General features: G+C 44.0%; 3 protein-coding genes and 2 long non-coding RNA genes across 12 annotated transcripts; 4 read left to right on the forward strand and 1 right to left on the reverse strand.

The window, feature by feature from the left end:
- Positions 1-5286: 5286 nt before the first annotated feature.
- DNAJB11 (DnaJ heat shock protein family (Hsp40) member B11) lies at positions 5287-28303 on the reverse strand. The gene is made up of 10 exons (XM_045502669.1): positions 27898-28303; positions 25059-25215; positions 20267-20364; positions 18432-18564; positions 14802-14944; positions 13923-14005; positions 12954-13011; positions 6864-6975; positions 6459-6618; positions 5287-5745 (listed from the first exon to the last, which is right to left on the reverse strand). The coding sequence occupies exons 1-10, from the start codon at positions 27963-27965 to the stop codon at positions 5681-5683; spliced, it is 1077 nt and encodes a 358-aa protein (XP_045358625.1). The 5' UTR covers positions 27966-28303; the 3' UTR covers positions 5287-5680.
- A 236-nt stretch (positions 28304-28539) lies between these two features.
- Positions 28540-49397, forward strand: TBCCD1 (TBCC domain containing 1). Of its 8 annotated transcripts, XR_006718452.1 has the most exons (10): positions 28540-28774; positions 30286-30423; positions 33480-33858; positions 37470-37625; positions 41545-41911; positions 43773-43959; positions 44117-44614; positions 45430-45580; positions 47005-47195; positions 47983-49397. XR_006718452.1 is itself a non-coding variant. In XM_045502662.1 (9 exons), exons 2-8 carry the CDS (start codon positions 30353-30355, stop codon positions 45557-45559), a joined length of 1788 nt encoding a protein of 595 aa, XP_045358618.1. In that variant the 5' UTR covers positions 28540-28774; positions 30286-30352; the 3' UTR covers positions 45560-45580; positions 45733-46610. The 8 variants fall into 8 exon arrangements, 7 of the variants coding, with proteins under 7 accessions (XP_045358618.1, XP_045358617.1, XP_045358620.1 ...); XM_045502662.1 differs by lacking the exons at positions 47005-47195; positions 47983-49397 and adding an exon at positions 45733-46610; XM_045502661.1 differs by lacking the exon at positions 47005-47195 and having other exon boundaries at positions 28541-28774.
- A 1248-nt stretch (positions 49398-50645) lies between these two features.
- CRYGS (crystallin gamma S) lies at positions 50646-56802 on the forward strand. Its single transcript, XM_045502670.1, has 3 exons — positions 50646-50774; positions 55767-56009; positions 56429-56802. Exons 1-3 carry the CDS (start codon positions 50655-50657, stop codon positions 56699-56701), a joined length of 636 nt encoding a protein of 211 aa, XP_045358626.1. The 5' UTR covers positions 50646-50654; the 3' UTR covers positions 56702-56802.
- A 7982-nt stretch (positions 56803-64784) lies between these two features.
- On the forward strand, positions 64785-70328 carry LOC123576129. Its single transcript, XR_006701181.1, has 3 exons — positions 64785-64798; positions 68733-68741; positions 70061-70328. It is a non-coding gene; the product is annotated as an uncharacterized LOC123576129 (long non-coding RNA).
- Positions 70329-93683: 23355 nt separating this feature from the next.
- LOC123576130 lies at positions 93684-106581 on the forward strand. Its single transcript, XR_006701182.1, has 3 exons — positions 93684-93804; positions 93944-94022; positions 106130-106581. It is a non-coding gene; the product is annotated as an uncharacterized LOC123576130 (long non-coding RNA).
- Positions 106582-143539: the final 36958 nt, after the last annotated feature.

Consider the following 143539-nt stretch of genomic DNA (forward strand, 5'->3'; position numbering starts at 1 on the left):
TTCCCTCTGGAGGGTCTTTGTAATCTGCGTCTGCAAACTCGGGGTGTGACTGGGCCTCTGAGACCAGCTCGCTGGCCGTCAGTAGACGCTTGCTGTCAGTAGACGAAGTAGGCGGCAATTCTAAACACAATACCACTCACTATTCACAGAAACAGCTAACCCATTTTATTACCGTTAATATACGTCTTAAGAAGATGCCTGGCTCCAGACCACAAAACAAATAGCCCTACAACAAACAAACAAAAACCAGACAAACAGAAATAAAAAGAGAAGAAAGCAAACAAAAGGGGGAGAATTGCACCAACATACAACCAGAAAAAATAATATAAAAGAGATTTTTATTTTTTTTTTTTTAATTTTTTTTTTTCAACGTTTATTTATTTTTGGGACAGAGAGAGACAGAGCATGAACGGGGGAGGGGCAGAGAGAGAGGGAGACACAGAATCGGAAACAGGCTCCAGGCTCTGAGCCATCAGCCCAGAGCACGACGCGGGGCTCGAACTCACGGACCGCGAGATCGTGACCTGGCTGAAGTCGGACGCTTAACCGACTGCGCCACCCAGGCGCCCCTAAAAGAGATTTTTAGATGACTGTAAGCCCGGCACCATAGAAGCGGCCTATATTCGGGGCGCCTGGGTGGTCAGGCATCCGACTTCAGCTCAGGTCACGATCTTACAGTTCCTGGGTTCGAGCCCCGCGCGGGGCTCTGTGCTGACAGCTCGGAGCCTGGAGCCTGCTTCGGATTCTGTGTCTCCCTCTCTCTCTGCCTCTCCCCTGCTCATGCTCTGTCTCTCTCTGTCTCAAAAATAAATAAAAATATTAAAAAAAAAAGTGGCCTATATTCTTAGCATAAATGGATAAAGTTATTTATTAAAAGAAATGGAAACTGTGACATGAAAGACAGTGAAGTTCACAAAGTTTACAATTTATTTTTTATTTATTTTTTTTTTAACGTTTATTTATTTTTTTGAGACAGAGAGAGACAGAGCATGAACAGGGGAGGGTCAGAGAGAGGGAGACACAAAATCTGAAACAGGCTCCAGGCTCTGAGCTGTCAGCACAGAGCCCGACGCGGGGCTCGAACTCACGGAACGTGAGATCATGACCTAAGCTGAAGTCGGCCGCTTAACCGACTGAGCCACCCAGGCGCCCCCAAAGTTTACAATTTAATCATATCATTGGTATATGCAATAATTCCTTTATCTTCAATGTCATAGCTCAGGTAAGTATATAACTTTTACCAAAGAAAATAACTTTCTCCCTGTCTCCCTATATAATCGTCCAAAGTGGAATGTTGTTTTCAAATGCATGACCATCTTGAACAGGCCTGGGAGTGGCATCCCAAGGTCTGCCCTTGCCCACACTGTAATAGTTGCACCTTGGCCCTGCTCCTCTGGGCCTCTATGCACATTTCTCATGGATTCCTTCTTCAGGGAACATTCTCAGGATGCAGCCTGGCTCTAGCCCTCCCAGCCCCTTCAGCCCTCCTCTGCACTGGCCCGTGACATAAATGACATGGGCCGTAGGGGCTTCTGTGCAAGATACCCCTTCAATGCTGGACCTTAGGGCGACCGACCATACTGGTTCGCCTGAGACTAAGGGGTTTCTGGGGTTGCTTTGCTTTTCTCTTTCCCCCCTTTTCATATTTAGTACATGTCCTCCTGGCACATTCCGGTCTTTCTGTGCCTGGAGCCAACTGAGAAAGTAGTGACAGTTTCCATTTGGTCTCTGCAGAAATCCTTCGGCAGTTGCCCTGTTTGGTTTTTTCCCAAAGTGAGTGTATGTGGGGGGACAGGGTTGTCACAAGGCCAGAAATCCACACATGTGCAGGTCAATGAATGTTTCACCCTGTTGGACACTGGGGACAGACAACCTGTTAGCGTTCCAAAAATATGATGTTTGGAGCACCTGGGTGGCTCAGTCAGTCAAGCATCTGACTCTGATTTCGGCCCAGGTCATGATCTCATGGTTCGTGAGCCCAAGCCCCATGTTGGACTCTGTGCTGGCAGCAGGGAGCCTTCTTGGGATTCTTTCTCTCTCTCTCTCTCTCTCTCTGCCCTTTCCCTGCTTGTGCAGGGTTTCTCTCTCTCAAGATAAATAAATAAACTTAAAAAATGTATATGTTTTACCAGAAATGCAAATTGCTTCAAAAACAGTTCAATCACATATATTACAGAACGGCAATACAAACTTTTAGTCAGCTTAGGCAGCTATGACAAATTACCATAGACTGACACTTTAAACAACAAACATTTATTGCTCACAGTTCTAAAGGTTGGGAAGTTCAAGATCAAGGTGCTGGCAGATCCAGTGTCTGGTGAGGGCGTGCTTCCTGATTTGCAGATGGCTGTCCTCTCGTTGTGTCCTCTTGTGGTGGAGAGATTGTCTCTCTCTCGTGTCTTCTTATAAGGGTACTAATTCCATTCCTGAGAGCTCCACCTTCATGACCTAATTATCTCCCAAGGGCCCCACCTCTGAATACCATCATACTAGGGATTAGGTCTAAAACTGATGAATTTTTGGGGGGAGGACACATTCAGCTCATAGCAATAACTACTATTTAAAGAGCGCTTGCTACATAGCAGGTACTGTGGTAAGTTTCAAATACATCATGTTGTTTAATGGTCGTAATATGAGGTAGGGGAGGAGACTGAAGCTCAAAGAGGTTAAGCTATTTGTCTGGAGTCACAGAGCTGAGCTGTTAATTGGCAGGGAATCCAAAGTCTCACTGTGCAGTCCACACTTGGACTCAGAACTGCAGACTTGGGGTGAAGCACGATCGCACTTGAGCAGACTGCTTAGATTCACAGACTGCTTTCTGGGCAACTGGGCGGGGGGGGGGGGGCGGGGGTATCAGTCAAAGTGTCTTCTTCCTGGACCCGAGTCTAAGTCATTAATTTAACTCTTTCCACAGCAAGAGTTAAATAAAAGATATCTGTGTACTCTAGGAATTGGCCAGAGTTTGGCCAGATAGTCTGACATTCCATGATCACTCTGGATTCAGATGCTGCACCCAAATCCCAGGGACGACGACATGCCCCTGGCTAATAGCCCATGGCTACTGCTAAGCCAGTTCCTCCTGAAAGTGAGCCACAGTGATAAGGTCTCTGCCTGAAACTTCAGACCCTAAAGTTTGTGCTTCAAAGGCCACCAGAGAAATGAAAAACTCAGTGTGGTATTTTGTGACAGTTTGGGTTTGCATCCCCTTTGATCAAGTTCTCTGCATGCTGGAGCTGACTGCTTGGGTTCAAATGCTGGCCCCACCACTTTTAAGCTGTGAGATATAACTCGGCTTCCTCACCTGGACACTGAAGTTCACAGTCTCTCTTTCATATTAATGAGTTCATCTGTATAAAGTACTTGAACAGAACCTGGCCCATAGCAAGCACTCGATAAATATTTTTTACTAAGAAGACAGTTTTCAGTGTTCTTCATTTGGAAACTCTGTAATACATAGAATCTTCTGGTTTCAAGGCAGCACACATATGATTGCTACAATCTCCCAAGCCTAAGAACCCTCCCTGCAACGTTCCTGGATAGACGCTTATCTACTTGGTAGGGAACCAGCTGTCTCAGGGACATTTTGGGACATTAACATCTGGGAAAAATTTATACCATAGTGCTAAAAGCTCGGGCTTTGGAGCCTGGTTTTAAGATCTCCCCACATCTCTACCTCCACCATTCTGCTCCAACGGTTTGTAACAAGAAAATCTGTGAAACTTTGATACAAATCATTCCACATTACAGGGTGCTTCAGACAAAGCACTTAAAGTGAACTAAAGCTCAGAGTCAAATGATAAAAGAATATTCTTTTTTAACTTCTCAAATCATGGCTGTCTGGACCATGGATTAACAGGTGTAACAAGGCCCCCATGAACATTATTTGTAGCAAGAACTCAATCTCTATGGGGTCTTTCTAGCCAAGACTAATAACTCCAGCTCTTACCATGTGACTGACTCTTGCAAAAATCTTAGAAAGAGGAGGATGAGCCAGTGCAGATAACGATCAGGAGTTCTCTTGGGCTAAGAAGTGTAAGGGAGCGGTGCCTGAGTGGCTCAGTTGGTTGAGTCTGACTCTTGATTTCAGCTCAGGTCACCATCCCAGTTCTTGAGTTTGAGCCCTGCGTCGAGCTCTGCACTGACAATGAGGAGCCTGCTTGAGATTCTCTCTCCCCATCTCTCTCTGCCCCTCCTCTGCTTGTGCTGTCTCAAAATAACATTTTTTAAAATAATAACAAAATAATAAAATATAAATGTTATTTTTAAAAATGTAAAATGTTGATGTTTATTCCTAAAAAATGCTCAACTAGGACAACCCAGTACATAATGAACATCAAATGTACAAAAAGTCCACTAAACTTTATATGTATTTATGTGGTTTCATTTGAATTCTAAGATCTCCAGCATTTCAAATAAGCCTCTTAACTTTGTCCTTTTCCTTCACAAGTGAACATGCAGTTGTGCTCAGGTCCAAATAGTACCTGTCAAAGTGTGCTGCTGCTTCTCACCTTGTTAGCTGTACTGAGCTGATGAAGTTTTCATTTTTTCCCCTTCTCCACTCATTTTTTCCCCTTTTCCACTCATTTTTGTAAATCGGGGGCAAAACGCAACGAAAAAGCAAATAGTATCACTGGCTGCTGAAGAGACAAAGGAGGGAGTGCTTCTGGAACGACACGGATGGCTGGAAGGCAGCTCCACACACACAACAGAAATTGTCCCACTCTATGGAACCGTGCAGTCCACAAGTATATGAAAAGCAGTGTGACGGGGCTGCAGAAAAGTGAAGGAGATTCAAAAACCAAGTCGACTCAAGTCGTGTGCCACTGAATCGGAGGCCACCTGGGGAGGCAAAAGTAATCTGCAGGTCACACGCATTTTTTAGGGCCAATGGTAATCCTGGTTCCTAACACAAACCAAAGGCTTTTTAATCATGAGGTCAACAGAGATTATGTATGTGAAAAGTACTTTTAAACAGTAAGGTATCCATATCAGATTATTCCCGAATGAAATGAGAGGAAATGTATTTTCTCAGGGACAATTGTACCCCAGTCTCTACTCAGTTTCTTCAAGCTCCTTTCTAGAAGATACTGTGTGTGTTTAATTGGGTATGGGGACTGGATCATTACCACCCTTTTTGCAGGTTTGTGGGTCCATCTTGGCTGATGGGAGGTCAAGCCGACTAGCCCGCAGGAGCCCAGGGGGACACAGGGTAGATCAAGGGAAAGTGACCAGATGGGACGGAAGGACAACAGTGTAGCTAAACCAACAAGAAACAGGAGTCAAGAAAAAAATAGCAACAAAATGTATTTAAAAACAGACTTCTCCAGTTGGCATTTTGAATGAAACAGCTAACAATGAACTCCAACCCTTTATATTGTGTTTCTTTTGCTCCCGGAGTCCTCTTGCAGCTTTAATTCTTGAAACTCAGCCAGCAGCACCAGACATTAATCCCCAAAGGGAGAGGTATTATTAAACCTTTTGCTGGTCATTCTTTTCTGAATACAAATGGACAAATTCTTAAACCCTCTTGCTCATTTCATGACAATCATCAGGAGAAAAAAATTAAGCCAAACTTGCATATTGAAAATAAGAACAAAAACACACACACACACAAAAACCCCTGTTGATAATAAATATCGCTGATTCACTTATGTTAAACAAAGTCCAATTTTATTCACTCTTAATATCCTTGCAGTCCATTGTATACCTTCTGCACTGATCCTTGTTTCAGTAGCTGTTTGATACCTGAAGAAAGAAGGAACAAATGATTCCATCAACAAAAATGTCACTTCTGTAGAGTTCGAAGAACATGTTTCACGCAGAGGCTCACAAAAGGCCACATGACAACAATGGATCTGAATTGTTCAAGTTCATTGCATGTGGATACCCTTCACCTCCCACACGCACATGTAGGTCCAAGACAGCCCCTCATGACTTTCTGGTGCTCAAGCACACATACCACACATAATCCCACAAAACCCTACCAAATGAGAAGTGAGAAGAGGCCATCAAAATGGAAAGAAAGCTCTTCAGTTGTCTTCCATTCCCTCCTCTTTGTCTTCTTTTCAGTTTTGACCTCTTCCACCGTTCTCTTTCCTCTTATTATTTAGGACACACCAACTGGGCCCTTACCTCATCAGCCATCGCAGACACCATCCTAAGGCCCCTAGCCCTTCTAATGTATACCTCACCCTTCCCTCTACAGTTTGGTCCAGACACCCCAAGTTTTAAAGCCCAGCACACCCAGCCTTTTTTTTTTTTAACACAGTGACAGAAGAATTTTGAATATGTCTTTCACAGAAAGTCAAGTCCAATTCCTAGTTCTGTCTGCAGTAGGGTTAGTGGTTGATGCGTGATGTCACTGGAGGGTTTTGTTTTTATTGCCCCTTTTTAACCGCTGTTCTCATACTCATATACCACATATACACACATACTCTCTCTCTCATTAGACCGCTCACCTTCTCTTGCTTCCTCTGTTAACTGTTCTTTTGGAAAATCTACATCGAAAGTGATTATCAAAGAGCCCTTAATGTTGTTGTTGTCAAAGTTGGGGAGCCCTTCTCCTTTCTTCCATAGCTTGGCTCCTGGTCTGGTGATCTTATCCCGGGAAATATGTACCTAGAAAGCAAAAGGGAATGGGCTGGAGTAGGATGGGTACTTTTGAAGTAAGACACACGGCTTCTAGTGAGCACTGGTGCCCAGAGTTCACGTCACAGCTCAGCACAGCAGCAAGGATAAAGGGACAGGGAACCGTCATCAGGGCATTGAAAGCCAAAGAAATAGGTTTTCCAAATAAAAAGAAAAACCAAACACATAATCTCAAAACCATCCACATGGAGGAAGCAGGAAACTGGTCTGTTTACCTTGTGGCCATCCAAGTGAGTAATATCCATATCAAAGCCCACCAGAGACTCGACTAGTGAGATTGTCACGTTTGTATATAAATCATCTCCTCTCCTTTCAAATATTGGGTGCCTAAAAACAGAACAAGGCAAAAATAAAAAACTTCCATCTTTGGAAAACATTCAAAGGGTTTTTAGAAAAATCTTGGGAAAGGATGAATACCACTCTTTGAAACAACAGGCATTTACTAGACATTCCTTTGTGGATAGTATTAACTGAAAAATATAAAGTTGTGTAAAATTTATTATATCCTATGTTTAAGGAGCTTAGAAACATCAGAAGGCGAAGCACATAAGTAAAACTACAAGTAATTAGACTACAGAAAATTCGCTTTGATATACAAGCGCTCTGGATTACAAGTATGTTTCCAGAACAAGGTTTTACTGTATTTGCAAATGACTTATCTGATGAAGATCTATCAGATCAAAACCTATGACTCAACACTCAAGACATAAACAACCCAGTGAATTAAATGGGCAGAAGACATGAACAGACACTTTTCCAAAGGAGACATCCAGATGGCTAACAGACACATGAAAAGATGCTCAATATCACTCATCATCAGGAAAATACAAATCAAAACAACGATGAGATACCACCTCACACCTGTCAGAATGGCTAAAATTAACAATACAAGAAACAACAGGTGTTGGTGAAGATGCCGGTGCAGCTGCTCTGGAAAACAGTATGGAGGCTTCTCAAGAAACTAAAAATAAGCCTGGCTAGAGGTTTATCAATTTTGTTTATTTTTGCAAAAAACCAACTCCTGGTTTCATTGATCTGCTCTACAGATTTTTTTTAGATTCTATATTGTTTATTTCTGCTCTGATGTTTATTATTTCTCTTCTTCTGCTGGGTTTGGGGTGTCTTTGCTGTTCTGCTTCTAGTTCCTTTAGGTGTGCTGTTAGGTTTTGTATTTGGGATTTTTCTTGTTTCTTGAGATAGGCCTGGATTGCAATGTATTTTCCTCTCAGGACTGCCTTTGCTGCATCCCAAAGCGTTTGGATTGTTGTATTTTCATTTTCATTTGTTTCCATATATTTTTTAATTTCTTCTCTAATTGCCTGGTTGACCCATTCATCCTTTAGTAGGGTGTTCTTTAACCTCCATGCTTTTGGAGGTTTTCCAGATTTTTTCCTGTGGTTGATTTCAAGTTTTATAGCATTGTGGTCTGAAAGTGAGCATGGTATAATCTCAATTCTTTTATACTTAGGAAGGGCTGTTTTGTGACCTAGTATGTGATCTATCTTGGAAAATGTTCCATGTGTACTCGAGAAGAAAGTATATTCTGTTGCTTTGGGATGCAGAGTTCTAAATATATCTGTCAAGTCCATCTGATCCAATGTATCATTCAGGGTCCTTATTTCTTTATTGATTCTGTGTCTAGATGATCTATCCATTGCTGTAAGTGGAGTATTAAAATCCCCTGCAATTACCACATTCATGAATGAAAATGGAATTATTGCAACCAATCCCTCAGAAATACAAGCAATTATCAGGGAATACTATAAAAAATTATATGCCAACTGGACAACCTGGAAAAAATGGACAAATTCCTAAGCACCCACACACTTCCAAAACTCAAACAGGAAGAAATAGAAAACTTGAACAGACCCATAACCAGCAAATAAATTAAATCAGTTATCAAAAATCTCCCAACAAATAAGAGTCCAGGACCAGACAGCTTTCCTGGGGAATTCTACCAGACATTTAAAGCAGAGATAATACCTATCCTTCTCAAGCTGTTCCAAAACATAGAAAGGGAAGGAAAACTTCCAGACTCATTCTATGAAGCCAGCATTACTTTGATTCCCAAACCAGACAGAAACCCAGCAAAAAAAAAAAAAAAAAAAAAAAAGAACTACAGGCCAATATCCCTGATGAATATGGATGTAAAAATTCTCAATAAGATACTAGCAAATCAAATTCAACAGCATATGAAAAGAATTATTCACTATGATCAAGTGGAATTCATTCCTGGGCTGCAGGGCTGGTTCAACATTTGCAAATCAATCACTGTGATACATCACATTAATAAAAGAAAAGAACCATATGATCCTGTCAATCAATGCAGAAAAAGCATTTGATAAAATTCAGCATCTTTCTTAATAAAAACCCTCAAGAAAGTTGGGATAGAAGGCACATACTCAAACATCATAAAAGCCATTTATGAAAAGCCCACAGCTAATATCATCCTCAATGGGGAAATACTGAGATCTTTCCCCCTGAGATCAGGAACACGACAGGGATGTCCACGCTCACCGCTGTTGTTTAACATAGTGTTGGAAGTTCTAGCATCAGCAATCAGACAACAAAAGGAAATCAAAGGCATCAATACTGGCAAAGATGAAGTCAAGCTTTCACTCTTTGCAGATGACATGATATTATACATGGAAAACCTGATAGACTCCACCAAAAGTCTGCTAGAACTGATACATGAATTCAGCAAAGTTGCAGGATACAAAATCAATGCACAGAAATCAGTTGCATTCTTATACACTAATAATGAAGCAACAGAAAGACAAATAAAGAAACTGATCCTATTCACAATTGCACCAAGAATCATAAAATACCTAGGAATAAACCTAACCAAAGATGTAAAAGATCTGTAGGCTGAAAACTATAGAAAGCTTATGAAGGAAATTGAAGAAGATATAAAGAAATGGAAAAACATTCCGTGCTCATGGATTGGAAGAATAAATATTGTTAAAATGTCAATACTACCCAAAGCTATCTACACAGTCAATGCAATCCCAATCAAAATTGCACCAGCATTCTTCTCGAAGCTAGAACAAGCAATCCTAAAATTTGTATGGAACCACAAAAGACCCCGAATAGCTAAAGTAAAATTGAAGAAGACGACCAAAGCAGGAGGCATCACAATCCCAGACTTTAGCCTCTACTACAAAGCTGTAATCATCAAGACAGCATGGTATTGGTGCAAAAACAGACACATAGACCAATGGAATAGAATAGAGACTCCAGAATTGGACCCACAAAAAGGATGGCCAACTAATCTTTGACAAAGCAGGAAAGAATATCCAATGGAAAAAAGACAGTCTCTTTAACAAATGGTGCTGGGAGAACTGGACAGCAACATGCAGAAGAATGAAACTAGACCACTTTCTTACACCATTCACAAAAATAAACTCAAAATGGATAAAGGACCTGAATGTGAGACAGGAAACCATCAAAACTCTAGAGGAGAAAGCAGGAAAAAACCTCTCTGACCTCAGCCGCAGTAATTTCTTACTTGATACATCTCCAAAGGCAAGGGAATTAAAAGCAAAAATGAACTATTGGGACTTCATGAAGATAAAAAGCTTCTGCACTGCAAAGGAAACGATCGACAAAACTAAAAGACAACCAATGGGATGGGAAAAGATATTTGCAAATGACATATCAGACAAAGGGCTAGTATCCAGAATCTATAAAGAACTCACCAAACTCCACACCCAAAAAACAAATAATCCAGTGAAGAAATGGGCAGAAAACATGAACAGACACTTCTCTAAAGAAGACATCCAGGGGTGCCTGGGTGGCTCAGTCGGTTAAGCGTCCGACTTCGGCTCAGGTCATGATCTTGCAGTCCGTGAGTTTGAGCCCTGCGTCGGGCTCTGTGCTGACAGCTCAGAGCCCGGAGCCTGTTTCAGATTCTGTGTCTCCCTCTCTCTCTGACCCTCCCCCGTTAAAGCTCTGTCTCTCTCTGTCTCAAAAATAAATAAACGTTAAAAAAGAAGACATCCAGATGGCCAACAGGCACATGAAAAGATGCTCAACGTCACTTCTCATCAGAGAAATGCAAATCAAAACCACACTCAGATACCACCTCACACCAGAGTGGCTAAAATGAACAAATCAGGAGACTATAGATGCTGGAGAGGATGCGGAGAAATGGGAACCCTCTTGCACTGTTGGTGGGAATGCAAACTGGTGCAGCCGCTCTGGAAAACAGTGTGGAGGTTCCTCAAAAAATTAAAAATAGATCTACCCTATGACCCAGCAATAGCACTGTTTTCACTCTTATGTGGATCCTGAGAAACCATGGGGGAGGGGAAGAAGAAAAGAAAAAGTTAGAGAGGGAGGAAGCCAAACCATAAGAAACTCTTAAAAACTGAGAACAAACTGAGGGTTGATGGGGGGTGGGAGGAAGGGGAGGGTGGGTGATGGGTATTGAGGAGGGCACCTGTTAGAATGAGCACTGGGTGTTGTATGGAAACCAATTTGACCACAAATTTCATATTAAAAAAAAAAACTAAAAATAGAACTACCCTAAGATTCAGCAATTGCACTATTAGGTATTTAACCAAAGGATACAAAAACACAGATTCGAAGGGGTACATGCTCCCAATGTTTAAAGCAGCACTATCAACAATAGCCAAACTATGGAGAGAGCCCAAATGTCCATCAACTGATGAATAAAGAAGATGTGTGTGTGTGTGTGTGTATATGTATGTGTGTCTGTGTATTTTTGTTTGTTTTGTTTAAAATAATTTTTTATTGCCCACGATATTATTTTTTTGTGTCTTTTTTTTTTAATTTATTTTCTTTTTTAGTAACTATAAATTCAAGCTTAGAGAAGCTTGCCTTTGTCTTGAAACAACAAGAACAACAACAACAACACTGTTATATCATTTGCTAACCTGATCTCATTTTAAGAGAGAGATGGTAATTATATTGTAAGAGTAAAATTTATACCATGAATGATGCAGATCTAAGTCTGGTGGCATTAAAAGGCGATAGTGTTGTTGACAAAATTATAATCTGCTGGTGGCATTTGTGGAAAAGAAGAACTTGAAATTTTTAAATAACAGTAAACTCCGTTAGAAAATTCTTAAGTGTCTCACAGACCAAAAAGGGAATGAAGTTAGTAAAAGCCTCAACAGAGTTTGAATAAAACCCTGGATTTGAGAGTTATTAGAACTTGGGTATGTAAAAATAGGGTGGTAGGTTGGGGTCATGCTTACAATGGTCTCAAGTTCAAATAAACTACTGTGACAATACACCACTTCACAGGTCACACACTTTCCCACAGGTTTTTCTTTCCTTTAGTAGGTCCTGGCAGAAGGTGTGCTCAATTGCCTTCCAATACACACACACACACACACACACACACACACACACACACACACACACACAATCACATATTACTCAGCCACCAAAAAGAATGAAATCTTGCCATTTGCAATGATGTGGATGGAGCCAGAATGTAGTATGCTAAGCAAAGTAAGTTAATCAGAGAAAGACAAATACCATATGACTTCACTCATGTGTGGAATTTAAGAAACAAAACAGATGAACATACGGGAAGGAGGGAAAAAGGAGAAGAGAGGGAAACAAACCACAAGAGATTCTTAATGATAGAGAACAAACTGGGGGTCGATGGAGGGAGCTGGGTGGGAGATGGGCTACATGGGTGATGGGCATTAAGGGGGGCACTTGCTGGGATGAGCACTGGGTGTTGTATATAAGTGATGAATCACTGTATTCTACTCCTGAAACCAATATTGCACTGTATGTTAACTAAAATTTAAATTAAAAATAAAGATATTAATCCTTCATCAAAAAACAAAAACAAAGTAGTAACAAGAGAGAAATAATAAACAAGAAAGCCTGAGTCCCAGGCAAAATTCTTGTATAAGCGTCACTTCATGCTGAAGAAAAACTGAGTATCATGTAATAGAAGGTTCTTTCTATGTAGAGTCCTCCAATCTTGTATGGTGCCATGCTTCCTCAGTCAAAATCTCAGGTCTCCTTGAATACCACTTGTATTTGCTTCTCTTTTACAACTCCTTACTTGTTTTATCAGTTCTTTCCTCCCAACATCTTTTGGATTTGTAGGTCATGAGTAAATATATAATGGCTCAATCCTAGGCCCCAACCCCTAATTTTTAGTATTGTTGTAGAGTTACAAATGATCATTAAGGCATTTAAGTGCATGAAACAGAGGAAAAAGTCTAGCCATGTCCTGGTGGCTATCCAGATTCTCTAATCTAACTCATCTGAAAAGCAGGGGCTAAAGAGAGGGACTCCAAAATCAGATCACGTACTTGACAACTTTGATTCGGAACCGCAGGTCTCCTGGCTCTCCATCCACATGAGGCTCACCTAATCAGAAGAGATGATGGCATGTTGTAAGTCACACAAGTTGAACACCACAAATCTATCCGCAGTTGAGAGAATTTTTTAAATCCATTACCTTGGGTGTTGCCTACCAAATCTACCCATGAAAGCAGTATCTCTAACTGGTTATATCAAGTTTCGGATTATTAGTAAAGATCACCTGTGTCTCAGGCACAGCAATAAACAACTTGACCTGTTTCCTAAACAAAGAAAGATTCATTGATTTCTTGAACCTGAAGTCTTAAAGCTTCTTTTTTTTTTTTTTTTGGAGTTTTAAATTTAACCTCAAGGGGAGGTCTGAGAGTATCTTATCAATGTCAAGTAGAGCTATACATCTTTCATTGCTGAGTTAAAACTAATCCATTAAGGTCTGGACACTCTAATTTATTTATTTCTTTATTTATTAAACAGATTTTTTTAAGTTTATTTATTTATATGGGGAGAGAGAGCACAAGCAGGGGAGGCAGAGAGAGGGAGAGAGAGAGAATTCCAAGCAGGTTCCAAGCTGTCAGTGCAAAGCCCGATGTGGGGGCTCAGTCTCACAAACTGTTAAGATCACGGTCTGAGTTGAAATCAAGAGTTGGGACGCTCAACCAACTGAGCTACCCAGCACCCCTGTACACCTTAAATTTTGATATAACTTAGGCTACTAGATAAAAAGTTACTAAGTGGTAACTTTTGGCCATTATATTCAAAAGATAAACTGTAATGCTATGGCTTAATGTGGACAACCACGAAGGTCCTGAAAGGTTTAAACCAGACAAAAGACTGTGGGACATGATACGTGCATTTACTATGTGGCCATTAGGATAGGGTGTGAGGTGGGGTGGGAGGCATTCACAAGCACCCAGGGAATAGAAAGTGAGGACAGTAAAACATCAATATCAACATCTCACCTTCCCCAATAAAGGGATACTCCATGCCATCTCTCACCCCAGGTTCTATTTCTACCTCCAGCGTTCGTTCTTCATTCACTAGTCTGAGACAAAGAGAATTTAGAAAGAAAAAAAATGAAAATACAAACCAAACCCCAGATACACATGATTAATTTTTTTTCTGTTCTATCAGAGTCGTTTCTTGGAAGACTGTTCTGTACCTCTAGTTGACAAAGCCATCTGAGATCCATTTACATCTTCTATTTGCCAAAAGCTAGGGAAAGCTACTCTACCTTACATAATCTTGTAACTTGCCTCCGAAGAAACCTGCAGTAGACTGATTCCTTTGAGCCATGTGATCAATAACAGAGTAAACTATTCACACTTACATAAAGGGCACCTGGAACCACATGGTCATGTTTATCAGGAATCAGCAGCAAAGTTTGTCCTAACGGATATTTTTCCTGATCCCAGGATCCCAGGATATATATATATATATATATATATATATATATATATCATACTGTTTAATTAAATAGTTGTGTTCCTAACATAATCAGCAAAGAGTCTTTCTCTAATCTGAAATGTTAGCTAGACATATAGGACTGCTCTAATATTCTGAGTGGGAAAAATGAAACATTAACATTTGAGGAGGATATTCAGAAATAAAGGGTACTGCTTATTAGTTCAGAAACACAGAAGGCAATATTTAGAAGAAATACTTTTGGAAAATATAAAAATGTACATGTCTTTGTTCCATCCTCTGGTAGAACTTGAGAGCGTGTGAAAGAAGGGTATGGAAAGATAGGGGAAAATCTAGATCTAGACCATTAGCATTTTATTAGACAAATGACATGATTCGAGTGTCTCTTGGTGGAACAAAGAAAGCGCTCCACTTACTTGACATTAGGGCATTCATCACAGACAACCTCTTGGGTCATTTGGAAGCGCCCCGGGCCCAGCTGGGTAGTCCGCATCTCTTGCCGGCAGTTGCATTTTCGTTTGCCAGGAGCCTGCCTTGCCACAGGTTTGTTTCTAACTACCTAGAAATACATAAACAACGTCAGCTTCTCTCTCTGTAAAAAAGCCTCTGGTTTCCTCAACTGATCAGGGCTGCACGCACGCCCATGCCAGAACTTCCTCTTCTCTGGCAAGCTACCCCTCAGGGAGACCCAACGCGACAGAAGTCTCCGTGGACTTACAAATCAGACCCCCCCCAGGAATGAAGCAAACGGATGCTTAAGTGATTCAAATTCTGAAGCTGGAGAAGAGAGAGGGGAGTCAGAAGAGGGCCAGAAAATAACGTGTATGATACGGGCATTTCCGAGCCACAAGAAAACACTGCTGAGTTAAAGCAGTTCACAGAATTGCTATCCTTGAAGAAATCTGAGCCGTGCAAAGCAAAACCACAGCCTGAAGAACAACCACAGCCTTCAAAAGCTGATATTAGCTGCCACCATACCATTACCTACGATAAACCCAATGAAAACACTTCCTTGTTTCAGGCAACTCAATCCAGGGCTGTTTCCCACTGTTATCTCAATTCAGACACTGAATATGTAAGGGACACAATAATCATCTCTTTGTAGTTGCTTGCAATCAAACACGCCGATCGCTCAAGGTATGTGGGAAGCAGTACACGTGAAGAAACGTATTCCTGTGTTTGCCTGTTTAGTTAGCCAAACGTCGAATCACAAGGCATGTGCTCAGGCAGCAGGATGACACAAATGTTTGGGAGAAAAATCCCTTAAAGCCTACAAATATACGAAAGCCCAGGTCAGCAGAATAAATGACAACAGCAACAGTAATTAGAGCAGACACTTTATAGCACATAAAAAAGCAAGCAATGCTTTTGTAAAAGCAAGCAATGCTTTTACATGTATGAACTCATCCAGTCCTCACAACCAGCTCATGAGGCAGGTAGTGTTACTGTCTCTGTTGTACAGGGGAGGGAATGAAAGCACAGAAAGGTTCAGGAACACAACCAAAGTCACATAACTAACACATGGCAGAGCTAGTGTTCGAAACCAGGCAGTGTAGCTCCAGAGTCCATGCTTTTAACTACTATGCTCTCTCTCAAGGTAATTTTTCCCGGAAAAAGAATTTTCCACAGAGTCATTTAAATAGCAAGGTCACCAACATAGATTTTTGTTTCGGGACACACTAACTGCAAAGAGTGATGTACACAGTATATATTGGTGATGTCTGCAGACAACAGGTCTGCAGGGAACATGGGGGTTAATCAGGCTCACCTCTTTTCTCCCAACCCAACAACCCATCTTGCTTTTGAAGGAGAGACGGCCCAAATACTTTCACTGCCCTTTCTCTCACCCTTCAGACTGAACAACAGTATGACGAGACAGCTGCATCCTCTGTAATTGTCCAGTCCTCTTTTTTCAACTCTTCAGAGCAGAAGCCACAACTAAAGAAAATGCTTCTTGTCGAGCTGGTACATATACGTGGGCTACCAGCTGGTTCCTCCCAAATCCTGGAAACACTGTAAGACGTCGATTCCAGGAAACAATAATCATAACACGCAATTTGTGAGAAAGCTTCAGAGACAGAAGGCTGTACTGAACCGGTATGTGTGCAGCGTGGTGGCTGCATCTCGGGGCAGCGGTGGCTAGAGGGGGCACTGAGAAGGTGTCAGGGAAAAGCAGTTGACTTTTCTGCTGTCGCCTTGCTCCTGAACGGCCCTGGGACGAGTTTGGGTGACCCCCTCTCCTCCAAAACTGACAGACCGCAGACAGCAAACAAGACCGAAAAAAGCCCTCCCAGAAAACAAATAAAACACAGTTAGAACCACTAGGCAAGGGCTCGCCCCAAGATGCCCTCCCAGGGCAAGAAAGTTGCTGATCCCCACGGCGGAGGGAGTATGAGCTCAAAGGTCAAAAAACCATCTAGACACCTGAGGGGTCTGACTACATGCCCTCCACCTCCCACCCCCCAGAAAAGACAACAAACTGGATAAAACATATATTTTAAGCAAATGTATTAGAGAAGACAGACCAAGAATTTAAAATAAGCATGGTAATATTTAAGGAGATAAGGGAAGGCATCAGCAAAGTGAAATAGAATAAGAAATAATGTAAGAATCCAGTAGAGATATTATGTATAAAAATACGAGTTGAAATAAAAACACAGCAATGGGATACTATTAGGATGGATATAGCTAAAGACTGAAGTAATGAGCTGGAAGTCCCAAATAAGGCACTCTTCTAGAAGAAAGCAGGGGAGGCTAAAGAAGCAGAATTAATATATATATATATATTTATTATATATGTACATATAATATATATATACACTTATATATTTATATTTATAAGAAAATTAGGAGATAGAGGCAGAAATGCCAACAAAGAAGGTTATATATCCGAAAACATGGAGATAAATTTTCCAAGACTAAAAAAAGATAACCTCGAATTAAAATATCCCGAAGTTTTAGTAGAAAATATTATGTGAATCGTTTTCTGATTTTAGGGCAGAGAAGAATTTCTTACACAAGACACAAAAACTCACCATAAAAGACTGATAAATTTGGCCACATTAAAATCAATTACCTCTGTTCATTTAAACAAATCCTCGATATAATGAACACACCAGTTACAAACTGATAGGCTATATTTTTATCACATATGGCCAACAAAGACCAAACGTGTAAAAGTGTTCATCCTAATTAGCTGAGCACATGCAAATCAAGAGCGTAATGAGGTAGCATTTTTACCCATTTGACAGGCAAATATTGAGAAGCCTAACAATTCACGGTTTTAGAGAGGTGGCGATCTACAGGATCTCTTATAACTGGCTGGCGGAAGTGCTGGTACTAATCAATTGAGAAAACAATACGGAATTATCTTGTACAAATGAACGTTGGTTCATATTACCCAGCAATTCCACGCTCACATATATGAGAAATTCTTGCTCACATGTACCTGGATGTGTGTATAAGAATGTTCACAAAAGCACTATTGGGAAGTGGAAAAAAAAAAAAAACTGGAAATAACCTAGTGCCTACTGATACAATGTGGTCACAATAAAATTTTACTCAGCAGAATTACGTGTTACAGCAACAACAGGCAGCAATCTTGATGACACTATAGTGAAAAAAGCCAGTCCCAAAGACTGTAAAAATAGCATCCTACCATACACGAAGTCAAAAGCAATAAAAATACAACAATATCTTACTTAGGTATTCATGTACATGTAACACAACAAACAAACAGGAGTGCCAAGGGAACAATAAAGACAGAACACAGGACAGGAGCTCCCTCTGAAGGGGAGGAAGGGGGATGGAATAGGGAAGTACGTGGAGGTAGACGGACATGGTCTTGCTGTATTTAGTTCTTGGGCTGGGTGAGGAGCTCATGAAACAATGGGATTATGAACCTGGGATTATGATGAACTCAATTCTGCGCATCTGGTCACTCTCCCCACCCCTGAAAGACACAGCAGGTACCCAGAGATTTCCTGCTTTTAGTCAAAAGAACAATTCTGGGAATTAATATGAATAGCTGTGTTGTTGGAACTTACTTCCACAAAATTTCCCGCATATACTTCTTCCAAAGTAACTTCCAAATCTACAATAATATCACTTCCTCTTGGAATATTTCTGTCTTGCTGACGAGGGGTTCCTCCAAACATGAAACCAAAATCTCCAAAGAAGCTGTGGATAAGTGTAAAAATCATCAGGAAAAGAAATCAGAGTTCATGTCTTGCAATTATTTTTCTTCGCATTGATATAATATTGTGTCCTACCAACATAATATTGTATAAAAACTGACATTTTTAATACACTGGAGTCATACATCACACACAATTTTTTGTCATACATCATACACAACTGTATTGCCATATCCCACAGAAAAATTTTACTTTTTAATACATATTGTCCAGACATATGGTGCGGTGCATACAGTGCATCCATGAATTCAAAGTTGGGCATAATCAATGACCTACTAATCTGTTTTAATATCAAGGAATATCAAGATATAATGGACTTATCGAGAAAGGGCATAGTACATATAAACTCATGTAATACTGATTCAAATGGCAATTTTGAACAGTTGTAATGTTCACTTTGTGTAATTTTTAGAAACTAGCTTTAATTAAAGAAGCTACTGTTCTGTACAAAACTCTTGGGTACATAATTAAATAAACTAAAAAAGCATCAGACTTAGTTCAATTCTGGACCTTAAGAAAAAGGATGTTCTGATCTCTACAAGATCAAAATCAGTTTTTATAAGTAACAAAAGCATCACTTTGAATTAATACAATGACCTTCAAATGTGCAGGTGTTCTAATCTTAATGTTAATTTTTGATGTTAAGAAGCCTCAGATGTTGGCACAGTGATGCCAGCTAGATAACTACTTCCCACCCACCAACCAATCTTGGTGAATAGATTCCCTGAAACTTCAACAAAAACAGAGAGGGAGGATTGAGGAGGGGGGGGGGCGGTGGTACAGATGGCGTTTTCTCTCTTTCTGGCATCCCTAGGTATCACTTCTAATTGTCAAGGGAATGGGACACTTCCTAGTAGGCTAAAACAACCAAATCAATCCTGGGGAAGAGAAGGATTTTCTAACCACATTACCCACACAAGTCCTGAAAAATCTACTGTCATCCCCAAATACTAGATGGGGGAGACTATTGTGTGCAACAGTGATTCTTACCTTCTTTGGGAAAGGGTTCACAAAACCCTTTAAGAATCTAAAGAAAGCAATAAACCCTCTCCCCATAGAAAAGCATACTCAAACATCTTTTTGTTTATACCTTGATTTGAAACCCCAGATTAAGATCTTATATGGCATCATCAGGACACACAAAAATTCAAATGCTCAACAAAGAGGGGTTCAAAGAGTGGGAGGGAAAGGTGTTTATTATCCCAGCCACTCAGCACTCCTGGAAAGCCACGTGCGACAGGAGACAAAAAGCCTCTACTCTAATTCCTTCCACCAATGCTGATTATTGTAGTTGTCTCTCCTGTTGATAGGATTAAAAAGGAGGCAGTTCTGGGTATGGGAATAGAAATCTCTCACTCTCTCTCTGCTCATAAGAAATAATTTCATTCATTAATGGTTTGCAGATTCTAAGACAGCGAGGGGACAATATACAGTGCCCCCAACATTGTCAAGGGTGACTTGACTGATTCAGTTGACTGGACAGGAACCTGTATTTTCTAGAGCTTTATGAAAACAGAAGAGTATATTCCCACAGGGAGGAGGATGATTGACCTTGTGGTCAAGAATCAGTTGAGCTGTACTCTTCATCAAAAGCTTCTGAAGCAGGCAACAGGCATATATCTTTAACAATGACCGAATGATCCATTCTCAGACACTAATACTTTGCAGATGGGCAAATTACTTACTGTGAAAAAATGTCTCCATGGGAGCTCTGATGCCCATCTTTTAATCCCTCTTCACCATAAGTATCATATTGTTTCCTTTTCTCACTGTCTGACAGAACCTGGGGGGCAAAAGCCAGTGGAGGAAAAGATCAGGGGTTGGCAAGATGTGATGAAGGTACATTCATGTTTTTTTTAAACTCTGATACTGGGTCTAAGCTTTTTGTGGAATGCAGTTTCCACTATGTATTAAGGCATGTTTATATTTTCTTTGGCAGACTAAATTCTTTGATGCACTGTTCATTTTGGAACTTCTACATTGCTCAACTCATGTCTTTAATTTATCAAAATTCGCCTAGTCACATAAAAACCATATCTGAGATAAGCAATGTGGCTATGAAGGTGAGGTCAGCAACAGGAAAGAGGGGAGATGAATTCCTCAGGGTTACTTCCCATTCAGTGTGATTCTTGTGCTCGTGCAGTTAACCTGTATGAGGCAGTAGCTCTCTGAACCATAAATTAGGATGAGACTATGACAGATTGCCATTAGTGATAGAAGCATTAAATCAGGACAGCATGAAAATCTGCTCAGTCCTACCTACATGTCCATATCATATACACCCCTCCATGTTATACACATTAGGAGACTGACAAGTCAAGGGAATCAAATGGCCCTTCAGAAGGGTCTATCCTGCTCTATTTTCACATTCCCTTTTCTATTTTGGGCGGTATCTAGAAATCCATTTGTGGAAGAATGCTCTCTGACATGTGTATGTTTAAGTTTGTAATCTTCTGAGTTTGAATTACAGAAAGTAAAAAACAAAACAAAACACTGCTCTATGAAGACTGCTCAAGGTCAATTTCACAGCTTGAAAACATTGGACCCATTTGAAGAATATAAAAACTAAATAAACTTCCATACTCTTTAAAATTTGCTTTCAACATGCCCCCCCCCCCCCCCCGCAAAAAAAAGAGAGACAGATAGAAAAAGCTTCCCATCTATTTAGAGAAATCTGAAGTATTTGCACACATATAATTTTGACAGTTAAATAACTTTATACCTTCTTTGTCATTTTAAAACTTCTGTTTAGACAGCAGATTGAAGGGTTATTTCAAACCCATACTTGCACTGGCTCAGGAAAAAAGGTTGGAAGTAGATGGGGCTTGCTGACTCAGCAAAAGAAAGGGAAGACCTGACTAGCATACATAAACAGGACACACTTCTGGCTCAGGGCTGAATGATGTGTAAGGAGCCACTAAAATATTTTATCTTTCTAAATTTATCTTAAATGTTAAAAGAAATTGTGTATATAAGAGAGAACATTCTTTTTTCTTTTTTTAATGGTTTTTTTTTTAATGTTTTTTTTTAACACTTATTTATTTTTGAGACAGAGAGAGACAGAGCATGAACAGGGGAGGGGCAGAGAGAGAGGGAGACACAGAATCTGAAACAGGCTCCAGGCTCTGAGCTGTCAGCACAGAGCCCGACACGGGGCTCGAACTCATGGACCGTGAGATCATGACCTGAGCCAAAGTTGGCCGCTTAACTGACTGAGCCACCCTTAAATGTTTATTTTTGAGAGAGAGAGAGAGAAAGAGAGAGAGCGTGAGCACGGGAAGGGCAGAGAGAGAGAGAGAGAGAGACACAGAATCTGAAGCAGGCTCCAGGCTCTGAGCTGTCAGCACACAGCCTGATGTGGGGCTCAAACTCATGAACTGTGAGATCATGACCTGAGCTGACCGAGCTACCCAGGTGCCCCAAGAGAAAGCATTCTTAAAAGGAAAGGAAAGACAAATGGGTTAGTCCAAAAGTGACCAGAGTACTTGACTAAAAGCATTATGATAGACCACATGGAAAGGAATATTTGGTAAATATCCTCAAAAGGAAAAAAAAAAAAAAAAAAAAAAGCTACTTCAGCGAAGTAGAAATGGGCAGAATTCACTTAAAAACAACAACAACACAAAACCTCAAAATTCTTATCATCATGTGATCTGCAGTTTCAATATTTTTATTTTCAAGTCTACTGTGGTCTGGTCTTGCAAAGAAATGAATACCACACATGGGTCTAAAAGAAACACCATTTCAAAACCCCCAAACAAAAACTATTTTAAAGTCAGCCTCTTTATGGACAGCAGAGGTCTCTGTAATAACCCTCCCCAAAAAACTACCCTTAAAGTTATCTATTATAATTCACTTCTTCCTCAGTTGTCTTCTAAGGAATGCAATTTTATTCCATGGTCTTAGAAGCTATTTTAATTTCAAAAGAAAGAAAGGTTCTTAGTTGACTGGCCAACCAACCTAGAGTCTCAACTAATTAAAATGCCAACAGTAACCCCAGTTCCGTAGAGAAGACAAATTTCTATTCACAAAAGACTCTTCAACTTAACTGGGATTTTGATTCGTGAACACTAATTTATCTACCGACCAAAGGCAATCAAATGAATGATATAAAGAAAAAAGAAAATCAGACCTAGTGACTAGAAAGGTTCTTAGAGTTAAATAATCTTCAATCTCATGAATGATTTATGTACAGCCTGCCTAGGTCATAGCTAAAGAATATGGCAGACTTGAAAGAACATGGTAAATTCTTAGCAGCAGCTTCCCTAAAAAATATTTTGGACTATTGGGTTCCTAGCAAACAATGGGAATATTTATGGGAAATACAGTGCAAAATATGGAATCTATATTATCAGCAAGAAACAAAATGTTCTGCCTAATTTAAGAGGGTCCACCAACACTCTCAAGTTTATTTGTGGGTTCCAGGTTAGGAATTTTGGTCCTATAGGATCCCTGAAGGTATCAACAGGAAAAGGGGGACCCCATTAGGCCTAGGTTTCCCCTAGGTATAAGTCACTCTTTCAGGTCAGTGGATTCTTTAATTTAGGCCTTGGGATCTCTTCCTTTTGGGTTTTTCTGACTACTAAAGTATTTTTCAGATTTGTTTCCAGCCTTCTCACTATCCAGGGATTTAACTTGAATTCAAAAGTTTTAGCTCCATAACTTCCAGAGTTTATTTTTTTCTGTGTCCTTCTAGAAAATAGCAATGGTGACTAGCATGACGACACTGGAATGTATAACTGAAATCTGCCAAGACAGCAGAATTTCAATGTTCTCACCATAAAAGAGACAAGTGAGGTGCCAGACGTGTTAGTTACATGGGCAGAATCCTTTCACAATATATACATATATCAAATCATCATGACATACACTTTAAACATCTTACAGTTTTGTCAACTATACCTCATTAAACCTGGAACCCCTCCCTACCCTGATCTCTTAATCTATTTCTAGAGGAAAGGTGAATTGCAGCACATGAAAAACAGCCAACTCCTGGGGCACCTAGGTGGCTCAGTCAGTTAAGCCTCCGACTTCAGCTCAGGTCATTATCTCACAGTCCGTGAGTTCGAGCCCCAGAGCATGTCAGGCTCTGTGCTGACAGCTCAGAACCTGGAGCCTGCTTTGGATTCTGTGTCTCCCTCTCTCTCTGCCCCTCCCCTGCTCGTGCTCTGTCTCTCTCTGTCTCAAAAATAAATAAAAACATTAAAAAAAAAAAAAAAAAGAAAAAGAAAACTGCTAATTCCTACTTTACTTTTTTTTTTTTTTTTTTTTTAAACCATAGTTTTTTTTTTCAACGTTTATTTATTTTTGGGACAGAGAGAGACAGAGCATGAACGGGGGAGGGGCAGAGAGAGAGGGAGACACAGAATCGGAAACAGGCTCCAGGCTCTGAGCCATCAGCCCAGAGCCCGACGCGGGGCTCGAACTCACGGACCGCGAGATCGTGACCTGGCTGAAGTCGGACGCTTAACCGACTGCGCCACCCAGGTGCCCCTAATTCCTACTTTAAATACACAAAAGATTATCAGAACTTATTTATAAGATTTTTTTCACCATAGTGTTGAAAGAATCTGTGTATAAATTTTTCAAATAGTATATAATTTATTAAGCATTCAACAAATATTCCTCAGTGTTATTAAAAATGAAAAAAAGAAAATGGAAATAAGAATATGCCCAGCTCTATATTTTATGGTGACCTAATATAGATTAAACGAGATGATATTGAAAGTGTCTTCCTCTCCAGATTAGTTTGCACATTGCAAACCGTAGCTGTGTTTTGTTTGATCGGCACAAAAAAGAAATTTTTAAATCGAATTAGTTACAAAAATGTTCCAGTCAAAAGAATTACATGCAAATCTGGATTAGCACTTCTCCTGAAAAATTAAATGACTTCTCATTTAATTTAAAATGAAAACACCATGTTTTTTTTTTTTAATGGCAACACCATGTTTCCATTTGTACATGGCAAAAACTGGCTGGGGTTGAAAAACAGCTTCCCTTGAAAGGGGGCAAGAGGGCTTTAGTTTGTCACAGTCCTCATCGTTCCCTTAATAGGGAATCCCAATATGGAGGCAGAGTAGCCACTGTCATGTTTTATCTTATAACCGCCCTACACGCTGTGTGTCTGGTCCATGTGGGCATGTGGATTTGCAATCTTCATTCAGATTTTGATTCTATTTCTGGCTCTAGCTCTCAAACTGATCGACTGAGGATCAGTCTACTCATGAATCTATCAATCATTCTTTCATCTTTTTCAACATTACCCCCCGTAATAAAACAAATACTGTTGGGGAAAAGTCAGAAAAGGGCAGTATGCTAACTCTAATGTACAATATAACAGCAAACACCGATTTTACGTTTACCCGTTGTCTATTTTGAAAAAGAAGTGACCTGAGAGAAAGGAGTGCTACTCTGTGTCACACTGTCTTTTCTGTAACTGTAGGTTTCATTCCTATTTCATCCTTTTTACTGACTCACCTCATAAGCAGCACCTAGATCCTGGAATTTCTCCTGAGCTCGAGGATCATCGGGGTTCCGGTCAGGGTGAAGCTGTAGGGCCAGTTTCCTGTAGGCCTTTTTAATGTCTTTTATAGATGCACTGCGAGGCACCCCCAAGATCTTATAGAAATCTCGCCTGGGGAGTAGGGAGAGGGAAAGGGTACTTCATTAAAGAAGTATACATTACATTTTTAAAAGTGAAATTTTTTCCTTTACATTAGGTCTGTGAATGAGCCAAGAGGTAGGAAAATGAAGATATACACGTGATGCACAAAAAAAGAATGACTACAAAGAGAAACCTCGGAATTTGTAACGAGTTCTTATACATTGAAGCAATCACAATGACAGCCTATGTACTTTCTGAACTTTGCTGAAATTATTCAAAACATCTGTGGTATACTTCTCTTAAAACTATCTTCAGGCAAGGAAACTATTATTTATGGTCACATGTGTTACTTTCAACCAATAACCGTATAATCAAATTAACTCTCCTTTTTCATTCCCTCTATTAGTGACTTTAAATGACTTCTGGCTGTTTCCCAAGGTCAAGTGACAACCTCAAAGGGCGATTTTCTTTACAAGATTACATCGCATAAATGTTCTAGTAGTAGCTTTGTTTGAAATGTTAAACATGAAGTGACTGAAATTAAGTTCAGAGGCTAACATGGAGGTTAAGCCAAAATCCAGTAAGAGCCCTGAAGAAAGAATAACATCTATTTGGATGTATGAGTTGTGTGTTTTTTTGCTAAAAGCGGAAGTATCAATCTTGCAGTCATTGTTAGTAGTTATACTAGTTTGTCATGGTCAAGTCTTAATTATAGACAGCTGCTGAAGCTCACATACAGGAGCCTGTAAGTCTCAGCAGCTACAAATATACACATGGCATGATATGTATGTGGGAGATAAGGGCTGACCACTGACCACCTTGCATGGGACTATGCTTGAACCAAACTAATTACAAAAGGAATCTTTGCAAGAAGGGCCAATGGATACAACAGAGTATAATAAACTTTCAGGGCAGGGACTGTAGCCCATAGAAGATATATATATATATATATATATATATATATATATATATATATATATATATGTATATACTGAAGGAAATGAATAAACATGCTCACAAACACCTACTCCTTTTGGCAGAGTCACTTGAGCCACCGAGAGTTATTCTGAAAATGCATTTCTCAACAAAGGGGATGGGAAAGTTGTTCAAAACGGACACGCTAATGTAGCAGCGATGGTGATTTTAAAACATAGTGGGGATAAAATGCATTGGGGTGCCAGGTGATATAAGCCACCACACTGAGAAAATTATTCCATAAGCTCTTAGTCCCACTTTAGGAAAGTCATTTAATCATTTCATGTAGAAGTTTGTAAAATGGTCACTCCCAAGGGATTCCATGAAAGTTAGATGCGTTAGCCTCCTCCCAAAAATCTGCAAACATCTGACATCTCTTGAGACAAGGACTAAATCAAAAGGTTCATTAAAATTAATAACAAAAGAGCTGTTTAAAGAATGAGTCTCAGAATAATACAAAAATAATAATGTAGTGTAATAACAATATAATAGTATAAATATAATAATAATATAAAATGGCTAAGTAACAGCTCAGAAAAAATCAGGGAAAAGATGACTGGCATAGTTTAGCATCAATATTACAGTTCCCAAAAGACTTCTTTATAAAAGGCTGATGTTTAAAGCTAAAGAATTAACAGTAGTCATATTGACATTTGTTTAAATATCTTAGGGTATGTGTTGCTTTAATTAAGTACTAACAAAAACATACTAAGAAAAACAAGCATTACCTAGAAGAAGTTAATTTTTAAGAAATTTGAAATGTTTCACAAGATAAAGAAGACAACAAAGTTTAAGCAGATGTGCACAGGGGAAAAAAACTTTTAAGAAATAACAAGCACTTTCAATTTTAAAGCTTTGTTAAGTAGCACCTCCTCCATTTAGAGAAACTTATGAATTGTTAGAAGCTAAGACTTTACTATTTCCCCACATTCTAAAATATGAGCCTGGCAGATCATATCCCGTGGTCACCAGGCTTGTAAGATCATGGATCTAAACGGATGGAAGGATCCTTAAGAGTTCAGGTGCTCCTATTCCCTTCCTACAGGAGGAACCTTATTACCCTCATGTTACAGATAAGAATTTAGGTGGTTCCTTCAGAGTCACATAATTTGTAAGTGAGGTGGGTGGTCTTGAATCCCAGATCACTACCTGTTGGTGAAATGCTCTTCCCGCTCATAAGATCATTCAGCTTCTCAAGAATGTACCATGGAGAGAGACAGTGAGGCATGATGACAGCTTAGGTTCAATTATCTCAAGAAGCTGGGAAGTTCAAGAACTCTCCAAAGCGTCTGCCTTGCTCCCTCAATCCAATTTCCTCTAGTCCCAGCATGGCTTTCCTACCTGTTCTCACGTCTTCACTCAGACTCGCAAAATAACCCACCCACTTTAATGTCAGCCCCTCCAATGGCTCGATGCAGGCTCAACACTGTATGGTCCCCTTTTCCATCCAGCTCAGCAGTACCCCCACCCCCACAGTGTGTCTGGCACTGCATCCAAATCCCACTCCTCTGGGCAACTCTACCTCTAAGGGCCTCTGGACCTAAGCTCCTCTCACTCGAGCCACCCACTGCTCTCCTCTCCAGCCCGCTGGCCTGGCCCACACCAGCCATTCTTCTGCCCCCACCGCCTCACCTCAGCAACGCCCCTCTCCACTCCCTCAGTCTGGCAATGCTCCCTCTACCCCAGCCAAGACTGACCGACTCACGAGCCCCGTGCCCGCGGGTGCCTGTTCCTCACCCGGCGATCACGGCCCCGAGGAGGTACAGCAGCAACAGGCAGAAGGTGCCCAGGTTCTGCGGGGCCATGGTTTCTCTGTGCCGGCCTCTGTGCCGGTCCCTAGCCCACGCGTTCCTTACAGACTCCGCCGCCGCCGAGTCGGCTCACCAGCCCACCCGGCGCTGAGACGCCGCCTCACACCGGGGTCTCCTCCTCGGTCCGGAGCTACAGCTAGCTCGCCCCCTCCCCTGCCAGTCCACTTCCCGGGAGTCCCGAGTCCCCGGGAGAGAAGCCCCTAGCAGGCGAGAGCCAATCGCTGCTCGGGACATCACACGCGGCCGGCGCCTCGCAGCCAATCAGCGCAGTACACTTCACCTCCGAGGAGGCGCGGGCGGCCAGTTAGGCTTCCGAATTGCAGCCGCAGCTCCGGGCCTATTAGAGGAGAAAACGTCAGAGGATCGCGCCGCCGCAGGAATCCGCTCAGGCCCGGTAGCGGCGAGTCGTAGAAATCTACGTAAAAAGGCGGTCGGGGCGAAACGATGCCAAGCGAGGGCACCCGAGGTATAGGAATTCCCCCCGCCCGCCTCCTCGGACTCTCCACCAATCACGAAGTTCCTCCTGCAGCACTGACCAATTGTGGGAGGGAGGGTTTACCTCGGTTACAAGTCTCGGAATTTCATTCATGTAGAGCTTTGAGCTGGATGCGGGAGCAGAGGGACTTTGGAGGAATGGGCGGAGACAATTACTCTACGCCAAACGTAGGGCGGACGAATTGCTTAGGAGAACTTATTTACCCTCTTCGAACAATCCCGGAAGAAAATTGCCTGGGTTTCACGGAGAAGAGGCTATGGAGGCAGACATACTTAGGTTCGGATTCGGCTTCCACCACTTCTTAGCGGTGAGAATATCCCCCCTCCCATACCCCCCCCCCCCCAGTCTAGCCTAAGCTTTATTTACAAACCTGAGGCAAAACATTTTACTGGCAATGTTGTTAAACTTTAAAGGGAGAAAAGCTGTAAACCATCTAGCACAGCGTCTTGCACAGTAAACACGCAACGAATAACTATCATCACACTTATGAGAACTCTTTGATTCGCCCCACCTGCTTTTGTTCATCTGATTAATTGCACCACCACCTACTTGTTCACGACAAAATTGTAGGTGTCTACCTTGATTCCTCCCCTTGTGTCCCCTATCCAAATCTTTGCCTTTAAACTGTATCCTGAATCTTTTCCGCTCCTGTACATCTCCACTACCTCTCAGGGCCAAGTCACATCATCTCTCACTTGGCAAGGCCTCCTAAGTGGTTTTCCTGCCTCCACTCTTAATATTTTAGTATCTCGTGTTCACTCCTGACCCCCATCCCCATGATATGTTACAAACATATCAGATCCTGTCGTTACCCTGCTCAAAAGCCCCGAATGGCTTTTCACTGCATTTAAAATAAAACCCCAACTCTTTATGATAGCTTCTAAAACTCTGTATATGTCACAAGAAAGCTGGAAAAAGAATTTTAAAGCTTAAGATGATCTGTACCTGCACCTAGTGTACTCCTTACCATGTTCCAGCAAAACTGTTTTTTTTTTTTTTTTTAAATACACCAAACTTACTCCTCCCTAAGGGCTTTGTTCTAGCTTTTCTCTCTGCCTGAAGCACTCTTCCCTTAGTTCTTAACACGGGTGACTCCTTTTTCCACTCAAATCTGTTGGAATGTCACTACTTCAGAGAAGACTTCCTTGACCAACCAATCAAAAACAGCCCCTACTGAGTCCCTTACTCTTACACCATCCTATTTTTTTCCATCCCTATCCCCCACACTCACACAACTGGATGCCAGTTTCAAGACAGCATGAACCTGGACTGTTCTGTTCACACCTGAATAGAACAGCACCTTAGAATGAAGCCTGCCACAGAGTAAAAGTTGCTTCGACTGCGATTTTCATATGATGGCTTATTCTTCGGTCCTCAGCTCAAATTCAGCATTGACCCCCCTACCTCCCCCTCCAAATTCATAGCACTTATTAATATCTGAAATTGTCCAATTTTTTCCTTAATACATATTATCTATTCTTCCTATTAAAATATACACTCCAAAAAAGGATCTTATCTATTTTGTTCACTGCTGTGGTCCTAGTGCCTAGCACTGTGCCAGACACACAGTTGTGCTCAATAATCATTGCTGTTGGAACAAAGGCATAAGAGGTGACAGAATCTGTTCAAGGTAGAAGTGCGGCTTGAATTCTCACCCAGATCTGTTTGAATCCAAAGCCCCTGTCTCCTGACCCATAGAGGTAAGAGGAAGATAAGGTTACTGCTTTCAGGAAAACGCCTAATAGGGGAGGCCACATCAAAGAGAAACTAAATTGCATTTTATCGCCTTATTTACTTTTGTATCTCCCACACCTATAGAGGCCATAAACGAACTAAGAAACCAGGAAATGGCTAAAAATCATTACGTGGAGGCTTCGAGGAAGGAATGATGTCTTCTGTAGGGTGGAATCCAAAAAAGCTTCGTGAAGGCCCTAACGTGGCAGGACAGCTAACAAAGTTAAGGAGCTAATCCTGGGGGGTTGCTTCAGACGGCCTGGGTTTCTATCCTGGGAGCTCTCTTGCTGTGTGACCTTAGGGGTCTATTACTTAGACCTCTTTTACCTCTAGTTTACTTCTCAGCAAGTCAAGTGTACTTAACTTGAAGGGCTCTTGGGAAGACTGAGATAATAGCACATAAACGTGCTTTACACATTGCCGGCCCCTAGTAAGCACTACAAACGTAAACTATCATTGTTATATTACTGATCAAAGCGTGCTGACCTTACCAGCAGCTACTGGCTGACCTTGGTTGGGTGGAGCAATAAAAAACTTGCTACTTCCCTGCGTGGTGAGGCGCGGCACCAGAAAGCGGCCAGGCCTGGCTCCAGGTCCCAGCACCGGGGACTCTCGGCCTCAGCCGAGTTTTTCTCAGTCCGCGGGAGAACCTGGCGGCCGCTCTAGCTGCGTGGGCCTCCGGTTCTCTGTGGTGCGAGGCCTGGCGCCTGCGCAGTGGAGGAGGCGGTGGGCGAGGGGCTGGGCCGGGTGAGCGGGGCGCGGCGGCACGCGGAGGGTGCGGCGGAGCGGCCGTGCCTTCGCAGGTAACTGCGCGCGGGCCGGCGCCAGGGAGGGAGGGTGGGGAGGCTGCCCTGGAGATGGCCGGGTGTCGGGCCCGCCACGGGGCCTGTCGGCTGGGCCATCCCGGTTCCCAGAGTCCGGCCGGGGAGCTGGTGCGGCCCCGAACCCGGACAACATCGGAGGTGTCGGCGAAGCCCCCAGAGGACCTCTGTGGTCTCAGGCCGCTGTCCCCGCCTGAAAAACCCAACCCCAGCCCTCCCCGGGGCTGCTCTTGAGAGCCACAGAGCCCTTGTTTGTTTACGAATTTAGCCGTCTGGAGTCTCGCAGTTAAATGGAGAGTTCGTACCCTGGCGTTTGGTCGCACACGTCAGGAAGAGGAGTTCAGTATCTCACAGAGCAGTCGCTTTCCGTTTTGGGGCGAACTGAGATCTTTCTCACGTTAACTCCGATCTCTCTTAACTCAGAACAACGCTAAGCCATTCCCTTGTATGAAGCCAGCTGTCGTTTAGCCTCTCACACCCTTCTTTCGGGTTCATGCTCCCACATTCCTTTACCTGGCCCTTTGTGGCCTCACATCTAAGGCCACTCATTCTGGTAATCCTCTCCTGGATCCAGTCCCGTTTTCGGTGATTCTTCCCAAACTGGGTTCCTAAAGTACATTTGTAAATAACACGGTTCTCAAGTCAGACAGACTTGAATTCTGATCCAGAACAGTGCCAACTTAAGAGTGTAAGTCCCTTGACTTCTCTAAGCCTCAATGTTCTCATCTGAGAATGGGGACAATCATATTATCTCCAGGTGGTTGAGAGAACGAAAGGAGGTGAAAATGAAAAATATTTAGCGTGCTACCTCGCAGGTATTAAGCATTCGACTGATGTCAGTTATTTTTGGAGCAGATAATTCCCCAAAGACACATGCCTTTTTTGGAATGAAAGGCAAAATACAATTATAGCAATAAAACATTTTCCATCAGTCGTATAAGGAAGGTTTTTTAAAGTGATATTTTTAATGCTGAGGATTGCTCAATGGTCAAGTGGTACCCCTTGGTCAAGGGATGATACAGTTTGATACAGTCATCTTGGAAAGCAATGGGAATATGTATCAGGAGCTTTAGAAATGCCATTTACTTCATTTCACAAATGCACATCTGAAAATTTTCCCGGAAATAATCATAGTGCAGAAAATACACAGAAAGATAGTAATATAGCATTAATTATAACATTTAAACTCTTCATTATTTTAATTGACATATAGTTGATACACATTGTATTAGTTTCAGTTGTACAACGTAGTGATTTGACAACTATATACATTACAAAAATACCACGAGTGTGGGTGTCATCTGTCACCAAAGTTAGTACAGTATTATTGACTAGATTCCCCATGCTGTACTTTTTATCCTCGTGACTTACTTATTTTATAACTGGAATTTTGTACCTCTTAATCCCCTTCACCCTTCACCTACACTTAAGCTTTTTTTTTATAGTGGAAAATTTTAACATACACAAAAGTAGAATAGGTAAATAAACCCCCATGTGCTCATCACCCCTCTTCAACAATGATCAGTATTTTGCGTGCCTTGTTTTTGTGAAAACTTTTAAACCTGCTTAATGTCTGAAAATAGGAGAACAGGTGATTACATGCGGGTACATTTATTTAGAGTGCTATGAACTTTTAAAATAACAGAATTGTATATATGGTATTATCGCACATTTGAAAATTCAAAAACTAACCTCTGGTGTGTAGAAAAAGAGATAGAAAGCAAACACAAGAGTATGTTAACTAGTTTCCCTTTGATGGTGGGACAGTGGATGATTTCTTCCCCTTCTGTTTTTAGCTAGAACTATCCCATAAAAATTGTATATTGTTGTTAAAACCAAGAACCAACAAGCAAAATCTAAAAGCACTGCACCTGAACTAAGCACAAAGAATATGCCAGAACGGGTTCACTGTTACAGAGAATAAAGATGATCTATTTTTGCAGCCTATGCTCGTGTGAGTATTCATCTGCCTCATGTTAGTGCTTCATATTGAACTATATGTCAGTTAACATCCAAAATTTTAACCTACCATCCTCTATGTGTAAGTGATTTGACTTGGAAGTTTTATCCCCCCTATTTTGACTACCATTCCCCCTCAGGGCAGGCAAAGATGTCCTGTGAAGAGATGACTCATTTCTTCCTTTCCTGAGCAGGAACTCATACTTCATGCATTTACACTCTTCCTAAAACAACCACTTCAAACAATTCAAGGAAGATAATTTTGTTTCATCACAAAATTTTTCTTGTTCAAATGGGTTGGAGTGAGGTCTGACCAAGAATTCTGCTCTTGGTTGATGAACTAGATCTGCTTTTTAAACTGACCTAGTACATCTTAAAATAGTTAAGGGAGGGGTCACCTTAAAGAAGCCATGTAAGTGAAACAAAACAAAAAATCAAAAGAAAATGCATAAATGAGTTTTGTTCAAATCGGTTTGTGAAAAAACTTTTGTTTCGTAGGTATGCCAAGAAGTCTTTTCACACAGATGTCCTTAGAGATAATATGGATCAGTCCGGAGTTCTCCTCTGGGTGAAAGCAGAACCCTTTATAGTGGGTGCCTTGCAAGTCCCCCCTCCATCCAAGTTCAGTCTTCACTATCTCAGGAAGATATCCACCTATGTGCGAACCCGGGCCACAGAGGGGGCTTACCCACGCCTGTACTGGTCTACGTGGAGGCACATTGCATGTGGGAAGCTGCAGTTGGCCAAGGATCTGGCGTGGCTTTACTTTGAAATATTTGATAGTCTTGCAGTGAAGACACCAGAAGAGCGCCTGGAATGGTCCGAGCTTCTGTCCAACTGCATGTCTGAGGATGAAGTCGAAAAGCAAAGAAATCAGGTATAGATGTATGTGTATGTGTATGTGTGTTTGATTGTTTTGAGAAAGAAACTATTTGTAAGTTTTGTACTAGCTGTGCAGTGTGTGGTTTTAGATGAATGATCATTGTGATCCCAAAGTACCTTTTTTTTTTTTTTTTTTTAAACAGTTCCAGTTGGGTGGTATTTAGTGAATTAGCTCTTATTTAGCAATCCCTATTCACCTACTTCCAAAACATTACAAGAACACAGCAAATGAAAGAAGCAAATACTTTCATTGACTTTAAAAATATTTTAAGGTGAGGGGCACCTGGGTGGCTCAGTCAGTTAAGCGTCCGCCTCTTGATTCCCACTCACGTCATGATCTCATGGTTTGTGAGATCGGACCCTGCACTGGGCTCACGCTGACAGTGTGGAGCCTGCTTGGGATTCTTTCTCCCTCCCTCTCTCTCGGCCCCTCCCTGACTTGAACACACACATGCCCTATCTCTCTCAAAGAAAGTTAAAAATATTTTAAGGTGAGTCAGTGCTTATGAACCATTGATACATGGTTCATAAGGGCACCCGACTGTTTTTAAGTAAGCATCTGCTATGTGCTGGGATTCAAAGATGATTGGAATAGCATCTCTGTCCTCATGGAGCTCATAGCGTAGTAGGGGAGGTTGGTGTGTGAAAAAGTGCTATTTGATAGTGTAGAATGTACACTAGTAAAAGTGTAACGTAAAGGGCAAAAATAGAATAGGGAAGAGAATGATTAGTTCCAGTGATCAGGAAAGACTTCACAGAGAAAGTATATTAATCAGAGTAGGCTCGTTACAGTAATAAGCAATCCTGGCATTTCCGTGGCTTGGCGCAGTTACCAGTTTATTTCTCCTTCAAGCAGCAGTATACCACAGGGCATCTGGTTGGATGGATCTCTGGGCTGCTGTTGTTCGAGCAATAACTCAGGGATCTAGTCATCTGTCTTTTGGAACCACAATTATATTAGCTTTGCTGCAGTTAAAAACAAACAAAAATGAAATTCCAGTGGCTTATGGTAACAAAGGTTTGTTTCTTGCTTATTCTATGTGCAGCTTGCACTTTAGCTAGCCCTCTCTTCCAGGTGATGGCTTGACTCCATGTGTCTCCTCATTTGGGGACCCAGGCCGAAGAAACATGTTCTGTGTTGGTCATGCCTATTCTTAGGACAGAAGGGAAGAGCAGCAGAGCAGGAGAAAGCTCACGATGCCTCTTAAAACTTTGGCTCTGATGTGACATAGACTGCAATGACTTTCATTCCATTGGCTAAAGCTTTGTCATATGCCCATGTCTAAAATCAGGAAGTTGGGGAGATAAACTACCTCACAGGAGGTAAAGAACTCCTATGGCCATGTATCGGACCCAAAAGCCTCCCGGAGGATGTGGAAATGAATAATTGCAGGCATGATACAATTTTTCCCAGCCACGTCCACTAGGGTCTCGGAGTCTTTTACTGCCATTTCTTTTGGGAGAGTTTGTGGGAGACTCAATAGTATATGTCAATCCACCCACATTCCATTGACTATAACTCGGTTATACCATGTCTAACTTCAAGAGAGGCTGGGAAATACTATGTAGTCGTGTGCCCAGGAAGAAAAGCAAAGGTATATTTAATTAGTACTAGTCACTCTCTGCCACATGTGGTAATATCTAAACAGAGTTTTGGAAATTGAAAGAAAGTGTTGCAAGCAACCAAGAGATAAAGAACCGTATAGTTATTCGTTAATTAAACATTTATCGAGTGTCTACTGTGTGTGAGGTACAGTAGTGGATGCTGGATACAGAGATGAATGAAACCTTCAAGAAGCTCCACATTTTTTGAGTGCTTATTATGTGCTATGTGCTATGGTAATTACTAGGAATAGAAAAATGAAAAAGACAAGGATCTTATAGTCTCTTGAATAGGAAGGTATATGAAGGAATAATGATAACATATAATTAGTCAATGGAAGTATGTAGAAAATCAAGGAATTTTGCTGAGCATAAAAACGCCAGTCCCAAAAGGTTACATATTATATTTATATAACATTCTTGAAATGACAAAAATAGAGAACAGATAAGTGATTGTCAGGGATTAAGGAAGGGGTGGGTGTGGGAGGGGGAAGTAGGGAGTGAGTGTGGCTATAAAAGGGCAACATGCAAGATCCTTGTGTTGATGGAAATGTTCTGTAACTTGGCTGCACCAACGTCAGTCCCCTGGTAGTGCTACTGTATTACAGCTTTGCAAGATGGGGAACTGAATACAGTGTACACGGGGTCTCTCTATCCTTACAACTGCATGTAATCTCAAATCTACAGTTATCTCAAAAAATTTGATTAAGAAAGTAAACGTTTAATAGGTAGATTCATGGGGTTCCATTGACAGTTGACTGAGTAGGTCTAGGTGATCCTGAGATTCTGTATTTTTAAGTTCTTAGGTAGAGTGATTTTCAGCTATACTATAGCTATAGTACCAGATGTGTTACTTTTTTGTGCCTCCTGTATGTGCATGGGAATGGATATCTGAAGATAATCATGAACTTCAAGTCCTGAGCTTCAAACCAGACCCTTTTTCAAATATGAAATGATTTATAAACCTCTATCAGACTAGTGATATTTTTTTAAGTCACACACTCTTTGAAGAACTTGATGAAAACCTGAGTCCTACTCCCCTATAAAATGTACATACACCAAAAAATTACATACAATTTCAAGTGTTGCATTGATACCCTAAACTTTGTTGATAAGTCTGTGAGTCTTAGGTTAGACCAACCTCCAAATTTTGGTGAAATTTCCTTCTTCTTTCTTCCATTAATTTATTTATTCAAATGACTAAAGTGTTTCCTTTTTTTTAATTGTAATTTTAAACTTTTGAAATAATATACTTTTTAAAAGTATGTACTTCATCTTTTCCACTTCATCAATTTTGGGAGAGAATGTCTACAGCCAAAGATGCTACATAGCTTTCCAAGAAGGTAGGTGACTTCAGTTTAATTGATTTTAGGAACTCCTGGGTATCAGAGACCTACATCTCAAATGCTAGCAAGTTTCTACATTTCTGTTCTTAAGATCAGCAAAATGTTGTGAATTTATTTTACTATATCTACTTAGTTGTAGAATAGGGACTGATGTGATTTTCTTTTTTTAAGTTTATTCATTTATTTTGAGGCGGGTTGTGAGAGAGAGAGGGGGAGAGAGAGAGAGAGAGAGAGAGAGGGAGAGAGAGAGAGAGAGAATGAATCTGTCAGTGCAGAGCCCCATGTGGGGCTCAATCTCACGAACCATGAGATCATGACCTGAGCCAAAATCAAGAGTCAGACACTTAGGGGCACCTGGGTGGCCCAGTCAGTTAAGCGTCCGACTTTAACTCAGGTCATGATCTCCTGGTTCATGGGTTCGAGTCCCACATTAGGCTCTGTGCTGACAGTTCAGAGCCTGAAGCCTGCTTCAGATTCTGTGTCTCCCTCTCTCTCTGCCCCTCCCTCTGCTCATGCGCACATGTGCGCTCTCTCTCTCTCAAAAATGAATAAACATTAAAAAAAAGAGAGAGACACTTAACCAAATGAGCCATCCAGGTGTCCCTGGACTGGTGTGGTTTAAAGACATGTGTTCATCATCTCTTTTCTTCTTGGACAGCTTTCAGTGGACACCCTACAGTTTCTGCTCTTCTTATATATACAGCAGTTAAACAAGGTTTCCCTGAGGACATCTTTGATTGGAGAAGAGTGGCCTAGTCCCAGAAATAGATCTCAGTCTCCTGACTTGGCTGAAAAATCCAGTTGCCATAATAAGGTACTGTTTAAATTTTGGTCTCCTCTGAAAGGGAATTTGTGAGGAAGATGATTTGTCTTCATTAAAAATTGTGTTAGGATTACTTATATAAGCCAGTCATTTGCTGGCAAGCTTGTTTTGTTTTGCTTTTTTCATTTCTTTTCCTTATTATAAAACAAAATAAATATTTTCAGTCTTAGTCGAAATAGGTGATTTCTGCTCCTTTGGTGACCCAAAAATTGCATGATTTTTGGGCAAACTATTCACTGTACTCTCATTAGAATTCTCAGTTTTGCAAATGTCAATGAATTTGAATCTACTTATTTGACTAAGGTAGGATAAATGAAAAGATGTAGAGTTTGCAAAGTCTGTTGAGATCTACTGACAAAACTTCTGTAAAAATATCTTCTCATATGTTTAAATGATGTGCTTCAGTATGCTTAAGCTTAGCATGCTTATGTAATATTATATGATGTGATGACCTAGAAGTTAAATTTAACTGCCTCATGTTGTGAGTTTTAGAAATTGTGTTATTTCTTCTGTCTTTGTAAGGAAAACTGAAATGGTTTTACCCGTTTATGTAAAAGTATTCTGAAGAACTTTAAGGAAAACAGAGACCTCAGTATTACTGCCATGCGCAGGTTCCTTAAAAATGTTCTGAGGCACACACACACACACACACACACACACAAATTGTTCTGAGGCAAACAACAACAACAACAAAAACCTCTCTGATATTTGGTACTTTCATAATCTTTTTCGAGTAAATCTGGCCGCCCTTATATTCCATGATGCTATTCCCTCCTGGTTCTGCTTTTAATTCTTCCTTCTCACTCTTCTTCATGAGCTTCCCCCCCGGCCCCGACAGGCTGCTTTTCCCCCCGGATTCTGCCTGGGGCCATTTTGTCTTCTCGCTAGACATATTCTTTTTTTTTTTTTTCCCCCTCACACTAGACATATTCTTTAAACATAATTCTTCTCTTCCCATGACTTTATATATCTCAATGACTCCTGAGTTTGTCTGCATTTTAGATTCCCCTCTTCACACAGATGCCCTATCTATACCTTAATTTCAGAATGCCCAAGTCCAGATGTATTAGAAAGGCCAATAATTGTCTGCTCTTTCCACATGTATTTCCTGTTGAGTGGGTACTGTATAGAGATGGTGTTTTGAACCATCTGTAGTCTGTATTCAAATTGGCTCTGCCACTTGGTATCACATGATTTTAGGCAAGTTAGTTAACTTTTCTAGGCCTTGGCTTCTCTTCGATAAGTGGGGATGATATTGCACATTTCTGGATGGCTGTGAGAATTCACTAATATAATAGCATGAGACTTGTTTCATAGTAAGCACCAGTAAATGGTGACTTAGTTTGTGCTATAGCATGACCTTTCCCAACAACTGATTAGACCAGAGATGGACCCTTGACTAGAGTAACCCGTTCATAGGTATGTATGTGAAATTGGTCTGATTGGAAATGATGACCTGGCCCCATCAGTAGCCCCAGGAACTGAAGAAGTTACCAGTCTGTGAGGGGTGCTTGAACTGGTGGCTCAAGTGATATTGGTACCAGAATAGCCACCATGTTCATGAGTGCCCTGGAGTTATGAGGGATTAGAAACTGAGGTAATCAGAGAAAAAGAGTAGAATGGAACAGACATGTAGAGACATCGGCCTCTGAGAAAGAACCAGGTTTAAGGTAGCCTTCCAGTTCTTATGAGGCCTACCTACACTTCAGTTTGGGAGATGACCACGTGTGCCTACAGTAAAATCTCCCTTTACTTAAAATAACGTATATTCTCTATGCCAGTTCAAGTTACCACCAGCTTCCGATGCTCACTGTCTCAGCACCTGTACCTAGTTATTTGTCAAGTCTTCCCGATTCTGCCTCCAAAATAACTCTAAAAGTCTGTCCCTTTTCAGAAGACCTGGCTAGCTCAGTCAGTGGAGCATGCAACTCTTGATGTTAGGATTGTGAGTTTGAGCCCCACGTTGGCTATAGAGATTACTTAAGAAATAAAATCTTTAAATATATATATATATATATATATAAAATAAAACTCTGTCTCTTCCTCTTATATAGACCATAATGACATTTTGGAGGTGGGGGGACCTTGACTTCCATAATTAGATCCTACCTGGTCACTCTGCTTTTAATCTGCACCCTACCCACTACACTGGACTTTCTAAATGCAGAAGGATTATGTCTGTCTCCTGCCAAAGCTGCCATCAATGAATTATCATTGTCACTGCCATTTTCATCTTGTGCTCCATGGGGCCACCTCAGGGCCTACGATGGGTGAGGAGGATGCAATAAGAAAGATGAAGAGTGACAGCTCTGCTTTGACATGTTTTTTTTTTATTTTTTAAGTATTTATTTACTTATTTTGAGAGAAAGAGAGCACACGCATGGGCACGAGTGGGGGAGGGGCAGAGAGAGAGGGAGAGAGAGAATCCCAAGCAGGCTCCGTGTTGTCAGCACAGAGCTTGATGCAGGGCCTGAACTCACAAACCATGAGGTCGTGACCTGAGCCAAAACCAAGAGTCAGATGCCTAACCAGTTGAGCCATCCAAGTGCCCCTAACATGTTCTTTGGTATCCAAATGAGAATTTATTAAAAAGAAAAAAGGGTACAGCTATTTAGAAAATAGCCCTAAAGTCCCTGGCACACAAAATAAAGCCCAGATGTTTTATTAGGGTTTCCTACAGGCCTTTCCTGATTGGTCCCTGCCTACTATTTTAACTTTACCTGACACTTCCCAGCATGCTTCCTAAATCCCACCCAGAACTTCCAGTTTTCTGAACACAGCAGGTAATTTTATTCCTATGGGTCTTTGCATATGCTGTTCCCTAGGCCTAAGCCTTTTTTAAAAATATGTTTGCGTTAATTAAGAATCTGTTCAAACAGCACTCCACAATGATTGTTTTTCCCCAAGGGGAGTTCCTTGTTCCTCTCATGCTCCTAGCATGTCTTCACAGATCTCTGCCCTAGGTCTTATCTCACTGTGTAATAGTTGCTCGCTTATATTGTTTTTTCACTACATAGACTCTGAGTTCCTTGAGGACAAGACTATGTCATAGCCAATTTGCATAATTCATCAGTTAACACTGCTCATACCACATAAGAGATATTCACAAAATATCTGTCAAATGAATGAGCCAAGTCACTGAGACATCTGCCAACTCCAAGCTTATTCCAAAAGTTATAACTTGTCTTAAATCTAGCTACTGTAAGATCAGTTGCATTGTTTCATCCAGTGGAATTTGAAGTTCCTCCTGTAATATGAGAAGGTAAGTAGAGAAACCCAACATGGGACCCCTGGGTGGCTCGGTTGGTTGAGCATCCAACTTTTGGTTTCAGCTCAGGTCATTATCTCAGGTCCTGGGATTGAGCCCTGAGTCAGATTAAGATTCTTAAGGTTAAGATTCTGCCTAAGATTTTCCCTCTTTCCCTCTGCCGCTTCCCCTGCTGTCTCTCTCAAATAGACAAAATGACAAATAAAAATAAATTAAAAAAAGGAAACCCAGTGCTTCATCGAATGTTAGATCTGAAACCTAGAGTATTTACCAGCTCTGTGACCCTGGGTAAGATTCTTAACCTTTCTCTATCTCCATTTCCTTATTTGTAAAGTGAGCATGGTAATGGCATCTTTTGCAAGATTGTTGCTAGGATTAAATATGTTAAGGTTTGTATAACACTTACTGGTTGGCACACACTAAGGATTAGCTGTTAGTATTACTTTTGAATTAGCCAAAGAAGGCAGAGAATCTGTTTATACCTATCACATATATTTAAAAAATCTTTATGAGGTGTACATTGCTACCTTAAATGCTTTTTAGGAGATGAGGCAAAATATAAATAAAAAACAATTAAAATACAACACTTTCAGGTCTTGTAGAATCTCTTTGTTAAGTGTGCTTTATTTTGATATTTTTTAGAACTGGAATGATTACAGTCACCAAGCATTTGTCTATGATCATCTGTCAGACCTCCTTGAGCTGCTTTTAGATCCAGAACAACTCACTGCATCATTTCATTCGACCCATAGTAGTCTCGTCTCTCGAGAAGCTGTTGTGGCCCTCAGCTTTCTGATTGAAGGTACAGTGAGTGGAGCCAGGAAGATATATCCACTTCATGAACTTGCACTGTGGCAACCACTACATGCAGAAAGTGGCTTCTCAAGGCTCTCTAAGACCTTTTCTTTCTACAAGCTGGAAGCCTGGCTGAGAACCTGTTTGACTGGGAATCCATTTGGTACATCTGCCTGCCTCAAGTCTGGAAAGAAATTGGCTTGGGCTCACCAAGGTATTTTTCAGTATTTTCATCTATATTAAAAATTGGATGACAAGTGAAGGAAGTGTGTGTTTTCTGGTGTATTAATAGTCCTACATCTTTTGTAGAAGACCTGAAAAATATTGCTACTGTAAGAGAGAAGAAAAGGGAACATTTCTCTTTTGTCTATGACTTTTTCCTGTCAAGGCAGCAAGAGTCAGAGAGTTGATTTGTGATTCTGGATCGTTGTGGTTACAGTTAACAGCAATTCCAACTTGGGTCAGTCCTCTCTTTCTCTGCTCTTCTTTATTCAGACTCTTTCTCCCTTGCCCTCTCACATGCTCCTTTGCTTAAGGCTTTCCTGTTTTCCATGCACCACAGCAGCATTTGCCCTTTCCACGGTTACAGCGTCAGACAGTTGGTGTAGAGATGGGGTCCTATCTAGGCACACAGACACAAACAGATTAGATTTTTCTAAATTGGAAAACTCAAGTTACAGTAAAGAAAATCCTGGCCTTGGTCACATCAAATACCTATTCCTGACAGTCCAGGATAGTCGGGTGCCGTATGAATTCTGGCCCAGGTAGAAGTTTTAAGAGAAGGGGGCTCGGGTGGAAGTTTAAAAAGAAGTAGGTGCCTATACTGAGGCAAATTGCAGGCAAAATTGATTAAAAAAAACCCCAAAACTAGAATATACTCCCACAATCTCTGAATTTCAAAGATAAAGGAAAAAATAGACTCCATGTAATTAAAAAAATGAGTTTTGTATCAAATTTTTATAATGGCAAAAAACAAAACGATTGAGCAACATATACAGAATCTTGAGTGAAAAGATTGTGACCCAAGAATTCCGTGTCTAACCAAGCTATTGCTCTAGAGGAGGTCAAAGACTTCCAGATGTCTAAGGGTGCCATAAATATATAGGACATACTACATAAATTTTTGATGTTGATAAAAGAATATAGGCTCAAGTAGTTGTTTAGATGTTAACAGTAGTCACTAGTAGGAAAAAGAGGATATCTAATCTCTTAGGATTATACCGAAATGTTAATGGTGGTGGATAACAGGATCACAAATAATTTTTATCTTCTTTTGCCACTACTTAAAATTTTTCTACAATAACCATGTGTTACTTATTTAATAAAAGGAAGCAGTAAGTTGTTTTTTTGTTTTGTTTTTAAAAAGGAAGAATCACATACTTCTGTGACCTCTTCCTATTTGGCCAGTGTTCATTTATCTACAAGGGTATCCTGATGGCTTGCAGGGAAGCACAGTCTGAGAAGCCAGTCACACGATGGTGAGACTGTGTTAGGAGGGTAACCCCTGCACAGATGTTTTAAGTGTCCGTGTGTGTGAGGCACTGTGTGTGAAAGGAAAATATGCTCTCAGTCACTAATGATCTAGGGATTAAAGACCTGAATCCAAATAGAATTCATGGAATACTGTGGTAAGTAGCTGAGGAGGGGATTGAAATTAGTATTATGGCAATTTAAAGAGATTATTTCGGGACTGGGATGATAAATTGAGTCAACTTGGAGAAGATATTTGAGTTATTTGAGTCGGGCCAGTTCTGTCACTTTCTGGCCATATGAACTTAGGTGTATTACTTGAATGGTTACACACGAAACAAACCTTAGATCTGTAGGCAATCTTGAATGGATTATAGGTTTCAAAAAATTTTATGACAAAAAATTATGAAATACCGCAAACGTACTGACAAACACAGAGAACAGTATAGCAAACACCTCCCTACCCAAAGCCCAGATCTAACATTTTCCCAAACCTTGTATGTATCTAATTTTAGACCCATATACACATGTAGACATATGTAACCTCATATGGTTGTTTTCTTTGATTTGAAACTATCTCATTTATTTATATTTTTCTTACGTAGTTGAAGGGACGACCAAAAGAGCTAAGATTGCTTGTAATACTCATGTGGCCCCTAGGATGCACCGCATGGTGGTGATGAGCCAGGTTTACAAGCAGACCTTGGCCAAGAGCTCAGATACTCTGGTGGGGGCACACGTAAAGATTCATCGTTGCAACGAATCTTTTATATATCTGCTGTCTCCCTTACGGTAAGCACAGTCTCCACAGTGTTCTGATATTCTGACGTTTTCTTTGGACTAGGACTGATCGTCCTAGTCCTCTGATTTTGCTATCAGAGAATAGTTTTGTAGCACAATATTCACTTATTCTCACTGGGGAGTTCACCTGATTTTTTTCACATTACAGATCTGTGACCATTGAGAAGTGCAGGAATAGCACATTTGTCTTGGGCCCCGTACAGACTGCTCTTCACCTCCACAGCTGTGACAACATTAAAGTCATTGCTGCCTGCCACCGTTTGTCCATCTCTTCCACGGCAGGTTGCGTCTTTCACATTCTGACGCCTACACGCCCACTTATTCTCTCTGGAAACCAGACAGTAACTTTGGCCCCTTTTCACACCCATTATCCAATGCTGGAGGATCACATGGCCAGGACCGGCCTTGCTACAGTGCCTAACTATTGGGATAATCCAATGATTGTGTGCAGAGAGAGCAGTGACACAAGTGTCTTCCGACTCTTACCACCTTGTGAATTCTATGTATTTATTATCCCCTTTGAAATGGAAGGGGATACGACAGAGATACCTGGGGGGCTTCCGTATGCATATCAGAAAGCACTGCGTCAAAGAGAGCAGAAGATACAAATCTGGCAGAAAACTGTGAAGGAGGCTCGTTTGACAAAGTAAGTGTTTTCTAGAGGTAGAATTTGCTTTATATAAAATATCGGTGGTTCTCAACCTTGGCTGTGTGTTAAGGTCATCCAAGGGGCTTGCTAGAAATCAGATTTCCTGGCATCCACCACAGACCGACTCTCTAGGGGTGGATTCCTAATGCTGCTCCAAGGACTGATGCTAGTTTTGGTCAAAGTTTTCCCTAATCTGCCGTAAAATGTGAAAAATAAGTATAGTGTTTTAAAACAAAGCTAAATTTCATCCATTTAAAATGTTGTCTTTTATTCTGGAATTATAACCATCCTAAACTTGGGGCGCTAAAATATCTTATTTTTAAATTACATGCTGTGATAGTAGATGATTATGGTTTATTATGTTCACCACAAAATTTTATTTCAAGGTACTAGTCTTTGAACTCTGGAAGCCAGGGACACACTGTATGGTTAACAGAGTTTCAAAAAACATGGCATGGGTAGTCAGGGAAGATTTATGGAGGAAGTAAGAATTTGTGTTGGATCTGGAAGAATGAGCACCATTTGGATAGAAGCTGAGGAGTGTGCAGAATACTTTTATATATACTGTATTGTATCTGACCTATATATATATATATATATATATATATATATATATATTTTTTTTTTTTTTTTTTTTTTTTTTTTTTGGTGGTGGTGGTAGTGCTCCAATGTACAGAACTCAATAGAGCAGTTATTTGGATAACTAGACACAATTTAATGTCTATCCCATTAAAGCGTTTTACAATCACCTGGAGGAAAATGAACGTGAACCAGTGTTCTTACATTATTTTTGCTCTTGACGGCACTTTTAGGGATCAGAGGAAGCAGTTCCAGGTACTCGTGGAGAACAAATTTTATGAGTGGCTGATTAATACAGGACATCGCCAACAGCTGGACAGTCTGGTGCCCCCTGCCGCAGGCTCCAAACAAGCAGCAGGATAAGACTCCTACGTGGAAACACTGGTGGGCATTAGAACAAATTATCTTGGGAAAATCTTAGAAGCATGCCAAAAAAACTGTACAGAATATTAGGTTACTGGCCACTGCCACTTTTCCCCCATCACTCCCACCAGCATATACAGACTTGACATACCCATATTTACTGCATTTTACAGTGAGAAGACCAATCAAAATATTCCAAGTGGAGCCTATGGAATACTGGGCAAATATAATGGGCAAGTTTTACTCTTTTTGCTTCTTGCCCGATACAGGTTGTACTTCCAAAGATACTACTTTCCCCATTCATAGCTTTTGTTTTCTTTCACCTTTCTAACACATCTTTCATCTTTCCCATCACCCTACACACAAATCAATTAAGTCAGCGAATTTTTGTTAGTGGCACCTATGAACATTAATAAATTACCAGAATTAATCCAAATGAAGATTTGAATACTGAAGGAGCGTGGATACAGACAAATTTACCAGAACTTAATTTAATCCAAATATAAAATACTCTTTTTAAAATAGAGATTAGTTTGCTTTTCTCTATTTTGAAGTATTTTTAAAGACTAATAACAGAAAAACAGATGGAAGATGTCAATAAATAGTGCACAGAAAAATACAAACACAAAGATACTCACTTTTACTTATATGTAATTTAAGAGACGTTTTTTCCTCTATTGGATTGACAGGGATCCAAAGGTGGTATACAACACTAGAAAGACATTTCATTTACCACTGGAAAACGTGGACATTTGTGCAAACTTTTGGGGGGATAGTTTGACAAAATAAAAATTCTAAATGCGCACAATCTCTGACTTGGCAAGTTCACTTCTTAGAATTTGCCAATTTAACAATTTCACTGATTAGAATTTATCTTACAGATACATTCATTTATGTCAAGATCTTTTTTAAAAATAAGTTCATTACAGCATTGTTTGAAATAGCTGCAGACTAGAAAACAACCCAGATGCTTTCCAGTAGAGGGCCGGTGCCTAATGAATTGGTTCATCCATGTTCTAGAATGCATCTTTAAAAAGAATGAGGTATGGGGCACCTGGGTGGCTCAGTCAGTTAAGTGTCCGACTCTTGATCTCAGCTCAGGTCTTGATCTCAGGGTCGTGAGTTCAAGTCCCACATTGAGCTCCAAGCTGGGCATGGCACTTACTTAAGGAAAAAAAGAAAAAGAATAAGGTATATCTGTGGGTGCTGATACTGAATCATCTCTAAACTGGGGGGGTTGGAGCAGGAAGGCAGAAGAGGAGGAGTAAAATATTGCCTTGTGTGTTTTCAAAAAAGAAAGGGATTATCACACATGGTTATGTGCTAATTACATGCCTTAAAAACTTCTGAAAGGGTTTAAAGAAATTACTGAAAGTGTTGTCTTTGAGGAACAAGGCTAGACGTCTAGGGTGAAAGAAAACATTCTTAATTTTTTTTTCATATAGAATTCACATACCGTGAAATTCATCTTTTTAAAGTAAAGGATTCAGTGGCTTTTATTAATACAGTCACAAGTTTGTGCAACTTTCATCCAGAACATTTTCATCACCATGAATATAGACCCCGTACACGTTAACAGGCACTCCTTATTCCTCCACCTCCAGTATCTTCTCTCTTCTCCAGTCCCTGGCAACCAGTAAGCTGCTTTTTGTCTCTTGATTTGTCAACTCTGGACATATCCTGTAAATGGAATCCTACAACGTGTGACCTCTGTGCCTGGCATCTCTCACTTAACATCGTGATCTTAGGGTCATCTGTGTTGTAGGATGTGTCAGTAGGTCATTCCTTTTTGTGGCTGGATAATATTCCAGTGTCTAGATAAACACAGTGAGGTCTATCTGTTCATCATTCGATCTGAGATTTGAGGCATTTCCCTTCTCGATTGTTTTCAAGTTTATTGTGAATGGTGCTACGTTCCTTTTGTGCACAAGTGTTTTTGTGCACATGTGTTTTCGGTTCTCTGGTACATACCTAGGAGTAGAATTGCAAGGTCATAGATTAACCTTTTTAGGAACTGCTGAACTGTTTTCCAAAACTGCAAAAACTTTTTATTGTCTATATGTTGTTTGCATTTTGAAGTATTACTTTTTATAAAAAAAGAATTTTATAGTATTTAATAAATGCTGAGTTAAGAATTGGAAATCTGATAAAATTCCCATTTCCTTTGGAAAGAAGAAGGTAAATCTTAGTTTAGACTAATCCCTATAGACAGCCACTTTTTCATGTTTGTATATGATTGTCTTTTCTATTAGGAACTAATATGACCCTCAGAAGAATATAATTAACCTTAAACCTTATGTATCTTATCACTCTAAACTGTCATCTGACCTTGATTTATATGATTTTATAAATGCAAGTTTTTCTTATGTGCACAAAGGCAACAGAAAATTAAGTTATTGATATTTTTCTTTTGTTATCTTCAGGGCTCTGGAAACAGGAGGATGAATGGACGATGGTACATGTCTTGAAACTAAACTGGGAAGATGCTCTTGCTGCTTAAGAGATATTGGGGCTTTTTCCTTCCTATTTAAGACCATTCCTTGATTTCCATTCCACACTCATATGTTACTGCTTATGTTGAATTTTAGATGAACTTCCATCATATAAACATTGTTTATAGAACATCAGGAAGCTCATCTTTGTGTTGCCAAAATGAAGGAGTTGATGAAGGCAGTTTCATCGTATTTACGTTAATATTAAAGTGATGGAGTGTAGATTTGCAAGTAAACTTCACATTTTAATTTGTATGACGAAAGGGTCTCATCCTTTCTAGAGTTAAATAAGAGTTTTATAGTTCTGTGTAACTATTTGAAAGGAAATTGCTACTCCTTTTAAAAAATAATTGGAATGAAAGTATAGTTTGTTGGTGTATAAGTATAGCAGAGATAGTTTTATACAAAGATATTTTAGTCCTTAAAAGTATGAAGCAATGAAATTGTGTAAAACCCCTATTTTTCATTTTGTGCTTCCAAGTTTCAATAAGCAAACTCTAAAAAGTAATTTTCTCCTTTTGAGAAAAAGATAGAGCTTTACTTTCAATTTTAGAAAAGGTTTTATGGGGGAGGAAAGAGTTTTTCCTCCATCCTTCTAGGTTCTTTTGGCTAGTTGACTAATTAAATTGACATCAGACATATTAACAGGAGGAAAACAATTCTAATTACATATCTATGGGAGCCGCCTAAGGACAGGAGCCCCAGGAATAAGTCAGGCGGTTATGGCTACTATGCCACCCTGAGCTAAGGACTGGGTGGGATGTGGGCCTGAGCGGGGGACTTCTCAGGATAAAAAGAGCAGATGTGTGGCGGTTAGATGTTTGTTTTGTCCTACAGATGAGTCATTTAGATTAAAAGTTCTCTCTGGTAGTAGCTCCCATTCTGGGCCAGGCCCCCTGTCTCAATTATTTTAGATAGTTAAGGGAGAGGAAAAGTTTTTCTTGAATCTGCAGGGTCTTGTTTGCCTTCAGCTCCAAATAATCTACATGCTAAAGTAGCACATTTTGGGGTCATGCATTCTGCTCCCTTGCAATTCCCAATGTCATTCTTTGATATATCAAAATAAAGTTTACATTTGATTGGGAAAGCTATATTCTTTAAGATAAAGGAAAATAATTATTAAATTATTAAATAATTATTAAATTATTACGTGAATCTGCTGATAAACATTATTTCGTGTACTCACTGGTCATTAAACTAGTAATTGTATTAAAAAAGGGCTTGATCTTTTCTTTCTAAAGTGGAAATTAACCCTCAGAATGTGTGTTAATTCTAATTGAGGTTCATAGTTTTTATTTTAAGATGGAATTCAAGAGAGAATTCAATAAAGAAACACTGGAGTTTTGGACGTGTGTTTTGGAAATTATTGGTTAATGAAATTCATGGTATTAGATACTTTCTTTCCAGTTTATCAAATTCAGAAAGCTGAGCACATAATTTGATAATTTGTTTCTCAATAATCTTCATGTCAAGGTACATTTGCTATTTTTGGAATTGACCATAATGTCTTGGGGCATCCCATTTGTTGGTGAGCTTTATTAGTAGTAACAGGAGGAAGATGGGCTTTTGAGAAGAATATACTTGACCAGGAAAATGAAAATGGAGAAGAATTGATTTGTTGTTTCTTTGAATTTACATAAAAGGTAATCTCATTCTAAAAGTCAGAGGTGTAATAGTCACCAAGAAATGTTCTCTAAACAGGTCTCCATATGATATCATGGCAGAAAAATTCCACCTAGCAGGTGGCAGGTTGGGCTTAGCTAAACCTTTGCAGAATCATAATTTCCACAGTAGCTTTCTGTCTCTCAGGCTGTATACCGTAGAGCCCTTTCTTATGGAGTAGAGCTTGTGTGCGTGCCTCGAAAAATTTTCAAACTTAAAGAACAATTGCACGAGTCTGATTCCCCACATACCCCTTGTCCAGATTTGCCACTTGATGATAACGTGTTACTACATTCACTTTGCCACTCTAGAGAGCAGTAGTATTTTTGCTCAACAATTTGAGAGTAGGTTGCAGACATCTCAAACCTTTACTCCTGAAGACATTAGCGTGTATGTCCTAAAAAGAGACATTCTCCCATGTTGTCGTAGTACAGATTCTTAAATGGAATGAAATCAGGAAATTTTACAGTGGCACAATATATAGTCTGTATTAAAATTTTTGCTAATCATCCCCAAAATGTCCATTGTAGTAACAGTTTCAAACACAAGATCATGCATTGCCTTTAGTAGTCATCAAATTTCGTTGCTTTGGAACGTGTTACTTCTATTCAGAATTAGAGGGTGGCCTTTTGACTTTTTTCCTGCAAGCTTTGTTGGAGGAAAAAAAAAAAAAAAAAGACATTGATTTTCTAGCAAGCAGCCACCTTGAAATCCCCAAATTGCTCAGGTAAGAGGGACTTTTTTGTTTTTAATTTTGAAAACTTTGGCTGGGTTTTGGTGCCTTGACTCAGCAAAGTCTATAATGCAGCAAGGCTTGGTAAGCATTAGAAGGGGTACTGAAGCTTTCCTTTATTTCATAATCCCAATTGTTTTTCTAGAAACCATCAATAGCCTCTAAATGACTGACTCAATTTTTGGATCCTATTCTCATGACTAAGCAAATGTTTGATTTGAAACCAGCCCAGTATAAATGTCTCTGTGCCTCTAACTCTGTAGCTATTCCGGATTTCAGCACTGGGGAAACCAATCTATGCACCAAAATGTCTAAATCTGGAACCAAGGTAAGTCAACGGTCATGCTGATTTTTAGCCTACCACTTTCCTTTCCAGTGTTTCCTTTCTTTTGGAATGTTTCCTCTTTTCCAATGTACCTAAGGATACATCGAAAGAAATGTGGAGAAAAACTTTTGCTTCTATGCCTGAAGGTAAGTATGGTAGTGTTTTAAAGGTTGAGAATAGGAGAGAAGGTTAAGAAATGCTTATTATATTTTCTACTGTAGCAAAATTACCCAACAGTTTATTAAGGGTTTATCTGTATGTGTGTTACCATGTTCAGTATTGTACAGGTATATAATGTGTTAATATCATCATGATTTCTGCCTTCCAGCAACTCCTATTCTATGAATTTCCACAGGAATAGGACATACTGATAAGAGGAGTACACGGAGTAGAAAACTTTTAGTGTTCAGTTAAAAGTCCGCTCTGTGAAATTTAGGCTCCATCAGTGATGTCCTAAAAGACTAATCAAGTGAATTAAATCCTATATATCCCTTTCATTCAAGCAGTTATTTTTATCCCTTTCCTGAAATAAAGTGCTTATTTACGTTACGAAAATTGTCTCTAAAATATTTGATTCACAGTTGTTGGACCAGAAATCGATCTTTTAGGCAGGGCTTTAGAAATGAGGGTATCTACCTTCATTCTATTATTTTAGCTTTTCTGCTCACCAGTGAATCTAAGGCAAAGCCATCGGTGCCTGATTTCCACAGCACCCCCCCTCAACTTGTTACTTTGAAAAGTTTCAAACCCAATGAATCTTGAAAGAATAAGAAAGAAATGTTGAATGAATACTTCTATATCCCTTACTTATATTCTCTAGTTGTTAGCATTTTGCTATATTTGGTCTCTCTGTCTCTTTGTACTAAACCATTTGACAATAAATAGCAGGCTTAATTCTTTTGCCCTAAGTACTTAGTCACGTTTCTCCAAAAACAAGGGTATTCTCCTATATAAACATAATACCATCTTGTCTCCCAAACTTGTCATAAATACCAAATATTCAGACTATATTCACATTTCCCCCAGTCGCTTCCCCAAATGTGCTTCATGGCTGGCTTTTCCCCTGATACAGGATCTAATCAAGGACCATGCATTGCATTTGGTTGCCATGTTTCTTTAAACTTTTTCTTTTAGCCTCTTTTGTATGAAACAGTCACCCTACTTTTTGTTGGTGTTTGAGACACTGACATTTTTCTAAGTCCAGACCAGGTGTCTAGTACAAAGTCCTGAGATCTGGATTTACCTGATTGTTTCCTCGTGTTTAGATTCAGACTAACCATCTTTGGCCAGAAAGTTACATAGGCAACAGCAAATATTTCCCATCACATCATGTCAGGAGGCACCTGTTAACTCGTTCCATAGTTGGTTAGTGCCTGATTTTTTTCCACTTGGAAAATAGAATAATCATACTTGTTATCTAAAAGATTTGGGGAGAAAAAATGAGACCGTGTCTTTAGTGCTCTGAGGTTCTTGGAAGTATGCCATGCAAATCCCATTGAAAAAAATTTGAAGTCCTTAGAGAAACCCGTGTGCCTTGATGTAAGACTATTACAACTGGACCCCCTTAGATGAATATATCCCCCGTTTTCAAAGATTTCCAGAGTAGTAATAGTGTGCTCTCTTTTATTTCTTGTAGCTGGGCTGTTCGCGTGGTTAACTAACTTGCTTGCTAGGCCAAAAGAGCAAGTTATCTCTTACCCTTTGTCTATTGCATTTTCCTTTCCCACCATCTTACTAGAAGTTTAATCAGAGAGTTTGGGATTGGCAAAAACCATGCATGGTACTAAGTTTGGTTTTGTTACCTTTGGAATACGTGGCATTTTTCTTTCTATTGTATTGGATTAGTAGACTGCTTTTCAAGAACTAAGCGGGAAGGAGAGGAATTTTGTAATGATTTCTAGGGAAATCTCCTGCACTATTTCTTAGCCTTTCTATAAATTTTTTTGGCCAAGAATCTCAGCTGACTATACAGTAGATGTCATGGTCCTTCTACAAATGGAAACTGAGTAGAGGTCCAACATTCTCTGGGCTCTGAGATTTGGAACGTCCCCCGCTGAAAGGAGAGTTTGGTTCTGGAGCTCAGTAAAGGCTCCATGGCAACACTGTACTTTGTTTCAGCCTTGGGATGGTTGGCTAGTCTGCTAGAGGGTAGACAGCAAGGTTGCCTTCTAGAACATCGTATATTTTCCACCTTTCAATATAGATGTTAGCCAGGAAAATGTGCAGTGGACACTAGGTGTGGGAAACATTGAACTAAGAAAAAGTGATATTAACTTTATTTCCTACAGCATAGCCCTTGCAAAGGCTCTTTTATGGTAAACAGTTGACCAAAAAAACAAAGGTAAATTGAATTAAGGCTGAATTAAGGAATATAGAATCTATTTTATTTTTTAGAGAAGTTACCTTGATTTTCCTAAAGATTTTTCCACAGGCTTTGGGAAAAGCATCTCAGCCTCAGGATCAGTCTTGTTCCCTTACTAAAAGCGTAAGTGCTGGGGGCGCCTGGGTGGCGCAGTCGGTTAAGCGTCCGACTTCAGCCAGGTCACGATCTCGCGGTCCGTGAGTTCGAGCCCCGTGTCGGGTTCTGGGCTGATGGCTCAGAGCCTGGAGCCTGTTTCCGATTCTGTGTCTCCCTCTCTCTCTGCCCCTCCCCCGTTCATGCTCTGTCTCTCTCTGTCCCAAAAATAAATAAACATTGAAAAAAAAAAATTAAAAAAAAAAAGCGTAAGTGCTGTACGTTGCACAGAACTAGCTGTGCAGGCAGGAGACCGCAAAGGGAGATAAGATAAAATGAATCACACGTTACTAACCGGGAGCTTTGCACTGCCAACCACTCCCTTGCTTGCACCTAACTTGTACCTAGCTATTGGCCTTAGGCAAGGCGTTTAACTTCTTCATCTGTACCAACAGTAGCAAAAGTTTATTGGCGATTATGAGCCAGATTACACTAAGTGCTTCATAGGCATTTTCCCATGGAACCTCAGGACAACCCTCCGCAGAGGATACTGGATCACAGTTTTACAAATGAAGAGTCTGAGCTTTAGAGCGATGTTCAATGGCCTATCCAAGGTCACTGAGCTAGTAGCTAGTGCTGCAGTTTTGTTTTCATCTATAAACTGGGGTACCGTGTGTCTCCAGCTCTGTGCTATGCTAAAATGGGAAATGGAGCTGGAAGAGAAATTTGGAAGGGGAAGAAAGGAGATGAAGCAGATGATTTAGGGGTGGGAAGGGCTCAGGAAGCTTGCAGGGAACAGGAAATACAGGAGTGGAGAGAAATACAAGAGTGGAAGAGTGGAGAGAGTAGCGTGGATTAGGGTGGAAGGAAGTACCCATCAGTAGGCTACATCTAGAAGGCTCACCTGGGGTAGAAAACAATGAGGTTTTATGCCCTTTTACGAGTCATTCTTGGTGTCTGCCTCTCCCTCATTCATTACACCTGATTAGTCACCAAATTCTACGTTTCTTTTGACTGTTTCCTCAATGTCCTTTATACAGCAGTTGCCTTTTGGCTGGCCTGCCCCATCTCTCACACACCTGCGGCAACCACCTGTTTCCACGCACGAACCACTACCTTACATCTCGCACATAATCACCAAAGAGATTCCAGCATGCCGTCTGTGTCTTCTGGCTTTATTTCCTATTAATACTTCACCACATAGTCCATATGCACCGAGCTTGATGAACCACTTGTCCCTATAATGGGCCATATTCCTTTATTCCTTTGAACAGCCACCCTTTCTTCTTTGCCCCTGGAAACCCTCTACTTATCTTTCAATCTTCACCTCAAAAATCCTCTCAAGGCTACCTGGCTCTCCACTCCTTTCATATGAAATGGTTGACATTTTCTCCTTTGAAGCCGGTAAGGCAAATTAGCCACGAGGTGGCAGCGTAACTCTAGGAAATTAAGTGCTTGACTCCATGACACCTGTGATTTCTTTCACTTTACCTTCCGAACTTGCATTCATCTTGGAGTGTGGAATTATAGAACAACAGGGGACAAACTCTGTAGTCCATTTGGTCTGGTGGTTTTCAGAACCTGCTTCATGAAGCCCCAGGAGTGGCTAGGGACTCTTCTCTCCTGTTGCAAACAGAAAAGTTTTACTGCACAGCCAGGGCTTTCCATCTAGTCTGGTCCTCAGCTCTGACAAGTGTGAAGCTGGAGCCCAGAGAGCTAGCTTGCCTGAAGTCATAAGGCCGACTGGAGAGATGCACCTCTAGAGGCTAGGTTTATCATTTCCGGTTTTTTAGGGCTGCATGCCGCCAAGCCGTCCAAGGTCTCAGGCTTACCCCAAAGATTGTGGTAGAGACTTGGTAAGGCTTTGAAGCAAACCACGTTTGTGACTTGCCATCGTGTTACTTTGGAACTACCCTGTTGGCAAAAAAATAATAGTGCGGAACACAAAATATTGTCAGGTGTATGCTCTATATTCATGTAAAGTAAACGCTCTAAAGCTAAGGTCTATGTTTTATTTTTCTCTCTTTATCTTCCATGGCACCTAATGAATTTCTGCATTTGGAACTCACTCGTCTTCCTCAAACATTTATTGAAGGTCTGTCAAGCGCTGGGTCCAGGGGTCCATAGCTTAAATAAGGTTTGGTCCTTGCCCCTGGAAGAAGTCTGGTAGGAGTCTGATGGGAGAGAGATGTATAAGTGGGTAATTTAGCTTCTAATGTGGTAAGTACAGTGAGTTATGGGAACAAAAAGGAGGAAGCAGTGAACTTGGCTCTGAAACTACTGGCTTCTCTTAGAGCACTCTTGTTTTGCTTCATTTTAAGCCTTCAGAAAGTTCTCATTCCTACAGTTGACAACTACAATTGTCTGCCAGAAGGTAAATGTTGTGAGGTGAGATAGAACTATACTTTTACCCCTCAAAATTGAAGACAAAGGGATTTCTACAGCGGGCAATGTGTTCTTGATTTTTATTTTATTTTATTTTTTTTTACGAGTAAAGCCCCAGCTCCTCAGTTCTTCTCTTTGTTCGCTCCATCCTTCAGATTACTTTCTATGAAGACAAAAATTTCCAAGGCCGCCACTATGACTGTGACTGCGACTGCGCAGATTTCCACATGTACCTGAGTCGCTGCAACTCCATCAGAGTGGAAGGAGGCACCTGGGCTGTGTACGAGAGGCCCAACTTCGCCGGGTACATGTATATCTTACCCCGGGGCGAGTACCCTGAATACCAGCACTGGATGGGCCTCAACGACCGCCTCAGCTCCTGCCGGGCTGTTCATCTGGTGAGCCTGGGCCCCCTTGCACTCTCTCTCGCTTGCTGGCCTGCTCTGGCTCTCTCCATCTCTCTTTCCCCTACCCCCCCCCCCTTTTTTTTTTTTTTAACATTTTCTTACAGTTTTCCTACCCCTTAATGGGGTGTTTTCTCTTGTTGGCTGCTGAGGCTCACATAAAACCTTAGGTCAGTCTATCACAAGACTGAATCTGCTAATTATTTCCAGAGCACTCTCTCTGCCTCCTGAGCACGTTAAGGCCTTAAGTTTTTCTTACTGAACGTCAATTGTTTTCACAGTACCCAAAAAAGGAGAGGAGATCAGATCATCTAACTTCCACGATTGGGGGTTCTGAACCAAACTGTTCTCTGAGTTCTTGACCCGTCAGTGATTTCCATAACTGTTATTTCCTCCTGTGTCGTTTTTTTCAGTCTGGTGGAGGCCAGTATAAGATTCAGATCTTCGAGAAAGGAGATTTTAATGGTCAGATGTATGAAACCACTGAAGATTGCCCTTCCATTATGGAACAGTTTCACATGCGGGAGGTCCACTCCAGTAAGGTGCTGGAGGGTGCCTGGATTTTCTATGAGCTACCCAACTATCGTGGCAGGCAGTACCTCCTGGACAAGAAGGAGTACCGGAAGCCCATCGATTGGGGCGCAGCTTCCCCAGCTGTGCAGTCTTTCCGCCGCATCGTGGAGTAATGACAGGGATGGGGCCACAAGCTGCTTCCTGGGGGCCACCTGCCGGCTGGCCTTGTCATCCAAATAGGCATCCTTAATAAAAACAATTGGCATGCATTCCACTGTTGATTGTAATGCCTCTTCTTAGACACTCTCAGGGACCGGCAAAATAGTGCCCACCACAGAGGGCAGCGACACAAAGCAACTCATCCTTCAGATTGCCAATCTGGGACGTTGCGCCAGACAAAATGGGACTGCATTAGAAGTTAGAAAATCAGACTGCCACGTGGTGGTTCTCCTTGCTTAAGTTTTATGTTGATTCAACAGGTACAGTAATCATAGCTACTACTTTTTGGGTGCCTTCATTATTCCATTTTCTCTTTTACAACAGCCCTGTAGGAGAGGTGGTTTATTTGCATTTTACAAATAAGAATGGAGAGGCTTAGAGAAACTAGAAGCTTGCCCAAGTTCACCAGCTGGTGACCAAATCAGAGTTTGGTCCAGGATATTGATGTTTCCACGGCTCCTAGTCTTTCCCTTCATTTCCAACTCATTCATTCAACACATGCTGGCCTGGGGTCTGTATGCATAATGGAAGTACAAGACCTTGAGGAATCTAAGAGGTGGAAAGGGCAGGGTCCCCTGAAGGTCTCATGGAGGAGACAGAATACCTATCAAGAATGGACATTGAGGGGTGCTAGGTGGCTCAGTCAGCTGAGCATCTGACTTTGGCTCAGGTCATGATCTTACAGTTCGTGGGTTCAAGCCCCACAATGGGCTCACTGCTATCAGCATGGAGCTCACTTAGAATCCTCTGTCCCTCTCTCTCTCAAAAATAAAAAAAAAAAAAAAAGAGAGAGAGAGAGAGAACTGACAATGAAAACAGCCATCACTAGAAAATGGTGGAGTCATGAGTCACCTGAAGGCTCTTGCTTCAGATTCAGGGGTTCCTGGATCAGCTACTTCTCAACTTCAAGTTCAGTCTTTCTGTAAAAAGAAATATAATTTGTCCCAACTACAATAGTTGAAATGGAGTTTTATTGAGTTTTACCCACTTAGAGTAACCCCTGAGATTGTATCTGTTTAATCTTGAGGAAGAGAATGTTTAAGGAAACCCAGCGTCACTAGGGATACTTCATGAGCATCTGAGTGAACCTGGGGAGGCTCTGGACGTGCCTAACTTTAAAAGGGAGGGTAGGGGCCCATGTCTCCTGGGAGCCTTCCCAGAAAAGGCCAAGTTAGAAGTGCTGACGATGCTGCCTTTGTGTGCACTTCAGTCTATACACTAGTGGGTACCGCATAGTGTTCCCCCAAAGATTTTTATTCGTTTTGTTAACCTCCCGTGGCTTTGGTCACTTTCTCAGTTTCAAGTGAAGGACTTTGAGAAGTTTCAGTAAGGGAGGGAGACAAGATGAACCATAGAGGGTGAAGGGGAGGCCACCCACTGAGGCACAAAGAGCTCTGGACCCGGTCACCCACCGTGAAGCGAACTTGCTCTATCTCCAGAATGAGGGAGTCGGACCAAATGCTCGCTCAAGTCCCACTGAACATAAACATCCTGATTCTTTAGAGATCAGGAAGAGGATGCAGAAAGGCTAGCTGATGACCAAAGACTACCGACTCTTACTTTCAGCGGCCCAGTTTCTGGAAATGACCTCCGAGATCTTGCCCCTCATTTTCTGCGGAGGAAACTGAGGCTGTGGTAACAGTGCATGAGGGCCAGCTTCTGCTTTCATGTCAACCACTGTCATGTTCCAGTCCCTGGTGAGTCGGTCACGGTCTGTTCAAAACAACCAGAAAAGCAGTTCTGGCAGCAGGATAGGAAAACAAGTGTCAGGATAACTTATCCCAGTCTCAGAGAAATAGAAGATGGCTTTTGACAGAGAAAACAGAATTATCATTTGAGAATGTTAGACGCCTCTTGGCTCATGCCCTGATCCAGAAAGGGATTGCCACCATTCTCCCCAGCTGCACACACATCAATCGGCTTGCACTTAAGAATTTGACTAGCAGTTGATACTTGAGGTCAAAAACACTTTACGTCTTTATCTATCAATCCATCCCAGTTCTGCTAGAACATTCTGCTGTTACAGCACAAGCCAGAGTCCCACCTATCAAGCACACCCAGAGTAGCACCCAGGTTGTTATTTAGAATTATTATCTCCCTCTAGCTTTTATTGTTTAGTCTCTGTGAAACAGGGGATCTCAAGAAAATAGGGCAAGGGCATATTTAGACCATTTTAGGGCTGTTTCCATCCCTATGGAATGTTAGCATTCCTCTAAGTCTTTGAATATCTCCCAAAGATAGAACCCACTTCCTCAAAATGCAGCATCAGGGGCTCCTATTTAAGGACTCCAGGGTAAGGCTTCCAGATTGAACATGGGATGGTGTTAGTAAATCGCAAGTATTGGGGTACAACTAACTATAAATACAGCATAAATATATCCCAAGTATTGCATGGGACGTAGTTATACTAAAAAAGTATCTGTCATTGGTCTAAAATTCAAATTTAACTGTGCATCCTGTATTTGTCTTTGCTAGATCAGTCAACCCAATACTTGAAGGGCAAGTTACACATGAGTGACATGGGACAAAGAGCACAGGGCTCAGGTTCTGGTAATTGCAGACATGTGTCCCATGGCAGGGCATTTAAGTACAATTTTTCAGAAGACACTGTGAACCGACAAAATGTGTCTGCAGCCAGATTTAGCCTATGGACCACCAGTACCCGATCTTGGCTTGTTGGAAAGCTCCGAATATCAGAAAACGTTGCTTACATAGAGTCAAAATCTGCTTCCTATAACTCTGAACCTGTGATCCCAGTTCTGCTTTCCGTCTAGTTCTCCATTCCCAAGATAGCCCTTTAGGTATTTAAAGATCCCTCCTGTCTGTCTCCACACTCTCATTTCTAGGCAGAATATCTCCTGTTCCTTCCATTGCTTGTCTCTTGGTGTGGCTGGGCCCCAGACTCTTCATTCTGGTGCTTCTCTTCTGTTGCAGATCATCTTTTCCCTGCTGTCCAGCCGTAACCTGACTGGACCACATCTGGAGGACTGTGCGCAGTTCTCTCACCCTCCTTCCTCACATATGCCCTGTTCTTGATCACACTCAGCTCTCCTTGTGCCCTCCCACTGGCCCCAATATGGGCCAGGCCACACTTTTCTAAGAACTGGCATTCCAGCTCAAGTGCTAGAGAGTTCCCTTCCTCCCTGAAGAGTTAGAGAGAAATGGATTCAAATCCTACCACTTCCACACGTGAGCTCTAAGTCACATTATCCAATATATAACCTCAACTTCTTTTATTTTGAGGGAGGGAGAGAGAACACATGTAGGGGGGAGGAGAAGAGGGAGGAGGAGGAGGGGGATGGGGAGGGGGGAGAGAGAGAGCGAACGAGCGAGAGAGAATCCTAAGCAGGCTCCATGAGATCTCACAACCATGAGATCATGACCTGAGCTGAAGTCAACAGTCAGACGCTTAACCAACTGAGCTTACCCAGGCCCCCCTCAACTTTCTTTTCCATAGCACAAAGGTAATACCTGCTGTGCGAGCATTAAAACAAGATAATGCATTAAAAACACATAGCATGCATGGCCATTTCTCATGTTTGCAATAGTTGTGGTCTATAAAGACTTGAACACTGGATAGCAGATACTTGAACTATCGTTCCTGGAGGAAATACAGGGTTAGGTGCGTGTGAACTTCTGGTCACAACATTTTTGTCAGCTGATCAATACATAACTTTTTTAAATGTGTGTTTCAGTTTAAAGACACCTTATTTAACGTATATTGTTGACTCATTGACATTAACGTATATTGTTGACTATTGTCGACTCACTGCCAGGCCAGGCCTGAATAGTGATTAACATATTTTCTCTGTAAGGCATATTACAACTTTCTTAGGAAAGCTTGCTTGGGAACACTAAACAGCACTTCAGCACTACATTTGGGGTCGTTTTATGTAGCCAAGTCAAAAATCAAAAGCAAAACGATGCCCAAAACACAGCACAAATAGAGTGCAACCGAACCAGACCAAACACTTGTTTACAGTATAAGAGCTGAAATCAGAAGGCAGAGCATTCTTTTGACCTCAGCTGGGAACATGAGCATTGGGCGACTCAAATTTTTTGCTGCTCGGCTTGTGTCCTTGAATGACCTCAAATGCACCGTAAGTAGTGATTTTGGAATCACAAGTCAATTTTAGGGAGTGGGCAAACTCATAAATACAGAACTTGTACTTTACCACTATGGTTGACATGTTAGTACCATTTTCCTAGCATTTAAGTACCTCTGTTATCAAACTGTTTGGGTTTTGCTTTTTTTGTTTTTGTTTGCTTAGCTTTTTTATGCCTCTTTCCATCCCCCAGTTGTTTTCCGAAAAGCGTCTCTGTATTTTTGGCAGATGCTTCACGGTTGGGAAGACATATATCAGAATTATCCAACCCATCCTACCACCTTGAAAAAGAGCTACATTTCCAGAGGAGGCTGGCCTCCCCTTCGCTCCCTCATGGGCCTCTCTCCTGGTTCTAGTTCCCACCGGTTTCCAAGGGCAGCAGGGTTGTCCCTAGAATTCACACAAATCCCCCTCTTTTCTAACTTTCACCTAGTCTCCCTTATTTGGGGTCTCTCAGGTGACAGGGGACAGTGAATCCTCAAGCTCTCCTTCCAGCCCTCTGGCTGACCAGCCTGTGGTCCACACAGGAGAGACGCATCCCTTGTGGGTGTGGCTTCAATGCAAGGCAAACCTCTCTGTCCACAGATAGACACCACCCAACTCTACCTCCTCACTCAGGCCTCACACTTCAAAACCAGGGACTCTAAGAACTGGAGGGGCTGGGGGCTTTCCTATAGGCAACAACTTGGTAAGGAGGGGCTCACTCACCCCAGTTTACAGACTGGGAACCAGGACTCAGCGAGGCTAAACAAGTGGTCCAAGGTCACTGGTTCCAGAGCTCTGGCTCTTTCCACGGCACCGCGTGGCCTCTGCTGCTCAGTCTTCATGAGACCGAACCACGGTACCTTGCCAGGCATGGCATGCTGGGCTATTTTCCCTTAAATGGCTTTATGGAGATAGAATCCCCATGCCATACGATTCACCTGTTTAAATGTACAGCCCTATGGGTTTTAGTACATTCACAGATACGTGCAACCATCACCACAGTCGACTATAGAACATTTTCATCACCTCAGAAAGAAACCCCATACCTTTAGGGATGACCTCATCTCCCCATTTTCCACCAATCACTAATCTACCTTCTGTATCCATGTATTTACTTATTATGTAATAATTCACTTATATAAGTCACTTATATCTATATATTACTTATATATCAGGATTCGTGTATATATATATATACATATACACACATATATATACACTTATTCTAGGCATTTCACATAAATGAAATCACATATTATGTGGTCTTTTGTGACTGGCTTCTTTCATTTAGCAAAATGTTTTCAAGGATCATCCATGGAGTAGCATTCCTTATGGCCAAATAATCGTCCGTTGTATGGATAGTTCACATTTTGTTTACCCATTAGTCAGTTGATGGACATTTGAGTTGTTTTTACTTTTTGACTATTACAAATAATATTGCTATAAACATTTATGTACAAGTTTGAATGTGGACACATATGTTCCTTTTTCTTGAGTATATACATATATACCTAGGAGTACAATTGCTGGGAGCATGAGCTATTTCTTCTTAAGTGCCGGCAGCATGTGGGGCCTTGAAGCCACACAGACCTAGTTTCAATTCTGATTCTCCGATTTTCCGGTTGTAGTATTTCAGGCAAGCACACCTCTCTTAGTCTGAGCCTTTTCATATGTAAAATAGAGATATGATTAGACCTACTTTCCAGTGGTTTTGTTGGCATTGGATGAGGTAATTCGAATTCTTAGCCCTGTGAACAACCTACAGGAGCAGGTACTTAACGAAGGCAGCTATTTAAAAATCTCCCAGAGATGGAATCCCTGTAGAAGGAGGGATTCTTCTTCTTAAGAAGAGTTGGTGGTACAAAGTTGGGGAACCAGTGGGCTGGTGGTATCTCCAGCCCCTCTCTGCTTTAGTGATCAGTGACTTAGGTGCCTGTGGGTCAGTCTGAGGTCCTGTTGGGCCAGCAGGTAGAGGAGAGGTGAGAGAGTGGGCAGTGACAGCGGTAGGAGTCAGGGGCAAGCAGAATGCTCCGTGCCTCTGAGGGCAGCAGCTAAGCACAGAAAAGCACAGAAAAGGGAAGTTCATCTCCCGCCCTTCATTTCTGCCAGGCCTTGTGCTGTCCCCCCCTGGTCTTCTCTTATCTCTGCTAACCGATCTCATTTCCTTTCCCTTTGGTGAAATGGTTTCTCATTTCCCCCGCACCAGTGTGGCCCTTTGTGAGTCAGCGACCGTAGGGGCTCAGCACCCTGGTTGAGTGGTTCTGGAATTGATTAGCTCTGGGGGAAATCCTGCCAGCGCTTTGCCTCTTGGGAGCGTAGCGGGCAGAGATTTGTTCCCATTGTTCACGCCCCACCTCCCTGAACAGGCCACATTAGCCTGTTCGCTGAACCGTGGGGCCAGACAATGGCGGGCCTGGCTGTAGTGCTGACCCCCACAGTTTCTCAGAACACGCTGGTGGTGTCCCTGAGCCCACGGTAACCTGGGTGATTCTGACTAGGCCGGTCATCCAGGGTCGGGTACTCAGGACCGAACGAGGAATCTCTAGACTGTTCCTGCAAGCAGGAGGAGGGGAAAGGAGGCTGCCTGTATGTAGGTTGATTATAAACCAGAAGTAAAAATACCCCAACCAGAAGTGAGCTTTGGGGACCTCCTCCAAAGGCCAGGGGTCCTTGCCATCGTGAGTCACATTGTCACACCAGGCTGCCTGGGACTCACAGCCACTCAGTAGCAGCTCACATTGGCACATCCTGTTTCAGAGTTTACAAAGCTCTTCGACATACTTCATTTGATCCTCACCATGCTTAGGTGAGACCAGGAAGATTATTGTTTTTCCATTTTGCATAGGAGTAAATAGAGTCACTGAAAGGCCACGTGACTTCAATGGGGATTACAGGCTTCCTAGACCTTCCACAGCCAAGAATGGCCCTTTGGTGTAACAGATGCTCATGCCAAGAGTCATCCCCGTGGCATGACAATTTTTAAAAAGCCATTTCTCTCATTTTTATCACAAGTACAAGGAATACTTTCCAACGAAGTGGCTCCTATGATTTCATGCAATTTAGTGAAATACCAGACTGGGGGCATCTGTGAGTCCACATTGGAAAAATGAACGGAAAGGCATTGTGTTTATATGTTTTCTATACTATCTTTTAGCCTTCTGCCCTCCGGTTTTCTGGTTTTCAGTTAGACCCCGCCATAGTGAAAATACACTTACGGCAAATCTGCCAAACAAAACGGAGGTGTGATGGCATATCCTTCAGGTATACTCCCTTATAAGCAAATACAATCCATGAAAAATTTCAGATTTGCAGAATGAGTAAATTGGGGGGAAATATTTATTTAAAAGTATTTATTAAAAAATGACTACCACGGGGCACCTGGGTGGCTCAGTCGGTTGAGCGGCTGACTTCGGCTCAGGTCATGATCTCGCGGTCCGTGAGTTTGAGCCCCGTGTCGGGCTCTGCGCTGACAGCTCAGAGCCTGGAGCCTGTTTCAGATTCTGTGTCTCCCTCTCTCTGACCCTCCCCTGTTCATGCTCTGTCTCTCTCTGTCTCAAAAATAAATAAACGTTAAAAAAAAAAAAATTAAAAAAAAAAATGACTACCTATGGTAGTCCATAGAGTTCCATAGGTACTCTAAAAACACACGTTTAAAATTTCAACAAAAACTCAACATTCATAGGTTTACTATTAACGAGTTGTGTGGGGGCGCCTGGCTGGCTCAGTGGGAAGAGAATGTGACTCTCGATCTTGGGGTCATGAGTTCAAGCCCCACATTGGGTGTAGAGATTACTAAACAACCAAACAAACTTAAAAAAGAAAGAGTTGGGGCGCCTGGGTGGCTCAGTCGGTTAAGCGTCCGACTTCAGCTCAGGTCACGATCTCGCGGTCAGTGAGTTCGAGCCCCGCATCGGGCTCTGGGCTGATGGCTCAGAGCCTGGAGCCTGCTTCCGACTCTGTGTCTCCCTCTCTCTGCCCCTCCCCCGTTCATGCTCTGTCTCTCTCTGTCTCAAAAATAAATAAACGTTAAAAAAAATTAAAAAAAAAAAAAAAAAAGAAAGAAAGAGTTGTGTGCTAAGTGGGAGAGGATTTATTGGGTAGTAGAAGTTGAGGCATGCCCAGACTCATCAAAGGAGACACTCTCAGCCTGTGACATTCTCATACTGTTCTTGGTCCTGGAAGGATGATCCTTTCCTTGCCTTGGGCCTGCACTTAGGAGAATCCTACATCTCACAGACTCAAAAATACAAAAATGCTTTCTGCTAAAATCTGTCTCCGTCTGCCTCTGGTTTGGTAACCAGTTGAGTGAAGGGTAATTACAGGAGAGGATCACCTGGGTTGAAATGGCCCCTGCAGACCAGGGAAGAGGGAGAAAATCATAGCCTCTTCCCTGGGAAACCAGGGAAAGATGGTCTGAATGATTTACTTACTTACTTATTCGGGGGTGGGGGGGTAGCTTTCAGGTATAATTTACAAAGTATAAAACTCCCCGTTTTTTAAGCGTGTGGTTTGAGGAGTTTTGACAAATGTATCCAGTTATGTAACCACCAAGACAATCAGCACAGAGAACATTTTCATCACCCAAATTCCCTTCTGTCCCTTCGTAGGTAACCCCTTCGCACTGTCCCACTCTGGCAACCATTGATCTGCCTTCTCTCCCTGTAGCCTGCATTTTCCAGAAGGTCATCCGTGCAGCCTTCTGGTGTCTGGCTTCTCTCACCGAACATAATGCTTTTGATGCTTTAGGAATGGCTTCTTACACCTTGTTGCATATATTCATGGTTTAGTCTCATGACTGAGTAGTATTCTATTGTCTGGATATAGCACACTTTGTTTTACCATTTACCAGTGGAAAGCGACTGGGTTGTTTCCAGAAGGCCTGCTTTGTTTATAATTGCTTCAAATTATGCAAGGTGGGTATCTAGCCAGAGAAATTTCCACAGGATAACTATGTTCTTTCCCCTCTCCCTGTTCAGGTGATGCAGTTTGGGGAGGTGCTTAGAACTGCCTAGAAATCCTGAGTTGGCAAAAGGACACTCAGGGAGGGGCGCACGCCTGCCTAGGCTTCCTGGGGACCTTGATTGTGTCAGTGCCTTTCCGGAGTTCAGAGGGTCTAGTCCGGCTGGTATCCTGAGCCAGCAGGTCTGAGGCTCACCGCTGGTGGGCTGACCCAGGGGAGGGCTCACCTTCTTTAGCCTCTGGGACGCAGGGGTGATGCTTGGGAAGAGGTTTCAAGGCGCTGGCTGGGAATGCAGGCCGGCTACGGGAATAGTTTAATTTATAGTTTCTAAGTGTTTAGATATCTGGCGTATATGCCTCCGTTTTTGTACCTTCCTCCAGGCCTACAAAAGTTGTCGAAGGCAGACTGCTGGTTGTAACTGGGGTGGGCACTGGGAGCTTCTTCCTGCACTCCTATAAGCAAATGACTGCATTGCAACCAGTGGCCCTCTAGTGGCTCTGTATCTAAAAGCACCTGCTTTGCTCCCAGAGGGTAGCTTCTGTGCTGGGAGAATCTTACCTCATTATTCCATCTGGTTCCCTGACTGACAGCAGCTGTCAGGCCAGGAGAAAACAATCTGTGCTTGGCAGTCCTTCTCAGTGTCCCCAGTCTACAACCTCACCCACCCACCCCCATGGCAGCTGTTTCTGTCTTAGTCCCCTCAGCACCCTACCCCCCACCCCCTCCACTCAACGCCCTGGTCTCTACAGAAACCTCCACCTGAGACTGAGTGGGGACTAGAAGGCCCAGAAGGCCAGCGTGTACTCAGCTTCCACCCTGCTCCCAGCACACTTTCTGTCTCAGAAATACCAGGGTTCCCTGACACCTTGGGCTGGGTCCTCTTCTCTTCCATTTCTCGGATGGATACAATTTCTTCTCTCTGATTCTCCCATTTATGTCCCCTAAGCCTGAGAACCAAGCTCCCATCCTGTCCTCACCCTCTCTTCTCGCATATTCGCTTGGATTTGGTAGCCAATCTACCCTCCAGACATTGCTCAAAGCCTTCCTTCCACCTGCCTGCTTGTGCCTCTGCCTGAGTCCTTGAGGGATCCTTCCCTGGAACCCTCAGCCTTCTCTTCCACCTCTCACCCATCAGTCAGCACTGCTGCTCCCAGTGTATTCTCTCTAAAACCACACTTGTGATTGTGTCACCTCCTCGATTTAAACCCTTCTAATTAATCTTTCAGGTTCCGGGTGTTCTCTAGAACCATGACACATGTCCCTGGTGATAAGAGTATAATGTGCCAACGGCCTCAGTGCATGTTGTGCGGTGTGTGCAGTCATCCAGCCGATGGGAGGGGCTCCGGTGCAGCTGGAAAAAGGGGTACCTTCTTTTCAATTGGCACAAAGCCTTATCTCTTCTCCCCCAGATCCCTCCTCCTATATACCCCTCCCCCTGCTTAATATATTACACTCCTGATGAATTGCTGGTATTTCTTCAAAGGTGCCATACTATGGCCTGCCGGGAATAACACTCCCTGTCTCTTTGCCTATGAGTCTTCTCATCCTTTACAGGCGTGATGTCCCCTCAGAGGAGTCTTCTCTGGCATCTCCCCCTTCAGTATGGGGACATGGCACTCTTCCGTGTTCCTGTAACCCTCCACCTTCTTGCCCCTCAGCCCTAGCATCCTGGGTCATAATTACCCACCCATGTTTGCCTTCCTCTCTAGACTGAATCCTCAAGGTCAAGGACTGTATCTTGTCCATATGTCCCTAGGGTAGGTGTCTGTGGTTGCATGGGCATTTATCACGCACCAACTATGTGTGGGGGCTTTGAGTCTGTTGCCAGTATTGGTGGGCTAGGACATGTGAGAAAGAGTTCTCTTGATGATCTAAGTTGGAGTATAACTTAAGAATCACAGCAGAGATCTTCAAAGTCACCTCAGTCTCCCATCCTAAGTTTTGCTGTACCTTGATTGAAAGCAAAAAGGCTCTTATGTTAAGAAATGAGTTAATAAACAGGAGTGGATTGCTCAACCACGGAATCCAAGAAACGTCAAGTCCCAGGGACAAATGTGGGGTGAGAAGGTAAATATGCCCAAACGCTGCCCCCAGAACAGGAAGCGTGGACAGTATGTTCAGGTGTCATCGTCTCAAGGTGAAAGAAGCAGGTAGGTGGGTGGATTCCTCAGCCGGCAGACTGAGTCCAGGTTTTTCAGATAAATAAACATTTTTTAAAAAGTTTATTTTTGAGAGAGAGAGAGACAGACAGAGCTTGCGCAGAGAAGTGGGGAGGAACAGAGAGAAAGGGAGATGCAGAATCCGAAGCAGGTTCCAGGCTCTGAGCTGTCAGCACAGAGCCCCACGCGGGGCTCAAACCCACAAACCGTGAGATCGTGAGCTGAGCAGAAGTCAGACGCTTAACGGACTGAGTCACCCGGGCGCCCCAGATAAACTTCTGACTCTGACTTGGCTTCCAAATAACGTGACTGCCATTGGCCATGATGGCTCAAGGGTGTGGTTTCTGGGGTGGTCAGCACTGTCAATTACTGACCTGGATGGGCCCGTCTTCACTCTGTGGGGACAACCTTACCAAAGCAAGGAAAGATACTCTGTGAAAATCTGGGGTCACAGTCAGCAGCCCCAGGAGAGGACATGTCACTGTAACTATGTAGCTACTAATGAAATTTAAATTTATTTATTATTTATTTATTTATTTAAAGACAGGCAGGCTTCTGGGCTGGGTGGCCATGCAGGCTCTGGGGCTAGAGGACACAGGTTCAAATTCTGGCAATGGACTTCATCTTTCTGTGCCTCGATTTGCTCATTTGCTGAACGGGAGCAGTGAAACTGCTTACCCATCCAGTGCCATTTTCTCCACACCTCAAGCTCATTCCATCCTCAAAACAATCCTCAGCCAGACATACTGGGAAGTTATGGGTGAGGAAAATGAAGCTGAGAGAGGTGAGGTAACTGGCCCACAGTCACAGGGCCACAAGTGACAGAGCCCAGATTCAAACCTGGCCTGCCTGGTCTCTTTCAGCTTCACTTGCTTCCTTCACACGCAAGACATCCAGACTCCCCTCTCCAGTTCTGTGCTGCCACAGCCTGGGGCCCTGGACCTCCACCCTCCACTGTTCCTGCTGCTGCTTTGACTGGGCACTAACCCACCACCACTCCGGCAAAGTCCTCACCACCCAAGGGAGGTCCCCAAGGGCAGCCAGGCCGAGTGGGTCTCCTCAAATGTTTCCATCAGCTCGTGGAGTTGGGACACGTGTGGGCTTATTTCTGGTGGATGCCGGTTTGTTTTCCTCCTGTAGAAACACTGGCATAGACTTCTCTGTTTCTAAACAAAAAGGTCGATATGTTAATAAACTTAAATAGTATTTAAAAAAAAGTCATCTAAGGCGATGGCAGCAGGAGGTGCAATGTCCCCAGGGTGTTATTAGCAACTTGGCATTTCCATTTCCGATGGGAACGTTAATGGCACTCTAGAAGCAGTGTTATTATGATTAAGACATTGTAACTGTAGGAACTTGAACACGTGAACTTCAACACAGGAACGAATGCAAATATCTCACCAGAGCTAGCTGTGTACCCAAGTTTCTGTTCGCCGCCCTTTGCAACTGAAGTTCTAATCTCATTACCAGGAACACCTAGAAGTTTCCTAGGATCACAGACTATTTGAGCTCCTGGGGACGTGGGACCATCTAGTAGTCCACCGCCCCATCTCAGATGGGAAAACTATTGGCCAGAAAGGATCTAACAAATGATTACAGGCTGGGTGACTTGAACAGCATTTATTTCTGTTCTGAGGGTTGGAAGTTCAAGATCCAGGTTTCTGGTGAGAACCCACCTCTTGTTTGCAGATGGCCATCAACCTGTTACCTTCCTGCTGCAGAGAACAGAGGAGAGGAAGTCTCTAATCCTACCCAGGAGGGCTCCACCCTCAGGACCCAGTCAATTCCCAAAGTCCCCCCCACCACAATGCCATCACACTGAAGATTAGGCTTCAACACATGAATTTGGGGGGAGGAGGGGGCGGGGAGGGAACATAAACATTCAGCCTACTGTGAATGGGAATGAAAAAGGATTCCTAGATTTCAGGGTGGTGAGGACAGAAGCGGGGAGTTCATGTGAGTTGCTTTGCAAGCTTCAGGGAAGGCAGCACAGTAGGGTGGAAAGAGCATGTGTTTTAGAGATAGGCCTGGGGGGAGTCCTTGCTGCCACCTGCTTATCTAAGCCCCTACTCTCTACAAAACGGGATTGATGGAGCTCTTGAGCAAATGGCTAAGAAAGAATTCTTGAGATGGCTTTGGTGCAAAAAGGCGATTTTATTAAAGCGCAGGGACAGGACCCATGGGCAGAAAGAGCCGCGCTGGGGTTGTGAAGAGTGATTGATTACATATTTTTAGGTTTGTGGAGGGAGAGGGATAGAGATAAAGTTTCTAAGGAATTCAGAAGCAAGGCCTTCAGGACCTTGAGGGGCTATTGTTAAGGTTACTTTTGGTCTATTAAAGACCAAATATGACAAAAGACAAAATATGACAAAAATAGGAAGGAAGTAAGGCAGCCATGAGTTGCTTGAGGAAGGTCACACCCGGCATGTTTCAGGCGTCTATCAGGGGGCTGCAAGCTGTAAGGAGATTTAATTCAAGCTACATTCCTCTTGCCTTTATTTCCCTATCAGGGTGATCCCATCTCCTGCCTAAAGTTATTATGGAGGGGCGCCTGGATGGCTCAGTCGGTTGAGCGTCGGACTTCAGCTCAGGTCATGATCTGCAGGTTCATGGGTTTGAGCCCCACAGGGCCGCTTTGGATCCTGTCTCCCTCTCTCTGCCCCTATCCCACTTGCATGCAGTCTCTCTCTCAAACATAAAAAAATAAAGTTATTATGGAACTTACATGAGATTTTTTTTATTATTATGAAATTTATTGTCAAATTGGTTTCCATACAACACCCAGTGCTTATCCCAACAAGTGCCCTCAATACCCATCACCCACCCACCCCTCCCTCCCACCCCCCATAAACCCTCAGTTCGTTCTCAGTTTTTAGGAGTCTCTTATGTTTTGGCTCCCTCCCTCTCTAACCATTTTTTTTACGTAAAACTCTGATTCTCTGTCAAAATACTAAATACTAAAATCTCTGCCTTTCCTATGCTGGCCATTTTTTTTTTTTTAACGTTTATTTATTTTTGAGACAGAGAGAGACAGAGCACAAACGGGGAGGGTCGGAGAGAGAGGGAGACACAGAATCCGAAGTGGGCTCCAGGCTTCGAGCTGTCAGCCCAGAGCCCGACGCGGGGCTCGAACCCACGAACCGCGAGATCATGACCTGAGCCAAAGTCGGACGCTCAACCGACTGAGCCACCCAGGCGCCCCGCTGGCCACCTTTTGAAGGGATCGCTGAAACTGGACATTTGGAAATATTGCCAGAACTGGAAGAATGTTTGTTGTAAGAGGAATTGGTTCAGATCAAACACATAGGGTTTCTAAGGGTGCCTACCATTTCCCAAGGTGTCACTGAAAACAGCTTAGTGGAGAACAGGCAGAAATGAGTTCCCATGAGGTTGACAAAATGTCACAGGCTGGCTGGCAGAATGACAGCCTGTGGCTTCAGTGTTCAATGCAAGTGGGCTGTGCTATTTATGGGAGCCTTATTTGCTTATGTGAGGAAACACTCACACTTGGCCATGTTTACCACCAGGAAGGACTGGCCCCACAGGGATGCCATGCAAAGGGGGAGCAGGGACTGCTAATCCCCCTCTTCACCCTTTTCTCCTCCACTACAACAGAGTACAGTATCAGTGGGAGACTCTTGACCAGATCTTACATTTTTTCAACCTGTTTTTAGACCCAAGGTGTCCTGCTTTCCTATTCTTATGCCTTTCTCATTTCTTTTTAAAGGTAGTACAGGTAAACCTGTACTGTGGCTCAGTCGGCCGAGTGTCCAACTTTGCCTTATGTTGTGATCTCATGGCTCGTGAGTTCGAACCCCACGTCGGGCTCTGTGCTGATGGCTCGGAGCCTGGAGCCTGCTTCGGATTCTGTCTCTCCCCTCTCTCTCTGCCCCTCCCCCACTCGTGCTCTGTCTTGCCCTCTCTCAAAAATAAACATTCAAAAAAAATTAAAAAAAAAAAAAAAAGAAAGGTAGTACACCTGTGCAAAACCCACACACAGTGGAGTGGGTTTCGGTCTCTTTGTCCCTCTCCAACCTTGATGCCCTCCCCGGCCCCACCAGCAGGCAGCCAGCAATGTCACACTCCCGTGTAACACTTCGGGGATATTCTTTTCCTTCTGTTCACTTACTCACTTAATAAATACTTATTGAGGGGCGCCTGGGTGACTCAGTCGGTTAAGCGTCCAGCACTTGGTTTTAGCTCGGGTCGTGATCTCATAGTTTCATGGGTTTGAGCCTCTTGTCAGTCTCTGCACCGACAGTGGGGAGCCTGCTTGCAATTGTCGGTCTCCCTCTCTCTCTGCTCCTCCCCAACTCGTGCTGTCTCGCTCAAAATAAATAATTTTAAAAAAATACTGATTGAGTGCCTGCCTATTCTAGGCTTTAGGAATAGAGCCGTGATAACAAAGAAAATTCCTGCCCTCAAAGAGCTATCATTCAAATGGTACTTCCGTTTTTACATTTTGTATACTCTCAAGCTTGTCTACCTCTACTCTGCTGTGTCAATCACTATTTATTATACACACTTCTCCGTGCCTTGCTTTTTTCTCTTAATACCGCACCTAGGAGGTTAATAGAGGCTACATTTAAACCTAGCCCAGAGGCTTTTTTGTTTGAATCACCTGGGCCCCAGACACAGCCTCAGCCAGAGGAAGGTAGAGTACACAAATGAATCCTGACCAGACAGAGGGGAGAAGCAAGGGGTAGCTTTCTGAAGCTGTCTTTTGGGATAGATTTGGTAACCAAGTCCAGACTCCTGCAGGCGGTTTAATGTGGAATTCATCGGGGTTCTTTATACTCTCAGTATCAGAAGCCCAACTTAAACTGGCTTAAATGAGAAAGAGGATCTGTTATCTCTCAGGTATCTCTTAAGTCAGAACGAAAATCTTCAGAGCTATTTCAGAAAGCTTTACATACTTGCTTGCATTTGCTGCCTTAATAATTTATTCTTTTATTATCCAACGTTATTAAGCACTTACCACATGTCATGCACTGTTCTGGGCTTCTGGAGACACCTTGCTGAATCAAGGACACCTGGTTTCTGGCCTGGAAAGGGACCCAGTCCCTGCCTCAAAGGGGTAGAAAGAGGAAATGGGCAAATGGCTCCTTGGTGCCACACCACACATGGGTCGTGTGCAGAACTGTGTGCAAAAGTGCTGTGGGAGGAGAAGACTTCAGCGGGGAGGGGCATAGGCAGAGTCCTAGAGAGGTAAGGTGGGTTGGCATGAATATTTGATTAGGACTCTTTGGAGGACTATAAACAGAAAGCAAATTTAAATAACTCAAGTAAAATAAACCACCCAACTACACCTGAATCCTGGAAATCCCAGAATCAGAACCCGGAGAATGAAGGGCAACCCACCCAGCAGGCTTCCCTCTCCACTTCTCATCTTTACTTCTGTCTCTCTCTCTCTCCAACCACCCCTTCCGCACAACCAGCTTTCTTTACTCCTCTGTCCTCATTCATGCAGGAACGTGATGTAGTGGGGGGCGGGGGGCGGGGGGCGAGGTTAAGGTGTGGAGGCAATACTGAAGGAGACAACAGAATGGAGAGCCAGACCAAGGCCAACGGAATTCCGAGCTGAGATCCTACATGGGGACTGGACTTCATGGAAGCCAGGCCATATCAGCCTTCCCAGGAAGCAGAATGAAGCCAACTGGCCACACACTGCGGTCTGTCGCGGCCAAGGGAGGGCTAGTTCTTTCCAAAGGAGCAGGGAGGACACATGCCTGACCTCAAAAGCGGGGGAGGATTCCCACTGGAGGGGATGCCTGGCAGAAGTGTCCCAGAGAGCTGAGGGAAGAAGGAGGACCTTGCACCAGAGGGACCAAAGGAACAAGAGGTGTGCATCCTTCTACAGAGCACCCACTTGTCACAGGCCAGTGAGTCTTGCTCAGAGTGAAGCCCAACCTCCCTGCCAAAAAAAAAAAAAAAAAAAAAAAAAAAAAAAGTCCTTTCAGTAGGAGTTTTACACCCATGGAGCCTGTTTTCCCGGAAGCCCAGGCCCCATGGGTTCTGGGGTCAAAGATTAATGGGAAGAGTTTCCCCAGCAGTCCCAAGAGCTGCCCACGTAGCAGTGAGCTTGCCTATTCTGGTCCCAGCTCCCAAGGGGCAGAAAACTGTGCACGGCAATGCTTAGTGACAAATAAGTGAACTTTTCTCTGGATTCACTAAGCCAGTGTCTTGGAGAAGGATACGATGGGAGGGTACACCTCTGAGGTCCCTTCGTGGGATGTCCCCCACACCTCAACTGGTTTACTTGTGGTCTGGGTTCTAAGTCGCTAACACTACTATCACACACACACACACACACACACACACACACACACACACACGGTATTGTATTTTCTCCTCGCAAACACCTCTTCTCCTCCAGGCTATGTGTGCTTTATGAATTGGGACTCGGTCTTACTCACATCTCAGCCTCCCCTGCTATTTTGTACCTGGTACCTATAGGTCCTCAGCAGGAGTCGGATGAATGAAGCATGAGTGATCACCCTCTAAAGCTGTTTGAACCACCCTGGAAAATCCCCAGCCTGTTGGACACCTCCCACAGGCTTGCATTCCCATGTGGGTTGTTCCTCAGTTTTTTTTCTAGGTGCTTAGTGTGGGAGGTATCGAGATAAAGTCATTTCTAATAGCACCAACTGAATAAAGCAAATACCCTTCTTGGATGATTTTCCACACTTGGGCAGAGCAAAGCCACATGTTCATGAAGTTAGGAATGCTCCCAGTGGCCGCTGCTGCTACCTCGTCCTACCTGAATATTGGAGCAGGACACATGTTCATCCACCTTCTAGATTATTCCAGTCTCAAAGGCAGAGGGGCCAACTGGGTGTTCACACGTTATCTATACACATTTCTTTACAAAAACGTTTCCCACCTCTATTTGACAGGAGCAAGGATTGGGTGGCATGGGGCAGAAGCAGGTGGGATAGAAGACCACCCATTTCAAGAGGCTCTGAAACTGTCCCACTCTCCTTTAGGGTTTGTCCTTGGATGGGTGGTCTCATTTCATTTCTTCTAAATATTCCACTCACTCACCCCTTTGCATGGGACACCCACATTTCTGGAGCAGAGAGGAGGGGATACATCTGGAAGCAGAAGACTGTGTGAAGCTGGTGGGCTTTAAAATGAAATGTGCTCAGTGTGTGTGATTGTTACTACTTTCTTCCAGCCAGGGCCAGGGTTTTTGAGGGCATTGCTGGCACATGGAACCCAGCACCCCAGGCGCCCATGTGAAGGGGCAAAGCAGATAAACTCGACACTTGTAGAAAGCCATTTGTGAGCACCTGGAAGAGAGATCTGGGTTCAGATCCAACTAAAAAAGGACAACTCACATTTATGGAGCCCAGACCCTAGGCTAAGCATTTTCATGGATGAGGTCATTTAATTCTCATCCATCCATCCTGACAAATAGAATTATTACCCCCATTTAATAGAAGAGGAAGAGGTTTTTCTAGAAAGATGAAGAATTCACCCGAAGTCACATGCTTTGCCAGCGGCAGAGTCAGAATGCAAATCCAAACAGTTGGAATTTAGAACCAACACTTCACATGGTCTTACCACTTAGCTGTGTTTTGGGGAGAAATTATTTAACTTGTCTAAGCTTTAATTTCCTTCCCTATAAACATGGGTATGATAATGGTACCTACCATTCAGGTTGTTGAGAACAGTAGTTGGGAAAAGAAGTCTGGAGCAGCCAAGCACACAGGAAGCCACGGGTGGTAACAGTCATGATTATTATAAAGGACAAGCATGCCAGATCCACACTGAATGAAGTGGCTTCCAACTCTGTGCTGACATCCAGGGCTGTGTGGTCTTCAGCCCTCCCATCTCTCCAGGGTGGCTCGGGATGGACCTTGACCCTTAGAGTTCTCCAACAGTGAGAAGGAGGTCCTTATTAGGTGCAGTGGGGGGCCCTTAGTCCAGCCAGTGACTGATGCTCCTGCCTCTTCCTCCCCGGAACCAAGCCTGCTGGGCTCAGAAGGGACCCCCCTGCCCAGCTCTCGGGGGACAGCAGTGGGTGGTGGGTGGTCCTTCTAGTTGGAATGCTCCCACCGAACAGATGGGGCTCTCGGAGCTGTTTGAAGGTGGCAGCTTGGTGTATATTAACTGGCAAACTGCTCATCCTGTAGGGGCGGCCTGGAAGGAGGCCCACAGTTGTGAGTGGGCGAAGGGGGCCGCAGGGGAAGTTGGCAAGCGGGGTGGCATGGTGTGGGCGGAGGCGAAGGCAGTGCTGTGGGCTGTGGGCAGGACGCACACAGAGGTGAGGAGGTGAGACGGCTCAGCAGCAAAGCCAGCCTGGCCCAGCTCCTCGCCAAGGAAGCACGCCGGGTAACATTTGCTTCCCTGGTCTCCTAGAAACAGCGTCACGGGAGCCTGAATCAGAGTGTGGTGCCCTAAGGAGGCCATGCAGTTCCTTTGCTGCAATCTGCAGACAGGAAACCGTGGCCTAAGATGGAGAGAGGCTTGTCCAAGTTGCTCAGTAACCTCTCTTCATCCTGGTCAATGCTTATAGCAGTCTCTGGAAATACGTCCAAGCATTCAGACCTCATTTTGCTCTTTTAAAGAGTTTTAAAAGTATGATGATCAACACAAAAGAAGTTTTGAAAGGAAAAAAAAATCATCCAATACCCTAATTACGATCATTTCGTGCTTTCATTTTCAGGCTTTTAAAAATATGTGTGTGGTTTTTTTTATGTAGTTGCAATCACAGAGGAGAGAAAATTCTGCTTTTTCGTTTAATGGAGTCATTTTTCCTCATGTTGCAGTCTTCAGAGTTGTCACAAAAAAAAAAAAAAAACACACACTGTAGTTGGACAGTAAATCAAATTTCCAGGACACAGAAATGAACACAGGCAATTTGACTGTTTTGAGTTATGACTTCCTTGGTGACCTGTTAGTGTCTGTCTGGTGTCCTTCCTGTCCTAGAAGGACAGACCAATTTTACAAGAAAGATAATCTATTGCCAAGATGAGAAATGGGACCTGGCAAGAAACTGCCTGGGTTTGCCTGGACCCCCAGGCATGACCAGGGTTTTATGTCCTGCTAGAATGGGATAGGACCTAGGCGTGAGTCTCTTTTTCAAAAACTTTCCAGGATCTTAACACGCGGCCAGGATGGACAACCCCCGGTGTAACAGGCAAATCCTTAGAAAAATCCTCACCCATGTCACATAGAGGATAAGGGCAGATTGATTAGAATCCTGTCCTATAACAGAGTTGAGACTTTGTCATCTGCACAGTGTGACAGCTGCAATTTGAATAAGACATATTTAAAATTGTTTGGCATAATATGGCTAAGAATGACGGGAGGGTTGTCTGATGGGAAGGGAACGAAGAAGACGGAGGGAGGTCTGGGAGTGTGGTTTCAAAGGGTTCAGAGGGGTGGGTGGTGACCTACAGGATTTATTCCCCGCCCACAAGAGGACTTTGATGGCTTTCTGGTTCTGAGGATCCACAACAGTTGCAAGACCTGGTTGGCATTGTCCAGTGAACTAAATATGCATAAGAGCCATCTCGGCTGGGCCCATGGTGGACACCCTGGACCACCCTCCTGAACCGGGACCAGCAGGAGCCTTCCAGGCTGCTGGGGAAGTGGGCTCTGGGCACAGAAGACTCCGATCCTCAAATGTTTGTCCCTTGTCAGTGAGCAAGGAATGACGGCCACCTCTGGCACTTCCAGCTCTCTTTGGTTCCGTTTTTTGAAATTGTCTCCAGAGTCTTCCTTCCTTCTGGTTTGGAAAGCTTTGCCAAGACTGATTTGGCACGTTCAACTTCCCTAGTCAATGCTGTGAGCTCTGGGGTTTCCCTGGTAGTCTGGGTCTCGGTCATCTCGTGGCCTCCTGCCTCAAGTGGCTGGAGGAGGGAAAGGAAATCAGATCAATTCAGCAAGCACCGTTTGAGCATCTACTCCAAGCCATGAACGGGGATTGGCACCAGCCCCAGGTAGATGAGTGAGCAAAGTCTTTGTCCCTCCTCAGTTGTGTGTCACACTGCACTACATCCCTGGTAGTCACGAAGGGTTGGGAGCACACGGGAGAGGGCAATTCATTCTGTCCCAGGGCTCAGCAGTCTCTACAGTGAAGAGAGGGCATTTGAGCTGTACTTTAAAAGAAATTGTTCCAGCAATCAATTATTGTGTAACAAACACGCCAATCCTTAGTGGCTTAAAATAACAATTGGGTATATTCTCTCAAGGTTCTGTGGGTTGGCTGGGCTCCCTGGGGAAGGGGGGGGTTCATTTGAGGTCTCATATGTGGTGGCAGGTTGCAACTGGGGTTGGAGCCATTCAAAAGCTCAACCGGTCGAGGCCCCCCAAGTGGCTCCGTCACTCACATGCCTGGCATCTTGTCCGAGATGGCTGGAACAGCCTGGGCAGACAGGATCTCTCTCTCTACATGATACTCCTACGTGGCCAGCTGAGCTTCCTCACAGCATAGCATACTCAGAGTACTCGAACTTATCACATGACACCCGACTTCTCTCAGAGCATCATTCCAATAGACCCAAGGAGAAAACTCAAGGTCTTTTCTGAGCTAACCTTGGGAAGAACACAATGTCATTTCTACTGCACTCTGTTGACCAGGCCAGATCCCAAATGGAGGACTACACGAGAGCCTGATGACCAGGAGGCATGGCTTCCTGGGGAGATGCTTTTCAATCTAGCTGCTACAGAGGATAGGATTTCAACATTCAAGATGGGAGGAGGACCAGATCCTTGGCAGAAGGGACCACAAGAGCAAGCACAGGAATATGTGGGGAACAACAAGTGGTTTTAGTTTTGATCCTTTCATATCTAAAGACCAGAAAGGTAGATAGAGGTCCAAGCACAGAGGAATGTGGACTTCATTTTACAGGCAATAGGGAGCCACTGCATATTGCAGGGTTGGGAAATCCACATGATTAGATCGGTGCTTCGTTTTGAGCACCCTTGTTGCAGTCTGGAGGACGATTTGGAAAATGGCGGAATTTCTGGGGAGAAAGAGACCACTCAGAAACTGAATGCAATAGGCCAGGTGGGAAAATAGGAGAGTTCTCCCAGGGCAGGGCAGTGGGGCTCAGTGGGACAAGGGGAGCGGATGGATGCAAGGGATGGTTCAGAAACAGAATTAACACACTGGAGCAATTGATCACGTGTGGGAAATGAGGAAGAGGAGGAGACGGAGATTCCAGACCAGGTGACCAGTAGGAAAGACGGCTGAAAGCTCTAACAAATCTGCAATCCTGCAGGTGGCAAAGTGGAGGCTTCGGAAAGGATGGGGCGCCTGGAAAGCTTTATTACTCTAGGGATGTAAGAATCTCCTGGGAAACTTATTAAAATGAAGTTACTAGATTTTAAGAGTCTGGGTCACGTGCTGCAGGGAAATTACAGGGGGTGGAGACTGTTCTCCAGGGTTTTTTTGTTTGTTTGTTTATTTTTTAATGAAGTCTCTTTTGGCCTAGAAGTCAGAGTGCAAGGGACTAAGGGAAAAGTGAGAGTAAGAATAAAAGAGTCAAAAACTACTCTTTCCCAGCCACGTGGGGAGGGAAGAGACTGGGAGACAAAAGACCAGCTCCAGGAAGGGTACTTGTCCCAATGAGGGGGGACTGAAGAGGAGGGAGATGAAGGGAAGACAGAAAAGGAGAGTGGGAAAGAGGGAGGACAATAGCTGAGCTTAGCGGTAAAGACCAGGGTCTGTTGAAATCTGGCTTCTAATCCTGATTGTCCCTCACTAGCTGTGCGACCTTGGGCAAGTGACCGTCTCTCTGAACTCAGTTTTTTGTCTGTACTGTGAGGATGACGGCATTTACCCAGGGCTCTGGGGGAATTAGCCCCGGGGCAGGGTTCCTGGTCTCGCTCAGAGGACGTTAGTCTTGCTGCTGCTGCGGATGGAACAAGGGAGCCCATGTGACAACACAAATAATGACATCGGACACTGGAGAGCAAAAGGGGCCACCTTTTTAAAAGCTCTATTAAAAAGATTTCAAACATGCACAAAGTAGGGAGAATAACATAATGAACACCCAGATTTAGTTAATTCCTAACCTTTTGTCACACTTGCTTCAAGGATTGTTTTTTGTTGTGGCTGAGATATTTTAAAACAAGCCCCAGGTCTCCTATCGTTTCACTCTTTTATGTATAGAAAACACAGTGTTTGAAACATTTCTTACATGGTTGCAATGTAATTACACACCTAAGAAACAGGCATTCCCTCTTTGGTAGCCCCTAATGTCCAGTCCACAGTCAGGTTTCCCCAGTGTGTAAAAAAAATGATTTGGGGGCACCTGGGCGGCTTAATCGGTTAAGCATCCAACTCCTCATTTCAGCTCAGGTCATGATCTCATGGTTTGTGAGTTTGAGCCCCAGGTCAGGTTCTGTGCTGACAGCATGATACTCTCCATCTCCCCCCAAATAAATAAACTTCAAGACAATGGTTTGTTTAATTCAAGATCCAAAGCATACACATGCACTGGACCATTTAGGTCTTTAAAGTCTCAATCTAGAACAGTCCTTCCACCCCCTTTTTAAAGCCACTGAATTATTGGAAATGTGAAATGAGTCAGTTGCTTGGCAGAATGAGTCACAATGTGGATTTGTCTGGTTGCTTCCCCGCAGCACCACTCGACTTGTTTCTCTATCCCTTGAAATGTCTTTGACTAGAGATTAACCTGAAAGGCTCGATTACGATCAACTTTCTCAGGGCAAGCACAATTCATGGGTGTACTTCCTGCTTCATAGAGAACACCTCACATGGCAGAGACCGCGGCCTTGGCTACTCTTTAGAACCAGCTGGGGCACTTTGTAAACATCTCCGTGCATAGGCTGCACCCAGACCTTTTAAATCATAACGAGTATGGATGGATCCGGGCATCAGTACGTGTTAAAGCTTCCCCAGGTGATGCCAATGTGCAGGTGAGGCCCAGCCCCTGTGTTTCATCTCATCAGGAGGTACACGTGTTGTTCGCTCTTTCCTAGTGATCTAAGATGGAACAGTGGGGGTCAGGTGCAGGCAGCCTTCCCTGTCCATGTAAAGTGCTCCATTAACATACCCTCTGATCGTTTCAGCCACTGATAATTTTCACCTGAACCAAAGGGGATTGCAAAAAGAGGACTTTCTAACTCTGTATTCCATGCGCAGTTTTGTTTTGTTTTGCTAGAATACTTCCATCAAAAAATGAATTCTCCCTTGTCCACCTGGGCTATTTTGTCTACCCCAAAATATAATCCATCTAGGCAAGGGAAGGTAAATGGTCAATCTTAAGAATGATCACCTCTCTTCGGAGACCATTTGCAAGAGATGAGGGTGGAAGATGCAAGCACCCTCCGAGGTGGAGATCAGGAGACAGGAGGTGGGGTTCACACTGTAACAGGAGGTCAGGTCACCTCAGGGAGTGAAGGAGGCAGGGAGAGGAGAGAAGCTGTTGGGAATGCGGCAGGCAGTTAACCTTCACGGGAAGGAGTGCTGAGAGGACGAGGGTCCAGCTGGGATTAGAGTGTGAGCTTGTGTTAGGATTTCTACAGCCAAGTTCAGCAGTGGAAGGGGATTCAGCCGGGGCAGCCAGCACTGGGGCTGGCGAGGTAGGTGCTGAAGGACAAGGGGGTGCCGGAATCAGGATGCTGGCAAGACCTTCGCTATAGCAGCAACCGTGAATTCTCCGTTGGTGCCTATGGCTCCCCATGGCTGGACCTCTGCTTATTCAGGTCTCCTGTCACACACGATCTCCTGCAGAAGCCACCCCTGACTTTCTAGGAGAGGAAGCCCCGTCTCACGGCAGCCCTCTTTTCTGTACCCCCACAGCCTCTGGACTGCTCCATCCCAGCCTGTGTTGGCAGCAATGCAATGATTTGTGTGGCCATGTCCCTTCTTTGGCCCTAAGTTCTGGTGGAAGGGTGTGGAGACACAACATGAGCTATGACAGGAGGGAGCCGTTGACAGAGGCAGTGGGAAGAGAAAGGACTTCTCAGGACCCCAAAATTCATTATCCATCTGGGTAACTGGGTAACACACACAACCCGAGCTTTCACATTTTCAAACCTGGGTCAGATCGTACCAGTCCCTCTGAGAGTTTCCAACACACTTGGGATCAAGCCTGCCATGGCCTGAATGTTCGTGGCCCCCAAAATTCATGTTGAAATCCTACCGCCCAGTGTGAGGATACTGGGAGGTGGGGCCTTCGGAAGCTGCTTAGGTGAGCCCTCGTGAAGGGGATTCGTGTTCTCATAAATGAGGCCCCACAGAGCTCCCGCCCCCATCCCCCACGTGAGGGCACATTGAGAAGTCTGTGACCCAGGAGAGGAAACTCACCGGACCATGTCGGCACCCTGGTCTCAGCCAGCCAGCCTCCAGAACAGCGAGAAATACGTTTCTGTTGTTTACAAGCCGCCCAGCCTGCAGTATTTTGTCAAAGCGGTGCTAAGACACACCTCCAATCCTCCTCATGGCCCAGGAGGCTCTATAGGACCTGCTGCCACGGTCGCCCTCGTTCCCTCTGCTCCTCACGCACGAGCCACCACAGCGCATGGCACCTGCCGGCCCCTCTGCCCGGAGCGTCTTCCTGCAGGCACCAGCCGGTCTCCCTCACTTCATCGGGTCTCTGCTCCGATATCCTATTTTCAGAGAAACCCTCCCGGACCACCCCATCTCTCACTCTGTCTGCCCTTCCCTATTCTGTTCCCCTTTGCAGCCCCGGTCATCCCTTGACGCTGTATCCCACACTCCGTTGCTCTTTGTTTCCTGCCTGTGTCCCGGCCTAGAACCTTACTGCCATGATGATAGTGTCTGCTTCTTGTCACTATGTTCTTGGCACCCAGAACAGTGCCCGATTTGAGGCTGATGTCCAAAATTTATTGTCGAATGCATGTATATATACAAAGTGCTTTTGTAAGGCAAAGAAAAATCGAAACTAGAGGGTGGGGATACGTGCTTGTCCGTATTCCCCCACACCTCCTGGCTGCCCACAGGATGAGGCACGAAGCCTCAGAGAGGCAGGACCGGGACAGGAAGCAGGACCAATATCCTCGGCACAGAGAACAGAGCCAGGGATGTGTCCTGAGGGAACTGAAGAAATAAGGCGTAAAGACGCGCGCAGCCATGGGAAGGGGCTGGTGGCCCAGGGCGTCAGACGCAACACATTCTTCCAGTCAGCAGCGTGGGGCCCTGTTGTGGTCCAGCTGCTGTGCCCTGCACAGGGACACCGGAGGAAGAAGATGCAAGCCTTCTTCTCAAGTAGACCACAGAATTGACGGGGTAGGGGGGGATGGGTGGGCGGAAATCGGCAAGTAAAACCAGGTGTGACTGGTGCTAGAGGCCACGCGGTACAGGTTAAGAAGAGGGATCTAGAGCCTGACTGAAGAAACCCAGATTCTGGCTCTGCCACTTAACTAGCTGAGTGATGGTGAGCAAACTAGATACCCTCGCGCTCTGTTTCCCCATCTATATAATGGGGAGAATAACGATGCCTATTTCATAGCATGGTAAGATTCCATGAGCGTGTATATCTGTGTGTTATATGCATACACAGCCCTATACATACTACATATATATGCACACATATATACACACACATATAGGTCTTAGAGTGATGGTTCAGAGGAAGTACTATATAAATATTAGCTGTTATAATTATATTAAGAGACTTGCGTAGGGAGCTGGTGAGGTTATACAGTGAGGAAGGGGCAATGCTATCTGGGGTCAGAAGGAGGCAGAGAAAGCTCACAGAGCTGAAGGGGGGGTGGGGAGATCCTTGAGCCAAAGCCTGAGAGGTGAGTAAATTGGCTCCCGACGGAGGGCACCGTGTGAGAGGACTCGGGATGGGGGGCTTCCAGAGCACTTGCTCTTATGTGAAACATCAGTTCAGAGGAGACACAGGTATGACAGAATGTCACTGACCAGACCAGAGGGTCTGGACAGAAGCAGAGCGCGGGACCTGACATGGCCTCAGGGCCCCCCCCCCCCATTGCGGGGGTCCTGACTGCCGCCGCTGCCGGCCCATCCAGGGAAGTGGCCACAGGATGGCTCTATGTCTCCAGAATAAGCCAGGGCCATTTGCAGGCCGGTTGTGATTTTTTTTAAAGGAAGAAATACAATTTGCTGGTGCTGGAGAAGACATTAATTTTGTTATGTGGGCTGCATGAGTCATCCAGAAACAAAGCAAGAGATGTAAGTACAGTTTCCACAACCCTCTGTGTGTCATTTTGTGCCTGCCCAGGCCTGGTCGTTACTTCGGGCAGCTCAGATCTCGCCCCTGGGAAGGTCCAATACTGGAGCCCTTCCCACTGGAGAACTGGGTTCTAGACCTCCTGGGTTTACACCATTTTGCAAGCCCAAAAATGGGTGGGGGGAGGAAAAAAACACCCGCCTCCCTCTGCTCTGCAGTGGGATTTGGGAGACAGCTAGATATGTGCCCCTTCCTTGGCTTTTTCTCATTTGACCTTGGGCATGTCCCAGGATTCCTCGAGTTGTCAGATTTCTCATCTGAAAGTGGGGTGCAGGAGCCCTAATCAGGGCCATTTTGGGGATGACATGTGACAATACCAGACAAATCCCTACGGGAGACGTGCTGGGTGAACCCTCATTCTGCCTCTTCAAGTAAGTGAGAGCAGGAAGACAGGGCTCTTCAGCTGTCCTTTCTTGAAGCCTCTAGGCCAGCTCCTTCCCCTTTCTGAACCCCAGTATGGTATCTGTAGGAAGTTCTTATCTGCCAGCACTTCCAGCCTAAAATTCTGTAACTGGGGCAAGAACAAACTTGCTTGAAGGGAACATAAAGCACGTGTGTGTGTGTGTGTGTGTGTGTGTGTGTGTGTGTGCGCGCGCGCGCGCTCAGCCAGTTACAGAGTTGAACAGGGCCCCCCAGCGGGAGCCACATCAATCTGGGTTGTTGGTTCCAGCAGCCAGGCAGTACTATTTGCATTGACAGTGTGGTTATTTATTTGGGGTCGAGACACAGAGGCTGGAGAGAACTCGAAGGGCCCTTCAAGCCATGAGGCTTCCTCAGCCCCTTGTGGGAAGAAGAGGGAGGACATTAGCTGTGTCTCTGAGCAGGACTCGTCTAGAAGGAATGCCCTACCCCCAGGAATAAAGTATCAACCTTCTTTCAGGCCCACGTCAAATTCGGCCTTCTCTAAGAGGTAGGCAGCCTGGCCTCTCAGGAAAAAACATGTGTTTTGAACTTAGGTTGTTGTCCTAGTTCTGCCTCTTACTGGCCATGTAACTTGGGGTAAGTGACTTCACCTTTCGGCACCTCAGTTTCTCCAGCTGTAAAACGGGCATGGCAACAGTCCCATTCCTCACAGAGTCGCGTAGCTTAAATGAGACAAGGGAAGTACCTTGCACACATCAGATGCCCAACAAATGGCAGCCGTAATAAGCCTCTCTAGGCCCCTTGCGGTTGCAAAGTCTCTTCTCCGTATTTATTTCCACAGTAGTTGCTCTGTGCCATCAGAGGCTCAAAGCTATTCATGGATCTGCCTTCACCTCCTGGTGAATTAGAAGCTTCTAGGGAAGTACTGCTTCACATCCACGCCTGATCCCCCAGAGTGCCTGGCACAGAGTAGCTGTTCAATTAGAGCATCCTGAATCCAATGGAAGACAAACTCGAAGAGAAGAAATAGCATTTCTTTCTTTGCCAGCCTCCCTCCTACCGGCCAGCCAGGTGCCTGAGAGCATGTGTAACGGCACAGGCCTGGCCCTTAGAACAGAATGTGCCAGGGGACCCAGGTCAGGAACAAAACTAAGCAGTGGGGGAGAGGCAGGCCAGCTGCAACATGCCCAGGGGCCTATATTCTGCCTCCGCGGCAGTAAATCACCAAGTGAAGCGTCCCACCCGCCAGACCCTGCTTAGGCCAGATCTGCTGTTCTGCTCGTCATTCGTAACGGAAGCCGCCAGCAGAACATCACAGTTAATTGCAAAGAAGGGTGAGTCACACCAAGCAGCCTGAAAGGAGAGGGTACTCGCTGTAAAAGGACAGGAAGATCAGCCAGAAGGCTGCTGAAGACCAGCTCTGGTGTCTGGGGAGCCACAGGGCTTTTGGGGAGGAAGGGAGTCGTGATCCTGCGTACTCTGCCCCCATTACGTGTCAGGGACTGCACGTAGGTGATCGGTCTTATGGAGATTTTTAAAATACAAGAAGAAAGTGCAAACACTAAGGTGGATGTCTGTACCCAGGATTATTTAATCCTCAGGACGATGGGTCGAGCCAGAGACCTCAGCCTTATTTACAGATGTGAAAACAGACCTGTCGATTTTGTGCTTTGCCCACAGTCACAGTGGTAGGAACCCGAGCCCTCTGCCACCTGAGCCCGTCTCGCTTTTCTGCAACGTGGTCTGGCTCTGTCTCCACGGACCTCTAGTATCCCCGAAACTCGTCTTGCAGCCCAGGTTCAACCACTTCCAGCAAGGAGACCTCGCCGCCTGGAATGCAACCTAGTCCTAGTGAATACCTAGCGCTTAGGTAAGTGTGCGCATGCGTAGGCTCTAGGCCCTTTACAAACTGACTCCTAGCCCTGACAGGAGCCCCAGGAGGGAAGTACCAGGATTTCCTTCACTTTGCAGAGGAGGACAGAGAGGTTCAGAAACTTGCTGAGGTCATACGCCTGTTGATAGAGCGGAGACTTGACCTGGGTGGCTGCAACCCCTCCACCCCCACCCCCACTCCAGGGCACACCCCGAGCCCGCTTTGCGCTGCGTTGCTGTTTAAAAGATTTTCCTTACTCTGATGCAAGTCTGCTCCCCTAGAACGTCTGCACGCGGGTTCTAAGTTTTGTCCTCTGGTGCAGGCCAGCCCCTCTTAGACCGCCCACTTCGCTCTGCCCCACCATCTGAACCTAATCTCGCTCCTGTTCTGATTTCCCTCCATTTTCTGCTGTCAATGCGCCTCGGTGGTGCTCACCAGAGCTTCTAGACCACCCCTGGGGCCTTGTCTTTTCTGAGCTTCCAGTTGTCCTCGAGGCTCTATACTGGGCGTCCTGACAGCTAATCAGAACAGTGATTCACAGCAGGGACTTGGTGTCCGCCCGGGCCCAGACGCAGAAGGACAATACAGTCAGCCTCCTGCCCCTGCTGTGGCCCAACACCCACCCCAGTGGGAGTCCCCCAGAGTCCAAAGTTGTGACAGGCTTTGTGCAGTAACTCCAGGACAGGGTTGTAGTCATTGTCCTTTTAGGGTCCCCGGTGGGGTGGGGGGGTGCCGGCAAGGATTATGCGGGTTGGGCGGGGTGCTATAGAGGAACTACAAAGCGGATGGGGCTAAGTCAAGTGTTCTCTATGCCTGCAAGCCTACCACCTCCCCGCGCCCAGCCCGGAGGCAGAGGAAGCCCCAACAGGAGACCCGAGGCAGCTCCAGTTGGACCCATTGTCCCTGGGAACAGCGGGGGGTGGGGGGGGTGGGTGTTGGTTATCAGAGGTTCCTGTAGGAGCTGCAATCTGCATTTCATTTTAGGGATTTATAGCTGTTTTGTTCTTTTCCCCTTTGTTTTCCCAGAGTTGCCTTTGGTGTAAATGTTTCTTTTAGAAAATTTCTCAATAACGCCAAGGAGAGAAGGCGTCCTCCCCCAGCCCTGTTCTATCCTGATGACTCCTAAGCCACAGAGACTAGGCAGCCACACCCTCCCCCACCCCAAGCAGAAGGAGAGCTAGAAAGAGCTGCAGGAGAGAGGGGAAGGGGAGGGATTACCAAGCCCCTTTTAGGAGCTAGGTGCTCCCTGTGCCTCATCAGACTTTATTCTCCCCACGCTCTGCAGGTAAACTTGATTTTTCTCCTTTCGTTTTTCTGATGAGGAAAGTCTGAGGCTCGGAGGGGTTGAATCACTTGGATGACCCCCAGCTGGCTAAGTGGCAGCATCAAGACTGGAGCTCAGGTTTCACCCCAAAGCCTCTCTCACCTCCACGGTGTGCCTGGGCTCAAAGGGGAGAGGCAGGACCACTCCAGCTCTTTGGCTCAGCGTTGACTCCCCCAGGACCCCTTCTTTTCTCATCCCTTAGAGAACCATGTGTTCTGTGTCTATGGGCTCATCCCCTCCCGGGCCGGGTATATGAGAAAGCATCCTCAGAAGACATGCCAGTGGGAGAAAGAAAACAAAATGTTGTTTCTGGAGGACCTGGCCCAACTAGTCAGATAGGCCCATTGGCCGGGCTCTTTTCTCAAGACCCCTGCGAAGGGCACACATGATGGGAAGCTGTCAGTGAGCATGGGGTGTTCGACTGAACCAGGCACACATCTCCAGGTTCATGTGCAGGAGGGAGTACTGTCCAGGGAGCCCTCTACAGGCGGAGTTAAGTGTGGCCCATGCCCCTAGTCACTCTGTGTGTGTCTGCTCAGCCAAGCCAATGGGGTCTGAGTGTGTGAGACTCGCAGAATGACACCACCATGAGATGACAGAACTGGGGGGGCCGCTGGGACTATGCCATCCAACCAACCTCCGTATGTAGCAACACATGAGGAAGTGAAGTCACACAGCTGGGCCACCCAGCCTGCTCCAGATTCCGAGGCTCTCGGGAGCAGCCTATTCCTTTCCCAGGGGCTTCACAGCTTGAGTGTCAGCCACATCACCTGGTTCTCAATCAGACTATTCCAGAAGAGGCCAGGAATTCACATTTTAGCCCCCTCCCCCGGGCAATTCTAATGCACCTTAGAGTTGAGCCTGGTGGCTAGGCCAGGATTAAACAAACTTCAATTTTTGGGGTGTTTCACTAAGCTGGGCTAAGGGTTTGGACTTAACCTGACTTTATCTACCTTCCTCTGGCCTCACCCACAGGACGTGGAAGGCAGAGGAGGGTGGTCCTGCCTGTGGGTAAGTAGGCTGGATGAGGTACAAAAGGTAGAGAAGTAAGGGTCACCTTTAAAGGGGTCTATACACCCCAGCTCAACACAATCCCCACTAGCCACATCACTCCTTTAGGCCATCTGCCTGGAAATCTAAAGTGTGCCCCTTGGAATTGAGTGGCAAGGATCTTTCCGGAACTGTCCACGGAACTGGACTCTAGGTCCGGCTCTGATACTCACTGTGGAACCCCGAGGAACTGAGAGACATCCCCACACGGGCCTCGTTTTCTCAGGTGTAACGAGAGCTCACACTGATGGTCTCCTGCCCTTTCTTGCTCCCACATTCCGGAGTCCTGGGACTCATCAGTGGTAGACCTGTCTTAATCGGCTGGCGTCCTCTCACACAGGACCTGGGATGTGGTCCTTAATCGAGGTTTATCATCAGAAGAAATTAATGTGGAGGTTTAAGCAGGACTTGTGGGAATTTGTTTTGGTTGGAGACTGACTCAGGGGCCATAGGCAGAAAAGATGTTCTCCTGGGGGACGTGTTACATGAATAGCTAATTTAAAAGCAGTGTCTCAGAACCTTGTCTTCTCCCAGACACGTGGCCCTGTGCAAGCATGTGCTGAACCATCCTATGGCAAGGTCTCCCCATCGAGTGTGGGGACCATTCCAGAACTCAAGGCAGACCCTGGTGCATGCAGGATGCTGCTGGGTGCTCACGGGCTAAATGAAGACCACAGAGTCTGTAGCTGGCTCCCCAGGTGAAGGAACTCTGGTGGGTTTTATTTAAGACCGAACCACCCCCCAGCTCTGCATCCCTAGCTCTGGGACCCACCAGAGGGGAATCACTAAATGGCTCAATGCTGCAATATGCTCTCTACGCAGTAACATGGGGATTTACTTCCTCTGTATTCTTTTGGGTCTTCTCCGAATTCTCTGCCTTGAAAGTAGAGTTACCTTAGACTCAGAAAATAGTCCATATTTTAAAGAACTTGTTTTCAAATGAGGGAGACCCCACTCAGATAAAGACAGTGGCTCATAACCACCCAATCGTGAAATAGGTCAAGAAAACCACCGTCTTCCTCCTTTCTCAGACAGCCATGCTCTATTCCAGCTACTGACTGAAAACTTGACAGTGAGGAAATGTGTCAAAATGTGCAGAGAGCTCAGAGTAGGAGATCTTGCTCTCACCCCAGGGCCCAGCCCGTGGGTCAGGCCTATGTCACAGCTGCACCAGCCATATCTGGAAGGCAAAGGAAAGACCTCACTGTGCATTGAGTTGGGTGGCTCACATCTAGAGTACTTGGGAGTCAGTGATAGCACATTGCAATCCCCTGGAGCTCACACACATCTGTGAACCGAAATCCTTGCGAAAGCAGAGCTGCGAGGGATACCTGTACATGGCAAAGGAAGATTCTTGGGGCTGTGCCTGCATTAACCCACCAAGGCACCCATGTTGCGCTCTTCTCAAACTAGTAACAAGGCCCCAATATCCAGGACTCTTTGATGAGTTAAAACCCTTATGGTCACAGGGTCAGCCATACTAACAGTTAGCACATTGCACACTTCCATGCTGGTTGATAAATAGCCTACTGGCCCAGCTGCTCAGCACCCTGTCCATAGTTTGGCTGGAGTCCTGTGCACCCTAGCTCTTATGCTGAGGCTAAGGTCCGTTTTCATTGCTGGCATGGATGTCTGTCCTCAGAGTCCCGCTGGACACCACCTTAGCTTCCCCAGGTATCCAGAAGACCAACCTATGTGCTGCTTATTCTTGACCCCCAGGAAACCCCAGGCAGTTACCTCATGGGAGTTACTTTGGTATTCACCAAACTGTTGGCCCGTGAGCCAGCCTGCTACAGCTCTCCTTTCTGTATCTCTCCTGGCAGAAATAGGCCCAACTCAACTGACCCCTGAGTCTGCAGCTCAGAACACATCAGCCAGTGTTCTCTGGAGTCCTCCTTAGGTGGCAGCCCATTGCACAAAATGCAGCCTCTGAGAGACTCGGGTTCTGGGAGAACTCGGGTTCAGGAAGAGAAAGAGGGAGTTTCCATTCTTACGCTTATATACATGGGAGTTTTGCTAGTGTAAAACTAGAGTTCCGTTCACACTAGCTCAAATAAAGAGGATTTATGTAGAAGATAAAAGCGACCTTCAAGGAAATCTAGGCACGGGAATCATATTAAGGTCTTGCCTTCATAATTCTCAAGCTTTATTAGGTGACTCTGTATTCAAGGAAACTCTGGTTTCTGAGAAGCAGTCGTCCAAGGACGTTCCCTCTACCTCGGGAGTTGCAAGCACCAGTACCTACATTTGCCAGGCAGGTAGCATGAGCCTGAGGCTGGCCAGATGGCGCATAGTAGGGCCTGGTGGAGGCTGGTAGATGGGAGAACACGTGGCTCCCATAGACAGGCAGCTGCACCCCAACTCCAGCTTACTGTAGCTGCGCAAGCCCTGGGTTACAGAGTCTGGCTGTGTTTTTACGTGAACTCTCCCAAATTTTAAAGACTGGTAACAGATTCACAAAAATGTGGATCATGATGTGGTCCTACGCCATGACTGTCTTCTTCCTGCCGATTGTGCACCTTTCCAACCGCTCTGCCATTGACCTGACTTGTCCTTTACCAGCCGGTAAGTTCTTTTTTAGTTGCTACTCAGGATCCTACAAAAAGAAAGCTAACTGGCCTGGCTCAACCTTTTGGATCAGATCAGGCCACGCCTTTAGGTCAAGTGCCTACTCCTGCCTAGTCCAACCAGCTGTGGCCAGCCAGCAAGAGGGGATCTGGGGACAAAATGTGGTCTCTCGGCCACGAGGGCTTATGGACAGACCAGTTCCCTTGTACACAGGCTGAAGTTGGGGGTGCCCCACAAACATGTCAAGGACACATGTGTTACCTCAGTCCCCAAACAGTCTGTATTTGTTGGGGTTCTCCAGAGAAAAAGAATACACACACACAAATTTATCTTAAGGAACTGCCTCATGCAATTGTGGGGGCTAGCAAGTTCAAAATAGGGTGAGCTGGCAGGCTGGAAACTCAGGCAGAAGTTAATGCTGCGGTCCTTTTTTTTTTTTTTCTTCTTTTTTTTTTTAATGCTTATTTTTGAGAGAGAAGGAGCGCACGGGAGAGAGGGGACAGAGGATCCGAAGCAGACTCTGTGCTGACAGCAGAGAGCCGCATGTGGAGCTTGAGCTCATGAACTCGTGAGGTCACGACCTGAGCCGAGGTCAGCCGCTCAACGGACTGAGCCACCCAGGCACCCCACTGCTACGGTCTTAAGGCAGAATTTCTTCTTCTCCAGGAAACCACAGGTTTCTCCCCGTAAGGCCTTCAACTGATTGGATGAGTCACCTTCTTAACTTAAGGGTAACTGATCACAGGTGTTCACCACATCTACAAATTACCATCATGGCAACACGTGGAGTAGTGTTTGATTACACACGTGGGCGCTCTAAGCTCGCCACGTTAACACTAAAGACCAATCATCACACGGCCCCATAAGGGGGAGGCTTCTCCCAATTTACAGATGGAACAAGAGAGGCTTCGAGAAGTCAAGTAATGTGCCCGTGGGCGGAGGAGTGGTGTGTGTCAGAGTCAAGTTCTGTCCTTGGTTCTGTGTAGCTCCAAAGCCCACCCCTTAACTCCCGTACCCTCTGCCTCTCTGGTCAGAAATCTGAACAAATCTGGAGCCGGCTATGCAGACTTTCTACTTTGCAAGAAGGGCTTTGGGGAGGAAGTATTTCAGCTTCCTTCTGAGGTAGCGTTTGCTCCTCCTTCTTGCCTTTCTTCCCATGGCTCCTCGGATTGCTCCTAGCCTCCACACCAAACTGGCCAAGTGGTTTCCTTGCCCACTAGTAAAATGATAAAGACAATGTAAACTGCTCTCTTCCTCTCTTGAAAGAGCTTTCTTCCCATCAGTTAGAAGTGGGAGGAAGAACGAAAGAAAACAGGTCAGCATTTCTAGCTTTTTAAGCTGCTTTTCAATAATAAGGGAGAGGCAAAGAAACCCTCAGGGATGGGCATGAATCGCGTGAAAGATATTTCTTCTGGGAGAAAAACCTCTGCTTCTCGTGGTGGGGGGGGTGGTGGGCGAGGCTCATTTATGTATTTAATCAGCTTGTTGCAGTAGCTTCTCCAGTAAAAGATTTTGAGTTGGAGTGGCCCTGAAGTTGGGGCCTACTGTTTGTTTAGTGGGTGCTGTGCTAATAATGGGGTGATAACAAAGATGACACTTGTATACGTGCATGTTTCAGGACTCAAAAGGCACTGACTCTTGCAGTGTAGACATGCCCCCATTTCACTGCAGGGTTTCTCTCATCCCAGGGTCCTGCGTTCCCAGCAGGCATGCCAAGAGAAATCTCCGGTGCCTTTGGGAGATGGGAGATGCTGCATTCTTGATTCATAAAAATTCCTAGAATGTAGGAGCCAGAAGGATCCTGCACCCAACTCTTTTTTTTTTTTTTTTTTTTACAGATGAGGAAACTGAGGCCCAGAGAGGTGAGTTGCCAACATGTACTGACTGGGAGCTGCACTGCAGGATAGACTGGTCTTCCCTTCCCGTAAAATTCTCCTGTCAGACCTGCTTTGGGCTGGCAGAGAAGAACTTGCACCCTGGGCCTCCAGGGGCAGGCAGCAAGCTCTATAAAAAGGACGATCTGTGTGTTTATTCTGCCTCCTGTTATCTTTGGCGTGGCTTTGCATGCCAATCCTTAACCCTTTACAGAGCCCTGGGCAGAGTCTCCACAGTAAATTAGGATAACAGCAACGCAAACCCTCAGAAGAGCAGGAACTATGGAAAGTTCTTAAGAGAGTGTATAAAAGGAGGTGAACCAGTGGAGACTGAGGAGGAGTCAGAGGGAGAACTGGGGGGGGGGGGGGGGGAGGGACAAGAAAGCCATTTTTCGGGGCTTCCCTCCCCCCACCCCCCCCCCAGCAGAACAGCATTTCTGACAGATTTTCCTTATTTGTCTCTGAAGGGGATTTCGGATCATTCAAGATGGACTCAAGCGGTTGCCAAGGCAACAGTTTTACAGTCGTCACTGCCATGGAAACCCTTTCTGTGGCATAATATAAATATTTTCCTTTAAGAATGAGACGGGGAGGTGAGTGGGTGACAAGTTATTTTCTAATGCTCACGGGCTGCGGCCAGAGCCTTCAGTGGATGGGAGGAAGGAGAGGACCAAATTAGCTCAGATTCTATATAATTCACAGAACAGCCTGGTGTTATTTGTTTGTTTTTAGATATAAGAGGCAAAGAGATGGAGGTGGGGGGAGCAAAAAATGTCGACAAAAATAGTCCATAGTCCTGAAGTGGAGAGAGGTAAGAATTTCCCCTTCTTTCTTCTTTTTCTCAGGGACAGTCTATAAGGCTGGATCCTCAACAGAAGTGGTGAAGACAATTTAAAGTTTCCAAAGCCTCCTCTTCCACCTCAAACCTTCTCCAATGTAGGATGAAGCCTTAGGGGACAGTACAGGAGGACCAGAGACTTCTAGAGAACAGTGGCTCAGGAAGTGACCCAAGAGAAGGGACGTTCTTTGCCCTCCTGTGCTATTTCGGAAGTTAGAGCCACAGAAATGCTGCTTACGTTTGCTACCTTGGGCATGTCCTCACACTCACAGGATATTGTGGCCACACGGTCACCACACTCCGGTTTCTCCGAAGAGTCACCTCGGTGGAGAAACAGGACCACATGCTCTCCGAGGTACCTTCCAATGCACAATTCTAGGAGTTCCTGGTCCTGCCCTTGAGGATTTATGATTGTCAGGGTCATCAGTTCTGTATTCAAAGATGCTATGATTTTGTTATTCTGATTGCCCATCATTTTAATTGAGTGGCAGAATGAGCCCTGAGAACAGCAGCTGTGGGCCGGCTGGAGCCACCCGTGCTGGTCCCTCTATCTTCCCTCCCTCCTAGAACATGAATGTCAAGGCCTCTGCCTGGCTCTTCTCCAGGTGGTTTCTGTTGTGGGAGATTTACTGGCTTTAGTGGTCAGAGAGCTTACAGTGAATAGGCTCACAGGGCACCATCAGGCTGCAGTGATGCTGGGGCTGAAAGCAGGAAGCACCATGACTCCTTAAAGCTTGCCGGCTGCAAGAGGAGAAGGATAGTAGTGGTTCTCTAGTCGGGAAGCATTTGGAAAGGGGCCTGGCCCTGCAGCTGACCTTGCAGCTGCCCTGCAGGATCAAAGGGCAAAGAGGAAGGATGGCTTTGCATGGACACTCACGCTGCAGCAAGATGAAGAAATTAGCCTGAGAATGTTCAGAACTGCCATTCTCCTTATCTCCAGCTTCTGGGGGTTGTGCCTGGGAGTGTGCTCAGTTGTGTGGTGTTAGGATGGGGGTTTTCATCCCCTCAGCCCCGGGTTCCTATCTGCAGCAGGGGAGTAGCACAATTGATGGAGAAGACAGTAACCAAATCTATGACATGATTTCAGGTTTAGAAATGGGCCATGGGGGGCGCCTGGGTGGCTCAGTCGGTTGAGTGTCCGACTTCAGCTCAGGTCATGATCTCACGGTTTGTGGGTTCGAGCCCCGCGTCGGGCTCTGTGCTGACAGCTCAGAGCCTGGAGCCCGCTTCGGATTCTGTGTCTCCCCCTCTCTCTGCCCCTCCCCTGCTCGTGCTCTGTCTCTCTCTGTCTCAAAAATAAATAGAAACATTAAAAAAAAAATTAGAAATGGGCCACGGATATTTATCTAGCAATGCTCGGAGTGCCGAGGAACCCTCATGGCAAGAACGAGGGAATGTTAGAATATATGTAAAAGAAAGACCACCTCTTTCATCGCGTAGTAAAATAAAGCACCATGTCTGCTCCAGGACAGGGCTGACTTTGTTTTAAAGAAATCATCAGGTAGACTCATGGATGATGGATCCTTGGCAAGATTTTTTTTTTCCTTGCTGTGAAAACAGCTTTTATTGCTGTTTTGGGTTTATATAATGAACACATGGTCTTTGAAATCATTTGAACAGCAGACAAAAGGATAAGAAAAAATTTAAAAATGACTTGAAATCCCACCACCCAGAGATGATCCCATTAATCATTTATTGACAATATTTTGCATATACATAAGTATTGTGCGCACACACACGTATCATCTGACATAAATGAGACTATTGCATGCATGCTGTTTTTATTTTGGAGAATTTTTTTTAATGCAGTCTTTTGCTCTCTGACCTCCCTGCTTCCCTTCTGCCTTCCTCTCCTTCCCATTGCAGGTAACCCTTGATAACCAGCTTGTGTACCAGGGCCTAGGCTAGCCACCAGGGAAGGGGGAAAATATGAAAAAATATACTCTACAAAACTCCCTAAGTCTTCTGATAGAGATCTAACTCCAACTCCTTCTTTTATCAACTGAGTTCCTGGTAAATTGTTGTTTTTATTTATTTTCCTTTTGTTTGGATTTTGACTGGTTTTTGTTGGCCACTGAAAAAAAATATCATCAAATATATGGTTATTATATCCCCATGGATTCTTCTATTTCTATCAGATAGATTCCAGTGGGAGGGAGGGAAGAGTACGCAGATTTTTTTTATTTTAAAAGATAGAGCAGGGGTTCCTGGGTGGTTCCATCGATTGAGTGGCTGACTCTTGATTTGGGCTCATGACATGATCTCACAGTTGGCGAGTTCTAGCCCCACGTCGGGCTCTGTGCTGACAGTGCAGAGCCTGCTTGGGATTCTTTTTCTCCCTCTCTCTCGGCCCCTCCTCAACTTGTGCCTTCTCTCTGTCTCTCTCTGTCTCTCTCTCCCTCTCTCTGCCTTCCCCTGTGCACATGTGCTTGCTCTCTCTCCCTCAAAAGAAATATATATTTTTTTAAAAGATAGAGCAAAGTTGATCTCCAAAAGGGTTACTATCCCATTCCTACTGACAATGAAAGATAGCATTTGTAGGGGGAGCCTCACCCCTAACCTTCTCATAAGTAGTAGCTGTTTTCCTTCTCTTCTACTTTCTACCATTCTGGCGGGGCTAAGACGATATCTCATAATTTTTAAATATTGCATTTCTCTGATTTTTAGGGGTACTGGGCATATGTTCACATGTCTACTGGCCACTTTGTGTTTCTGTAAATTGCTTTGTCACAGATTTTGCTGCTTCTTCTCTGTACTTTTTAAAACGTTTTTTAATTTGAAATAACTTGAAACTCAGAAGAGCTAAGGATACCACTGGGGATGTCAGCCTTGATCACTTGGCTAAGACGGGGTCTGCCAAGTTTCTCCCCCACAAGGTTACTATTTTCCCCCAAGTTAAGGGTTTCTTTTGACCTCAGCTGAGCCACAGTGCTCAGCTCTCAAGTCAAATCTAAGCATGGTAACTGACACAGGGGAAGTCCCTGCCAGTTGTAGACAAAGACCAGTCATGGACAGGTAATGATGTTGTAAAGTCTGCTGGCTTCCCTACTCGCTGCTATAGTGAGAATAATTGAAGACGCCTTTTGAGTGCTTCCTACGTGCCAGGAAGAGCCTCTGGTGTCTTTTTGTTCATTGATTTCAAGTAAGTCTGTCCCAATCCTTAGCAGTGTTCTTTTTATCCATAATTAATTTTATAAATCAAAGTAACATGTGCTCGTAACTTCGAAGTCAGATGACATTAAAAGGTCCATATTGGGAACACCAGTCTCTTCGCCATTCTTTGTAACCCTCCCCTCCTCCAGTCCTGATCCCTGGAGGCAACTACCCACAACTGTCAGCTAGCTCTTCTAGAATTTGCCTCCACTTCTCCCTTAATTCTTTATCTAACTTTAGCCACTTCCTATACTTTCTACTTTGGTAGGTAAGGATTTAGCTCTTCTATACGAACACTCCTTCCCGTTTCCTTCACTATCTCCCAAACATGTTTACACTGCAATGTTTTGGTAAATTTACACTCCATATTTCATCATTTTGGCTAAGCAAATATTTTTCACCGTTGCTCCAGGTAGCAAGTTAGATTATGTTTCCATTCTTGTATGGCCCTTGGTTTTTTCTTAGCTTTTACAATTAATTTGTTTTGCATTTGCCTGTTTTACTACAATCTACTTTCCCCGTCAAATGTTCTGTCATCCTGAATTATCCAAGTCAATCAAAGTTCTTCTAAAGTTCTTATGGTCTTATTTCGTGATGTGGTATCATTTCTTATGTGTCTTGTATTGCCTGTTTCCTCCAATTTCCTTTTGTTTTCTGAAGGTTTTGTCTCTCCCATGTTAGAAACATTCCTTATGTGTCCTATCTTGGGCTATCTATTCCTTAAAAAAATTTTTTTTTAATGTTTATTCATTTTTGACAGAGAGAGAGGGAAACACAGAATCTGAAACAGGCTAAGGACTCTGAACTGTCTGTCAGCACAGAACCTGACGTGGGGCTCAAACTCACAAACCTTGAGATCATGACCTGAGTTGAAGTCAGTCACCCAACCGACTGAGCCACTCAGGTGCCCCTATCTATTCCTTTTAAGAGCAAAGCACTGTAAAGCCACTAGGAAGTTCCATGGTATGTGGATAGACCCTGTCAACTGGTTGACTTTTCCTTAGGATTTTCAAACACTGAGCCAGATTTTTCACTGGGATAGTTGCAAATTTCAGTTTTGTGGCCGTGTGGAATGGGGAAGGGACATGGGGTCCCAACACACTATATGCAGACTTTCAAACAACAGCTCTTGTTTTCAAACCAGAGCCTAATCCCTCTTGTGAAGCAGAGTGTCCAAATCCTGAGCCTCTCAGCAGTCTGTAGGTTCTATCTAATGTCAGAATTTTCTATGACAGACTCTTAAGTTATAATTTGTTTTTTTTTTCTGCTAAGTCAGAGGATGCTTTCAGTCCATCAAAACTTCATTTAGATGTCATGTCTACTGCTTCTTCTGTACGTCCTTATATCCATTTTTATTCCTTTACTATCATTTTGGCAACATTTGGGTAGGGCAAAGAAATGAACACCTGTGGCCAATCAGCTTTTTAAAACTGAAATTCATCACATGAGTTCTAAAAACATTTAGCCTCAAAAAAGAAAACAATCGGGTTTTGATTCCTTTCTCCCAGAAAGCTCCTTGCCACTTGCACAAACCTGTCTGTTTACTTCTCAAGGAGATAATTTCCCTAGACCAAAAGCTATGAGTGAGAAGACTTTAGCAACTCAAAGACATATACTGTTATACTGACAAATGGAGGGGATTGGGTGGGTGAGATGGGGAGAAAACGAGATGTTGGAAGGCACTGGATGTAAGGGAGCCAAGGAAGCAGTGAGAGATTACATAGACTAGAGGAGATGAGAGGAACAAAGAGGTCAGTACCAAAATCTCTCCTACTTTCTATTCTTACGATCACTGTCCTAATGTACTCTTACATTGTCTTATACCTGGACTGTCACAATAGTCTCCCAACAGGTGACTCTCCCTGCCCTCTTGGCTCCCATAAATCCATTCTCCATATGATAGTGTCACTCCCTTATTTAAAATCCTTTATTGCCTTCCATTGTCCTCAGGATGAGGTCCAGGTCACTCCCATGACAAACAAGGCCTTCTGTTACCTGGCCCCTGTTTACCTTTCCAGGCTTATCTTTCTCTACTTTTTGCCATGAACTCCTTAGAGCTTTTTCTTACCCGATTCTGCTCATGTTTTCTCTTCATCTTAGGATGCTCCTTGACTGGTTAATGCCTGTTCATTCTCTAAGATGCTCAGACATTGCTCACTTCCTTCGGGACATCTATTCCTGGGTTGCGTGCTCCCCATTGGACACTCATAACAACTATTGCCTACATGTCCACGCTTGTGCGCGCGTGCATGTGTGTGTGCATGTATTAAAATGGTCATTTGTTTACTATGTGCTTCCAAGCCTGTGGCGTTCTCGAGGGGAAAAACTGGATGTTGGTCTTTGAGTCTCTTCTCTCACTTAACAAAGTGCCTTGTGCATAATAAGCACAGTATTGAATGAATGAATGAATGAGTGAATGAATGAATGCATTCTGGAAAGAGTCATCTAAGTGGGGTGCCTAAAAAAAAAAAAAACCTTTCAATCGGGGCTTGTCTATAGGTGGAGTTCAGCTCTAAGTTGTAGAGCCAAACATGAAGAAACTTGCTGAATAAAATATTTCCATATCTTATTCCAAAATAAATTTCTGATGGGTCAAAGACTTAAAAAGAGAGAAAGAGCCATAAAAATACTAGAAGAAACCATGTGAGAATTTTGTATATTGGAATGGAGAATATTCTTTTAACCATGAAATAATATCTAGAAAACTTAATTCTGATGGTTCATCTATATACTTTTTTAAATTGCTTGAGAAAAAAAAATGCCACAAAGAGAACAGACTAACTGGGAAAACTATTTGCAACATGCATAACAAAGGGCTAATTTCCTTATCATAGAGTTACTACAATGATAAAACTTATAATCCAATATAAAAATAGGCAAAGATCATGAACACATAGTTTGCATAAAAGAAAATATAAAGGACACTTGAAAGATGCTCAACTTCACTTAAATAAGAAAAATATAGGGGCACCTGGGTGGCTCAGTGGGTTAAGCATCCAACTCCTTTTTAATTATTAATTTTTTTAATGTTTATTTGTTTTTGAGAGAGAGACTGAGCATGAGTGGGGGAGGGGCAGAAAAAGAGAGAGAGAGAGATACAGAATCCAAAGCAGGCTCCAGGCTCCAAGCTGTCAACACAGAGCCTGATGTGGGGCTCAGACCCATGAACCATGAGATCATGACCTGAGCTGAGGTCAGAAGCTTAACTGACTGAGCCACCCAGGCGCCCCAAGCATCCAACTCTTGACTGTGGCCCAGGTCATGATCTCACAATTCCTGAGATCAAGCCCCATGTTGGGCTGACAGCATGGAACCTGCTTGGGATTCTCTCTCCCCCTTCTCTCTCTGTCCCTCCCTGACTTGCGCCTGGGTGGCTCAGTTGGTTAAGCATCTGACTTTGACTCAGTCATGATCTCACAGTTTGTGAGTTCGAGCCCCACATCAGGCTCACTGCTGTCAGACTGTCAGCGAAGACCCCCTTTCAGGTCCTCTGTCCGTCCCCCTGTGCCACTCCCCTGCTTGCCCTATCCCAGAAATAAATAAACATTAAGAAAAATATGGAGGAAATATTTGGTGATTCCATCTTCAGTTAGGTTGGCAAAGATCAAATTGGTTTGGCAAAGGCATAGAGAAACAAGCATTTTTACACATCATTGGAAGGGATGTAAATTTATATAACTTTTTAAGAGGACACTTTACCAAAATGTATTAAAATTGAAAATGTACCTAATTTTGATCTGGCATTTGCACCAGTAGGTGCATCTTAGGTCTAGGAGTATGAAATTAGGTGCACCAGGGTACCTATCACATTAACAAATATTGAGTGCATGGGATGTACAAAGCACTGCGTGAGGTGCTAGAGATATAACAAGGAGCAAAAAAGATAAGGCTCCTGTTCTCGGGAAACTTGTAGTCTATTGGGGCACAGAGACACTGGTTAAACAGTTGGATTATCTAGATAAGTGCTATGAGGGTTGACAGGAATGGACCTAAAAGGAAACTGACAGGAGTCCGGGAAGGCTTCCTGTATAAGTTGCCACCGTGAGCTACATTCAGAGGGTTCAAGTTTGGTGGGAGACAAAGCAAACAACCACAGCACAAACTTTCAATTGTGGTTCGACATAACATAAGGGGCTTAAGTAACACACATTCTTATCCCCACCCTTTTCTACCTTTTGTAGCTTGTCAAAAATTAATGCAATTTAAAGAAGGAAGGAGGGGAGGAAGGAAGGGCACTTAACTTCTTTGAGCTACAATGTCATCATCTGTGAAATAGAAATAATAACACCCTGGAGGGTTAGTGTGAAGGTTGAATAAAATAATGAGTGGGTCTCTACCAAGGAGGAGCAGTGCAGAAAGACTAGACCTGTTTATCCAAATCATTTGAGGCAGGATAATTAATTAAGAACTAAGAACTCATCCTGTCCTTAGATAAAACCACATTTAAGCCATCCCACGCAGGGGACAAGTTTTCTTTCTTCTAAGGTCTCAAGAAGAAAACATACAGACAGCATTTTTGATAAACCAAATCCAGGGTTTAAAAGTAAACAAATTCTCTCTGTGTTAGAATAATAGGATCTTAGACCTAAAAGCCTAGGAAATAATAGAACACAGGGAGCAAATCCAAGGACTTGCCTGATGTATACTCTTGGTGAATGGGGGCATTCTTTCTCCATTAGTTAGCCTAAATCCTTCTGCCTGACATTTTTTCTTTTGTTAATCCTGTCTAGTCACCATTCCTGTAATCGTCCGTATGCCTAGGCATCCGAGGAGGCTGAGGGCTGGAATAAGATTAATATCATACACGCAGCCTGCCCTCAAGGCTTTAAGATTGCAGGTGCAAGATGCAGACATGGGGACAATTAGAACTAAAGAGCTTTCTTATGTGGCATGGGAAAAACCTTTGAACGTTTTTCTTTGTGGAACAGACACTATTTTTATATGTTTGATATACTACCTAGCTTTAAGTTAATTTTTAAAATCTGGCTTAATTTATCGTTGACATAATCTGCCTGACCCTTATAGACATTTACGTTTGGGCTCACAGCTAACAGCTTCTTACTGACAAGGCACAGGAAGATCTGCAATTTCCCTCTTCCTATCTGTGAGGAAGGGAGGGAGCAGGTATGACTAATAACCACCATTTCACAAAGCTCTGCTGAAGCCAGAGAGAAAGTGGGGGCGTTCCCAGCTCGGGCGCACTGGGAATAGCCCAGGGTTTGAACCCGTCCTCCTTGGCTTGAGTCCTGGCTCCACCACTTACTCTGGGATTTTAAGCAATTCTCTGAGCCTCAGTGTGCTCTTATGCAAATTGTGGATGGTACCACCAATTTTGCTGGGCTGATGTGCAGACCAGACATACATATTAAAAGTGGAGCGGGGGAGGCATTTGGTGGGGAAGTGCACCGTCCCACAGCTCCTTGCTGGACTGGCAGAGGTGGTCAGCCCCGGGCCAAATCATCTTCTTTGCAGTATTTTGAAAGCTGTGGGGAAAGCTGCTTGTACCTTTGAGTGCTTGCAATGGTTTGGATTGCAAAGAGAGATTTAAAAACATCCTTAAAGTGTTTTTGTGAAAATCAGATTTAATTCATGCTAAAAGAATTAGTAGGAGACTCACCCCTTCCCTGGCTCATTTTTCTCCTATTTAATGTTCTGGCACAGGGGCCCTGAGTGGGTTGCAGCTTCGGGGATTCTCTGTGCGATAGTTGCTGGTGTTTTTGCAGGGGCAAGGGGAACAATGCTGGGCTGTAGGCATCAGGTTTCAGGGCCGCAAAGTCCTTTCTATGTAGTTCTCAAACTTGAGTGCATATTAAGATTGTCTGGGGGCATGTGTTCAAGTTGCAGATTCCCAGGCCATACCCAGACCTGCTGAGTTAGAAATTCCAGGGCTGGGGGGGCAGGGAGGGGAGGGGGTGGCACCAGGAATCTACATTTCAACACCCTCCCTGCTGAGTGCATCTGAAGCAAGAAGCAAGCCCCCCCCCCCCCCCCCCCCCCCCCCCCGCCGCCCCAGCACTTGGAAAAACACTCCCCTCCCTCCCCTAGTCCCATCTGCTCCTTGCACCTTCTATAGAAGGCTTTTGACCTGCAGTCACACAGTCTCCTGGAGCCTGGACCGGCACTGCGCTGCTGGAGAACTTGCCCCATACCCACACTTGCCCACTACTTCCCCAGTTGTTCTTCACAGAGCTGCTCTTCCTTTTCTCATCTGAGGAGGCTTCAAATACTCGAAGCCAAGGTCCTCTCTGTAACCCTCCCCCCCGCCAGGCCTCAGCAGTCTGTGGTTACAGACTCCCAGGAGTGACCGTAATCCAGTTGTGCTGGTTCTTGTCCCTTTGTGGGGCATGTCCCCCACCAGCTCACAAATCGCCCTCCATTCCCACAAGCTCCTGCAAGTCTCTTTCCCTTCTTCCTGTCTGGCCCCACCAGTGCAAAGCGGGAAGCCCCTTGAGGTCAGGATACCCCGGAACTAGTACTGCTGGCCTCTGCGGTGAGGAGCCAGCACCGGTGCCCTACACCCGCAGTCCCAAGGGTCACGGCAGCTGGGTCTTCCCAGAGAGCTTGGGGGTCCAGCACCTGGCTGATTTCCCTTCAGAACGTGGGGGCCCTTTGCCACGCAGTCACCTGAGCCCCACACAGCCCAGTGGGGCTCTCCACATCTCCAGGTCTGTGAGAAGAACGGCTCCTGCAGCTTCTGCCTGCAACTCCCTTTGCAAGGGGCTGGGTCGGGTGCCTGTCTCTGGGGCTGAGCTAGGGTCCAGGTACTGATCCATTTCATTCTCCCCCGCCCCTCCCTTCTGAGGTGCAAGCTGCTCTGTGCATTCGATATAGGAAAACCCAAGCAAATTGACGTTTGGGGAGCATTTTACCGCTCAGTTATGCATGTGCAGACGTGCTGAAGTCCAGCCTCGGATCCGCATCATTTACCTGACCCTCTCCCACAAGCAGGGTGTGTGACCTGTGTGGTCACACAGGGCGCACCTCACAAGGGGCTCTGTGTTTGGTTTAATGTCCTGCCGTCACTGCCTCAAATTCTTAATCATTTTATCTTGGAACTCATGCTCTGTAAGTGAAGTCTGATGGGACAGTAGAGCAGAGTATGTGAGCGGAGGAGACACCCGGAGGGGGCAATGTGCACGGTCCCAAGTCGGCTGCCACACGGGGCAGCGGGCAGCACGCGTGCGGAGCAGTCGGCTGGGCAGCCTGGGGCAGAAGCTGGGCCAAGACCGGTGGTGATGACAGTACCAGCAGTGGCAGAAGCAGCAGCCACCAGGCTCAGGGAGGGAGGTGGGGCTGTGCAGGAGAGCAGCAGGGAGACGGCTGGTGGGAGGCTGGCTTGCCTGTCTGTCCCCAGGACCCATCCTGGCAACATCTGCACACACACATTCACTCTCTGGCCTGAACCCCAAGATAGGGGCTGCCAAAGCTAACCCAGTAAACTCTGTCAATAAGTTATTACAAGAAAAATCATACACATTGCAAGAAAGTGTATCATGTAGCTCGTAGCACTCCCCCCCCCCCCCCCCCCCCCCCCCCCCAGTTACCAGAATTCTTCAAAGAGCCTGACTCTCTGGTTTCTCTGGTTTTGAACTGCTACAACGTTGCAAAGCAAATATGCACGGCCTCAGAGGAGAAATTAAATTTAAAGATTATGCATTGGATGGAAAAGAACACTATTTTCACATGAGGCCATAGATGAACCGATTTTCAATAAAGCAGACAGTTGTAAAATTAATTTTCCTTGTAATGGAAGAGACAGAGATAGCATGCATAAACAGATGCTCTGAGTTATATAAAATCATGAGGCCACTTTCAGTTTCTTGTATGACTTTCACAAGTTACAGGAAATGTCAGAGGAAACCTTAATACAGGGGCATCTGGCGGGCTCAGTCAGAAGAACGTGCAACTCTTGATCTTAGGGTCATGAATTCGAGTCCCACATTGGGTGTTGAGATTCCATAGATAAATAAAACTTAAAAATAAAATAAAGTGCCGTTGTATAAAATGCCTTCAAAGTTAGATTCAGACAACATGAAACTAATTTGTAGCAAAAAGTAAAATTCTTTAGAGAAATTGTTTCATGTGAATCATCAGCTCTAGGTGTACTAAAATATACATTTCAAAATAATTCATCAGAAAGCTATCCCAATGTTGACACAGCCTATAAAATACTTTTAATAGCTCAGTAGCAGCTGCATCATCAGGAAGATTATTCTCAAAATTAAAAAGATTAGTTGTCAGCTCCTACTCTCACATTTGCCAAGAGTAACTCATGTTGCCTTTAATTACACCGAATGGGAGTGAAATCGCTGCAAGTTTAAATGAATCTGCAGAGAAATCTTATGCTCGGTCAATACGTCACATTAATAAAGTTATTTATTGGGGCGCCTGGGTGGCGCAGTCGGTTAAGCGTCCGACTTCAGCCGGGTCACGATCTCGTGGTCCGTGAGTTCGAGCCCCGTGTCAGGCTCTGGGCTGATGACTCAGAGCCTGGAGCCTGTTTCCAATTCTGTGTCTCCCTCTCTCTCTGCCCCTCCCCCGTTCATGCTCTGTCTCTCTCTGTCCCAAAAATAAATAAACGTTGAAAAAAAAATTAAAAAAAAAATAAAGTTATTTATTGTATTATATTAAATGGTGACATCAAAATGTTATGCAAATTACGAATCTCGGTTGCTACTCATATACTGTTATTTATCACCCCATGTTTTATGTCTTGGTAAGTAAAAACAATTTTATTTTATTTTTATTTACTTATTTATTTATTTTGATGAGGAACAAGACATTTAATAGTTTTAAAGTATCTCCCTCCAAAATATTGTTACAAAAGACAATGAGTAACTTTAAAGTGGGAGACACCACTTTAATCAAGTAACCAAAGCGATTATCATCAGTAATGGGACAAATCAAAATCTTAAGCCACGTGAGAGGATGGATCGAGAAGAACATAGCACAACTTCTGGGATATTCCTGCCGAAGATGTATAACCTGGATCTATTCAGGAGAAAATATCAGACAAGCTAAACTGAGGGTCATTCTGCAAAGTAACTAGCCTGGAATTTTCAAACGTGTTGAGGCTTGAAAGTTAAGGAAAGATTGAGCAGCTCTACCAGATTGAAGACTAAATGCAATGCATGATCCCGGACTGAATTCTTTCACTATAAAAGAGACATTATAGAGACAATTGTCAAAATGTGAATGGTTCTGTGCATTAGGCGATAGTAATGTTTCCCTGGGAAACTTCCTGATTTTTTCTGGTTGTGTTGTGGTTCAGTACAGGTGTGTTTGTAGGAAATACAGAGTATTCTGGGATGATGGACCATTGTGCTGGCCAGTGTGCTCTCAAACTGTTCAGAAAAAGTTGTTTCTGCAACTCTCTGTTTCAAAACTTGATAAAAAAAAAATTTTTTTAAATTTTTTAGTAAAAACAATTTTAAAAGGAAAAGCTTCACATTGTAGTATCTTTAACGACCCTTTTCTTTTCCTGCTCCAGGAACAAAGGGTGCTACCTTTTCCTTTTGTGCTGGGCGCCGAGAATTACACAGCTCACCCTGTCCACAGCTCTTCCCTGCAGGGTGCATGGCCGGGTTCTCGGGTTTTCTCTGAAGCGCCTGGTGTGGAACCCTGCTCCCACTTTCCCACTTGCTAGCCCTCTTTTGTGGAAGTCCTTCCTAAAGAACCGCTTACAGGCCCCCTGTGATGCTCCTGCCAGGGTGGAGAAGCATGCTCCTAACTCGCAGCCAGTGACCAGCACGCTTCTGATGACACAGCGGGAAGTCCAGGCGCCCCCCAGCTTGCTGTGGAGCCGTGCCTTGCCCATTCTGTGTCATGTGACTGTGGTTTTGGCCCCTAGTGAAGGCCTTTCCGTTTCTGATTAAATTCCAACTTTACCTAGTTTGTTGCAGTGAATTTAGACCCAACATCTGCTCTCTGATGCTTTAGCTTTTCCTGACAGTTCTGCGGTATCTCAGATTTGATGGGCACGCCTCCTGTTTTTATCTTGGCCACTGATAAAAATGGACTGGAGCGTGCTACCTAGTACCGGAGAGCACAGTATCTGCAATGACTTAACTAGGCTCGGGCCCTCTGCCGCTCTGCTCCCTTCTCTCCCTCTCTCACCCGTTTCCATTAAGCGAATGGACACAGTGCCTCTCTGAAGGCCTCTCTTTCATCCTCTTACCCCCCCACCCCCCCCATCGCCCCCCCTCCCCCACCGTTAGACATTCCACTCAGGATGCCTGCACTGAGGAATAGCTCTGGGGGAAAATGGAGGTGGGCAGAGCTCTCTCTCTCTCCTCTTGCTTCCCTTGTTTTCAACCCTCCAAAGTCATAGGGCAGTGTGGAAGGCACCCCGGGTCTTCTCCAGGCTGGGATACGGTTTACCAAATTTGCGGCAGCAAGTCAAATGCTGAGGTCCTCAGGGTCTAATTTCCCTCCTGGGAGCGCTTCCTTCGGTCCAGTAATGTTGTGCAGAAGACATGGCTTTGGGAAGACCATCTTATCTCTCTTATTGGATCCCTGACAAGTTGGTCATGTATCTCACTCAGGTAACAAGAGTTACGGAAAGATAAGAGCTTGGGCTATAGATAGGGAGTCAGGAGAGAGTAAGATTTAATTTCCTGTTCCTTTGCACATTATGATACCCCCTCTTCCAGGGAGAAACCATTACAGGTGAGCCCTTGCTTCCCGCCTGACCTCTGGCTTTGCCTTCAGACAAGCAATCTTCTTACCTCAGAGTTAGAGTTGACCTTTCCCACACCTATAGGTCTGGGGTTCCTTGGCTAACATTGATGACCCCTTCAGTCTTCAATTTACCTCTAACTCTAGTTTCTGAACCTATGCCTGGCTGAAGTCTCAGATCGCATGAACCCCCAAGTTCACCGACCTCAGCACCACAGCTGTGCTTTATAATTTGGCTTCCATGAATCCCCTGGTTCTTAGCTGCTTGTCTGGTTCCTGGACCATGACCCTTCTCCAGGTGTAAGCCTTGTCCCCGCTGCAACATACACCTGTCCCCATTGTCCTGGTCCGTCTTGAACAGCCTCTGTCATCTTCGACGCTGGTGTGACATAATAGTGGCTGTCCCTTCCTCTTAACTTATAAGCCACACGAGCTCCTCGTCTGTACTTGTCGCAGTCGTGGATTACTGGGACAGTCTCTTCGAAGATAGATCCTGCTAAGAATTCCAGGAAAGGTGCTCCCCTGAGTCAACTGGACATTACCCTTGCCACGAGGGTATGAGCAACAGATTCTCCTTTCTTTTCTAGCCAAACCAAATCCTTTCACTTTTACATTGTGTGTGTTGTGACCAGATGGGCTTTTTGTAAATCAGACTATATTGTAAGTGATCCAGAGCGACTCTATCAAAAGGAGTCCCGAGAAAAATCTTAGAAAATTTAAAGCTTCCCTTCAGTAATTTAGCTGCTTTACCAAAGCTGAATTTTCATGCATGGGTGTCCTTTAAGTGGCATGTGGGTTCTCTGCCACATGACTGCTCCCCCGGCTGCTCTTTGAGAATCTTTGCAGTGTGTTCATGATAAATGTGTCTCATCCAAGCTGTATGCTTCAGCTGCTTCATTTACATATTTAAGGAAAGCCACTGTTTTGGATGCTATGTTTAAAAGTTGAAGGTCCTTGGGGCATCTGGGTGGTTCAGTCGGTTAAGCATCTGACTCTTGATTTTGGCTCAGGTCATGATCTCACAGTTCATGAGATTGAGCCCTGCATTGGGCTCTGCACTGACAGCATGGAGGCTGCTTGAGATTCTCTCTCTTCCTCTCTCTTTGCCTCTACCCCATTCACGTGGGCGCGCTCTCTCTCTCTCTCTTTCTCTCTCTCTCAAAATAAATAAATAAACTTAAAAAAAAAAAAAAGAAACGTTGAAGGTCCTTCTGGAAATACAGCTTTAAAAATGTTTAAATTAACTATAATTTCAGATGGAGATTTTGCTGTTGTTGTTGAGCACCAGGAAAACAGACGTTATGAATTACAGGTGAAATCTGACCAGAGAAAATGCAGTGGCTGCTCTGCTTTCGGTAATGTCCCCCTTGGGGTTGGTTCTACGGACTCTTTGAGGAACAATCCTGAGTCTTGAGTACGCATGGGGGCCACCTATTGGACGGGTCACCTCTTTGCTCAGGTCCATGCTCTGTGGTCTGTAGCTGCGGGCAGGTTGAACACCGGGAGCGGGGACCTGGCTCTTGTCAAGCTGTGTGCTCTCAGTCCTGAGCTCTTCTGGGGCCTCAGACTTAGAAGGGCCCTGGAGGGAGCCCTATGGCGAAGCTTAGAAACCAACAGGGACTTACAGACTGTGCCTCTGGCCGAAAAGTCTCATTTTTCCCAGCAACTTTGTATTCTACTCAAATAACACCACCTGTCAGAGGCTGGCCCTTTTCCTTCCTTCTCCTTCAACTCAGAGGTTCCTCAGAGTCCAAAGATAAACATTCAGGGCAAGCAGGCATGGAGGTGAGGGGAGCTGGGAGGCCCCTGCTTTTGCACAGAAACTTCATGCAGGTGTATTTATTTTGAAGAGTCCCAGGAAGGAGCAGAGGGAGGGCTGAACAGCTGGCTCCTCTTCCGTATCCTCCCGGTTCTGCATTTTCCTCCTGTCTGAGGGACCATCAGAGTCACGGGGGTTGGGCTCCCAATATAAACACTGAGAGGGGTGCCTGGGTGGCGCAGTCGGTTGGGCGTCCGACTTCAGCCAGGTCACGATCTTGCGGTCCATGAGTTCGAGCCCCGCGTCAGGCTCTGGGCTGATGGCTCAGAGCCTGGAGCCTGTTTCCGATTCTGTGTCTCCCTCTCTCTCTGCCCCTCCCCCGTTCATGCTCTGTCTCTCTCTGTCCCAAAAATAAATAAACGTTGAAAAAAAAAATTTAAAAAAAAAACAACAAAAAACACTGAGAGCTTCCATTCCTATAAGAGTTTTCAAGAAAGCACATCTGAGTCCTCCCAGATATGCCTTTTCCAAATGGGATGGCAGACTTCTTCTCTACCTCTGCCCTCAACATGTGGACGTGCGCATGCACACACACACACACACACCCCTCTTTTTTTCCTTCCAGTGCGGGACCGTGACCACTTGAAGGAGAAGACTGGTCTACACTTGTATCAAGAGGCCTCAGTGGTACTATTCTCCTTCCAAGGGGCCTAAGCGGGAAGTGTGAGGTTCTGGAGAAATCCAAGCCAGGAGCTGCTTCCCAATGGGGCAGGATATATCCAGGTTTTATATTTACTAGCTGTGTGATCTTGAACAAATTAGTAATGTAAAATGGGAAAAATAATGACAATAGCTGCATGTATTGGCCTCTTACTATGTGTTAATACCCTGGCTAAACAGCTTTCCCCCATTATCTCATTTAATCTTCACAACAGTCTGGTGAAGAAGACACTGTTTTGATCTTTTACTTTTTAATGGTGGAAAAGTCAGGAAATAAAAATATATTATCAGGGACAAAAATATATCAATTAATGTTTCCACATATGATCTCACTACACATAAGAGAAAAGAATAAGTTATTTTCATGGTCAGCAGGGTAGGCCCTCATTCATCCATTCATCCATCCATCCATCCATCCATTCATCTACCAACCCACCCACAAGCCCCTTGTTACTGTTCTGCAATGTTCACCCTACCAATTAATGCTACTAAACTCTAGTGTCTTAGGTTAATGAACAAGATTGAGTGATCCAAATATAAACTTGATATTTGCCCAATGGCCAGGGCTGGACTGGCTGGCTCCCTCAGAAATTTCACCTAGTGGCCCAGGGCAGCAGCAATTTGCCACAGGTAGGGAAAGTCATCCCTCCTGCCCTCACACCCAGAAGAGCCTCCTAAGTCCTGGCCTCTGTATGTACAATGAGTGGATTTAAAAATTCTTCTTGTCTTCTCTTCATCTTTCCCTAAATCCCTGGTGGGAATAGAATTGTGGTAGGTTTTAGATAACAGCCTCACAGCCTTAATTTTATTTACCTCACAAGCTTGACTCTGGAGACGCCAGCTGTATGGTTATGGAAAATAGCATAGAAATTATGAACTTTTCAGCCAAGGGTTCTACTACCCTCATAACAGGGCCACAGGGCTGCATGTAACAACACTGTCCTCAGGACTTTGGGGAGAAAAACTCATACAGGCCTCACACAAGAGACTCCAAGAGAAAACTGAGCTTGAAACCAAATCTCCCAGGGAACTTTTCTCCACTGGCTTTGCATCCCTCTCCATGCTCCCAAACCAGTCATGGGCAGTGAGTCAGCTCAGGAGCAAACACCTCCTATGGTGGCTGTGGGCGACATGCCTGTTCTGCTATTGATCAGACTTTCTGTTCTCTGCTCTGGGGATGGCAGGTCTGGAGCAGGAGAAACAACTGGAGACAAAAAAAAAAAAAAAAAAAAAAAAAAGATTAAAATAAAATAAACTAAATACGAGTAAAGGAGAGAGGGTAAAAATAGAAATAAGTGAAGCTCTTGTTTCCCGGGCAGGTCGAAGCACGTGGGTACAAAGATTAATGAGCCTATTATGATCAGAGGCTAGAGAGACTTGAGCTTGAGATGCTCTGATAAGGATTGGGCAGGGAAGGGTTAATCACCAAGGCAGGGAAAGTGCGCCAGGTGCTAGGGGGAGTTGGGGGCATAGGGAGAGCAGCCAGGCTGGTGGGCCCAGGGATCCAGAGAATCTGGAGGACCTGGTAGAGAGGTGACAGGTGTCCCAGCAAGTGGGAAAAAGGGTAGAAGCCCCAACAGGTACTCTCAGAAGAGGGGGCAGGGTAGGACAGTTGGGGGACACGCAAGAGACCAAGGCAGGTCCAAGACTAGGGAAACAAGGTAGATTCCTGGAGCGAGAGAAGGCACAGGAGATAATCAACAGTGAAGGCAGGGTCAGATTTATGAGAGGTCAGAGTGGGGTGTGGATGCCGGGCCATCACAACTGCCCCAGAGTTCCTCAACCCAACTTTCCAAACGGAAGTGCCTGGCTGGAGCCTAGGGCCAGGGCTGAGCTCGTGGTGGGGAGAGGGCAGGGGTTAGCCAGCTGAGATGGGGGGCTTCAAGCCTGTCACCTTGAAGGCTCTGAAGACTTTGGGTGCAAAGTGCTATTGCTTGGAGTATGTTACACATTGAAAGCACCTCGGGAGCTTTTAAATATACTGACACCCAGGCAATCTCTCTCCGCAACCCTAACCCATCCCCACACCAATCAAATGAGAATCTACGGTCCTCCGGCGATTCCCGTGTTAGCCAAGGTTGAAAACCACCAACGTACGTGCAAGATGACTCTGTCAGTGTCTACGAAATGGGTACCGTACAACATAGCAACCACAACCAGAGTGTAGTATTAGGCATGTGAAATGAGATCAGTTTGAATTCACATCTGCTGTAAACCTTAAACACACTGGATTTTGATGACAGCCTGAAAAAAAAAAAAGTGAAATAGCGCATCAGTAATGAGATATTGTTGAAATGATAGTTTTGGACCTATTGGGTTACATAAAATGTATTATTAGAATTAATTTCACCTGCTTGTTCTCCCCTGCCCTAACGTTGCTCCTAGAAAGTATGTCTGCCTACGAGGTTTGCATGCTACACACCTATTTCTTTTGAGCAGGGGTGCTCTGGGACTTCTCAGTTCCGATTCACCAACCACATGACTGAAATTGCTTTTCCAGTATGGCGGCTGCCGATGGTACTCGACTTTGGAAAAAAGGCCTCCCACACCGTTTGCAATTATGTATTTATTTGTGTGTTTACATGTTTAGTGTCTGATTTCCTCAGTGGGCCATCTGTTTTGTTTACCTAGTTCAGCACTTAGCTGGGTATCTGGGACATAGTAACAGTTGAATGAATATTTGTTAAGTTAATGAATGGGGAAGGAAGGAAGGAAGGAAAGGATGAAGGAACACACAGATGAATAAAGTAGGTCTCTTTTCTACTGCTGTGTTCCCTGGGACACACGGGCTCATCAGAAAGTCTCCAGCTTGGGCTTGTACTACAAAAGAGAGGGCCGTTTTGCATAGAAGGGAAGGGCTGTCGCAGAGGTGACTGGAAAGTGTTTTGGAGCCAGGCTTGGCCAATGCAACTCACCAGCCTCTTGGACTCTGATTTCTTCCATCTGTAAAATGGAGGTAAGATTATCTCCCAGGGTTATTGTGTTCTGAAGGGCTTAACAGTGACTGTAAAGCAGTCATTGGTTTAAGAAGGAAAAAAAGAGGATTAGTCTCTGGGACGCAATCTGTTCTCCCCAGGGGGTTGCAGGAGCTCCTGGCCTCCTGGGGGCAGACTGCTGGATACACCTAGTTCTTCAAAGCCTGACACCCACTGTGCCTTTGGGCAGTTTATGAGGATGGAAAAAAAGAAAACTTCTGGTGGCTTTACCTTGTATAAAAAGGTGTCTGCTTTGGCTCATAGCCCAGCCTTGGCCACTGGCTACTCTCCTACTGCGGCTCCTTTCCAACATCATGAGCCTAGCACTCTCCTCAGGCAGTACTTTTGGAAGAGGCCTCAGATTCAGATCAGAATCTTTGGAGACGGGCAGAGAGTCTTTTGCCCCCATATCATGCTTGGCACAAAAAGCATTGCCCCCTCCCCTTGCTCACCCATGACCCGTGACCCATGACATGACCCATGGTAACAAAGAAGGGAGGCTAGGACACAGGAGGCTCGACCTGTTTGTCCACAGTGTTCTCCGTCTGGCCAGACAGCACACCAAGAACTGCTCTATTTATCAGGCTCACAATTGAAAAGGGAGTATGGGCTGGCTGTCAAAAAAGAGAAAGCCATTTATTCCCTTCTCTGGGGGCTATTTGTAATTAAAATTCAAGCTCAATTTATCCAGATAAGGAGAATGCTCTCGGCATGCACCTGTTTTAGTAATTTATGGTCTCTTCAAGATGGGCAGAAGCGTGTATCTGTCTGCCAAGGCTGAAGCAGTGGTGATCAGTAAAAGGCCTCCATGAACCTTCACTCCCAGATTCGGAATACTCCACAACCATAGACACATGCATTTGACAGGTCAGGTTTTAAAGTTGTAAAGCCTACAGAATTATTCATGCTGTCAATGCCCACATTGTCTGCAGTGAACACAGGGAATGAAATATCAAAATGGGATTAGAAATAATAAACGGTCAAGATTTGTGCCGAAACTAGATGCAAGAGGCCAGATGTATCACTTACAGCTCTTAGGTTGATGAGGTCAACGACACACAAATTCCCAAGACTTCACTTTATGAAATATTAACAAGTTTCTTCCTCAGCTGCTACAGCAACAGAACATTCCCGAGCCAGATAACATTGTGTTATATGGCAAGGCATTCACACGGGTGTCAAGGACACATTCACGGGCTCAAGAAACTCTACCACCTACCTGGAGGTCCTACAGACAGGACCATGATGTAAAGCCTCGTGACTAGTCAAGTTCAGTCAGCAAAAACCATTGCTTACATCTCTTTGGAAAGGACTCTAACAAATCCTCTTGTCTATGAACGCACTGTCTAGTGTCTGGACCTTTGTCTAAGATCCATAACTCCCGTTGGATGAAGACATGGAATGCAACTCTGAAGTATTGATCTTTATTTTTCTCACAGATACAGGTATCAACTCGCTTTCCACTGGAGTCCAGAACCCTCTGGATTACCCACAAAAAGTTCTTGGCAGTGACCTGAAACCACATGGACAGCTGGCTAACCTACTCTAACCATGACCTGCTGACTAGCAATTCATCCTCATGTTCCAGACTTATCCAACAACCACCGCAGGCAATTCTAAGTGAATTCCTTCCTACAACTCTCAGTCAGCCTCCAGAAAAGCTCCGCTGAGCTGGCACCTAGCCTCCTTGACTTCATTTCTCTCTTTCCTTCTTGATTCTGATTTGTCACCCATAAGCTCAGACCTACATTTGCTTCATACATTGAGGTTTGGCCTGGGCCACCTCTAAACTGGGCCCCAAATCTGCAAAATTTTTTTTTCTTTTTTTTTTTTTTTATAATATATGAAATTTATTGTCAAATTAGTTTCCATAAAACACCCAGTGCTCATCCCAAAAGGTGCCCTCCTCAATACCCGTCACCCACCCTCTCCTCCCTCCCACCCCCCATCAACCCTCAGTTTGTTCTCAGTTTTTAACAGTCTCTTATGCTTTGGCTCTCTCCCACTCTAACCTCTTTTTTTTTTTTTTTTCCCTCCCCCTCCCCCATGGGTTCCTGTTAGGTTTCTCAGGATCCACATAAGAGTGAAACCATATGGTATCTGTCTTTCTCTGTATGGCTTATTTCACTTAGCATCACACTCTCCAGTTCCATCCACGTTGCTACAAGAGGCCATATTTCATTTTTTCTCATTGCCACGTAGTATTCCATTGTGTATATAAACCACAATTTCTTTATCCATTCGTCAGTTGATGGACATTTAGGCTCTTTCCATAATTTGGCTATTGTTGAGAGTGCTGCTATGAACATTGGGGTACAAGTGCCCTATGCATCAGTACTCCTGTATCCCTTGGATAAATTCCTAGCAGTGCTATTGCTGGGTCATAGGGTAGGTCTATTTTTAATTTTCTGAGGAACCTCCACACTGCTTTCCAGAGCAGCTGCACCAATTTGCATTCCCACCAACAGGGCAAGAGGGTTCCCGTTTCTCCACATCCTCGCCAGCATCTATAGTCTCCTGATTTGTTCATTTTGGCCACTCTGACTGGCGTGAGGTGATCCCTGAGTGTGGTTTTGATTTGTATTTCCCTGATAAGGAGCAACGCTGAACATCTTTTCATGTGCCTGTTGGCCATCCGGATGTCTTCTTCAGAGAAGTGTCTATTCATGTTTTCTGCCCATTTCTTCACTGGGTTATTTGTTTTTCGGGTGTGGAGTTTGGTGAGCTCTTTATAGATTCTGGATACTAGCCCTTTGTCCGATATGTCATTTGCAAATATCTTTTCCCATTCCGTTGGTTGCCTTTTAGTTTTGTTGGTTGTTTCCTTTGCTGTGCAGAAGCTTTTTATCTTCATAAGGTCCCAGTAATTCACTTTTGCTTTTAATTCCCTTGCCTTTGGGGATGTGTCGAGTAAGAGATTGCTACAGCTGAGGTCAGAGAGGTCTTTTCCTGCTTTCTCCTCTAAGGTTTTGATGGTTTCCTGTCTCACATTCAGGTCCTTTATCCATTTTGAGTTTATTTTTGTGAATGGTGTGAGAAAGTGGTCTAGTTTCAACCTTCTGCATGTTGCCATCCAGTTCTCCCAGCACCATTTGTTAAAGAGGCTGTCTTTTTTCCATTGGATGTTCTTTCCTGCTTTGTCAAAGATGAGTTGACCATACGTTTGTGGGTCTAGTTCTGGGGTTTCTATTCTATTCCATTGGTCTATGTGTCTGTTTTTGTGCCAATACCATGCTGTCTTGATAATGACAGCTTTGTAGTAGAGGCTAAAGTCTGGGATTGTGATGCCTCCTGCTTTGGTCTTCTTCTTCAAAATTCCTTTGGCTATTCAGGGCCTTTTGTGGTTCCATATGAATTTTAGGATTGCTTGTTCTAGTTTCGAGAAGAATGCTGGTGCAATTTTGATTGGGATTGCATTGAATGTGTAGATAGCTTTGGGTAGTATTGACATTTTGACAATATTTATTTTTCCAATCCATGAGCAGGGAATGTCTTTCCATTTCTTTAAATCTTCTTCAATTTCCTTTGTAAGCTTTCTATAGTTTTCAGCATACAGATCCTTTACATCTTTGGTTAGATTTATTCCTAGGTATTTTATGCTTCTTGGTGCAATTGTGAATGGGATCAGTTTCTTTATTTGTCTTTCTGTTGCTTCATTGTTAGTGTATAAGAATGCAACTGATTTCTTTTTTTTTTTTTTTTTTTTTTTTTTTTTTTTTTAATTTTTTTTTTTTTTTCAACGTTTATTTATTTTTGGGACAGAGAGAGACAGAGCATGAACGGGGGAGGGGCAGAGAGAAAGGGAGACACAGAATCCGAAACAGGCTCCAGGCTCCGAGCCATCAGCCCAGAGCCCGACGCGGGGCTCGAACTCACAGACCGCGAGATCGTGACCTGGCTGAAGTCGGACGCTTAACCGACTGCGCCACCCAGGCGCCCCGGAGAATGCAACTGATTTCTGTACATTGATTTTGTATCCTGCAACTTTGCTGAATTCATGTATCAATTCTAGCAGACTTTTGGTGGAGTCTATCGGATTTTCCATGTATAATATCATGTCATCTGCAAAAAGCGAAAGCTTGACTTCATCTTTGCCAGTATTGATGCCTTTGATTTCCTTTTGTTGTCTGATTGCTGATGCTAGAACTTCCAGCACTATGTTAAACAACAGCGGTGAGAGTGGGCATCCCTGTCGGGTTCCTGATCTCAGGGAAAAAGCTCTCAGTTTTTCCCCATTGAGGATGATGTTAGCTGTGGGCTTTTCATAAATGGCTTTTATGATCTTTAAGTATGTTCCTTCTATCCCGACTTTCTCAAGGGTTTTTATTAAGAAAGGGTGCTGGATTTTGTCAAAGGCCTTTTCTGCATCGATTGACAGGATCATATGGTTCTTCTCTTTTTTTTTGTTAATGTGATGTATCACGTTGATTGATTTGCGAATGTTGAACCAGCCCTGCATCCCAGGAATGAATCCCACTTGATCATGGTGGATAATTCTTTTTATATGCTGTTGAATTCGATTTGCTAGTATCTTATTGAGAATTTTTGCATCCATATTCATCAGGGATATTGGCCGGTAGTTCTCTTTTTTTACTGGGTCTCTGTCTGGTTTAGGAATCAAAGTAATACTGGCTTCATAGAATGAGTCTGGAAGTTTTCCTTCCCTTTCTATTTCTTGGAATAGCTTGAGAAGGATAGGTATTATCTCTGCTTTAAACGTCTGGTAGAACTCCCCTGGGAAGCCATCTGGTCCTGGACTCTTATTTGTTGGGAGATTTTTGATAACCGATTCAATTTCTTCGCTGGTTATGGGTCTGTTCAAGCTTTCTATTTCCTCCTGATTGAGTTTTGGAAGAGTGTGGGTGTTCAGGAATTTGTCCATTTCTTCCAGGTTGTCCAATTTGTTGGCATATAATTTTTCATAGTATTCCCTGATAATTGTTTGTATCTCTGAGGGATTGGTTGTAATAATTCCATTTTCATTCATGATTTTATCTATTTGGGTCATCTCCCTTTTCTTTTTGAGAAGCCTGGCTAGCGGTTTGTCAATTTTGTTTATTTTTTCAAAAAACCAACTCTTGGTTTCGTTGATCTGCTCTACAGTTTTTTTAGACTCTATATTGTTTATTTCTGCTCTGATCTTTATTATTTCTCTTCTTCTGCTGGGTTTAGGCTGCCTTTGCTGTTCTGCTTCTATTTTCTTTAGGTGTGCTGTTAGATTTTGTATTTGGGATTTTTCTTGTTTCTTGAGATAGGCCTGGATTGCAATGTATTTTCCTCTCAGGACTGCCTTCGCTGCGTCCCAAAGCGTTTGGATTGTTGTATTTTCATTTTCGTTTGTTTCCATATATTTTTTAATTTCTTCTCTAATTGCCTGGTTGACCCACTCATTCGTTAGTAGGGTGTTCTTTAACCTCCATGCTTTTGGAGGTTTTCCAGACTTTTTTCTGTGGTTGATTTCAAGCTTCATTGCATTGTGGTCTGAAAGTATGCATGGTATAATTTCAATTCTGGTAAACTTATGGAGGGCTGTTTTGTGACCCAGTATATGATCTATCTTGGAGAATGTTCCATGTGCACTCGAGAAGAAAGTATATTCTGTTGCTTTGGGATGCAGAGTTCTAAATATATCTGTCAAGTCCATCTGATCCAATGTCTCATTCAGGGCCCTTGTTTCTTTATTGATCGTGTGTCTAGATGATCTGTCCATTTCTGTAAGTGGGGTGTTAAAGTCCCCTGCAATTACCACATTCTTATCAATAAAGTTGCTTATGTTTATGAGTAGTTGTTTTATATATTTGGGGGCTCCGGTATTCGGCACATAGACATTTATAATTGTTAGCTCTTCCTGATGGATAGACCCTGTAACTATTATACAGTGTCCTTCTTCATCTCTTGTTACAGCCTTTAATTTAAAGTCTAGTTTGTCTGATATAAGTATGGCTACTCCAGCTTTCTTTTGGCTTCCAGTAGCATGATAAATAGTTCTCCATCCCCTCACTCTCAATCTAAAGGTGTCCTCAGGTCTAAAATGAGTCTCTTGTAGACAGCAAATAGATGGGTCTTGTTTTTTTATCCATTCTGATACCCTATGTCTTTTGGTTGGCGCATTTAATCCATTCACATTCAGTGTTATTATAGAAAGATACGGGTTTAGAGTCATTGTGATGTCTGTATGTTTTATGCTTGTAGTGATGTCTCTGGTACTTTGTCTCACAGGGTCCCCCTTAGGATCTCTTGTAGGGCTGGTTTAGTGGTGACAAATTCCTTCAGTTTTTGTTTGTTTGGGAAGACCTTTATCTCTCCTTCTATTCTAAATGACAGACTTGCTGGATAAAGGATTCTCGGCTGCATATTTTTTCTGTCTAGCACGCTGAAAATCTCGTGCCAATTCTTTCTGGCCTGCCAAGTTTCAAAAGAGAGATCAGTCACGAGTCTTATAGGTCTCCCTTTATATGTGAGGGCACGTTTACCCCTTGCTGCTTTCAGAATTTTCTCTTTATCCTTGTATTTTGCCAGTTTCACTATGATATGTCGTGCAGAAGATCGATTCAAGTTACGTCTGAAGGGAGTTCTCTGTGCCTCTTGGATTTCAATGCCTTTTTCCTTCCCCAGTTCAGGGAAGTTCTCAGCTATTGTTTCTTCAAGTACCCCTTCAGCACCTTTCCCTCTCTCTTCCTCCTCTGGGATACCAATTATGCGTATATTATTTCTTTTTAGTGTATCACTTAGTTCTCTAATTTTCCCCTCATACTCCTGGATTTTTTTTATCTCTCTTTCTCTCAGCTTCCTCTTTTTCCATAACTTTATCTTCTAGTTCACCTATTCTCTCCTCTGCCTCTTCAATCCGAGCTGTGGTGGTTTCCATTTTGTTTTGCATTTCATTTAAAGCGTTTTTCAGCTCCTCGTGACTGTTCCTTAGTCCCTTGATCTCTGTAGCAAGGGATTCTCTGCTGTCCTGTATACTGTTTTCAAGCCCGGCGATTAATTTTATGACTATTATTCTAAATTCACTTTCTGTTATATTATTTAAATCATTTTTGATCAGCTCATTAGCTGTTGTTATTTCCTGGAGATTCTTCTGAGGGGAATTCTTCTGCTTGGTCATTTTGGATAGTCCCTGGCGTCGTGAGGACCTGCAGGGCACTTCCCCTGTGCTGTGGTGTATAACTGGAGTTGGTGGGCGGGGCCGCAGTCCGACCTGATGTCTGCCCCCAGCCCACCGCTGGGGCCACAGTCAAACTGGTGTGTGCCTTCTCTTCCCTTCTCCTAGGGGCGGGATTCACTGTGGGGTGGCGTGGCCTGTCTGGGCTACTTGCACACTGCCAGGCTTGTGATGCTGGGGATCTGACGTATTAGCTGGGGTGAGTAGGCAAGGTGCACGGGGGCAGGAGGGGCAGGCTTAGCTCGCTTCTCCTTAGGTGATCCACTTCAGGAGGGGCTCTGTGGCAGCGGGAGGGAGTCAGATCCGCTGCCGGAGGTTTGGCTCCGCAGAAGCACAGAGTTGGGTGTTTGCGCGGAAGGAGCAAGTTCCCTGGCAGGAACTGGTTCTCTTTGGGATTTTGGCTGGGGGATGGGCGGGGGAGATGGCGCTGGCGAGCGCCTTTGTTCCCCACCAAACTGAGCTCTGTCATCGGGGGGCTCAGCAGCTCTCCCTCCCTTTGTCCTCCAGCCTTCCCGCTTTCTGAGCAGAGCTGTTAACTTATGACCTCCCAGATGCTAAGTCGCGCTTGCTGTCGGAACACAGTCCGTCAGGCCCCTCCGCTTTTGCAAGCCAGACTCCGGGGCTCTGCTTGGCCGGCGAGCCGCCCCTCCGCCCCGGCTCCCTCCCGCCAGTCCGTGGAGCATGCACCACCTCGCCGCCCTTCCTACCCTCCTCCGTGGGCCTCTCGTCTGCACTTGGCTCCGGCGACTCAGTTCTGCTAATCCTCTGGCGGTTTTCTGGGTTATTTAGGCAGGTGTAGGTGGAATCTAATTGATCAGCAGGACGCGCGGTGAGCCCAGCGTCCTCCTACGCCGCCATCTTCCCTCGACTCCCAAATCTGCAAAATTTTAAAGACACAATTACTGTATTGATTCTGTATCAGTCTGGATGGGTTTGATTATACCGGGATAACAAGCAACAGTCACAGCTTAGTGGCTGAAAACCACAAATTTTACTTCTTGCTCGCCCTCTATGCCCACGTGACTCTTCACATCACCCTCCCCACTCCCCCCCCATCTGTAGTAGTTGGGACCATTAGGTGTGGGGGCAAACACTCCTACTCGTGTCAAGAGCATGAAAAAAATCCGGGAGTCTTGAGTCAGGTTCCTTAGAGACAGCTTGCAGCAGGTGTTGGTTTGCAGGAAGTTTGTACGCAGGGTGATTGTTTCTGTGAACACCTGTAGGGGGATGAGGAAGCAGGAGTGAGCACAAGGTGGGGTTGCAGTGTGGTGAAGTTGCAACAGAGGCCTCAGCCAATTCTATAGGGATGGTCCTCTGGAACTGACCCAGACTGAGGCAATGGAGCTCCGGCCTGCTCCCGAGACCATTCCTTTTAGGGGAGGGCAATTCCTAGAGGAGCTCAGATGTGAGCAGTCAACAGCCAACACTCATGGCAGCTGAGGGAATGGGAGCCTTGACCCTAAATGGAGGCTTCTGGGTGAGGCACCAGACTATCTGCCTTAGTGCACTGCTTGGACTTTGGTAGGAAGTTCTCTATCTGGGAACAGCTCTGCGAGAATTCTGTCTGGTCCCCTTTGCTGCTTTCCAGAGGAAGATTAGAGAAGGATGATCTAGGGGCGCCTGGGTGGCACAGTCGGTTAAGCGTCCGACTTCAGCCAGGTCACGATCTCGCGGTCCGTGAGTTCGAGCCCCGCGTCAGGCTCTGGGCTGATGGCTCAGAGCCTGGAGCCTGTTTCCGATTCTGTGTCTCCCTCTCTCTCTGCCCCTCCCCCGTTCATGCTCTGTCTCTCTCTGTCCCAAAAATAAATAAACGTTGAAAAAAACAAACAAAAACAAAACAAAAAAACAAAACAAAAAAGACATTAAATTAAAAAAAAAAAAAGAGAAGGATGATCTATAACTCAAGTGGGTGCAGTTGGTCTCAAGGGCACAATTACCCATTTTATATTCCTCTCACTGTTGACTTTGCTAGGATGACCCAAACCATCATCCCTGAGCTTCTGGTCAGTATGCTGTTCTCTGGCCATGCCTGCTGCACTTGTCAAGTTATCATTAGATGAGGCAGGAGAGTACCAAGAAAAGCCCCAGGATATCATCTGGTGTCACAGTGTTACAGCAGCCCTAACTCCTCCCGATAGTCAAGGCCAATTACCCTGCACGTATGAGGACTCCTTTTCTCACCTCCTTCTTTTGGTACAAGAAGCTTACAGTAACTAGGCAGCAACTGAGGCTTAAAGTTTAATGAGGCATTTCCTATGTTTCCAGATACAAATGTTTCCTTCGGGGAATCAAGACCTGTAGACTTACAGAGTCTAATGTTGCAGCAGTGAGAAGCATTACATGCCCAGGCAAGACACTGGAAATGAAGGTATGCAAAGCCTTTTCTACTTTTACCCCTTGGTTCCTGGACTTATGTATTCTACTATTTGGGGATACCAAATTATATAATAGTCTTTGATTGGGGGTATTAACTACATCCTAGAGGATAGCACCCCATTTTCACAGAGCTTAGTGCTTCCTCCACGGTAGATGCGCTCTGCTGGGCATTAACCTGCAGTACAAAGATCGTCACTCTGCATGCCCACTCCCATAGGCCCACCACCATGCTCTTCTCAGCCTCCAGTCCTGTAATCTTTCTCTTTTCAGGCCCCCTGGCCAACCGGCCTAGTCACTTTCCACAGCCCTGAGTTATATACCTACTCCTATTCCATACAAAGTAAACAACCATGTGTTCCGTCTAACGAGAGGATTCCTTTAACATTGTCATTCGGGACTGCCCCATGGCCACAACAGTCCATTTTTGGCTAGCATCTCCAAACCAAGCCAACACATCCAATCTCAGCCTCTTTCTGCCTCCACCGGCTTGGCTGGTGGAAGGCATCCCCCATGTGGCAATACGTTTTATCTACGGGAGAGAACTTGGTACAGCAGTGGTGGATGACATGGGCATCTGGGCCATCTACCAATGCAGCTTACATTCCCCTCTGGCCCTGCTCATGCCCAATCCCAGATGTACCACTTCCATTACACACAGATGACTGCTGAGTCTGCCAACCCAATGACTTGGTAGGTTGGATGCCAACTAGCTCATGATGGGAAGCTTTGTTCACATGGTCACTTGTCAGATGCTCCGTCTCTATCAGGACCAGTAGCATGCCAGAAGCTATGTTTCAAATGGTATATAGATGTTCTCTGCAGATGGCATGGCCTTGCTCCAGAACCCTCTGGGTCTACATTGTGATTCTCCTATTGGGGCATGCCATAAGCTCCACATGGTGTTTTATTTTCCCACCGCAGGTAACTCTAATATCAATAGAGTCTGCTCAATCATTTGGTCTAAGCAATATGGGTTTTGCATTGCATCCTAGTTTTGCTGTGACTCAAAGTTTTGCTGGGACAGCTTTCTGTGTTACCTGGTAAATGGGTCAGAGCCTTATCACTAAGTGGCTTTCAGATCCTGAAGAGGCCTACCAGGCATTGGGCTTCTTTCTTAGTGGTGAGAGGTGAGGGATACATTAATCTGTCCTTTATTTCCAAGAGATGTCCCCACATTCCCCCAAACCAATAGATCCCTCAAGAGTTCACTGACTTGACAGGGATGTTATGTTCTTCTTGGACATTATATCAGGTGGTACCTGATATTGATGTGTCTTATTTCTGGTCCTATTAACTTTGACCACTTGGTTAAGGTGTCTGTGAGGCTTCTTCTCTGTAGAATTTTATTCCCCCACCTCTGCCACCCCCGAGGAATCAGTAAGGATCTGATGAAGAGATACTTTGATACTATACAAATATTCTGTTTATCATCATACTTTCACCCACTTTAGCATCCATTGATGATTCTTGCCTGCGATAATTATTGCTATGTTATTTGCCAACTGGTGATTTTCTATTTTCATCCTCCCTTTTATACAATTATTGATTGGAAACCTTATATAAGGAGAAGTCCCTTCTCCCCCATTTCTTTATTACTTAATCAGTTTATTTTTTTTTTTTTAATTTTTTTTTCAACGTTTATTTATTTTTTTTGGGACAGAGAGAGACAGAGCATGAACAGGGGAGGGGCAGAGAGAGAGGGAGACACAGAATCGGAAACAAGCTCCAGGCTCTGAGCCATCAGCCCAGAGCCCGACGCGGGGCTCGAACTCACGGACCATGAGATCATGACCTGGCTGAAGTCTGACGCTTAACCGACTGCGCCACCCAGGCGCCCCGTTAATCAGTTATTTTATCTGTATCACCATGAACCAATAGATACTACCTTTTCTACAGGTTAAGTCCATCACTATCATTATCCACTTTATTGCTCCCGTTTTCCTAGATTCGGCTATTGGGACTTCTTTCAAGTTAAACACTTCTTTAAAATAAACACTTTTTATTGCAGTTGGTACAGTCCATTATCTCTTTCTGCTGCAATTCCTTCTCCCTCATACTCTCCCTTATCCCAGGCAGTGTTGTGGCCCATGGGCATTTTGGGTATGTGGGCCAGGGGGGACGTTGAGTTGGGGGCTTACTTAATTTAGTTATCTCCTCTGTTGGGATATAATTGTGTGGTTTCAAATCGCTATCACTTCCATGTATAGTTGAGTTGTTATTGGGTGTCTGGTATAGGAATGGCTTCCAAGAATATTTCTACTGTTCAAAATGTGCAGGACCAGATGTTTCATTTCAGTATGAATGTGGCCTACAGTGCCCAGCTTTGGAATTCTGTAGATAATGGCTGGCCTGCAATTACAAATCTGTTCAACCTTGCAACATGGACACAGCAACCTTTAAAAGGCTCTAAAAACTATTTTTGAAGACTCAGAAGAGAAACTTGAATACAAATAAGAAGGAAGGTGCCTACTTAAAAGTTCATAAAGCTGTCTGTGCCATTTTAATTCAATTTGCAAGGGCACTTTTGGAACATTTCATTAAAAGAAACAAGATAGTATAGATTCCCAGTTGGGGCACATAGGAAAGGTACATTCTTTCGTCATCTTTACATTCACAGAACTGAGAGAAATTTCAGGAAAAAAGTTAATAGAAAAAGAAAAGCAATAAAATAGATAGAAATTATTCTGATTCAAGGATAGAAATATCATTAATCATATCAAAAGCAGTAACTCAATAGGAGAGATAACTTCCAAACAGAATAATAATGAACAGACTTTTGTCTCGTTTAATAATCCAGTTAATGATGAAGAGTGAATCATATGAATACATTAGAGAAAGATTTACACTTCTTGCTGATAAATTCACACCAGTGAAAATAGCCTACAACGCATGATACCCATCTACAGTGGGGACGTGAATGACTAATAAGTAAACCAATGAGTGACTTTCGATTTAAAGAGTTTTTAAGATTAGTCACTGCTGAAGAAAACTTGATACGCTCTCGGGTCACATCATCACATTGGAAAGAAATGCTGTTGGAGGTTTTCCCCAAATCGACAACCATCCTAAAGGTAACATGTGGCACTTCCGATAATGAGTTGTAACGCTGAAAGAAACTTTTTGAAACAGCCAATAAGAAGAAAATTTTGATCGAACACATTAGAGGTAAGTCTGACTTGTCTTCCTCTGGCAGAACTGTCATCAAATTGTTGCCATGCGAAGAAACAATCTAAAGAATATGTGGCCCGAAAAAAAGTAGGAAAAAATACTTTAGTCATGTGCCAGGCAATTACAAAACATTGTATCGTGTTTCTGGATTTTTGGTGTTTATGGTGTCCGTTAGCATTTGCAAGACTTGAAATTGGTTGTGATTTCTTTTCTCATTTTGCATAAATGGTGACTTTCAAATCTCAGTTCGTGTCATAATTTGGTATCCTTTTTCTTAAAGAAGGACCTCAAACTGCACAACTTTCAAGCCTCACAAAATCTGAATTTGTCTCTTCCCTGAATTCGGAAAAAGGGCGGGTTTCGAAAAGCATGCCCTGTGCCTAGGAGGGGGCTTTCCCGACCTGGGGACCAGAGGCCAGACTTTCCCTTAAAAGCACCTCAAAAGCAGGAAGTGGGGGGAAAGGCTTGCTTTAGCCATTGCTGCCAGGCTCCCAGGAGAGGGAATCCAAGGGAAAGTAGCTCTCCAATCTCCTGCCGTGCTGTCGGACAACTTCAACCCCCATTCATTAGGTGTGAAATGGTTGCTGTGAGTGTTTCTGTGTGTTTATCCAACAGGTCTGCAAGAAGTGTGAAGCTCTGTTTGCTGAGAGTTTTATTCTTCAAACAGAAAGTGGTTGGGAGGGGCAGGGCGATGACAGGAAATTGTACCAGGCGGTAGGGTTTATTAACATCAATATTTCTCACCATGATAAATGAGTGTCCTGGGGGCTCGGAGGATCTGACAGTTTTCCTTTTCTACTGATGAAGGCCTGATAGGACCTCAGCCTTCACAGCCTGGATGGATTTGCTGCAATCACAAATGAGTGGTAGCCTCAAGACCGTGGTCCTTATCAATCACACGGTTGGGCATGGGATTAGACAAAAATACCCTCGTGACATTTCCATCTTTCTGTGACTCTGAGCATTAACTTTTCTAGGGCATGCAAAATGCTCAGCCCAGGTCCTGACACACAGCAGACGTTGAATAAATGGTAGCCAGGATTTTTGTTTCTATCTGAGCTTTAAGGCAGCTCTGATGTGAGCTAGACCCAGTAGGAAAGGACTGAGTTGCGACTGGGAGAATGACTCCTGAAACCAGGCTGCTGGCTTTAAGTCCTGCTCTTCCCTTTACTAGCTGTGGGACCATGGGCATGTTGTAACCACCATAGTTTCCTCATCTGTGAAAAGGGGACAGTGATGATGCGCTGTTGAGAGGATTAAGTGAGTCAGCACACATAAAACCCATACGACAAACGCAACACACACTAAGTGCTATGTTAGTGCTAATTATTGTTATTAGTGTTACTGCTATTGTCATTATCTAGAGGTTCAGGACTGGTGTCCCTCATTTCCCGAAGCCTCTTGGTATCCCGTCCCTCTTGGGTTGGTGCCCAAAAGAATGTGGCCTAATTCTAGACTATGTCTCTTTTCTTTCCTTTCTCTTTTAAAAATGTTTATTTATTTTGAGAGAGAGAGAGAGAGAGAGAGAGAGAGAGTGAGTATGTATGGGAGAGGCAAAGAGAAAGAGAGAATTCCAAGCACTGTCAGAATCCCAATCTACACTGTCAGTGCAGAGACCTATGTGGGGCTCAAACTCACAAACCGTGAGATCATGACCTGAGCTGAAAGCAAGAATTGGATGTTTAACTGACTGAGCCACCCAGGCGCCCCAAGACTGTCTCTTTTCCTGGGCCCCTTCTCCTTGTTCCTGTAGCCAGTGGAAGAGGACATGGGGGCAGCGTAATCTCTGACTTCAGGTATCTGAAGGACAGTCACACGGAAGAGGAGAGGATTCGCTTTGGCTTCACAGGGCGCGCCTTGACAGGGTTGGAAGCTACAGTGAAGCCAAAACCAGCTCGTTGAAGGCAGTAGCACTTAATAAGACCCAGAGTAGTCAAGCCATGCACTGGGCTGCCCTGGAAGAAGCAAGTGCTGTCAGTGGGTGTGCTCAGCTGAGCCTGGATCACCTTGCGTCATGGTTGCTATGGAAAAGACTGAGAGCCCTGTATTAGTTATCTATGGTTATGGAACAAAATACCACCCAACTTGGTGACTTAAACAACAAAGTTTTACTATCTTGAAATGTTTGCAGGTTAAGAATTCAGAGGCGATTTAGCTAGGCTGTTCTGGCTCAAGGTCTTTCGAGGGGCCACAGTGTAAATGACGGCTAGGGCCACAGCCATGTTGTCTTGACTGGGACTGGAGGATCTTTTTCCAAGATGGCGCACCCACATAGCTGTGGGGAAGAGGCCTCAGTTCCTCACAATGTGGGCTTCTCCACAGGGCTGCTCATGATATGGCAGCTGGCTTCCCGTAGAGCCATGATGCAAAAGAGAGGGCAAAACAGAAGTGCCATGTCTTTTATGACCTTCCCTTGGAAGTCATATTCTATCATTTCTGCTATATTCTATTGATTAAAAGTGTATAGGCCACACTCAAGAGAGGAATTAGGCTGCTTTGAAGGGAGGAGATTCAAAGAACTTGTGGTCGTATTTTAAAACCACAAGCCCCTTAAGTGCTGAGTCACTGTGATTGATTTATGCATTCTTAAGCCAAAGTTTGTTTGTTTTTTTAAGTTTTTATTTATTTTTGACAGAAAGAGAGACACACAGAATCTGAAGCAGGCTGGGGCTCTGAGCTGTCGGCACAGAGCCTGATGCAGGGCTTGAACCCACCAGCCATGAGATCATGACCTGAGCTGAAGTAGGATGCCCAACTGACTGAGCCACCCAGGCGCCCCCAGAGTTTTTAAATTAGCAGTAATGCTAAGCTCCTTTGCTACGGTTACTCAGAAACACAGAGTTACCACCTGTTTCTTCCCCAGTGGGTAGCTTGAGCAGCTTTCTTTTTAATTTATTTTATTTTTTAGAATTTTAGAATAAAAATGTCTTTTTTTAATTTATTTTTGAGAGGGGGAGGGGCAGAGAGCTAGAGAGAAGAGAATCCCAAGCAGGCTCTGCACTGTCAGCACAGAGCCTGTCGCAGGGCTCGAACCCATGAACCATGAGATCATGACCTGAGCCAAAATCAAGAGTCGGACACTTAACGGACTGAGCTACCCAGGCACCCCTCAGCAGCTCTTTCTAGTCCAGAGCAATACAGCCTCTCCAGCCACTGTCTCTACAGCTTGGTGGTCCCAGCCTAAACTACTCCCTAGCTTCACTCACTCTCATAACATCAGAAGGACCCCTCCTCTTCTGGAGGCCAAGGCTCTGGCCAGCTGGGTGACAGTGGAAGGCGGGGAAATGGAATCCTGCTGCCCTGGCCCCTGGGACCCTTCTGGGACCCTCCTGGTACCAGTACCCTTCTGTCAGACAGATTTCCTGAAGGAAGAGAGCAGATGGAAGATATAGGAGGGAGCTGGAGCTTAAGAAATGACCTACCTAATGAGCAAGTATATTGTGGAGTGCTTGCGATCTTGAGCATCTTGATGACGGATCCATATGTACGCTTATAACATGTGCCCCTCCTTCACTGTAGTGTCACATGCCTTGAAAATACTGGGCAGTTTCTAGATTGATAAGGTGGGTGGCTGAGTGGTCATTAGGTGGAAATCCTGGGCTATCAGGTTTAAAGGTGTGTTTAAAGGTTGGTTTTGTTGAAGACTCAAGTTCTTGTGGCCCATAGCTCAGAACAGTCCCAGGGAGGACATGTGTGTATAGTGCAGTCATACCCGTTTACCATACAGTTTTCTATCTCTGTTTGGGGAAAGGGCATGTTGCTGATATCCTCAGGAGGGGTCAGTAGGTAAAGGAGAGAGAAGTAGTAACAGATAGAGTTTCCTTAAATGACATTAGTGGAGTGTATGTATGTATGTGTGTGTGTGTGTGTGTGTGTGTGTTTGGGGGCAGGGGAATTAGATAATGTATTCCCTAGCAAAAGTGCCAGGTCTTCCCATACAGTGTCCTTACAATTAATGCTCATAACAACTATATGGATTGGGGATTATCATTCTTGATTTACAACAAACTCTGGAGATCAGCTTAAAGGAAACAAACTACATTGCAGGTAATTATTAAGTCAATAAACAGAAACAGCTCCCTGTTTACAAGCATCTAATTTACACTCTGCCCATCCTGATAGCAAATTCCTCATTCTTACTGTTGTGAGGGTTGTACGGGGACAAAAATGCGGGAGCTTTCAAAGGACTGGAAGTGGCAGCACAATGCAGGCCAGTTGACCCCCCAAGATGCCTTGATTTCCCTCCTAGTCTGGCACTAAGAGTGTGACCTAAAGCACATGGATGTCCCTCTCTGTGTGGTTGGTTCCTCACCTGTAAAAGGTGGGTGTATGTGTAAAGGGGAAAGGGTGTTGGCTGAGTACAGGAGTCACGTGGTGAGGTTATGAACGCACAAAGTGTCCACCCATCTGGGTCTGCCCTTTGAATCAGAATCTCCTGGGGGGAAGCACCCGCTCTGTTAAACCAAGTCTCCAGTGGTCACAGTCACACAGCCCTTGGCACAAGCCAGTGTTTGGGAACCACAGACCTGATGGTCTCTAAAGTCCCTCCAAGTTCCAGCATTTAATTCCATTTTAGGACAGAGAAGGAAGAAGTCGTGAGAAGCTGAACAGTTGGGGGAGCGCTGTTCCAGTAAAGAATACTCTGCTCACCATCACACTCTGGCATACCGCCTAAACTCTTCACTTCATTTGCTCTTAACGTCTTATGTGTACTATTTGGAGACATATTTGAATGGAACATCCACCTCTTTTAAAAATAAAATAATCCAGCCAACTTGACAGGGTTTCTCATCGGTCAAATCTGAGTTAATTTGGGCATCAAAATAAATAATGGTATCAATATATTACAACCTATTGCGTAGAGTAGGAATTTGAGTCCATGTTTATATACATAAACAAACAAACAAACAGGGGAGAAGGAAGAGCTCTCCCTTCTACCAGAAGACCAACTAATAGGTATGAAGAAATGATAAAATCTGAAAATCCTCCTTGGGGCGCCTGGGTGGCGCAGTCGGTTAAGCGTCCGACTTCAGCCAGGTCACGATCTCGCGGTCCGTGAGTTCGAGCCCCGCGTCAGGCTCTGGGCTGATGGCTCGGAGCCTGGAGCCTGTTTCCGATTCTGTGTCTCCCTCTCTCTCTGCCCCTCCCCCGTTCATGCTCTGTCTTTCTCTGTCCCAAAAATTAAAAAAAAAAAAAAAAAAATCTGAAAATCCTCACTTGGCAACCATCATAGTAATCATGGATTCAGGCAAGGGTCATCAATGGTTTCTAAAAGAAATAGATGGAAGTTCAGGACCAGGATATATATATGGCCTCATAGTATATTCCCACAAAATGCTGACCGGTTTCTAACAAAACACTTTTTCACTTTACATAGAAATTGTCTTAACCAGTGGTAAACGTTAACAGCACCATTAATGGGACAAGCGGACACAGCACGACAGCTGGTGGGGTGCACTGAGAGCACAGCATCACTTCAGTGGGGTTCCTGTAACCCCAAACTAGTGCGTAACCTGAATCTGATGGTGAGAAAACATCAGACACACCCAAGTGGGGGGACTGTCTGCAAAAGAATTGGCCTGTGCTCTTCAAAAATGTCGAGGTTGTACAATGCAAGTGAAGACTGGGGAAATGCTCCAGATTAAAGCAGATTAAAGAGGCATAACAGTTGAATGTAATGTGGAATCAAGTGTCACATCTGGACCAGAAAGAAAAGGTATAAAGGAAAGAGATGCTGTTGGTGGTGGTGGTGTCGTCTTTCAATAAAAATTATTATTGGGATAATTAGTAAAAGCTGAGTTGGGTCTGTAGGTTAGAGGGTGGATTGTATTGATGTCAATGTATTAATTTTGGTGTGTATGTTATGGCTGTAGGAGAATGTCCTTGTTGTTAGGAGGTATACACTGAAGAATTTGGGGGAAGGCTTACAACTTACTCCTGAATAGTTGAGAAAAACAAATGTGTGTGTGTGTGTGTGTGTGTGTGTGTGTGGAGACAGAGAGAGAAAGAATAAAACAAAGGTATTTCAAAAAAGTATATGGGAAATCTTTTATTTTTTTCTTGTAACTTTTATGTGCATATAAAATTATTTTTTTTTTAATATTAGAAAAACGTTTAAAAATCAAATATCCTTAGGTGGGTAATGGGGTCATCAGTCATTTACATCTTGGTGTAACGTCACCCAATCGTATTGTTTTCCTTCTAATGTAGGTTTGATAACAGCTTCTCTGGGGAAATGGAAGTTGGTGGGGTCTTGGGAGAAGATAGGCTGTGTGAGAACTTGAAATACATTGGGGAAGAGAATAGTCAGCAAAATAGAGGTACTTCCAGGGGGAACTTAAAACCAATAAAAACACAAAGAACTGAGGGACAAGGACCCACGGAGGTAGAAGAGGAGTTCAGATAATGAGGTACGAGGGGGCACTAGCCCAAAATTAATTAAATCAGAACCGCAGGAGGGGAGGGCTGGGCACCAGTGAGTCTTAAAAAGGTAACTCTGATGTACAGCCGGGGTGGAGCACCTCTGAGCTGCACTGGGGTGAGGAGGGCACATAGCCATCTCAGCAGCTCTCATCTGGCCCTCCCACTTCTAGCCTCTCCCACTCTGGCCCGGTCTTCCCGGGCTGGGTCTTCATCAGGCTGATCTTTCTAAAGCATGTTGGTACACAGGCACATGCTGGAAAGATTTCTCTCATCAGAAGCCTTTCCTGGATTTCTAATGTCCTGACCCTGACATACAGGCTTCCTGTTATCTAGCCCCAACCAGCCTTTCCTCCTTCATGACCTTGATGCATAATCCCACACCATTCTCTTCTTTAAAGTTAAACCATCCATTCTTTTATTTTAGTTGTTTTTAGTGAAGCTGTATTGTTCTCAGCTCCCCAGGACTCTATAGGACCTGTCTCCTGCCTCCCTACCAGCATCTGCCTTGCTCCCTTCCCTGATCAGTTCCTCCCTCTGGCTTCTACTCTGAGACCGTTGAAATCCTCTCATTCTTCAAGACTCATGTCCAGGAGCACCTGGGTGGCTCAATTGGTTGAGTGTCTGACTCTTAATTTCAGCTCAGGTCATGATCTCAGGGTCGTGGGATTGAGCCGCAAGTTGGACTTTGTGCCGACAGCATGGAGCCTGCTTGGGATTCTCTCTCTCTCCCTCTCTCTCCCTGCACTCTTCAGCTCAGGTTCTCTCTCTCTCTCTCTCTCCCTCTGTCCCACTCCCCTCACTTTTCTCTCTCTCTCTCTCAAAATAAATATATAAACTAAAAATGAATACATTCATGTCCAATATCACTTCCTTCATGAAGTCTCCCAGATCACTCCAGTTGGACTTACCAGCCTTCCCCGGAACTTTCTGGACCTCGATCATACCACACAATTATGGCCTGCTTTGTTTTATTGCTATTCATTAGAAGACTGTTTCATCATTACATCATACAGTTACCCAAAGGTGAGGGTAGGCCCAGAATGATCGGACAAGCCAGGGCTTTGGAAGTCACCAAACTTTGGTTTGCCCTTGGGGTGGGCTTACACACGTGTCCACAAGTTCTTTCTTTCTTTCTTTCTTTCTTTCTTTCTTTCTTTCTTTCTTTCTTTCTTTCTTCTGTGTTTATTTTTGAGAGAGAGAGACAGAGTGGGAGTGGGGGAGGGGCAGAGAGAAAGAGGGAGACACAGAATCTGAAGCAGGCTCCAGGCTCCGAGATGTCAGCACAGAGCCCGATGTGGGGCTTGAACTCGTGAGCCGTGAGATCACGACCTGAGCCGAAGTCGGATGCTCAACTGACTGAGCCACCGAGGCACCCCCACAAGTTCTTTGATATTCTTTCCTTCAAGAGGCACAGCTTCATTCCCCTCCCTTTGAGTGTGGGCTGGACTTAGTGACTTGCTTGTAACAAATAGAATAAGGCAGAAATAACAGTGTGGCTTTGAAACTAGGTCATAAAAAGCAATGGAACTTACTCCTTGCTGCCTCTCATTCCTCTCTCTCTTTGAGAACTGGATCTAGGTGAATCAGCCACCATGTCATGAGGTTACTCAGGCTGCTTATGGAGGGAGAGGCCCATGAATTATGATCTCTGGCTAACAGCCAGGGAAGAGCTGTCAACATACCTGAATGAGCCACCTTTGGCCTCAGTCAAGCCTTCACTCCTGCAAGCTTGGGATCCTGTGAGCCAGGTACCAGGCCAGTTTTCTGGGGAAGGCTATATAAATACAAATATTGGCCTCCTAAGTTCCATTAAATAAGCATCATTCTCAAATATGACATTGGTTGCATAACTGGGACCAATTATATTCTGGTTAAAAACCAAAAAGGACAGAGGTGCCTGGGTGGCTCAGTCGGTTAAGTGTCTGACTTCAGCTCAGGTCATGATCTCACGGTTCGTGGGTTCGAGCCCCATGTCGGGCTCTGTGCTGACAGCTCAGAGCCTGGAGCCTGCTTTGGATTCTGTGTCTCCCTCTCTCTCTGCCCCTCCCCTGCTCGCGCTGTCTCTCTCTGTCTCTCAAAAATAAATAAATGTAAAAAAAAAAAAATTAAAAAGAAAAAAACAAAAAGGACAGATTTTTACTAAACCTATGCAAATAATTATGTTGCCATGAAAAATATGGCGACTTGGTTAAGAGTTTCTGATTTCAGGGCTGGATCAATGAGAATCAGATGTAATTTAAAAATATTTTGATATTTAAAAGCATTTCATCACTATGAGTTACAGAAAATTTAGAAGGAAACAAGTATTTGCTTTTATATTTGGAAAATCAAACATTAAAAAATCAACAATATTCTAAACAAGTAACCATAATCACATTTTTTTCATCAGTTCATTCAGTCCTATGTAATGAATGCCTCTTCTATTGGGTCTTGAGTTAGCAGTCCCACGTGCTTTTTAATGGAAAGAGTTCTGGAAATCTGGACCCAACCCACTGGTATGACCTGAAAATTGTCCAGGGGATGCATTAGAAGCCTATACGTAAGAGCCTGTTCTTTGAAGTGCTAATGCTTTGTAGTACCTCATATAGTCCTTTTCCATGGGGCTCTGAGATTGTCTTTCTTTGTTGAAGATGCAGGAATAATATTAATGATAATAATAAACTGACAAGGAAACTTGATTGCTTTTTTGGCATGCAAAACAAGATAAAAGCATTCCAAAGCAAGTTTTAGACAACTTATTTCTAAGAATAGTGATAAAACCTAGTTTCAGAGAAGTCAGAGAGTATCTGATTATATAAATGGATAAAATATAATTTTATAGAGGAAAAACCTGGAGACATAATAAAATACTCTTGAGACATAATATACATTGTATACTAAGATTATGCCAAGCATATACAAGAATATACCAAGAATATAAAGAGGTTCAGTGAATTTGGCATGGGTCTAGACATCCATATTTTTATAAAACTCTGTAGGTAAGTCTGATGTGCGTCCCCAGTTGAAAATTGGTAGAATAAAAGATACTAACTTCAAATAAAAAAAGACCGTGACAATGCTAACATTTTAAATGTTAAATGGTGGAAATGATGGCTAACATTCTACAGCTGTCGTCTAACACTGCCAGGATTCTGACAGATATAAGAAAACCAAACAGGGGTGCCTGGGTGGCTCAGTTGGTTAAGCATCCAATTCTGGATTTTGGTTCAGGTCATGATCTCACAGTTTGTGGGATAGAGCCCTGCCTTGGGCTCTGCATTGACAGTGTGCAGCCTGCTTGGGATTCTCTCTCTCCCTCTCTCGCTCTGTTCCTCCCCCACACTCACACTCTCTGTGTCTCAAAATAAATAAATAAACTTTACAAAAAGAAAAGAAAACCAGAGTCTAGGCAATGTTTCCTCTGAAGTTAAGAGATATGAAAAGTGAGGACGCTGACAAATATCTAGGGACTTCCATGAATTCTATGATGTCTGAGATCCTTGTGTTAATAATATTTTACTTATCCAAACTGAAAGTCAACTACCTCTTCTGATTTGACAACTTTTCCCATGAAACTACAATAGTAATATATCCAGAAAAAAACTAATTATTTCTAGCATCTTTCTTTTTATAAGGTGAAAGAACAAATCTTTGTGCTTTTTCCAAGGATCCTCCGGGAAATCTCAAAATAGATTTTGGTATAAAAGATATCTTGAAACAATCTTTTTTTCCCTCCTGTATTTCTGTATTTGGATTTGATCGGAGAGGAAAAAATCAAAAAGCTGTTAGAGGAGATTTGGACGTTTGATTAAGATGGGATCATGGGTACCTGATAATATTTAGTTATGTATTTAATCAAAATAGCCATAAATTAAAAAAAAAATAGGTGTTAACATGATTGTAAAGAATATGTAAGTTCTTTCACAACTGAGATTCTTTTCCTAAGCAGAGATATAAAAGATTAACATAAAGATTTTTGCCAAGTAGGCAGATTACACAGAAAGTTAAGAATAATCCTTCATATTGTTGGTAAAGGTATTAATCAGTAAATCAAGAAGGCAAACCCATTAAAGTAGACCAAACTTAAATTTTAACATATTCCTTAGCTTCTTTTAAGATTCAAGTATTATAAATCAGGGAAAGTAAAATTCACTTACTAAATTTTGTTCTTTATCATCCTCCTTCATATTCTGGAACATTTTGACACATTAGGCTGGGCCTCAGGATTCCAAGAGGTCAAAAGTAATTTCATAGTAATTACACTAAGGTGTTATATCTTGTAACATGTAATGTGTTCCTCATCAGTATCTTCAAATGAAAAGTATTTCGAAATTTTCTCAGTTCTAATTTCTTTTTTAATTTTTTTTTTTTTTTTTTGAGAGAGAGAGAGAGAAAGAGAGAGTGTGGAGAGGGCAGAGAGAGAAAGAGGGAAATATCAAGCAGGCTCCGCACTGTCAGCACAGAGCCCGATGTGGGGCTCAAACTCACCATCCGTAAGATCATGACCTGAGACGAAATCAAGAGTTGGGCACTCAACTGACTAAGGCACCAAGGTGCTTCTCTCAGTTTTATTTTATTTTTTTATTTTTATTTATTTTTTTTTAATTTTATTTTTTTTTCAATGTTTATTTATTTTTGGGACAGAGAGAGACAGAGCATGAACAGGGGAGGGGCAGAGAGAGAGGGAGACACAGAATCGGAAACAGGCTCCAGGCTCTGAGCCACCAGCCCAGAGCCCGACGCGGGGCTCGAACTCACGGACTGCGAGATCGTGACCTGGCTGAAGTCGGACGCTTAACCGACTGCGCCACCCAGGCGCCCCTCAGTTTTAATTTCTAATACAATATTGATAGTGATCACCCACATAAACAAAACCTCTCTGGGGGTCCTCTATTATTTCTAAGAGTGTAAGGGGGGTCCTGAAACCCAAAGTTTGAAAGACGTGAACCAACTGCCATAACATGGTCTCCTCAGTAGGTAGAATACGTGGTCCAGAAACTAAGAGACACATTTAGGCATTGCCCTGCTCACCATCATTCCTAGCGACCCCCTTGTGGACTTCGTGTTTCCCATTCCCATAACTCTGAGCCTTATGGGTTTAGAGATTCAGTTTTCAGAGAGAAAACGTTTCCACCAGGGGACTCAGTGAGTTTTCCAGTAACCTTTTACCTATGACTGTCAGGGGCCAAGTTTTGACCCCTGGTGCAGAGAGAGCAGCAGAGAAGGAAAGGAGTCACCATCCTGGCAGGAAATTGGCTCAATCATATGGAAGATTGTAAGGGGCTGCTGTTACTCCATGGGGGCAGGAAGAAAATATTCAGCATCCAATTTTGGTAATAAATGGAAGTGCAGCAATCATGACTGTAAGTCTCGGACCCCTCATAGGGTTTAATCACCAAATCAGTCAAACCACCTGGACCTACAGAGCTGCTGGTTGTGAACGAGGGGAACCTGAAACCGTCGTCAAAGGAGACGAATGTCAGTTGCAACCTCTACATGAGCTGCATCAGTGGGGCTGTTGTTCCTATTTCCTTTCTGTTGTATGTTTCCTCAAGTCAAATGACCAATCAGAATCTTGGAGGAACTGTTCCCAGACATCGCCCAAACCCAAACCAAGTGGTGCCCAGTGGGCTGTCATAAATGCTGTGGTCCTCCCCCAGATACCTCTTTAGGATTGATGTACTTGATCTCCCAATTGGTGATGGCCTAACAACTGGAGACTCCAGCAGCATCCTTCTCCAAGAACTGCCCTCAGCTGAAGAGAGCTGTCCAACCCAGGATCATGCCCTGCCATGGAGGCAGCCTGGTCATGAGGGGCACAAACACCAGCCATCCTCCCTCAAGGTGAGACAACTTTAAAGGGCCACCCAGCTTCAGAGAGTCCCCCTATGATAGCATGAGGCCTTAGTGGCGATGACAAAACAGTTCAGCTTCTCTCTCTACCTGTGTCTATGTCTTAACACCCCACAGGTATTGATCCTGAGGATCCCACCTGGTAAACTTTCCACCCTCAAGTCCTTGTCCTGGAATTTGGTTCCTAAGGACCTGATTGGAGGCACGGTCTACACAATGTCCTGTTCCATTTCAGTCCTACACATTTTTCAAAATTATACATTTGACCTAGAATTTACATAGATCAATACATCCTAAAATGAGGATCTAAGGAAGTATGAGGCAAAATCAAAAACATTTGCGTGTTCAGGTAAATCTGGAAAATCTTAGCTAACTAAAATAAATTTATTTAAAACATTTTTTAAATGTTTTTATTATTTATTAATGAGAGAGGGAGAGAGAGACAAAGTGTGAGTGGGGTAGGGGCATAGAGGGGGGGAGACACAGAATCTGAAGCAGGCTCCAGGCTCCGAGCTGTCAGCACAGAGCCTGATGTGGGGCTTGAACTCATGAACCGCAAGATCATGACCTGAGCCAAAGTTGGATGTTCGACCGCTTGAGCCACCTCAGCACCCCTAAAATAAATTTCTTTAAGATGAAACTTCTCAGGGCTTCAAATATTCTTCTTGGAGAATACATGTCCAAGAGGAGGTCTTGTGGTATACAAATTCTTCCCAAAATTTTTTGACCATGGATTTAAAAGTTTTTATTTATTTACTCATTTTTGCTGTGTATCTATTATAGTTTCTATAGGGCACAGTTTGGGAAATACTAGTTCACATTTATAGAAACTTAATTAGTAGCCATTTTGTTTGGCACCTTTAAAAGTTAAAATGGCACTGGGGATGCTTTTTTTTACAAGTCACTTCCAAAAACTGGCCTGAAACTTGGATCTAATGTCTGCATTTCCTTTCAATAAATTGCTCAGTAACAGAGATACTGAAAATCAATTCACTGAACCACAAACTGCCTCAAAGTCGGAGTCATGATTTTGAAAAGTTAGCTCCACCACAACTTTAGCTGTAAGGGTTTATTAAAATGTTCATTGAAGGGCATCTGGGTGCCTCAGTCAGTTAAGCATCTTATTCTTGATTTCTGCTCAGGTCACAGTCTCAGCGTCATGAGATAGAGCCCTGCGTTGAGCTCCGTGCTCCGCACTGAGTGTGGAGCCTGCTTGGGATTCTCTCTCTCTTCTGTTGTCTCTGTGCCCCTACCCAGCACATGTAGGCATAGTCCTTCACCCTCTTTCTTCCTCCCTTTCTCAAAATAAACAAACATTTAAAAAAAAATGTTCCCAGGGCTCCTGGGTGGCTCAGTCAGTTAAGTGACCGACTTCGGCTCACATCATGATCCCAGAGTTCGTAGGTTCCAGCCTTGTGTTGGGCTCTGTGCTGACAGTATGGAACCTGCTTGGGATTCTTTTCTGGTTCTCCCCCACTCAAGCTCTCTCTCAAGACAAATAAATACACTAAAAAAATTTTTTTAAATAAAAATAAAAAAATGTTCTCTGAGAATATTCTACTGAACTAGTTAAGGGGGTTCACTCATGAATCCATGACACCTTGATGCATGCCTGGCCGACTTTGGCAAAAAAAAAAAAAAAAAAAGACTTGCATAGGCTGCCGTCCGCATCAGTTGCTGTGGTTCTTGCCAAGTGAATCGAGTGGCACAATCCAGATGACCTCACCGCACATGATGGGTGCATGGGTCAACTGAATATAAGGAAGGCTAAATGCTGTGGGGCGGGTTGGCATGAATCACTTTTCAGTAGAGACACTTCATCTGGATGGTGGCCATCTGACTCAGTCAAATTTTCTATTTTAGGAAGTATAAATGCCAGGGCAGATCTCTCCAGCTAAGGTTGTAGCCCAAACAACACTGGGCTTTTGTTCTGCTTCCCCATTCTCATTCTGAGCAGCACCGGGATCCAGATGCCCAGGCTGCCAGGGAGATGGCTTCCCTTGTTGCTTCACCAGTCCCCATACCAATGGGAATCTTTGCAATAGTCCCCATACCAATGGGAATCTTTGCAATCGCATAAAAACCTGACGGTTACAGAAACTAGTATTGAGAGTGGAGTTGCAAGATGCCCTCAGTGCCATGGACCTGATTAAAATGCCACCGGGCAGAGGAAAGTAAGAATACCCACATCTTACGGAGGAAGGCTGGCAGGTCTGTGATTTACAGCAGTGAAGCGGTTGATTACGCTCTCACATTTTGGTCTCAGGGTGCAGGTGAGGTGCCCACTAAAGATGAGGCTCCGAGGCAATGGCAGATGTCATTTCACGGGCTGGGGAGAAGTTTGTAGGCAAGGACAGGTAGGTTGTTTCTAATGGCTCAGAGTAACCTCATTTGGGAAAGGAATTGACTCTGGCTCCAGACTGTACTGCTCTAGGCAGATAAAGAAGCTGACCCCACTCAGGAAGAACCGTTTCCTTGTGATTTGTCTTCTTGCTGTAAAATGAGATCAGAAGCTGATTCGATTCAGGGGCGCCTGGGTGGCTCAGTCGGCTCAGGTCATGATCTCGCCGCTCGTGAGTTCGAGCCCTGTATCCGGGACACTGCTCTCAGTGCAGAGCCTACTTCGGATCCTCTGTCCCCCTCTCTCTCTCCCCCTCCCTCGCTCTCTCTCTCCCTCAAAAATAAGTGAACATTAAAAGAAAAAAAAAAAAGAAACTGATTAGATTCAGAACTGGAGAAGCTGGATTCCTCGACACAAGTGTCTGTGTCAGTGTTGTGGCCCTCATTCTCAAAAACAGGAATTGTGAAAAACAGAGGGATATCTGGGAAGTCTTGGGTGACTGAAGAATTAGATTATTCCCAACATAGGTGGGATTACTTCAGATAATTTGCCACCATTACTCCCGTTTCCACTGGATGTAATAGACCTCCCCAGCAGGAGGCGTACCTTGTGACCATAACCTAAGTTCAGATTCATCCTCAATGCTTTGTAAATTCCACCATGGAAGAGAAAAATTAATTCCGAATTCAGGTCAGGCCAGAGATAGTGCACACTAGATCCCAGGAGAAACACGCGGAGCTGGGCATTAAGATCAAGGCAGAGCGACTGCATAGTAGGATTGACTGATTTTAAAGGTCTAACACTGCCAGCAAATGTTGACCTTAATGCTTGCTTGCCCGGCCAGAGTCTTTGTTTATGTGGGTTATATCTATTAATATTTCCCACATTAGAAATTATTATAAATATGGTTTCAACCTGAGGACCCCAGTAACACGTCTCAGGGACCTCAAGGGATCTGCAGACCATATTTTGAGAACCACTCAGCTAAGGGCATTTGGGGGGTTTCCTGAGATACCCCTGAGGATTCAGAAATTTTGTGCATTCATTTTTATGATAAACTATGTATGCAAACCCATAGAGGACCACAGTTGAAACAGAGCCATGTACGTTGGGGCCCACACCGATATTGTGTCCAGTTACGTTGGGATCTCCTTTTGAAGTAGGGTACACAGGTAGCTGTGACTGCAAAGTGCACAGAAGCCCGGGGAGCCTGAACTAAAGAGAGAACTTGGGCCATGGCAATCAACACCATATTCACGGCAGAGGGGATTTACTGTGCGAATCTTAATTTATGAGCAAGCGTATCTGAAGGTAGTCAAAGAAAGAAATTTTCATTTCCAAGTCCAGAAATCTAATGGAATTAGCTGCCCACTTCGGATATCAATAATGCTATAATGCAGCCCCCTTACCTAGATATAACCAGAGAGCTAATGGAGTTAGCAAGGAGCACCTCATTAAAACTGGTGCTCAAGGGCAAGGCTTTGGTTAAATGTGAGTCCCAATTAAAAAAAAAAAAAATATGTGAGTCCCAATTCTCCTGAGAGGTAAAGTTTGTTCTTAATATGATTTTGCATGGGGCATTCCCTGTATTATTAAATTTAAAGTACGGAAACATAATAAGCAAAAAAACTGACAGCAAGATAATAACTTTTGACTGTTAAACTCAGCATTGGCAACCTAGCTTCCATAACACATTATCACATTAAATTAATGTTGCTGGGTTTATTTTTATTGACTGTGCAGTTTTGCGAAAGCCTATTTGAGCTTTCTAGTTGAATAAGTACTATAGGCATAAGGAGTTTATGCCCTTTTACTTGTACATTTCTATGTGAGATTATAATAAAAATGATGCTGGGAGTCCATGAGAACTTTTCACCCTCTAGAATGGGTGCACACATTACTCAGGTGAGGAGTGGAGAGAATGAGCAGGTTGCTAGAGAAAGGCATAGTGGCTGGTAGCTATTTTATGGGTCAGACTTCTCCCGGACAGCACAGCACAGCAAATACTGGGTAGATGGGATTGGGAAGGGCCCCTACAGGATCTGAAATGCATCTCTCAGTTGACTGTGAACTTCCGGGCAGCTGGAGCTAGGCGGGCTGGGGAGTGTGGGTTGGGGTGGGTGGGTAGGAACCTGTTACCAGCAGAGGCCAAGTGGGGTGGTACTGCAGGGGCTTGAGAGCAGTGACCAGTGAAGGTGTGCTGACTCCTCTCTTTGCAGGTGGATGACTTAGGGCGGACAGGCCCAGCCCTGACATTTGTGAGAGCTAGGGGCAAGTGTTCAAATGGTGGCTTCCATTTTCATAAGCCGACACTTAAAAGTTATAAATCACAAACAGTTAAACAACATACTTTCCACACTCCCTTCTTGACAAATATATTTTCATAATGATTACACAGAAAATTCATGGGGGTGCCTGGGTGGCTCAGTCAGTTAAACATCTGACTCTTGATCTCAGGGTTGTGAGTTCAAGCTCTGCGTTGGGCACCTACTTAAAAAAAATGAGTAAAGCCGAAGGGTTTCTATGTTGACAAAACATCAAAGATGACTGGGCATAATTATTATTGCATATTCTGGGAGTTCTGTTCATGGGCCTGTGGTGTTTGGATAAGGAATAGATAAGATATTTATAAACTGTAAATTATTATTTTTAAAATAAAATTTATTTTTTGCCTTTATTCTAGCAAACTCACTAATTATGTAGTTATACTGAACACTTTCATGTAATTTCTATTCTAGGGATAGTAGGGTTTAAAACTGCATTTTTCAGGAAGAGAGCCACCAGCTTAATGTGGCTATTTAAATTTAAATTGATTAAAATTATATAAAATTAAAAATTAAGGTCTTTGGTTGTACCAGTCACATTTCAGGTACTCAGTAGCCACATGGGACTAGTGGTTAA

Source organism: Leopardus geoffroyi, chromosome C2, assembly GCF_018350155.1.
Source record: "Leopardus geoffroyi isolate Oge1 chromosome C2, O.geoffroyi_Oge1_pat1.0, whole genome shotgun sequence".
NCBI lineage: Eukaryota > Metazoa > Chordata > Mammalia > Carnivora > Felidae > Leopardus > Leopardus geoffroyi.

Excerpts from the sequence above, each read along its gene's own strand:
- DNAJB11 (XM_045502669.1), bottom strand. The coding sequence starts at position 27,965 with ATGGCCCCGCAGAACCTGGGCACCTTCTGCCTGTTGCTGCTGTACCTC. Across the intron at positions 20,365-25,058 it reads ATCTAGGTGCTGCTTATGAG|GTTCTGTCAGACAGTGAGAA; the intron begins GTGAGTCAGTAA and ends TTTGCCCCCCAG. Across the intron at positions 6,976-12,953 it reads TTCCGAATCAAAGTTGTCAA|GCACCCAATATTTGAAAGGA; the intron begins GTACGTGATCTG and ends TTCTGTTTTTAG.
- TBCCD1 (XM_045502662.1), top strand. The coding sequence starts at position 30,353 with ATGATGTCTTCTGTAGGGTGGAATCCAAAAAAGCTTCGTGAAGGCCCT. Across the intron at positions 41,912-43,772 it reads ATTGGCTTGGGCTCACCAAG|TTGAAGGGACGACCAAAAGA; the intron begins GTATTTTTCAGT and ends TTTCTTACGTAG. Across the intron at positions 43,960-44,116 it reads TATCTGCTGTCTCCCTTACG|ATCTGTGACCATTGAGAAGT; the intron begins GTAAGCACAGTC and ends TTCACATTACAG.
- CRYGS (XM_045502670.1), top strand. The coding sequence starts at position 50,655 with ATGTTTGATTTGAAACCAGCCCAGTATAAATGTCTCTGTGCCTCTAAC. Across the intron at positions 50,775-55,766 it reads TGTCTAAATCTGGAACCAAG|ATTACTTTCTATGAAGACAA; the intron begins GTAAGTCAACGG and ends TCCATCCTTCAG. Across the intron at positions 56,010-56,428 it reads CCTGCCGGGCTGTTCATCTG|TCTGGTGGAGGCCAGTATAA; the intron begins GTGAGCCTGGGC and ends CGTTTTTTTCAG.